Below are 130,826 nucleotides of genomic sequence, written 5' to 3' on the forward strand. Positions count from 1 at the left end.
CTCTTTATACATTAGTATTATTGGTAATAGAGGTCTTAGACCAAGGGCGTACCTGTACGCCCGTGGGAATTTCGGTCCCTGCCGCGCGCCGGGCGGGGCTCGGACTGGGGTGACTGCTGATATCGATCAGCAGGCACCCCGTGCCAATGCCCAGGGGGGTCATCAGACCCCCCCCATGTAGGCGAACCCTGAAAATCGCAAGTGAATTCACACTTTTGATTTTCGGCTATTCTGGTGATGCGGGCGCTGACCCGGAAATACAAGGTGATCGGGGGTGTAGGATACACCCCTATCACCCTCTGTATCTATGGGAAGGTGGCGATTTCGTCACCCCCCCTGGATCGCTGCTATTGGCCGGACGATCATTCCAGCCAATAGCAGCCGGCAGGGGAGGGGTTAACTGCTCTGCTTGCCCCCTGAGTTCATGCAGCGGGCAGAGCTGTGAGAAGGAGCCAGGGACCCCCCCCCCCTCTGTGAAGATCGGAGCCCCTCACAGAGGAAGACCCCCTTATAGCAGGAAGAGAGTACAGCCCCAAGGACAGGTAGGGTTAACCAATAAAGTAAAGTAAAAAAAAAGTGTAAAAAAAAGTTTTAAAATATTTCCCCCCCCCCCCACCCCCTAATAGGACCTAAAGGGTCCGCCACAATTTTTTTAGTGTGACCCGGGCCCTATTAGGGGTCCCCCCCCCCCCCCATTATTTTATTTTTTTTGGCCACAGCGCTTTTTTTCCCCCCCATACAGTTACAATTACACCAATCACACACACTACATACTTACCCCCCCCCCCACACACACACAGTGTTTCAGTGACAGTTTTGTCAATCACATGGTGGAACAGACGAATCTGTACGCCAGGCAGTTCATCGCCCACCATCCAGATTCTGTTTTGGCCAGGCCCAATGAATGGTGCGCCATTGATGCAGCAGAAATGAGGACATTTTGGGGCCTCTTGCTGCACGTGGGCCTGGTCAAAAAACCCAGTGTCAGACAGTACTGGAGCGGGGATGTCCTCTATCAGACCCCGCTTTACAGTATGGTCATGGCACGGAGGCGGTTCAAGGCCATTCGGAAATGCCTCCATTATGCAGATAATGAGGCATGTCCACCCCGAGGTGATCCCACCTATGACCGGCTCTACAAAGTGAGGCCGGTCATCGATCACTTTGGGGCCAAATTTTTGGAGGCCTACGTACCCCTCAGGGAGCTCTCGGTCGATGAGTCTCTTATCAGTTTTAAGGGGAGACTCATCTTCCGCCAGTATATTCCCTCGAAGCGGGCGCGGTATGGCGTGAAGCTCTATAAACTTTGTGAGAGTACCTTCGGGTAAACTTACAAGTTTAGAGTGTATGAGGGACGAGATTCCCGTATTGTTCCCCCACTCTGGGTATTAGTGGGAAAATCGTTTGGGAGCTTGTGCACCCTTTGCTGGATAAGGGTTACTACGTGTACGTGGACAACTTTTACACCAGCATCCCTCTGTTCACATCCCTTGCCGCCAGATCCACGTCCGCTTGTGGGACCGTGCGGAAAAACCAGAGAGGCCACCCTCTAAATTTTCTGCAGACACCTATGCCCAAGGGTGAGTCCCGTGCCCTTACCAATGAAAACCTGTTGCTGGTCAGGTATAAGGATAAGAGGGATGTCCTTATGCTGACCACTATTCATGGTAACGGCAGCTCACCTGTCCCTGTGCGAGGTACCACAACATCGGTCCCCAAGCCCTATTGTATTCTGGACTACAATCGGTATATGGGGGGAGTTGATCTCTCTGATCAAGTCCTCAAGCCATACATGGCCATGTGGAAAACACGTGTATGGTACAAAAAAAGTTGCCGTCTACATGGTACAGGTTGCCATGTACATCGCTTTTGTACTGTCCCAGTATGCTGGCAACACAGGGACATTCCTGGAGTTCCAAGAAGAAGTCCTAAAGGTCCTGATCTTTTGCGACCGGGAAAGAGCAGGCCGGACTTCCCAAGAAACTGGAGTTACAGGTGCCAGGATCATCCCAGGCCAACACTTTCCAGGTGAGGTCCCCCACACTGGAAAGAAGGGACGATACCAGAAAAAATGCAGAGTGTGTAACAGGAGGGGGATACGGAAGGATTCACTTGCCCCGATCATCAGGGCCTCTGCATTAAAAACTGCTTCAGGGAGTGTCACACTTCCATGCAGTACTAAATTTTCCCTTTTCATTTTAATTTTCCATAATTTGACCCCAATGTACCAAGTCCAGAGTACATTCCAAATTTTAACACCATAAACCACTAAATTGCCCAAAAAAACTCATCTGGGTCATGGGTCACTGAGTCACTATCATCGGGGACTTTTTTTGTTGCCTCAAATGCGCAGCGCTCTCTCCACCTGAGCGGTTGCGCATTTGAGGCAACAGGTTAGGGACGGCCACACACGTCACGTTCCCAGAATGATAATTCATAACTTTTGGCTATGCTTTGGGTCATCATTCTGGGAACATAACCTGTTTTATAATTTTATGTTCCGCTGTACCCCTTTTTAGTTATTTAGTGTACCCCAGTTATTTACCCCATGTAATGCCCCTTGAGGGGGGGTCCCACTGTTCTGGCTCCATAGGCCGCAACGCAGAAGCTCAAAGCCCCTGAATGCGACCTGCTCCTCTGAGACCAGTGTGCAAGCTGTTTACGCCCAGACTTGAGGTATGTCCTTACTCCAAAGAAATGTATTTACAAACTTACGGTGACATTTTCTCCTTTTACCACGTGTGGAAATGAAAAATTTGGGGTAACCCCAGCATTTTAGTGTAATAAAAAATCTAATTTTTCATTTTCACATCCCACTTCATGAATATTTATCAAACACCTGTGGGGTGTAAGACTCACTGTACCCCTTGTTATGTTGTCCTGGCACCATAGGGGCTTCATAAGTGCGACCTTCCCCCCCATTTCAGCAAATTTTGTAAATGTGACTCCTTCTCTTCTGAGCATTGTAGTGCGCCCAAAGTGCACTTGACGTCCACACATGGGGTATTTCCATACTCAGAAGAGATGGGGTTACACATTTTGGGGGGCATTTTCTACTATTACCCCTTTTAAAAATGTAAAATTTGGGGAAAAACCAGCATTTTAGTGAAAAAAAATAAATTAAATCATTTACACATCCAACTTTAACGAAAAGTCGTCAAACACCTGTGGGGTGTTAAGGCTCAACAGACCCCTTGTTATTTTCCTTGAGGGGTGTAGTTTCCAAAATAGTGGGCCATGTGTTTTTTTTTTTTTGCTGTTCTGGCACCATAGGGGCTTCCTAAATGTGACATGCCCCCCAAAATCCATTTCAGCCAAATGTGCTTTCCAAAAGCCAAATGTGACTCCTTCTCTTTTGAGCATTGTAGTGCACCCGCAGTGCACTTGACGCCCACACATGGGGTATTTTCATACTCGGAAGAGATGGGGTTACAAATTTTGGGGGGCATTTTCTCCTATTACCCCTTGTAAAAATGTAAAATTTGGTGGAAAACCAGCATTTTAGTGAAAAAAAAAATCATTTACACATCCAACTTTAACGAAAAGTCGTCAAACACCTGTGGGGTATTAAGGCTCAGTAGACCCCTTGTTACGTTCCTTGAGGGGTGTAGTTTCCAAAATAGTAGGCCTTGTGGTTTTTTTTGCGGTTCTGGCACCATAGGGGCTTCCTAAATGGGACATGCCCCCCAAAATCCATTTCAGCAAAATGTGCTTTCCAAAAGCCAAATGTGACTCCTTCTCTTCTGAGCATTGTAGTTTGCCCGCAGTGCACTTGACGCCCACACATGGGGTATTTTCATACTCAGAAGAGATGGGGATACAAATTTTGGGGGACACTTTCTCCTATTACCCCTTGTAAAAATGTAAAATTTGGGGGGGAAACTGCATTTTAGTGTAGAAAATTTTAATTTACACATCCAAATTTAACGAAAAGTCGTTAAACTCCTGTGGGGTGTTAAGGCTCAGCGGACCCCTTGTTATGTTCCTTGAGGGGTGTAGTTTCCAAAATAGTATGCCTTGTGGTTTTTTTTTTTTTTTTTTTTGCTTTCCTGGCACCATAGGGGCTTCCTAAATGGGACATGCCCCCCAAAAACCATTTCAGAAAAACTCACTCTCCAATATCCCACTGTCGCTCCTTCCCTTCTGAGCCCTCTACTGCGCCCACCGAACACTTGACATACACATATGAGGTATTTCCTTACTCGAGAGAAATTGGGTTACAAATTTTAGGAAGATTTCTCTCCTTTTACCACTTGTAAAAAATCAAAAACTGGGTTTACAAGAACATGCGAGTGTAAAAATTTAAGATTTAGAATTTTCTCCTTCACTTTGTTGCTATTCCTGTGAAACACCTAAAGGGTTAACGCACTTACTGAATGTAATTTTGAATACTTTGGGGGTGAAGTTTTATAATGGGGTCATTTGTGGGGTATTTCTAATAAGAAAGCCCTTCAAATCCGCTTCAAAACTGAACTTGTCCCTGAAAAATTCCGCTTTTGAAAAATTTGAGAAAAATTGGAAAATTGCTGCTATACTTTGAAGCCCTCTGATGTCTTCCAGAAGTAAAAACATGTCAACTTTATGATGCAAATATAAAGTAGACATATTGTATATGTGAATCAAGATATAATTTATTTGGTATATTCATTTTCCTTACAAGCAGAGAGCTTCAAAGTTAGAAAAATGCTAAATTTTCTATTTTTTCATAAAATTTTGGAATTTTTCACCATGAAATGATGCAAGTATCGACAAAAATTTACCACTAACATAAAGAAGAATATGTCACGAAAAAACAATCTCGTAATCAGAATGAAAGGTTAAAGCATCCCAGAGTTATTACTGCTTAAAGTGAAAGTGGTCAGATGTGCAAAAAACCCTCTGGTCCTACAGTGGAAATTGTCCTGGTTCTTAATGGGTAAAACAGGATTTGGTCAGTAACAGTATGATGGTAATATGCACGGTGATAATATTCCTCCTTGTATACTGCTATTATTGGTAATATTGGTATTAGTATACAGGATTTGGTCAGTAACAGTATGATGGTAATGTGTATAGTGATAATATTCTTCCTTGTATATTGATAATATTGATCTCAGTATACAGTAAACATTTTGGGAGCTGTAGTTTTGAAACAGCTGGAGGCACACTGGTTGGAAAATACTGCTCTATGCAATATTGTATAGAAAGGGAAAGATTGTAGCAAGAATGCTGCTCACCTTATTCGGTCGTGGCACTTGTATAGGAGTATATAGCGTATAGCATGTGGCGACAGACTCCAGGGCTGCAGTAGTAGTTTTTCCCCACACAGCACAACTGGAATCTATTCTCAAAGCCCAGACCGACATTCATAGCAAATATGTCCTTCACAGTCCTATACTTTGTCCTGTTTGTTCTAGAGAGAGATAATCCAATTCAAGGCTACCAGGGGGGACCGACATGTCATCACACATTGCAGCTGTATTATAACCAGCCCTGACTACACTTCCAGGCTATGTGGATACATTGACTGCATTATAAGTAATATTAAACTGTGATAGATGGTATATAACAGAGGGATGAGAGAGACAGCTGGGAGCGTGTATGTCTATGGAGCCTGGGTGACTCTGTGACTTAGTCATCGCTATTATTTTTTCCTTTTTTCATCATCTCATTTAGGAGCCAGCCATACGTTTTTTTGTTTTCCTATCAATTTAGTAGTACGAGGGTTTATTTTTTTTTTAGAAACGAGTTGTATTTTAATGGCACCTTGTTGGGGTAGCAAAGTTAGTTGAAGTGGAAGGTGGGTGAGCATCTTGGAGACATTACCCTTGATAATGATTAACCAGTGGCAAGACATGGAGGTGATCACTGTGTGATCAGGTTAGTGCTAACCAAGGTGGTCAGGCCACCGATCAGAGGGGGTGACTGGCATAGACATCCTTCAACAGTATGATGGTAATACTTATTGTGATAATATTCCTCCTTGTATACTAACATTATTGGTAATATTGGTATAAGTATACAGGATTCGGTCAGTGACAGTATGGTAATATGTATGGTGATAAAATTCTTCCTTGTATGTTGGTAACATTAATCTCAGTATACAGGATTTGGTCAGTAACAGTATAATGGTAATATGTATGGTGATAATATTTCCTCCTTGTATACTGGTATAATTTGTAATATTGCTCTCAGTATACAGGATTTTGTCTGTAACAGTATGATGGTAATATGTATGGTGAGAATATTCTTCCTTGTATATTGATAATATTGGTCTGAGTATGCAGGATTTGGTCAGTAACAGTATGATGGTAATATGTGTGGTGATAATATTCCTCCTTGTATACTGGCATTATGTGTAATATCGGTCGCAGTTTACAGGATTTGATCAATAACAGTATGATGGTAATATGTATGGTGATAATATTCCTTCATGTATACTGGTATTATTGGTAATATTGCTCTCAGTATACAGGATTTTGTCAGTAGCAGTATGATGGTAATACGTATGGTGATGATATTCCTCCTTGTATACTGGTATTATTGGTAATATTGCTCTCAGTATACAGGATTTGGTCAGTAACAGTATGATGGTAAGATGTATGGTGATAGTATTCCTCCTGGTATACTGGTATTATTGGTAATATTGGTAAGTATAGAGGATTTGGTCAGTAACAGTATGATAGTAATATGTTTGGTGATAATATTCCTAATTTTCATTATGGTATTATTGGTAATATTGGTCTAAGTATACATGATTTTGTCAGTAACAGTATGATGGTAATATGTATGGTGATAATATTCCTCCTTGTACACTGGTAATATTGGTCCCAGTATACAGGATTTGGTCAGTAACAGTATGATGGTAATATGTATAGTGATAATATTCCCATTTGTATAGTGGTATTATTGGTTATTGGTATACAGGTTTTGGTCAGTAACAGTATGATAGTTATATGTATTGTCATAATATTCCTCCTTGTATACTGCTATTATTGGTAATATTGGTCTCACTATACAGGCCTTGGTAAGTAACAGAATGATGGTTATATGTATGGTGATAATCTTCCTCCTTGTATACTGGTATTATTGGTGATATTGGTCAGTATACAGGATTTGATCAGTAACAGTATGATGGTAATATGTATGGTGATAATATTCCTCCTTGTATGGTATTATTGGTGATATTAGTCTCAATAATCAGGATTTGATCAGTGACCGTATGATGGTAATATGTATGGTGATAAAATTCTTCTTTGTATATTGGTAACATTGGTCTTAGTATACAGGATTTGGTCAGTAACAGTATGATGGTAATATGTATGGTGATAATATTCCTCCTTGTATACTGGTATTATTGGCAATATTTGTCTCAGTATACAGGATTTGGTCTATAACAGTATGATGGTAATATGTATGGTGATAATATTCTTCCTTGTATATTGATAATATTGGTCTGAGTAACAGGATTTGGTCAGTAACAGTATGATGGTAATATGTATGGTGATAATATTCCTCCTTGTATACAGGTATTATTGGTAATATTGGTCACAGTATACAGGATTTGTAATATGTTTGGTGATAATATTCCTCCTTATATACTGGTATTATTGGTAATATTGCTCTGAGTATACAGGATTTGATCAGTAACAGTATGATGGTAATATGTTTGGTGATAATATTCTTCCTGGTATACTGGTATTATTGGTAATATTGATTAGTATAGAGGATTTGGTCAGTAACAGTATGATGGTAATATGTTTGGTGATAATATTCCTCCTTGCATTTGGGTGTTATTGGTAATAATGGTCTAAGTATACAGGATTTTGTCAGTAACAGTATGATGGTAATATGTATGGTGATAATATTTCCTCCTTGTATAATGGTATTATTGGTAATACTGATCCCAGTATACAGGATTTGGTCAGTAACAGTATGATGGTAATATGTATGGTGATAATATAACCACTTGTATAGTGGTATTATTGGTAATATAGAAATCAGTATACAGGATTTGGTCAGTAACAGTATGATAGTAATTCAGTATGTATTGTCATAATATTCCGCCTTGGATACTGGTATTATTGGTAATATTGGTCTCACTATATAGGCTTTAGTAAGTAACAGAATGATGGTAATATGTATGGTGATAATATTTCTCCTTGTATACTGGTATTATTGGTAATATTAATCATTATACAGAATTTGGTCAGTAACAGTGTGATGGTAGTATGTATGGTGATAATATTCCTCATTGTATGTTATTATTGGTAATATTGGTCTCAGTATACAGGATTTGGTCAGTAACAGTATGATGGTAATATGTATGGTGATAATATTCCCATTTGCATAGTGGTATTATTGGTAATATTGGTCTCAGTATGCAGTATTTTGTCAGTAACAGTACGATTGAATTATGTATGGTGATAATATTCCTCCTTGTATACTGGTATTATTGGTAATATAGGTCTCAGTATACAGGATTTGGTCAGTAACAGTATGATGGTAATATGTTTGGTGATAATATTCCTCCTTACATTTGGGTATTATTGATAATATTGGTCTAAATATACAGGATTTTGTCAATAACAGTATGATGGTAATATGTATGGTGATGATATTCCTCCTTGTACACTGGTAATATTGGTCCCAGTATACAGGATTTGGTCAGTAACAGTATGATGGAAATATGTATGGTGATAATATTCCTCTTTGTAAACTGGTACTATTGGTAATATTGGTCTCAGTATACAGGATTTGGTCAGTAACAGTACGATTGAAATATGTATGGTGATAATATTCCTCCTTGTATACTGGTATTATTGGTAATATTTGTCTCAATATACAGGATTTGGTCAGTAACAGTATGATGGTAATATGTATGGTGATAATATTCCTCCTTGTATACTGGTATTATTGGTAATATTGGTCTAAATATACAGGATTTTGTCAATAACAGTATGATGGTAATATGTATGGTGATAATATTCCTCCTTGTATACTGGTAATATGGGTCCCAGTATACAGGATTTGGTCAGTAACAGTATGATGGTAATATGTATGGTGATAATATTCCCATTTGTATAGTGGTATTATTGGTAATATTGGTCTCAGTATACAGTATTTTGTCAGTAACAGTACAATTGAAATATGTATGGTGATAATATTCCTTCTTGTATACTGGTATTATTGGTAATATTTGTCTCAGTATATAGGATTTGGTCAGTAACAGTATGATGGTAATATGTTTGGTGATAATATTCCTCCTTACATTTGGGTATTATTGGTAATATTGGTCTAAGTATACAGGATTTGGTCAGTAACAATATGGTGGTAATATGTATGGTGATAATATTTCTCCTTGTATACTGGTAATATTTGTCCCAGTATGCAGGATTTGGTCAGTAACAGTATGATGGTAATATGTATGGCGATAATATAACCACTTGTATAGTGGTAGTATTGGTAATATTGATATCAGTATACAGGATTTGGTCAGTAACAGTATGATAGTAATTCAGTATGTATTGTCATAATATTCCGCCTTGTATACTGGTATTATTGGTCTCACTATACAGGCTTCGGTAAGTAACAGAATGATGGTAATATTAATCATTATACAGGATTTGGTCAGTAACAGCATGATGGTAGTACAGTGGTCCCTCAACATACGATGGTAATTCGTTACAAACGACCCATCGTTTGTCGAATCCATCGTATGTTGAGGGATCCGTGCAATGTAAAGTATAAGAAGCTGTACTCACCTGTCCCCGCCGCTCCGGACCAGGTCCTCACCGCTTCCGATGCTGTTCCAGGGGCTCCCGATGCTGTCCCGCTGCTCTGGTGTCTTCTTCGCGATCCTCCGGCTTCTTCCGCATCTTCTGCAGGTTCTGGGCCTCGCTTTCTGGTGACGTTATTACGCTGCTGCGCCAGCGCGGCGTGCGTAGTGACGTAATAACGACGCCGGAAAGCGAGGCCCGGACCCTGGAGAAGATGCGGAAGATGCCGGAGGATCGCGAAGTGGACCCGGAGCAGCGGAAATAGGTAAGCGAACCTGCCAGGGATGCTTAAACTGCTATCCGACAGCAGCTTAAGCATTTTGCGCTGTCGGATAGCAGTTAATGCGATGGCCCCGACATATAAAAGCATCGTATGTCGATGCTGACATCGACATGCGATGGCCTCTGAGAGGCCATCGTATGTCGATTTTATCATATGTCGGGGCCATCGCAGGTCGGGGGGGTTACTGTATATATGGTGACAATATTCCTCATTGTATGGTATTATTGGTAATATTTGTCTCAGCATACAGGATTTGGTCATTAACAGTATAATGGTAATATGTATGGTGATAATATTCCTCCTTGTATACTGGTATTATTGGTAATATTTGTTTCAGTATCCAGTATTTTGTTAGTAGCATTACGATTGTAATATGTATGGTGATAATTAGAGATGAGCGAATCGAAGCTGCCAAACCCAAATTTGTTACGATTTTCATGAAATATTCGTGTCACGATGCCGGCTGGCAGGAGGTGGATCCTCTGTGCCAGAGAGGGATTGGCGTGGACCGTGCTAGTGGACCGGTTCTAAGTCACTACTGGTTTTCACCAGAGCCCGCCGCAAAGCGGGATGGTCTTTCTGCGGCGGTAGTGACCAGGTCGTATCCACTAGCAACGGCTCAACCTCTCTGGCTGCTGAAGATAGGCGCGGTACAAGGGAGTAGACAGAAGCAAGGTCGGACGTAGCAGAAGGTCGGGGCAGGCAGCAAGGATCGTAGTCAGGGGCAACGGCAGGAGGTCTGGAACACAGGCTAGGAACACACAAGGAAACGCTTTCACTGGCACAATGGCAACAAGATCCGGCGAGGGAGTGAAGGGGAAGTGAGGTATAAATAGGGAGTGCACAGGTGAACACACTAATTGGAACCACTGCGCCAATCAGCGGCGCAGTGGCCCTTTAAATCGCAGAGACCCGGCGCGCGCGCGCCCTAGGGAGCGGGGCCGCGCGCGCCGGGACAGGACAGACGGAGAGCGAGTCAGGTACGGGAGCCGGGATGCGCATCGCGAGCGGGCGCCACCCGCATCGCGAATCGCATCCCGGCTGGAGACGGTATCGCAGCGCACCGGGTCAGTGGAGCTGCCCGGAGCGCTGCGGTAGCGAGAGTGAAGCGAGCGCTCCGGGGAGGAGCGGGGACCCGGAGCGCTCGGCGTAACAATTCGATTTGCAACGAATGCGAATATTGCTGTGATACGATCGCACGAATCACTTCATTAAACTCCATTTTACAGCGTTCCAGGCTATTGGAGACCTAAGATGGCGGATCCACATGTGAGTACATGGGGCAGGGGATTATGGGAGGGCAGGAAACAGCGGCGGGAATGAAGGTAGGTGGGCTGACCCAGAACCACATGTGAGATGCAGCCTATCAGTGTTCACTGACCCCTGTGATGTCACAGCCCCTATATAATCGGCGGCCATCTTGCCTCTCTTCATTTCATCTATGCACTCAGATGGAGAGGACGGGACTGTGTGTGTGTGAATAGCTCATACCACAGCGTTACACTGCAACTGCTAGTCACATCAGCATTAGGGAAAGGCAGGAGTGCAGAGTGCTGTGCTGTTACTCTGAGAAGGATCATTGATTGCTAAACCTCCTATTCACGTTATTGAGCATTGCAGCAGAGAGGGGCAGATAGCTGTCAGCTGCCTCATACAGATCTCCAAGCTGCCTGAACTTTATCAACCATCTTATCTCCTCATTTTTCAGCCCAATTCAGTATTTTTTTTGCTCCACAAATCTTCTGCTGCTCAGAATTGTGTGACAGAGTGCAATTTAGGGTTTAATCCCTGTATATTGTTTAATTGTGGTGCTGCACTGTTGGGTCCTGCTGCTGTTCACAAATAATTTTTTTCAGTGTACTGTAGTGCATTTGTCTGCCCTCATACGTGCATAACACATGCCTACATCACAGCAGTCTACTATTCTGTATCTGTAACAAGTCTAGATACAGGGAAAGTCCTGACTCCTGGCAAAAGTAATCATGTGCTGGTGTTTTAAAAAAATACTTGCGCATATATTACTGCCCTCATCAGTGCATACCGCATAGGTACATCCAAGTATTGTACCATTTAGTACCTGTTAAGCTGTCAAGGTGCTCCATACCGTCAAAGTCCAAAGAATAGTATCCAACGGCTGGTGTTTTACAAAAATACAATACTGATACAAAAAAAGAAGAAGAAAACTAAACAAACTTTCCTCGATGCTAAGAAGAAGGGTACCTTCCCATGCTTGGGTTGTCAGAATTGCAATATCATTATTAAAACAGAAGCTATAAGTCATCCACTGAAAGGGTTTAAAATTCCTGTGAGAGGCTGGTATAACTGTAATTCAAAACGTGGTGTATGTGCTAAAATGCCATTGTGGTCGAGTTTATGTAGGGCAAACAATGAGAAATGTCAAATGCCGGATTAATGAACATCGTAGCGCCATCCGGAATATGAAAAAGATGGGTGATCAAAGTCAGATTGAAACGGTGAATAGGTTTGGAGAAACAGGTGTTGCTAAACATTTTCTAGAGTTCGGTCACCAACCCATCGAATTACTCTGGATGGTGATTGAAGAAACAGAAGGGTGTTCAGATGAGAGTATAAAAAGAAAACTGTTACAGAGAGATGTGTATGGACTTAATTAAATTTCGCTATTTTTTCAATATTTCTGTGAATCGAGTGTATTATACCATCTAATATTGCTGCTAGGATATGTCATTTCATCTTGTTTTTAAATGTAAAGCACGTTTGCTTTGATTTTAATGTGTAAGCTCTCATTTCAGAATTGAGTTCTCGCGAGAGATGAAATACTATGTATTTGGTGATGGGTGCACGATAGGGTCACTTGAGAAAGGGAGTGTGTCCTCCGAAATGTCGGGAGTGTCCAGCAATCATTCATATGTCTATTCACACTATGTTTTTCAACTACGGTTCCCGCATACGTTTTCTATCAAAAACCGTATGGAAAAAAAAAACGGATGGAACGGTATGGGAAAAAGTAAACCGTATGCGTTTTTAACCCCTTAACCCCTTAACGGCGCAGGACGTATATTTACGTCCTGCGCCGGCTCCCGCGATATGAAGCGGGATCGCGCCGCGATCCCGCATCATATCGCGTGGGTCCCGGCGCTAATCAACGGCCGGGACCCGCGGCTAATACCACACATCGCCGATCGCGGCGATGTGCAGTATTAACCCTTTAGAAGCGGCGGTCAAAGCTGACCGCCGCTTCTAAAGTGAAACTGAAAGTATCCCGGCTGCTCAGTCGGGCTGTTCGGGACCGCCGCGGTGAAATCGCGGCGTCCCGAACAGCTGATCGGACACCGGGAGGGCTCTTACCTGCCTCCTCGGTGTCCGATCGACGAATGACTGCTCCGTGCCTGAGATCCAGGCAGGAGCAGTCAAGCGTCGATAATGCTGATCACAGGCGTGTTAATACACGCCTGTGATCAGGATGAGAGATCAGTGTGTGCAGTGTTATAGGTCCCTATGGGACCTATAACACTGCAAAAAAAAAGTTAAAAAAAAGTGTTAATAAAGGTCATTTAACCCCTTCCCTAATAAAAGTTTGAACCACCCCCCTTTTCCCATAAGAAAAATAAAACAGTGTAAAAAAAAATAAAAATAAACATATGTGGTATCGCCGCGTGCGTAAATGTCCGAACTATAAAAATATATCATTAATTAAGCCGTACGGTCAATGGCGTACGCGCAAAAAAATTCCAAAGTCCAAAAAAGCGTATTTTGGTAACTTTTTATAACATTAAAAAATGAATAAAAAGTGATCAAAAAGTCAGATCAAAACATTTTTGGGTAAAATGACTAATGTCACTGCAAAGTAGAATTGGCGACGCAAAAAATAAGCCATAATATGGATTTTTAGGTGGAAAATTGAAAGGGTTATGATTTTTTAAAGGTAAGGAGGAAAAAATGAAAGTGCAAAAACGGAAAAACCCTGAGTCCTTAAGGGGTTAAGGACTCAGGATTTTTCAGTTATTGCACTTTCATTTTTTCCTCCTTACCTTTTAAAAATCATAACTCTTTCAATTTTCCACCAAAAAATCCATACTATGGCTTATTTTTTGCGTCGCCAATTCTACTTTGCATTGACATTAGTCATTTTTACCCAAAAATGCACGGTGAAATGGAAAAAAAAAATCATTGTGCGACAAAATCGAAGAAAAAAACGCCATTTTGAAACTTTTGGGGGCTTCCGTTTCTACACAGTGCATATTTCGGTAAAAATTACACCTTATCATTATTCTGTAGGTACATACGGTTAAAATGATACCCTACATTTATAGGTTTGATTTTGTCATACTTCTGGAAAAAATCATAACTACATGCAGGAAAATTTATATGTTTAATAATGTCATCTTCTGACCCCTATAACTTTTTTATTTTTCCACATACAGGGTGGTATGAGGACTTTACAGGGCGGTATGATCTGAAGTTTTTATCGGTATGATTTTAGTTTTGATCAGACTTTTTGATCACTTTTTATTCATTTTTTAACGGTATAAAAAGTGACTAAAAATGCGCTTTTTTTGACTTTGGAATTTTTTTGCGCGTACGCCATTGACCGTGCGGTTTAATTAATTATATATTTTTATAGTTCGGACATTTACGCACGCGGCGATACCACATATGTTTTTTTTTTTTTTTTTTACACTGTTTTATTTTTTTATGGGAAAAGGGGGGTGATTCAAACTTTTATTAGAGAAGGGATTAAATGACCTTTATTAACACTTTTTTTTAACTTTTTTTTTGCAGTGTTATAGGTCCCATAGGGACCTATAACACTGCACACACTGATCTTTTACACAGATCACAGGCGTGTATTAACACGCCTGTGATCAGTGTTATCGGCGCTTGACTGCTCCTGCCTGGATCTCAGGCACGGAGCAGTCATTCGCGATCGGACACCGTGGAGGCAGGTAAGGGCCCTCCCGGTGTCCTGTAAGCTGTTCGGGATGCCGCAATTTCACCGTGGCGGTCCCGAACAGCCCGACTGAGCAGCCGGGTCACTTTCACTTTCACTTTAGTAGCGGCGGTCAGCTTTGACCGCCGCTTCTAAAGGGTTAATACCGCACATCGCCGCGATCGGCGATGTGTGGTATTAGCCGCGGGTCCCGGCCGTTGATGAGCGCCGGGACCGACGCGATATGATGCAGGATCGCGGCGCGATCCCGCTTCATATCGCGGGAGCCGGCGCAGGACGTAAATATACATCCTGCTTCATTAAGGGGGGATATGATAAACGTATATAAGTATATTAATGGCCCATACAAAAAATATGGAGAAAAACTGTTCCAGGTTAAACCCCCCAAAGGACGAGGGTGCACTCCCTCCGTCTGGAGAAGAAAAGGTTTAGTCTAAAGGGGCGACACGCCTTCTTTACCATAAGGACTGTGAATTTATGAAACAGTCTACCTCAGGAACTGATCCCAGCAGGAACAATTAACAGCTTTAAAACAGGGTTAGATACATTCCTGGAACAAAATAACATTAATGCTTATGCAGAATTATAAAACTACATCCCTTTCCCTTATCCCCTTACACCCTTCCCTTCAATTCCCTGGTTGGACTTGATGGACGTATGTCTTTTTTCAGCCATACTAACTATGTAATGTGGAAAGCGAGAGAGGGTGGATGGGTAAGTGGCTCAACAAGCAGGTTTCTGTAGTGTAGTGGTTATCACGTTCGCCTCACACGCGAAAGGTCCCTGGTTCGAAACTGGGCAGAAACAAGGAGTTTGAGATGTTTTTGACTATTGCATGAGGAAACCTTCTTTTTTTAAGCAGGTGTTGTTTGCTTACACCGTTCTGGTAGCTTTCATCTAGTTTCTGTTAGCGGGTTGTAATGATCACATTCACCTAACAAACGAAAGGTCCACGGGAAGAAATATGGGACTGACTCTTAATTTTTTTGGACACAGCGACATACCTGTTCGATTTGACTTGATCATTTTCGTCATTTTGGATCTTGCACTGTTAGCAGGTTCCATGAAGACCAAGTTTCTGGAGGTGTAGTGTTTATCACCTTTGCCTCACACACCCAACAAGTTGACGGGGCCCCAGCATTGCCACAGCTCTCCCGTGCAGGAGGTGTGTTGGCCGCAGTATGACGTTGCGGTCAACATGGCCCCTCCATGTATCTCTATGGGAGAGGCGGTTTAAACTTATACAGCTTTTGTGCCTCCTCGCCTCTCCCGTAGAGCTGTATGGAGGAGGCGTGTCCGTTGAGCTCAGTGAGCTTGACGCTACGCGCTTTAGCCGGCGCATAGTGCAGCAATGCCGTTGCCCCTTTTGGGAGATCCCAGTGGTCGGACCCCTCCCGTGATCAGACACTTATCCCCTATCAGGTGAATGGGGGTGGGTACGTTTTTTTTTGCTGCAGATGTCCTTTAAGGGTATTAGTGTTCTGGCCCAGCGCTGGATCTTCTGTCACTTATATCCACTCAATGTTTCCTGTATCATAACCAATATTTGTCCTGCTGAGGGTTTTCTTCATGGTGATTTGCTATCACAGTGCACAGGGGGGGGGACTGATAATGGCGGCTGAGTATAGATTCTATCCAGTCCTGATAGAGATTTTATCAACGAGCATATATCTGATACATATTTTTTGCCTTCTGTAAGCCAGGATGTTGCTCGGTGGGATCTTAAATGTAAAAAAAAAAAAAATCTGCCCTTACATTGTTTCTAGAGATGAGCGAATCAAAGCAGAGGAACCCGAAATACGTTATGAATTTCAGGATTTATTCGATTCGCAACAAATGCGAATATCGCCGCGTTTCTATTGCGCAAATCGTTTCATTAAACTCCATTTTACAGCGTTCCAGGCTCCAGGACACCTAAAATGGCGGATCCACATGTCAGTACATGGGGCAGGGGATGCTGGGAAGGCGGGAAGCGAGGTAGGTGTGATGACCCTGAAAGACATGACCCCTGTGATGTCACAGCCCTATATATTCGGCAGCCATCTTGCTACTGCTCATTTCATGCCATATACACTGCAGAGATAGGACGACTGTGTGTCTCCTTGTGTTACACAGAGACGCTGAATTTATCATACTGCAGCGTTCCACTGCCAACTGCTAGTCACATCAGCATTGTGGACAGAGAGAAGTGCAGTGCTTTGCTTCTTCTCATGGAGAAGGATTTTGACGCCAGCAATTAAGCTCCCAGTCACTTCATTCAGCATTTTATCAGAGGTGCAAATAGCTTTTCGTTGCCTCATACATATCAACAAGCTGCCTGAACTTCATGAACCTTATCACAGGAGGCAGGAATGATTTTTTAGCACAATTCTGTGTATTTTTTCTACAAGAAATCATCAGTCAATCATCAGAAATACTAGTCTGTAGACGGTATAATAACCAGTTCACACCATTCTTAACAGTCTGTGACAGAGTGCAATACATTTTTTACATTTTTTTTGTGGTGCTGCACTATTGGGTCCTGCTGCTGTGCAAAAATACGTTTTTTTCAGCGGACTGTAGTGCATTTGTCTGCCCTCATAAGTGCATACCACATGCCTACATCAAAGCAGTCTAATATTCTGTATCAAGTCTAGATACAGGGAAAGTCCTGGCAAAAGTAATCACCTGCTGGTGTTTTACGAAAATACGTTTTCCAAGTGTACTGTAGCGCATTTTTTTGTCCTCTTACGTGCAAACCACATACCTACATCTAAGTATTGTACCATTTTGTACCTGTTAATCTGTCAAGGGCCTACATACTGTGAAAGGACAGACAAAAGTAATCACCTGCTGCTGTTCTAGACAAATACTGTTTTAAGAGTAGTGAAGCGTATTGTAATACCCTCATATACGCACTAAGTATGTCAGGCAGAGAAGAGCCAGGACGTGCACAGAGGTGTGGCAGAGGCCTAAATCCTTCAGGCAGAGGTCGCAGCAGAGGCCTGAGCTCGCGTTATCAGCTACCGGTCGTGTCTCGACCAGCATCCCATCTGCTGTCGTCGATTGGTTAACACTTGTCTTTGTTTGTAACTCATAATTGTAAGCGCTGCGGAATCTGTAGGCGCTATATAAATAAATAAAATAAAATAAAATAAACACGGTCATCCACTTCAACCCTCAGTTGGCATGGCCCGGGAGCAGTCCCTGTCCTCCCATTGCCTCTGTCCTATGCTGTTCCCTCTCCTACAGAAGTATCTTATGCTGTGAGTTCAGATCCACTATTCACTGAGGACGATCTAATAGAGGACAGTCAGCAGCTACTGCCCAGCTAAGAAGGGGAGGAGACATAAGCCGCTTCCTCCGCTAGGCGGCCAAGTAGTGATGCGGAGAGTGACGTGGGAGGCAGTGTTGCCAGGGTTCAGGGTCCTGAAGCAGACACTGTTGGGGAACCTTAGGAGGACATCAGTAACGGGCAGACACATCTCGATGATGATAAAGCCGATCGCAATTGGGAGCCGGGTGAAGAAGGGGCTTCATCATCATCAGGAGAAGAGAGTTGCAAGTTGCCCGTGAGGTAGCAGCTGAGCCACCAAGGTGGTAGCATGGTTGACAGTCAGCATGGTAGCAGAAGTGGAAATTCTGGAGTCAAACGTGCCTGGGGGAGACCACCTGCTTCACGGCAGCCTAACTTCCCGGGAGGTAGTGGAACAGGGGTTCCTGGAGACGGCGGCAGTAGCAGTCAATTAGTGCGGGTTGTGTGGCAGTTTTTCATCAAGCATCCGGAGGAGGTTCACATAGCCACATGCAAGATATGTCGGCAGAAGGTGAAGCGTGACCAGGGTCTCAATGTTGGAACCACGGCCCTGCGTTAACACATGCTTCGCCACCATAAAGCTGCCTGGGAGAACTGTGGCTCCAATGTAGTGGTCCAGCCTGCTTCATCACCCAGTGGCACGCCGCTCCATCTTTCAGCCAGCCAAGGATCCACCACCTCAGCCGAAGGGAGCTGTGTGTCATACCCTCCTTCTATCGCTCCAGATGCTCCTGCTTCTCCCACTTTTAGTCAGCCATTCCGCCAACAATCCATCCTTGAAGCCATGTCCATGAGACATCAGTATGCGCCCACTCATCTAACGGCGCAGAAGCTGAATGTGCTCCTGTCTAAGTTACTGGTGCTGCAGTCCCTCCCTTTTCAAGTGGAGGACTCTGCACCTTTCAGAGAACTAATGGCTTGTGCCGAGCCGAGGTGGAGAGACCCAAGCCTTCATTTCTTTGCGAAGAAGGCAGTACCAGCTCTGCACAATTTTGTGGAAGAGAAGGTGGGCCAGCCCTTGAGCCTGTCGGTGTATACCAAAGTGCACGGCAGCGCCGACGTCTGGAGCTGTAACTACGGTCAGGGATAATACATGTCCTTTACGGCCCACTGGGTGAATGTGGTTCCTGCACAGCCACAACCCCAACTTGGACAGGTCACGCCGCTTCCTCCTCCACGCTGTCAGCCAGTTGGTCCTGTGACAGTGTGCGACTCTGCCTCCTCATCCTCCACCTTGTCCTCAGCCTCCACTGCCTGGACAAGTCTCAGTGGCCCTTCAGCATACCATGTGTGCACGGCACGGCGGTGTCACGCTGTTCTTCACATGCTTTGCCTTGGAGTCACACGGGGAGGAACTGCTAAAAGTCATTCTTAAAGAAATCGGAGCATGGCTTACTCCACGAAAACTAGAAATAGGAACCATGGTGACCGACAATGGGAAGAACATCTTGGCGGCGCTGCGACAAGGAAGGGTGAAACATGCACCCTTCATGGCACATGTGTTAAATCTGGTTGTCAAGCAGTTCCTGAAATGTTCCCCCCATTTGCAAGACATCCTAAGAATGGGAAGGAAACTTTGTATGCACTTCAGCCACTCGTACACCGCAAAGCGCACCCTCCTTGAGCTGCAGCGTCAGAATAGTATCCCCCAACATAGTCTGATTTGTGACGTTGCCACACGTTAAAATTCCACCCTCCATACGTTGGACCGACTATACGAACAAAGAAAAGCCATCACCGATTTCTTGATGATCCAAGCGGATAGGGGTAATCTTGTGTGTAACTTCAATGTGAACCAGTGGCAGCTCATACGTGACACATGCCGTTTGCTCAGGCCCTTTGAGGAAGCCACATTATACTACGTAAGTCATATCCTACAACAAGTGTTGGAAACGATGGCTTGTCAGGGCAATGGAGACGTTGCGCCTACATCTCACGTCCACATGAGCCCTGTGGGGGATGAACTGGAGGAGGAGGAGGAGGGGCACAGTGGAGCACAGTTTAGGTTTGAAGAGATAAGCATTGTTTCTAATCATCTGACAGGAGAGGAGGAGCATGATGAACTAGAGGAGCTAGAGGGTTATGAGGAAGGTGAGACAGAGGACACAGACACACCGTGGCAGTATGCAGTGGAGATGGAGGCAGGGAGTCCCTCTGAGTCATTTGCACAAATGGCACAATGCATGCTCACTTGCTTGCGTAGTGACAGCCGAATTGTCACCATTATGCAGCGGGATGACTTCTGGGTCTCCACCTTATTGGACCCTCGCTACTGGCACAAATGGGTTCCTTTTTTACACCCACTGAGAGGGAGGACAAACTGACCAACTACAGAGAGATCCTATCGGCACCATTGTCCATGCACTAGCAGGTCTTATTTGGGGGGCCCTCTGCTGGGGAGGGGTGGGGTGGCAGGAGCAGTTCCAGCTTCATCAGCAGCAGACTGAGTCTACAGTCGCTGATGAGTAGCTTTCTTTACCCGCATAGTGAAGCAACTCATCAGCAGCAGGTAGACCTGGAGCAGGACCTGATCAAGCAGGTGGTGGCATACCATGACATGCCCAAGCCAACACACCTTGAAGATCCGCTGGACTTCTGGGCAGCCAAACTTGATTTGTGGCCGCAATTTGTGTTATGCACAGCGCTCCGGCTGGACATACCGGCCGTGAGCGCACCTCCTCCTCCTTGTCCGCCGCTAGTGGGGCTGGGATTCGCATTGCGGGACGCGCCCGCATGCGAGTACCAGCCTGTCACTCGCCTCCATCCCCAGTCTCTGTGCTTCAGCTCCGGCACGCGTGCCCCCACTTTCTAGCCCGCGCCGGAGCTTTGAAATTTAAAGGGTCAGTGCGCCTGTAATTAGTCACACCTGTGCCTCTCTTTTAAGTTTCAGCCCCTTCCTATTGCCCTTGCCGGAACTTTGTTTGCCCTAGCACCTTAGAGAAAGCAGTTTTACAGTGTTCCTTGCTGTGTACCAGACCTTGCATTCCGTGACTTGACCGTGTTCCTAGCCACCTGCCTACTGACCTTCTGCTTCCCTACAGACTCCGCTCATGTGCCGCCTGCCCTGACCTCTTGCCTGTTTGACTACGTCCTGCCTGTTCCTTTTGTACTACACTTCACCTCAGCCGCATGTGGGGTCGAGTCATGCCAGGGGTAGCGACCTGGGTGCCGCCTGCCGCAGCAAGTCCATCCCACTTTGCGGCCGGCTCTGGTGAAAACCAGCGGCACCTTAGACTCCGCTCCCTGGTACAGCCCGCATCATCCGCCCCACAGGATCAGTGGATCTACCACATCTCCTGCTCCTTACCACTGTGGAATTACAGATCTACTACCTCCTGGGTACCTGCCGTCTGCGGGGAGTCTAACAACTTGCAGAGTTTGCCCTGAAAAAGCTGTCCTGCCCGGTCAGTAGTGTGGCATCAGTGCGGGTGTTTAGTGTGGTGGGGGCCATAGTCACCCCAAGGAGAACTTGTCTGTCCACTAAAAATGTGGAGAGACTGACCTTTGTGAAGATGAATCAGGCATGGATCAGCCAGGATTTCCACCCACCAATGCCAGATGCATCAGAGTAGATTGAGCATGGTGCTACACCAACACTTCCCAAATATGGATAGTGCCAAACAGATTTAAGGCACTGCTCCCCAGTTACAAACTTTCCTGCCACCTTCATCACCGGGAACTGGTGTTGCCACCCACCGCACCACTCTGTCACCGGGTCACTTTCAGGACTCCTGATGCTGCTGCTGCCACCTCCAGGCTGTTTCATTCAGCCACTATTTTGTCTCCTTATGCTTCTGCCAACTCCAGGCTGTGCCATTCAGCCACCATATGGTCTCCTCATGCTTCGGCCAACTCCAGGCTGTACCATTCAGACACTATATGGGCTCCTTATGTTTTCCCCACCTCCAGGCTGTGTCATTCAGCCAATGTATTGATTTCTGATGCTGCTGGGACTGTCTTGGATATTACAATTTTTTTATGTTAGCACTAGAAAACATACATGCTCAATCGCAATTTCAACATTGATCTTTTAATGTTAGGGGTTGTGAATCCCTCTTATGTACGCATCCTGCTGCCTGCTCCAGGCAGTGTGTTTCAGCAACCATATGGTTTAGTGATGCTGCTGGGCCTGTGCCTAAAATGTTTTGAGGTTAGCACTAGCTAACCTACATCTTGTATACAGATTTCCACATTAACATTTTAATGTTAGGGGTTGTGAAGCCCTCTTGTAAACTCATTCTGATGCCTACTCCAGGCTGTGTGTTTCAGCATCTATATGGTTTAGTGATGCTGTTGTGCCTGTGTCTAAAATCTTTTGAGCTTAGCACTAGCTAACATACATCTTGTATACAGATTTCAACATTAACATTTTAATGTTAGGGGTTGTGAAGCCCTCTTGTAAACTCATGCTGATGCCACCTCCAGGCTCTGTCATTGTGCTTCCATGTGACAGATGCTGTCCCTATGGGTCACTGGTGTTATAGATGGCATTGAAGCTCTGTAATGGGGTATAGGCTTCATCTGTAATCTCATAGTCCACATTTGTCATCACTGGCATGGCATTCTCGACGGTCGTCTCACACTTCTTCTTTAGGTAAGGCAAAACACATCACACAACAAAGCAAGATTATTAGAATTATGAGTATGGTTATTTTAACGATCCTATATTGGCTGAGATATATGTGCAACAAGTCTCCCCGAACATTTTATATACCCCCTTTTTCCTCTTACACCATACATCATATCTAATGCCATACCATTTTGGAATATTATAGCGGATGCGACTCTTAGTTGTTCGGCCTAACCTTAAAGAGCATTTACAAAGAAATGTATTAACCTTTGTTGGTTATAATAGATATAATTATTTTTACTTATGGAAATCTCGGATATTATTGACTCAACTCCGGCTTTTTACTTGACCTATAGCTATAAAACTCCTCAGGGACCCCCCCCCCCCCCCCTTGGGACTCCTTAACATCAATATACACAAAGGGATTAAAACTCCCAGCAGGGGCTGCACGTTTACTTCTAAAGTGTGGTTCAGATTTCTTTGTAAGTTCGGTAATGGAAGTGTGTATAGGCAGATGTGTCTTAACTAATGTGTATTCCCCAGTTTAATTCCCTTCTAATTTGACTCTATGCCTCATATCCTCAAGTATCCCATACTTTACGATAGTTACCATTTACTCATCCTGCTATTTTTACATGTTCACCTACTGTTTCTCCTCATACAATGTCACCTCCTAACAATCCGTTGTGATTATCTTTCCCTTTGGAACAACCTTGGTTATGCACAGACATAGATTTAACAGTTATCAGAGATACATCTACATGGGATCATCATATGCAATCGTCTCTTTCCTCACTTATTTCCTGCATAGATTTTGAAGAAATGGGTGACAATTACAGAATCTGAACTAGGTATAATTTTACAAAAGGTTCTTAATTGTATACTTTACTGTATCTATGGTTAGGGATCAGTGCAATTAGACAAGGAGATACTGATATTGACCTACCTCAGGCAGTTAGATGAAGTCTACTCATATTCTCTGAAACAGGTAAGATGATTATAGAGTGTGTTGGTCAGGTACCTTTATTGTTTTTACCTAGGTCATATGTCAGATGAAAATAATGATGTCTGTACAAACCTTCTTTCTGCATTGTTGAATCCTGAGGCGACCCAATGTACTGACATTACTATGCACATAGCTTCCCATTGCTTAGTGTCTTTGCTTGTTGCCCTGTACCACCTCTTTCTTCTTCCATTGGTCTCTCTCAGCATGCATAACTGGTTCCTGCAAGAGACCTAACCAGAAAATTCCACATTGCCCATTCACCTGTACACTTTGTACCATCATTGTGGGGGAACAGGCGCGCTGCAGCCTTGGCAGCCTCTTTCACCATTCAGTCCCCTTGGCTTCTGGGGCTGTTTCCTTCATGTGTCTCTGATCTTTACGATGGCCACTTTCTCTGGCCGCTCTCAGACTTTGAACACTTGAATTACAAACTACAGATTGGTTCGCTCAAGGATTCAAGAGCACTTTTACTTCAATAGGCCCATACTTGTGGGCGGTAATTAAAGTGTACCCGTACTCATTGTGTCATACCTTTAGATATCTTACACATCTCAGTGAATACCTTCAACTCTACTTCTCTGAACCACCAGCTCAGATCGAGTGGTTTATTGCAGTAGAACTTAATTCTGCGTGTGGTCACCATATATCCTGTCTTATGTATTACATCTTTACATTACTTAGAACAAACTTACATTTATAACTCAGCATTAACCATTGATTCTCTGATATCCTAAACATTTTTTTTACTTTATAAGTTCAAGACAATCAGCATCTTCGTATTACACTAAATATCATTGTAAAGTTATCCACTTAAAATTGATGTTATTCAAATAAATACAATGTAGAATGTATAGGTATATCACTTTGTGTATGCAGGTACTATAACACATTCAAGTTTAAACAGTAGATTTGTAGTTTCTTCAATTTAATGTGACTGTGTTTCATAAGACCAAGGCGGTTCTGTCAATCTTCCTATAAGCCCCGCCTTTCTCCTCCCACTCCTCTATGTTACTGGTCACCACCCCTTTGAGTCTGGCTTTTTGTCTTCCTTTCAGTTTTGTCATTCCTCAAAAAATTTTGAGCAATCAGTGTCTACATGGAGACATACTATACACATGTCACATGTAAGAATACCTAGATTTACAAATATTCAACATACAACACACGGGGCCCACATTCTCACCAAAAAAACAAAATGTAAAAGAATAAAAATATACAGAGCTCTTTCAAAAATTGGGAAAAAATCACCTTCAATGCACATTATTTATAATCAATAAACCATTAGCTGATTTTCAATGCTTAAGGTAATATTCATTAATTAAACAGTGATCACTTTTTAATTTATTTTACGTTTTATTTTATTCTCCTTGGCCACACTTCTCTCATTACTCCTATAATATAATCAGACAATTAATTGTATTTCCTTATAAATTTCCATTTTTTTTAATCCATCTTGCACTCCTGCGAAAAAACAAACTTATTAAGAGATTAATAAAATATCATCAAATAGGTTCAATATGACATAAACATGTACATACACAGCTTCACCTGAAACCATTCACTGGTCATACTCCATGTATTCCTAATTCATCATATATGCTTTACTTGAGTAGGTGTGTTAAAATGGCTGCCGGGGAGTGGAGGTGGGAACTAATTGGATGAGCTAAAATGGCTGCTGGGGGAGGACCTTCATGGCTGCCCCCCCAGGATTAAGCATGTGACAGAGACTAGCAGCCTCATGGCTATCTACAGAAAGAGAGAGAGAGCATGGGATATATGGAGGAAGAAACAATGGGGGTAGTGATTTTAGGGTGCGGCCTGTGCGTGCCACAACTACAACAAACATCATTACATAAGGGATTTTGAAATCCACAATGAAAACATGACCAATAAGGATATGGTGGTGGCTGATTACACCCTCCAACATTGGAAACAGATGGCACGGAAGGTATTTCATCTATATTTTCACATTTATGATAGACATACATAATTTTGTCCCCTTTTTCTATTTCTTGCTCTAGCCATCTCTCCTTATGTACACATTTAGCTGTATTAAACCATGCTTCCGCTGACTTGAGCAACTTTCTGTCCATTAAGACTCCTTTCTTAGTTCTAAGTGCGGTTGTAAACGCCCCCCCCCCCACTGTGTATGGCATTCCACAAACTTTTAGCAGCCTATCTATTCGCCTCACATTCTTTTGCCTATCTATATCCATTCAGAGGACTACAACATAACTAAGTCAAATCACAATTGTTCTCAAGAATCACGCTGTTATATATAACTGTATATTACACTGCTATATATATCAACCTTCTTATCCTATCAACCATAAATATATTTCAAACTTGCAACTGCCTTAATATCTATAATTTATCAATTCCATTTTGAACTCACCACATGTTTTCCATCAAAACTTTGTGGGTTTTTTTCTGTCAGGTTACAGTCTTTTTCAGCACAGCCTCACATTCTCCCTGTCAGCCCACACCCCCCTCACTTTGGTAAGACCTATTTCATGTACCTCCAGCTGTTGTACAACTAAAACCCCTATTAAACCCCTTACTTTTAGGAGATATCTTTAAAACACTAATACATTAGATCTAGTATTAGAAGGGAAGGTTCCCCCCCCCCCCCCTCTTCGTCTGAATTAGCTAATTTAACAATAATCCATGGACACATTAAAAAAAACATAACACATATTGAATCAGTTATAATGGGACAAGGTCCGGAGGATATGTTATTTTTGGGGAGTCCCTGGAAATATGTTATTTTAAGACACACTGTCTTAGATGACAGTCTACCCCAAAAGTCAATTCCCCCAAAGGACATAGGCCCGTTGAATCGGCATCCTGGGCCAAAATTCTTCAGATCATCAGCTCACCCCAAATAACTCAATGCTCCAAGGCAACCAAGGAAAGAGTCCAGAGAATCTCTAGCTTTTGGGAGTCCCTGGAAATACCCCAAGAGACCTCATATCCCCAAAAATGCAATTCTCCCAGGCTGACTCAATCAACTCCTCCCCCAACAGGATCCTGCTTATTCACTCACTCACATTTCATACACACTCAGGCAGTAGATAGCTACTATGATTATTATGACAGGTACATGGGTAATTGGCTCTGGGCGAGAATTTACCTGTCTTTCTCTGGTAGGTCACGTGTAAGTCGTCTAGATCAGCATGACAAAACAAAGGGGAGACATGGGTACTTTTGGCTAGGTACAAGTATGTCCTACCGTACGCCTGGAGTTGATCAAATCCCGTCTGCGTCCGCCTTTGTTCAATCCGTCTGGTCTGGGAATTGCGACTTACACATGAGGCCTATAACCCAGGCCCCACGCTAATTGGGCAACATCTGATGTGAATTATATCAGTGCTCTTGTAGCTATCTTACTATACACCGAAGTATATTGAAGTAAATCAAACAGAGCCATTTGTCAGTTTCAGATGCATCTGCATTCTCTGTGTGCTTTCCACTGAGCTTTATTTCAAATCGTTCAAGTTTATATCACCTTTGTCATTAACATAAGTTCCCCCCCCCCCCCTACTATGCCTTTCCTGCACAGCTTTGCGGGCTTTCTTTGTTCAAAGTCTTCAAACGATGAGAGGGGTGATTCCGGAATGAGCAGATGGGGGAGTAGGATTATCCTCATGGAATGCTGTTTCCTCTACATGATGGTGAGGGCAAGATGGGAGAGAGGAGATGGGGGAGGAGGGCTCCTATATGTACATTTTACATTAAAAACATAGATACATCTATTACACTTATGCTTTTCCCACCTCCAGGCTGTGTCATTCAGCGAATATATTGTTTCTGATGCTGCTGGTACTGGGATATTAACTCCAAATATGTTATGGTAGCACTGGCTAACATAAATGCTTAATTGAGATTTCAACATTGATCTTTCAATGTTATGAAACCCTCGGGTGTACTGCTGATGCCTGCGCCTGACTGCTAGTGTGTGTTTCAGGAACTACTTGGCCTACTGATGTTTCTGGGCTTGGGCCTTAAATTTTTGGATGGTAGCACTAGCTAACATGCATCTTCAATAGAGCTTTCAATATTCACTTTTTAATGTTAGGGGTTGTGAACCCCTCTTGTGTACTCATGCTGCTTTCTGCTCCACTCTGTGTGTTTCAGGAACTACTTGGCTTACTGTTGCTACTGGGCGTCGGCCAAATTTGTTTTGAAGGTAGCACTAGCTAACGTATATCTTCAATAGAGATTTCAACATTCATCTTTCAATCTTAGGGGTTGTAATTTTTATAAGACTGAGGCCCTTTGGCCGTCGACGTCATATTAACTGTGGTATTATCACAAGAATCCAATGAAACATGTTGGAGCAATAGCAACGAACCATAACTGATAAAATGAAACATTCGTACTTTCATAATCAGGGGGGCACTGAGAGGCAGGGGTTGGAACAGGTGGTATCTCACCTGGCGGAGGACCGCCAGCTCGATGCTCACCAGAATGGGTAATGTAAACATTTAATTTTCACATCAAATTACATTAAATATGACATAAATGATCCTTTTCAATTTTGACACCTGAGGGTCTCCCTGCTGCCACATAGATGCTCTGCAGCGGTGATTCTAATGGCAATGCATGTAATCTGCATGCCATAGTGAAAAACAGTATGATTTCCCTATCCTAGCACCCTCCCTATGTGTGTTACAGCAAGGAAAAGTGTTCTACACCCCTATTGGGGGTCTCTGTGGGCCAGAAATAGCCGTTTTTAATATAGTCTCCCCGCAAATTTATTCGACCCGAAACAAACTTTTCAAACAAATTTGCGATTCAGCTGAATCAAATTTTTGAATAGTTTGCTCATCTCTACCAGTAACAGTATGATGGTAATATGTACAGAGATAATGTTTCTCCTTGTATACTGGTATTATTGGTAATATTGGTCTCAGTATACAGGATTTGGTCAGTAACAGTATGATGGTAACATGTATGGTGATAATATTCCTCCTTATATACTGGTATTATTGGTGATATTAGTCAGTATACAGGATTTGGTCAGTAATTGTATGATGGTAATATGTATGGGGATAATATTCCTCCCTGTGTAATGTACTGTATTATTGGTAATATTGGTCTCAGTATACAGGATATTGGTAATATTGGTCTTGGTTCTGGAAATAATCCATAAATTTACTGAATTATATGTAATATTAAACTGTGATAGATGGTATATAACATAGGGAGGAGAGAGACAGCAGGGAGCGTGTATGTCTATGGAGCCTGGGTGACTCTGTGACTAAGTAATCGCTATTATTCTTTCCTTTTTTCATCATCTCATTTAGGAGCCAAACGGTTTTTTGTTTGTTTTTTTCCTATCAATTTAGTAGTAAGAGGTTTTTTGTTTTTTTTCGGAACGAGTTGTGTTCTTCAATGGCACCTTGTTGGGGTAGCAAAGTTAGTTGAAGTGGAGGGTGGGTGAGCATCTTGGAGACATTACCCTTGATAATGATTAACTAGTGGCAAAACATGGAGGCGATCACTGTTTTATCAGGTTAGTGGGAACCGAGGTGATCAGACCACCGATAAGAGAGGGTGACTGGCATAGACATCCTTCAACAGTATGATGGTAATATTTATTGTGATAATATTCCTCCTTGTATACTGGTATTATTGGTAATATTGGTCTCAGTAAACAGGATTTGGTCAGTAACAGTATGATGGTAATATGTATGGTGATAATATTCCTCCTTGTATACTGGTATTATTGGTAATATTGGTCTCAGTATACAGGATTTGGTAAGTAACAGTATGACGGTAATATGTATGGTGATAATATTCCCAATGGTATACTGGTATTAAAGTTATTATTGGTTTCAGTATACAGCATTTGCTCAGTAATACTATGATGGTAATATGTATTGTGATAATATTACTCCTGTATACTGGAATTATTGGTAATATTGGTCTCAGTATGCAGGATTTCGTTAGTTACATTATGGTAATATGTATGGTGATAATATTCCTCCTTGTATACTGGTATTATTGGTAATACTGGTCTCAGTATACAGTATTTTGTCAGTAACAGTATAATGGTAATATGTATGGTGATAATATTCCTCCTTGTATACTGGTATTATTGGTAATTGTTACGCCGAGCGCTCCGGGTCCCTGCTCCTCCCCGGAGCGCTTGCGGCGTTCTCCCTTCTGCAGCGCCCCGGTCAGACCCGCTGACCGGGAGTGCTGCACTGACATTCGCGATGGGGATGCGATTCGCATAGCGGGACGCGCCCGCTCGCGAATCGCATCCCAACCACTTACCCGTCCCGGTCCCCGGCTGTCATGTTCTGGCGCGCGCGGCTACGCTCTCTAGGGCGCGCGCGCGCCAGCGCTCTAAGATTTAAAGGGCCAGTGCACCAGATATTGGTGCCTGGCCCAATCAGTCTAATTAGCTTCCACCTGCTCCCTGTGTATATTACCTCACTTCCCCTGCACTTCCTTGCCGGATCTTGTTTCCTTGTGCCAGAGAAAGCGTTAGTGTTGTCCAAAGCCTGTGTTCCAGATCTTCTGCTATCCACATTGACTACGAACCTTGCCGCCTGCCCCGACCTTCTGCTAGGTCTGACCTTGCCTCTGTCTAGTCCTTCTGTCCCACGTCTTCTCAGCAGTCAGCGAGGTTGAGCCGTTGCCGGTGGATACGACCTGGTTGCTACCGACGCAGCAAGACCATCCCGCTTTGCGGCGGTCTCTGGTGAAAACCAGTAGCAACCCTAGAACCGGTCGACCGACACGGTCCACGCCAATCCCTCGCTGACACAGTGGATCCACATCCAGCTAGCCGAATCATAACAGTAATATTGGTCTCAGTATACAAGATTTGGTAAGTAACAGTATGATGATACTATGTATGGTGATAATATTCCTCCTTGTATACTGGTATTATTGGTAATATTAGTCTCAGTATACAGTATGTTGTCAGTAACAGTATGGTTGTAATTTGTATGGTGATAATATTCCTCCTTGTATACTAGTAATATTGGTCCCAGTGTACAGGATTTGGTCAGTATCAGTATGGGGGTAAAGAAGTAGATCTTCCCTTCAGGACCTAGTGGATATCTGTTCCCTTCCAAATCAATTATTATTTGATGAATGCATCGATGTGAATAACGCACTGACACGTAGTTCAGTACAGAAATTCTTCCTTCCTTTATTAAAACATTCCACAGGGGTTCATAAAGACTTCAGAATCAACATAAATTACCACCCACATTATCGATTAATTATTAATGACGTGTGTTAGTCTACGTGTACATAGTTTTGCCATGCGCAAGTTTGACTTGTTTTTCTTCTAAGCACTAAGCAATTATTAATTTTTTCTTCTCCCCAAATATCCGAAATGTCAGTTTGACATGACTCCTATCTCTCTGCAAACAGAGAGCAGGCTACACTGGTGGGTGAATATGATTTCTGTTAGGTCAGCTAGTTTTGTGCAAAAGAATTAAGCAGATGTAAAATATGACATTTTATACCAATTAAAATATATATGTATATGATTATATATATATATATATATATATATATATATATATTAAATCCATTACAGTTATATGTATGGTGATAATATTCCCACTTGTATAGTGGTATTATTGGTAATATTGATCTCAGTATACATGATTAAGTCAGTAACAGTATGATAGTAATATGTATTGTCATAATATTCCTCCTTGTATAATGGTTGTTACGCCGAGCGCTCCGGGTCCCCGCTCCTCCCCGGAGCGCTCGCTTCACTCCCTCCGCTGCAGCGCTCCGGTCACGTCCTCTGACCCGGGGCGCTGCGATCCTGCTGCCAGCCGGGATGCGATTCGCGATGCGGGTAGCGCCCGCTCGTGATGCGCACCCCGGCTCCCCTACCTGACTCGCTCCCCGTCTGTTCTGTCCCGGCGCGCGCGGCCCCGCTCCCTAGGGCGCGCGCGCGCCGGGTCTCTGCGATTTAAAGGGCCACTGCGCCGCTGATTGGCGCAGTGGTTCCAATTAGGGTTTTCACCTGTGCACTTCCCTATATTACCTCACTTCCCTTGCACTCCCTTGCCGGATCTTGTTGCCTTAGTGCCAGTGAAAGCGTTCCTTGTGTGTTCCTTGCCTGTGTTTCCAGACCTTCTGCCGTTGCCCCTGACTACGATCCTTGCTGCCTGCCCCGACCTTCTGCTACGTCCGACCTTGCTTCTGCCTACTCCCTTGTACCGCGCCTATCTTCAGCAGCCAGAGAGGTGAGCCGTTGCTAGTGGATACGACCTGGTCACTACCGCCGCAGCAAGACCATCCCGCTTTGCGGCGGGCTCTGGTGAAAACCAGTAGTGGCTTAGAACCGGTCCACTAGCACGGTCCACGCCAATCCCTCTCTGGCACAGAGGGTCCACTACCTGCCAGCCGGCATCGTGACAGTAGATCCGGCCATGGATCCCGCTGAAGTTCCTCTGCCAGTTGTCGCTGACCTCACCACGGTGGTCGCCCAGCAGTCACAACAGATAGCGCAACAAGGCCAACAGCTGTCTCAACTGACCGTTATGCTACAACAGTTGCTACCACAGCTTCAGCAGTCATCTCCTCCGCCAGCTCCTGCACCTCCTCCGCAGCGAGTGGCCGCTCCTGGGATACGCTTATCCTTGCCGGATAAATTTGATGGGGACTCTAAGTTTTGCCGTGGCTTTCTTTCCCAATGTTCCCTGCATCTGGAGATGATGTCGGACCTGTTTCCCACTGAAAGGTCTAAGGTGGCTTTCGTAGTCAGTCTTCTGTCCGGAAAAGCCCTGTCATGGGCCACACCGCTCTGGGACCGCAATGACCCCGTCACTGCCTCTGTACACTCCTTCTTCTCGGAAATCCGAAGTGTCTTTGAGGAACCTGCCCGAGCCTCTTCTGCTGAGACTGCCCTGTTGAACCTGGTCCAGGGTAATTCTTCCGTTGGCGAGTATGCCGTACAATTCCGTACACTTGCTTCAGAATTGTCCTGGAATAATGAGGCCCTCTGCGCGACCTTCAAAAAAGGCCTATCCAGCAACATTAAAGATGTTCTGGCCGCACGAGAAATTCCTGCTAATCTACATGAACTTATTCACCTAGCCACTCGCATTGACATGCGTTTTTCTGAAAGGCGTCAGGAACTCCGCCAAGATATGGACTCTGTTCGCACGAGGCGTTTCGTCTCCTCGGCTCCTCTCTCCTCTGGTCCCCTGCAATCTGTTCCTGTGCCTCCCGCCGTGGAGGCTATGCAGGTCGACCGGTCTCGCCTGACACCTCAAGAGAGGACACGACGCCGTATGGAGAACCTCTGCCTGTACTGTGCTAGTACCGAACACTTCCTGAGGGATTGTCCTATCCGTCCTCCCCGCCTGGAAAGACGTACGCTGACTCCGCACAAAGGTGAGACAGTCCTTGATGTCTACTCTGCTTCTCCACGTCTTACTGTGCCTGTGCGGATGTCTGCCTCTGCCTTCTCCTTCTCTACAGTGGCCTTCTTGGACTCTGGATCTGCAGGAAATTTTATTTTGGCCTCTCTCATCAACAGGTTCAACATCCCAGTGACCAGTCTCGCCAGACCCCTCTACATCAATTGTGTAAATAATGAAAGATTGGACTGTACCATACGTTTCCGCACAGAGCCCCTTCTTATGAGCATCGGATCTCATCATGAGAGGATTGAACTTTTGGTCCTCCCCAATTGCACCTCGGAGATTCTCCTTGGACTTCCCTGGCTTCAACTTCATTCCCCAACCCTGGATTGGTCCACTGGGGAGATCAAGAGTTGGGGGTCCTCTTGTTCCAAGAACTGTCTAAAACCGGTTCCCAGTAACCCTTGCCGTAACTCTGTGGTTCCTCCAGTAACCGGTCTCCCTAAGGCCTATATGGACTTCGCGGATGTTTTCTGCAAAAAACAAGCTGAGACTCTACCTCCTCACAGGCCTTATGATTGCCCTATCGACCTCCTCCCGGGTACTACTCCACCCCGGGGCAGAATTTATCCTCTCTCTGCCCCAGAGACTCTTGCCATGTCCGAATACGTCCAGGAGAATCTAAAAAAGGGCTTTATCCGTAAATCCTCCTCTCCTGCCGGAGCCGGATTTTTCTTTGTGTCCAAAAAAGATGGCTCCCTACGTCCTTGCATTGACTACCGCGGTCTTAATAAAATCACGGTTAAGAACCGCTACCCCTTACCCCTCATCTCTGAACTCTTTGATCGCCTCCAAGGTGCCCACATCTTCACTAAATTGGACTTAAGAGGCGCCTATAACCTCATCCGCATCAGAGAGGGGGACGAGTGGAAAACGGCATTTAACACCAGAGATGGACACTTTGAGTATCTGGTCATGCCCTTTGGACTGTGTAATGCCCCTGCCGTCTTCCAAGACTTTGTCAATGAAATTTTTCGTGATCTGTTATACTCCTGTGTTGTGGTATATCTGGACGATATCCTAATTTTTTCTGCCAATCTAGAAGAACACCGCCAGCATGTCCGTATGGTTCTTCAGAGACTTCGTGACAACCAACTCTATGCCAAAATTGAGAAATGTCTGTTTGAATGCCAATCTCTTCCTTTTCTAGGATATTTGGTCTCTGGCCAGGGACTACAGATGGATCCAGACAAACTCTCTGCCGTCTTAAATTGGCCACGCCCCTCCGGACTCCGTGCTATCCAACGCTTTTTGGGGTTCGCCAATTATTACAGGCAATTTATTCCACATTTTTCTACCATTGTGGCTCCTATCGTGGCTTTAACCAAGAAAAATGCTGATCCCAAGTCCTGGCCTCCTCAAGCAGAAGACTCCTTTAAACGACTCAAGTCTGCCTTTTCTTCGGCTCCCGTGCTCTCCAGACCTGACCCTTCCAAACCCTTCCTATTGGAGGTTGATGCCTCCTCAGTAGGAGCTGGAGCTGTTCTTCTACAAAAAAATCCTTCCGGGCATGCTGTCACTTGTGGTTTTTTCTCTAGGACCTTCTCTCCAGCGGAGAGGAACTACTCCATCGGGGATCGAGAGCTTCTAGCCATTAAATTAGCACTTGAGGAATGGAGGCATCTGCTGGAGGGATCAAGATTTCCTGTTATTATCTACACCGACCACAAGAACCTCTCCTACCTCCAGTCGGCCCAACGGCTGAATCCTCGCCAGGCCCCATGGTCTCTGTTCTTTGCCCGATTTAATTTTGAGATTCACTTTCGTCCTGCCGATAAGAACATTAGGGCCGATGCTCTCTCTCGTTCCTCGGATGCCTCAGAAGTTGATCTCCCTCCGCAACACATCATTCCACCTGACTGCCTGATCTCCACTTCTCCTGCCTCCATCAGGCAGACTCCTCCAGGAAAGACCTTTGTTTCTCCACGCCAACGCCTCGGAATCCTCAAATGGGGTCACTCCTCCCATCTCGCAGGTCATGCGGGCATCAAGAAATCTGTGCAACTCATCTCCCGCTTCTATTGGTGGCCGACTCTGGAGACGGATGTTGGGGACTTTGTGCGAGCCTGCACTATCTGTGCCCGGGATAAGACTCCTCGCCAGAAGCCCGCTGGTTTTCTTCATCCTCTGCCTGTCCCCGAACAGCCTTGGTCTCTGATTGGTATGGATTTTATTACTGATTTACCCCCTTCCCGTGGCAACACCGTTATTTGGGTGGTCGTTGATCGATTCTCCAAAATGGCACATTTCATCCCTCTTCCTGGTCTTCCTTCTGCGCCTCAGTTGGCTAAACAATTTTTTGTACACATTTTTCGTCTTCACGGGTTGCCTACGCAGATTGTCTCGGATAGAGGGGTCCAATTCGTGTCTAAATTCTGGAGGGCTCTCTGTAAACAACTCAAGATTAAATTAAATTTTTCCTCTGCATATCATCCCCAGTCCAATGGACAAGTAGAAAGAATTAACCAGATCCTGGGTGATTATTTGCGACATTTTGTTTCCTCCCGCCAGGATGACTGGGCAGATCTCCTTCCATGGGCCGAATTTTCGTATAACTTCAGGGTCTCTGAATCTTCCTCCAAATCCCCATTTTTCGTGGTGTACGGCCGTCACCCTCTTCCCCCCCTCCCTACCCCCTTGCCCTCTGGTCTGCCCGCTGTGGATGAAATTTCTCGTGACCTTTCCATTATATGGAGAGAGACCCAAAATTCTCTCTTACAGGCTTCTTCACGCATGAAGAGGTTCGCGGATAAGAAAAGAAGAGCTCCCCCCGTTTTTTCCCCTGGAGACAAGGTATGGCTCTCCGCTAAATATGTCCGCTTCCGTGTCCCTAGCTACAAGTTGGGACCACGCTATCTTGGTCCTTTCAAAATTTTGTGTCAAATTAATCCTGTCTCTTATAAACTTCTTCTTCCTCCTTCTCTTCGTATCCCTAATGCCTTTCACGTCTCTCTTCTCAAACCACTCATCCTCAACCGTTTTTCTCCCAAATCTGTTCCTCCCACTCCTGTTTCCGGCTCCTCGGACGTCTTCTCGGTCAAGGAAATTTTGGCTGCCAAAAAGGTCAGAGGGAAAAATTTTTTTTTAGTAGACTGGGAGGGTTGTGGTCCTGAAGAGAGATCCTGGGAACCTGAGGACAACATCCTTGACAAAAGTCTGCTCCTCAGGTTCTCAGGCTCCAAGAAGAGGGGGAGACCCAAGGGGGGGGGTACTGTTACGCCGAGCGCTCCGGGTCCCCGCTCCTCCCCGGAGCGCTCGCTTCACTCCCTCCGCTGCAGCGCTCCGGTCACGTCCTCTGACCCGGGGCGCTGCGATCCTGCTGCCAGCCGGGATGCGATTCGCGATGCGGGTAGCGCCCGCTCGCGATGCGCACCCCGGCTCCCCTACCTGACTCGCTCCCCGTCTGTTCTGTCCCGGCGCGCGCGGCCCCGCTCCCTAGGGCGCGCGCGCGCCGGGTCTCTGCGATTTAAAGGGCCACTGCGCCGCTGATTGGCGCAGTGGTTCCAATTAGGGTTTTCACCTGTGCACTTCCCTATATTACCTCACTTCCCTTGCACTCCCTTGCCGGATCTTGTTGCCTTAGTGCCAGTGAAAGCGTTCCTTGTGTGTTCCTTGCCTGTGTTTCCAGACCTTCTGCCGTTGCCCCTGACTACGATCCTTGCTGCCTGCCCCGACCTTCTGCTACGTCCGACCTTGCTTCTGCCTACTCCCTTGTACCGCGCCTATCTTCAGCAGCCAGAGAGGTGAGCCGTTGCTAGTGGATACGACCTGGTCACTACCGCCGCAGCAAGACCATCCCGCTTTGCGGCGGGCTCTGGTGAAAACCAGTAGTGGCTTAGAACCGGTCCACTAGCACGGTCCACGCCAATCCCTCTCTGGCACAGAGGGTCCACTACCTGCCAGCCGGCATCGTGACAATGGTATTATTGGTAATTTTGGTCTCACTATACAGGCTTTGGTAAGTAATAGTATGATAGTAATATGTATGGTGATAATATTTCTCCTTGTATACTGGTATTTTAGGTAATATTGGTCTCAGTATAGAGGATTTGGTCAGTAACACTTTGATGGTAGTATGTATTGTGAAAATATTCCTTCTTGTACATTAGTATTATTGGTAATATTGGTATTAGTATACACGAGTTGGTCAGTAACAGTATGATAGTAATATGTATAGTAATAATATTCTTCCTTGTATACTGATAATATTAATCTCAGTGTACAGCATTAGGTCAGTAACAGTATGATGGTAATTTGTATGGTGATAATATTCCTCCTTGTATACTGGTGTTATAGGTAATATTGGTCTCAGTATACAGGTTTTGATCAGTAACAGTATGATGGTAATATGTATGGTGATAATATTTCTCCTTGTATACTGGTATTATTGGTAATATTGGTCTCAGTATACAGGATTTGGTCAGTAACAATATGATGGTAATATGTATGGTGATAATATTCCTCCTTGTATACTGGTATTATTGGTAATATTGGTCTCAGTATATAGCATTTGGTAAGTAATAGTATGATGGTAATATGTATGGTGATAATATTTCTTCTTGTATACCAGTATTATTGGTAATATTGGTCAGTATACAGGATTTGGTCAGTAACTGTTGATTGGAGGATGTGTGTTAGTTTTAAATGATACCTTTTTGGGGTACATATTTTGGAAAAAAATTACCAATGGGCAAGCATAATACGCCAGAGCATGGAACACTCAAATATAAGAGAAGAGCCCCAAGCAATTTATTCAGAAAATATATTTACGTTACATATTAGGTCATTCACAGTCGCTTTACTTATGAGCCCTTTCATGTTTGTTCCATATGGTCCCTTTTCCATTATGTATGGTAGTAACAATTATTAAGAGGAACTCCGAAGACCTGAACCTCACAGAAGGTCAGATGTCCTGATATTCCAGTTCGGATGAGGTTCACATATCGACCCGCCATATCATTGCATTGGAAGGTTTGAGTTCCGGCCAGTGGAATTGCTGTAATTTTGGCGCACCTGTAGAGAAATATAGTCCATTATAATGATGTCAACGTGGAAGATGTGTAAAACTTTACAGGTCAGGTCTGATTAGGCACTGAATCTCTCTACAAGAATGAGTAAAATGGCCTTCTCCGCTGTCCTATGAATAGAGTCTCAGAAGCCACTTTGGGGTAGTGTACCTCTTGTTGAGAGGCTCTTGGCTGCTAAAAGGGGGCTGTCGTAAAATAATATGTGAAGACACAATATTCGGGCTGACAGTAATACCCAGCTAGGAATTGTTTGATCTTGTAGCACTATGAAGTAATAGTGAATTATTCAATATAATTAGTATAATGAATATATAATAAACACAATGTCCGATGTATATAAAGGATATCTATAAAAAATAAGTAAGTTTAATTAGTAACTACATTATATTAGAACAACATTAAATGTTATCACATAAGTTAGTTCTGATATCATATATGGATATTACTTTTAGTTCTGATATCATATATAGATATTATTCTTAGTTCTGATATTATATATATACTAGCTGAGTACCCGTCATTGCCCGGTTTTTCCTTCCTAATCCTTGTTGGGGAGGAAAAAACAAAGGAGGAAGCTTTTGACTTCATATGCTATCCTCATATATTGTTGTCATATCCCAACCCCATATCCCATACTCCTATCCTGACCTGCTATCCCATCCTCCTATCCCATCCTCATATCCTGGCCTCCTATCCCGACCTCATATCCCGTCGTCATATCTTGACCTCCTATCTCGATTTCTTATCTCGACCTCCTATCGCGACCTCCTATCCCGTCCTCCTATCCCGACCTCCTATGCCGACATCCTATCCCGTTCTATCCCGTCCATCTATCCTGACCTCCTATCTCGACCTCCTATCCCATCTTCCTATCCCGTCCTCATATCCCGCCATCCTATCCCTACCTCCTATCCCAACCTCCTATCCCATCTTCCTATCCCAACCCCCTATCCCGACATCCTATCCCGTCCTCCTATCCCGTCCATCTATCCCGACCTCCTATCTCGACATCCTATCTCGACCTCCTATCCTGACCACCTATCCAGTCCTCCTATTTTGACCTCTTATCCCGACCTCCTATCCTGTCCTCATATCCTGGCCTCCTATCCTGACCTCCTATTTCGACCTCCTATCCCGTCCTCATATCCCGACCTCCTATCCCGACCTCCTATTTCGACCTCCAATTTCGACCTGCTATCTTGACCTCCTATCCCGACCTCCCATCCCGTCCTCATATCCCGACCCATAATATGTGTACCAGGTATTGAAATATCTCCAGCCGTACGGAAGTTATGTGAGAACATACATTTTCCATTGATTTGCATGGGACTTTAAACAAAAACCCCGACCATCACAAATGGGGGTAGTTAAGGGTTAAATTAACTATCCTATGTTTTAAGTGGACATATAAGTAACATGTGGCAAAGTATTATCAAAATATCTCCAGCCGTTTGGAAGTTATGCAGTAACATATTTTTCCCATAGACTTGTATGGGACTTTAACCATAAACCCCGCCCCTGGCAAATGGGGATGAGTAAGGGTTAAATCACCTATCCTATGTTTGTTGTTGACATATAAGTAACATGTGGCCAAGTTTCATGTTAATATCTTTAGCCGTTTGGACGTGAGGCTGGAACATAAATACATACATACATACACACATTGAGTTTTATATATATATATATAGATATTACTCTTAGTTTTGATATTATATATAGATATTACTCTTAGTTCTGATATCATATATAGATATTACTCTTAGTTCTGATATCATATATAGATATTACTCTTAGTTCTGATATTATATATAGATATTACTCTTAGTTCTTATATCATATATAGATATTACTCCTAGTTCTGATATCATATATAGATATTACTCTTAGTTCTGATATCATATATAGATATTACTCTTAGTTCTGATATTATATATAGATATTACTCTTAGTTCTGATATCATATAAAGATATTACTCTTAGTTCTTATATCATATATAGATATTACTCTTAGTTCTGATATCATATATAGATATTACTCTTAGTTCTGATATCATATATAGATATTACTCCTAGTTCTGATATCATATATAGATATTACTCCTAGTTCTGATATCATATATAGATATTACTCTTAGTTCTGATATTATATATAGATATTACTCTTAGTTCTGATATCATATATAGATATTACTCTTAGTTCTGATATCATATATAGATATTACTCTTAGTTCTGATATTATATATAGATATTACTCTTAGTTCTGATATCATATATAGATATTACTCTTAGTTCTGATATCATATATAGATATTACTCTTAGTTCTGATATCATATATAGATATTACTCTTAGTTCTGATATCATATATAGATATTACTCTTAGTTCTGATATCATATATAGATATTACTCTTAGTTCTGATATTATATATAGATATTACTCTTAGTTCTGATATCATATAGAGATATCACTCTTAGTTCTGATATTATATATAGATATTACTCTTAGTTCTGATATCATATATAGATATTACTCTTAGTTCTGATATCATATGTAGATATTACTCATAGTTCTGATATCATATATAGATATTACTCTTAGTTCTGATATTATATATAGATATTACTCTTAGTTCTGATATCATATATAGATATTACTCTTAGTTCTGATATTATATAGAGATATTACTCTTAGTTCTGATATCATATATAGATATTACTCTTAGTTCTGATATCATATATAGATATTACTCTTAGTTCTGATATTATATATAGATATTACTCTTAGTTCTGATATCATATAAAGATATTACTTAGTTCTGATATCATATATAGATATTATTCTTAGTTCTGATATCATATATAGATATTACTCTTAGTTCTGATATCATATAGAGATATCACTCTTAGTTCTGATATTATATATAGATATTACTCTTAGTTCTGATATCATATAAAGATATTACTATTAGTTCTGATATCATTTATAGATATTACTCTTAGTTCTGATATCATATATAGATATTACTCTTAGTTCTGATATATATAGATATTATTCTTAGTTCTGATATCATATATAGATATTACTCTTAGTTCTGATATTATATATAGATATTATTCTTAGTTCTGATATCATATATAGATATTACTCTTAGTTCTGATATCATATATAGATATTACTCTTTGTTCTGATATCATATATAGATATTACTCTTAGTTCTGATATCATATGTAGATATTACTCTTAGTTCTGATATTATATATAGATATTACTCTTAGTTCTGATATCATATATAGATATTACTCTTAGTTCTGATATCATATATAGATATTACTCTTAGTTCTGATATCATATATAGATATTACTCTTAGTTCTGATATCATATGAAGATATTACTCTTAGTTCTGATATCATATATAGATATTACTCTTAGTTCTGATATCATATATAGATATTACTCTTAGTTCTGATATCATATGTAGATATTACTCTTAGTTCTGATATTATATATAGATATTACTCTTAGTTCTGATATCATATATAGATATTACTCTTAGTTCTGATATCATATGAAGATATTACTCTTAGTTCTGATATCATATATAGATATTACTCTTAGTTCTGATATCATATATAGATAATACTCTTAGTTCTAATATCATATATATATTACTCTTAGTTCTGATATTACATATAGATATTACTATTAGTTCTGATATTATATATAGATATTATTCATAGTTCTGATATCATATATAGATATTACTCTTAGTTCTGATATTATATATAGATATTATTCATAGTTCTGATATCATATATAGATATTACTCTTAGTTCTGATATCATATGTAGATATTACTCTTTGTTCTGATATCATATATAGATATTACTCTTAGTTCTGATATATATAGATATTACTCTTAGTTCTGATATCATATGTAGATATTACTCATAGTTCTGATATCATATGTAGGTAATACTCATAGTTCTGATATCATATATAGATATTACTCTTAGTTCTGATATCATATATAGATATTACTCTTAGTTCTGATATCATATATAGATATTACTCTTAGTTCTGATATCATATATAGATATTACTCTTAGTTCTGATATCATATATAGATATTACTCTTAGTTCTGATATCATATGTAGATATTACTCTTAGTTCTGATATCATATGAAGATATTACTCTTAGTTCTGATATCATATATAGATATTACTCTTAGTTCTGATATCATATAAAGATATTACTCTTAGTTCTGATATCATATATAGATATTACTCTTAGTTCTGATATCATATATAGATATTACTCTTAGTTCTGATATCATATATAGATATTACTCTTAGTTCTGATATCATATATAGATATTACTCTTAGTTCTTGTTACGCCGAGCGCTCCGGGTCCCCGCTCCTCCCCGGAGCGCTCGCTTCACTCCCTCCGCTGCAGCGCTCCGGTCACGTCCTCTGACCCGGGGCGCTGCGATCCCGCTGCCAGCCGGGATGCGATTCGCGATGCGGGTAGCGCCCGCTCGCGATGCGCACCCCGGCTCCCCTACCTGACTCGCTCCCCGTCTGTTCTGTCCCGGCGCGCGCGGCCCCGCTCCCTAGGGCGCGCGCGCGCCGGGTCTCTGCGATTTAAAGGGCCACTGCGCCGCTGATTGGCGCAGTGGTTCCAATTAGGGTTTTCACCTGTGCACTTCCCTATATTACCTCACTTCCCTTGCACTCCCTTGCCGGATCTTGTTGCCTTAGTGCCAGTGAAAGCGTTCCTTGTGTGTTCCTTGCCTGTGTTTCCAGACCTTCTGCCGTTGCCCCTGACTACGATCCTTGCTGCCTGCCCCGACCTTCTGCTACGTCCGACCTTGCTTCTGCCTACTCCCTTGTACCGCGCCTATCTTCAGCAGCCAGAGAGGTGAGCCGTTGCTAGTGGATACGACCTGGTCACTACCGCCGCAGCAAGACCATCCCGCTTTGCGGCGGGCTCTGGTGAAAACCAGTAGTGGCTTAGAACCGGTCCACTAGCACGGTCCACGCCAATCCCTCTCTGGCACAGAGGGTCCACTACCTGCCAGCCGGCATCGTGACAGTTCTGATATCATATATAGATATTACTCTTAGTTCTGATATCATATATAGATATTACTCTTAGTTCTGATATCATATGTAGATATTACTCATAGTTCTGATATCATATATAGATATTACTCTTAGTTCTGATATCATATAAAGATATTTCTCTTAGTTCTGATATCATATATAGATATTACTCTTAGTTCTGATATCATATATAGATATTACTCTTAGTTCTGATTTTATATATAGATATTACTCTTAGTTCTGATATCATATATAGATATTACTCCTAGTTCTTGTCACGATGCCGGCTGGCAGGTAGTGGACCCTCTGTGCCAGAGAGGGATTGGCGTGGACCGTGCTAGTGGACCGGTTCTAAGCCACTACTGGTTTTCACCAGAGCCCGCCGCAAAGCGGGATGGTCTTGCTGCGGCGGTAGTGACCAGGTCGTATCCACTAGCAACGGCTCACCTCTCTGGCTGCTGAAGATAGGCGCGGTACAAGGGAGTAGGCAGAAGCAAGGTCGGACGTAGCAGAAGGTCGGGGCAGGCAGCAAGGATCGTAGTCAGGGGCAACGGCAGAAGGTCTGGAAACACAGGCAAGGAACACACAAGGAACGCTTTCACTGGCACTAAGGCAACAAGATCCGGCAAGGGAGTGCAAGGGAAGTGAGGTAATATAGGGAAGTGCACAGGTGAAAACCCTAATTGGAACCACTGCGCCAATCAGCGGCGCAGTGGCCCTTTAAATCGCAGAGACCCGGCGCGCGCGCGCCCTAGGGAGCGGGGCCGCGCGCGCCGGGACAGAACAGACGGGGAGCGAGTCAGGTAGGGGAGCCGGGGTGCGCATCGCGAGCGGGCGCTACCCGCATCGCGAATCGCATCCCGGCTGGCAGCAGGATCGCAGCGCCCCGGGTCAGAGGACGTGACCGGAGCGCTGCAGCGGAGGGAGTGAAGCGAGCGCTCCGGGGAGGAGCGGGGACCCGGAGCGCTCGGCGTAACAGTACCCCCCCCCTTGGGTCTCCCCCTCTTCTTGGAGCCTGAGAACCTGAGGAGCAGACTTTTGTCAAGGATGTTGTCCTCAGGTTCCCAGGATCTCTCTTCAGGACCACAACCCTCCCAGTCTACTAAAAAAAAATTTTTCCCTCTGACCTTTTTGGCAGCCAAAATTTCCTTGACCGAGAAGACGTCCGAGGAGCCGGAAACAGGAGTGGGAGGAACAGATTTGGGAGAAAAACGGTTGAGGATGAGTGGTTTGAGAAGAGAGACGTGAAAGGCATTAGGGATACGAAGAGAAGGAGGAAGAAGAAGTTTATAAGAGACAGGATTAATTTGACACAAAATTTTGAAAGGACCAAGATAGCGTGGTCCCAACTTGTAGCTAGGGACACGGAAGCGGACATATTTAGCGGAGAGCCATACCTTGTCTCCAGGGGAAAAAACGGGGGGAGCTCTTCTTTTCTTATCCGCGAACCTCTTCATGCGTGAAGAAGCCTGTAAGAGAGAATTTTGGGTCTCTCTCCATATAATGGAAAGGTCACGAGAAATTTCATCCACAGCGGGCAGACCAGAGGGCAAGGGGGTAGGGAGGGGGGGAAGAGGGTGACGGCCGTACACCACGAAAAATGGGGATTTGGAGGAAGATTCAGAGACCCTGAAGTTATACGAAAATTCGGCCCATGGAAGGAGATCTGCCCAGTCATCCTGGCGGGAGGAAACAAAATGTCGCAAATAATCACCCAGGATCTGGTTAATTCTTTCTACTTGTCCATTGGACTGGGGATGATATGCAGAGGAAAAATTTAATTTAATCTTGAGTTGTTTACAGAGAGCCCTCCAGAATTTAGACACGAATTGGACCCCTCTATCCGAGACAATCTGCGTAGGCAACCCGTGAAGACGAAAAATGTGTACAAAAAATTGTTTAGCCAACTGAGGCGCAGAAGGAAGACCAGGAAGAGGGATGAAATGTGCCATTTTGGAGAATCGATCAACGACCACCCAAATAACGGTGTTGCCACGGGAAGGGGGTAAATCAGTAATAAAATCCATACCAATCAGAGACCAAGGCTGTTCGGGGACAGGCAGAGGATGAAGAAAACCAGCGGGCTTCTGGCGAGGAGTCTTATCCCGGGCACAGATAGTGCAGGCTCGCACAAAGTCCCCAACATCCGTCTCCAGAGTCGGCCACCAATAGAAGCGGGAGATGAGTTGCACAGATTTCTTGATGCCCGCATGACCTGCGAGATGGGAGGAGTGACCCCATTTGAGGATTCCGAGGCGTTGGCGTGGAGAAACAAAGGTCTTTCCTGGAGGAGTCTGCCTGATGGAGGCAGGAGAAGTGGAGATCAGGCAGTCAGGTGGAATGATGTGTTGCGGAGGGAGATCAACTTCTGAGGCATCCGAGGAACGAGAGAGAGCATCGGCCCTAATGTTCTTATCGGCAGGACGAAAGTGAATCTCAAAATTAAATCGGGCAAAGAACAGAGACCACCGGGCCTGGCGAGGATTCAGCCGTTGGGCCGACTGGAGGTAGGAGAGGTTCTTGTGGTCGGTGTAGATAATAACAGGAAATCTTGATCCCTCCAGCAGATGCCTCCATTCCTCAAGTGCTAATTTAATGGCTAGAAGCTCTCGATCCCCGATGGAGTAGTTCCTCTCCGCTGGAGAGAAGGTCCTAGAGAAAAAACCACAAGTGACAGCATGCCCGGAAGGATTTTTTTGTAGAAGAACAGCTCCAGCTCCTACTGAGGAGGCATCAACCTCCAATAGGAAGGGTTTGGAAGGGTCAGGTCTGGAGAGCACGGGAGCCGAAGAAAAGGCAGACTTGAGTCGTTTAAAGGAGTCTTCTGCTTGCGGAGGCCAGGACTTGGGATCAGCATTTTTCTTGGTTAAAGCCACGATAGGAGCCACAATGGTAGAAAAATGTGGAATAAATTGCCTGTAATAATTGGCGAACCCCAAAAAGCGTTGGATAGCACGGAGTCCGGAGGGGCGTGGCCAATTTAAGACGGCAGAGAGTTTGTCTGGATCCATCTGTAGTCCCTGGCCAGAGACCAAATATCCTAGAAAAGGAAGAGATTGGCATTCAAACAGACATTTCTCAATTTTGGCATAGAGTTGGTTGTCACGAAGTCTCTGAAGAACCATACGGACATGCTGGCGGTGTTCTTCTAGATTGGCAGAAAAAATTAGGATATCGTCCAGATATACCACAACACAGGAGTATAACAGATCACGAAAAATTTCATTGACAAAGTCTTGGAAGACGGCAGGGGCATTGCACAGTCCAAAGGGCATGACCAGATACTCAAAGTGTCCATCTCTGGTGTTAAATGCCGTTTTCCACTCGTCCCCCTCTCTGATGCGGATGAGGTTATAGGCGCCTCTTAAGTCCAATTTAGTGAAGATGTGGGCACCTTGGAGGCGATCAAAGAGTTCAGAGATGAGGGGTAAGGGGTAGCGGTTCTTAACCGTGATTTTATTAAGACCGCGGTAGTCAATGCAAGGACGTAGGGAGCCATCTTTTTTGGACACAAAGAAAAATCCGGCTCCGGCAGGAGAGGAGGATTTACGGATAAAGCCCTTTTTTAGATTCTCCTGGACGTATTCGGACATGGCAAGAGTCTCTGGGGCAGAGAGAGGATAAATTCTGCCCCGGGGTGGAGTAGTACCCGGGAGGAGGTCGATAGGGCAATCATAAGGCCTGTGAGGAGGTAGAGTCTCAGCTTGTTTTTTGCAGAAAACATCCGCGAAGTCCATATAGGCCTTAGGGAGACCGGTTACTGGAGGAACCACAGAGTTACGGCAAGGATTACTGGGAACCGGTTTTAGACAGTTCTTGGAACAAGAGGACCCCCAACTCTTGATCTCCCCAGTGGACCAATCCAGGGTTGGGGAATGAAGTTGAAGCCAGGGAAGTCCAAGGAGAATCTCCGAGGTGCAATTGGGGAGGACCAAAAGTTCAATCCTCTCATGATGAGATCCGATGCTCATAAGAAGGGGCTCCGTGCGGAAACGTATGGTACAGTCCAATCTTTCATTATTTACACAATTGATGTAGAGGGGTCTGGCGAGACTGGTCACTGGGATGTTGAACCTGTTGACGAGAGAGGCCAAAATAAAATTTCCTGCAGATCCAGAGTCCAAGAAGGCCACTGTAGAGAAGGAGAAGGCAGAGGCAGACATCCGCACAGGCACAGTAAGACGTGGAGAAGCAGAGTAGACATCAAGGACTGTCTCACCTTTGTGCGGAGTCAGCGTACGTCTTTCCAGGCGGGGAGGACGGATAGGACAATCCCTCAGGAAGTGTTCGGTACTAGCACAGTACAGGCAGAGGTTCTCCATACGGCGTCGTGTCCTCTCTTGAGGTGTCAGGCGAGACCGGTCGACCTGCATAGCCTCCACGGCGGGAGGCACAGGAACAGATTGCAGGGGACCAGAGGAGAGAGGAGCCGAGGAGACGAAACGCCTCGTGCGAACAGAGTCCATATCTTGGCGGAGTTCCTGACGCCTTTCAGAAAAACGCATGTCAATGCGAGTGGCTAGGTGAATAAGTTCATGTAGATTAGCAGGAATTTCTCGTGCGGCCAGAACATCTTTAATGTTGCTGGATAGGCCTTTTTTGAAGGTCGCGCAGAGGGCCTCATTATTCCAGGACAATTCTGAAGCAAGTGTACGGAATTGTACGGCATACTCGCCAACGGAAGAATTACCCTGGACCAGGTTCAACAGGGCAGTCTCAGCAGAAGAGGCTCGGGCAGGTTCCTCAAAGACACTTCGGATTTCCGAGAAGAAGGAGTGTACAGAGGCAGTGACGGGGTCATTGCGGTCCCAGAGCGGTGTGGCCCATGACAGGGCTTTTCCGGACAGAAGACTGACTACGAAAGCCACCTTAGACCTTTCAGTGGGAAACAGGTCCGACATCATCTCCAGATGCAGGGAACATTGGGAAAGAAAGCCACGGCAAAACTTAGAGTCCCCATCAAATTTATCCGGCAAGGATAAGCGTATCCCAGGAGCGGCCACTCGCTGCGGAGGAGGTGCAGGAGCTGGCGGAGGAGATGACTGCTGAAGCTGAGGTAGCAACTGTTGTAGCATAACGGTCAGTTGAGACAGCTGTTGGCCTTGTTGCGCTATCTGTTGTGACTGCTGGGCGACCACCGTGGTGAGGTCAGCGACAACTGGCAGAGGAACTTCAGCGGGATCCATGGCCGGATCTACTGTCACGATGCCGGCTGGCAGGTAGTGGACCCTCTGTGCCAGAGAGGGATTGGCGTGGACCGTGCTAGTGGACCGGTTCTAAGCCACTACTGGTTTTCACCAGAGCCCGCCGCAAAGCGGGATGGTCTTGCTGCGGCGGTAGTGACCAGGTCGTATCCACTAGCAACGGCTCACCTCTCTGGCTGCTGAAGATAGGCGCGGTACAAGGGAGTAGGCAGAAGCAAGGTCGGACGTAGCAGAAGGTCGGGGCAGGCAGCAAGGATCGTAGTCAGGGGCAACGGCAGAAGGTCTGGAAACACAGGCAAGGAACACACAAGGAACGCTTTCACTGGCACTAAGGCAACAAGATCCGGCAAGGGAGTGCAAGGGAAGTGAGGTAATATAGGGAAGTGCACAGGTGAAAACCCTAATTGGAACCACTGCGCCAATCAGCGGCGCAGTGGCCCTTTAAATCGCAGAGACCCGGCGCGCGCGCGCCCTAGGGAGCGGGGCCGCGCGCGCCGGGACAGAACAGACGGGGAGCGAGTCAGGTAGGGGAGCCGGGGTGCGCATCGCGAGCGGGCGCTACCCGCATCGCGAATCGCATCCCGGCTGGCAGCAGGATCGCAGCGCCCCGGGTCAGAGGACGTGACCGGAGCGCTGCAGCGGAGGGAGTGAAGCGAGCGCTCCGGGGAGGAGCGGGGACCCGGAGCGCTCGGCGTAACAGTTCTGATATCATATGTAGATATTACTCTTAGTTCTGATATCATATATAGATATTACTCTTAGTTCTGATATTATATATAGATATTACTCTTAGTTCTGATATCATATATAGATATTACTCTTAGTTCTGATATCATATATAGATATTACTCTTAGTTATGATATCATATATAGATATTACTCTTAGTTCTCATATCATATATAGATATTACTCTTAGTTCTCATATCATATATAGATATTACTCTTAGTTCTCATATCATATATAGATATTCCTTGTTGAAATTTATTAACATCAAATAAATAGTCAAAGGATTAAATCAACTAATCTATAAGCCTCATCTGATACATTGATACAGATTAGACCCCCACATTCATCTGCAGTAGAGGATGGCATTTTTTGCACATCTGACCACTGTCACTTTAAGCATTAATAACTGAGATGCTTTTACTTATAAATTTGATTCCCAGATTGTTTTTTCGTGACATATTCTATTTTAACATAGTGGTAAATTTTTGTCGATACTTGCATCATTTCTTGGTGAAAAATTCAAAAATTTCATGAAAAATTTGAAAATTTTGCGTTTTTCTAACTTTGAAGCTCTCTGCTTGAAATGAAAATAGACATTCCAAATAAATTATATATTGATTCACATATACAATATGTCTACTCAACCCCTTAAGGACCGGGTTTTTTTCCGTTTTTGCATTTTCGTTTTTTTCTCCTTGCCTTTAAAAAATCCTAACTCTTTCAATTTTGCACCTACAAATCCATATGATTGCTTATTTTTTGCGCCACCAATTCTACTTTGTAATGAAATCAGTCATTTTGCCCAAAACTCTACGGTGAAACAGAAAAAAAAATCATTGTGCGACAAAATTGAAAAAAAACGCAGTTTTGTAACTTTTGGGGGCTTCCGTTTCTACGTAGTACATTTTTCGGTAAAAATTACACCTTATCATTATTCTGTAGGTCCATACGATTAAAATGATCCCCTACTTATATAGGTGATTTTGTTGCACTTCTGGAAAAAATCATAACTACATGCAGGAAAATTAATACGTTTAAAAATGTCATCTTCTGACCCCTATAACTTTTTTATTTTTCTGTGTATGGGGCGGTATGAGGGCTCATTTTTTGCGCCGTGATCTTAAGTTTTTAACGGTACCATTTTTGTATTGATAGGACTTATTGATCATTATTAAATGATATAAAAAGTGACCAAAAATGCACTATTTTGGACTTTTGAATTTTTTTGCGCGTACGCCATTGACCGAGCGGTTTAATTAACAATATATTTTATAACTCGGACATTTCCACACGCGGTGATATCATATATGTTTATTTTTATTTACACTGTGTTTTTTTTTTTTTATGGGAAAAGGGGGGTGATTTAAACTTTTAATAGGGGAGAGGTTAAATGATATTCATTCACTTTTTTTTCACTTTTTTTGCAGTGTTATAGCTCCCATAGGGACCTATAACACTGCACACACTGATCTTTTACATTGATCACTGGTTTCTCATAGGAAACCAGTGATCGACGATTCTACCGCATGACTGCTCACGCCTGGACCTCAGGCACTGAGCAGTCATTCGGCAATCGGACAGCAGGGAGGCAGGTAGGGGCCCCCCCGCTGTACTGTAAGCTGTTCGGGAAGCCGCGATTTCGCCGCGGCTATCCCGAACAGCACACTGAGTTAACCGACACTTTTTACTTTCACTTTTAGCCGCGTGGATCAGCTCTGAGCGCGCGGCTAAAGGGTTAATAGCGCGCGGCGCCGCAATCAGCGCTGCGCGCTATTAGCGGCGAGTCCCGGCTTCACTATGACGCTGGGCCCGCCATGATATGATGCGGGGTTACCGTGTAACCCCGCGTTATATCATGGGAGCAGGACCAAGGACGTACCTGTACGTCCTTGGTCTTTAAGGGGTTAATGTTTTCATAATAAAGTTGAGATGTTTTTACTTTTGGAAGACATCAGAGGGCTTCAACGTTCAGCAGCAATTTTCCAATTTTTCACAAAATTTTCAAAATCGGAATTTGAAGTGGATTTGAAGGGCCTTCAAATTAGAAATACCATATATATTTGAGTATAAGACGAGTTTTTCAGCACGATTTTTCGTGCTGAAAACACCCCCCTCGGCTTATACTCGAGTGAACTCTCCACCCTCAGTGGTCTTCAACCTCCAGATGTTTCAAAACTACAACTCCCAACATGATGGCTGTCCGGGCATCCTGGGAGTTGTAGTTTTTAAACTACTGGAGGTCCGCAGGTTGAAGACCACTGCCCGGGCCTTCGTCGTCATCCAGACCCCCTCCCCCCTCCCCCCTTTAGTTTTGTTAAGGGTGAGCTGGTCCGGGCCATCTCTGCTGCAGGGACCGTTCGGTAGGGAGGGATAGTCGTTCCGGGCTGTCCATCTTAATCGGGGGGTGCCTCTACTCCGTGCTTCGTGCCCAGCCCCGGAATAATGATGTTGCCTTGACGACAACGCTCAGGGACGTTGCTCATGAACGTCCCTGTGCGTCGTCGTCAGGGCAACGCCATTATTCCGGGGCCGGGCACAAAGCGCGGAGCAGAGGAATCCCTGGTGAAGATGGACAGCCCGGAACGACTATCCCTCCCCACCGAACGGTCCCTGCAGCAGAGATGGCCCGGACCAGCTCACCCTAACGTCCCGCCGAGCGGAGGTAAGTACAAAACTAAAGGGGGGAGGGGGTCTGAATGATGACGAAGGCAGTGGTCTTCAACCTGCGGACCTCCAGATGTTTCAAAACTACAACTTCAAAGTTTTTGAATTTTTACAAGTGGTAATAGGAGAAAAAGCCCCCCAAAATTTGTAACCCAAATTCTCTCGATTAAGGAAATACCTCATATGTGTATGTCAAGTGTTCGGCGCAGTAGAGGGCTCAGAAGGGAAGGAGGACAATGGGAATTTGGAGAGTGAATTTTGCTGAAATGGTTTTTGGGGGGCATGTCACATTTAAAAACCACTATGGTGCCAGAACAGCAGAAAACCCCACATGGCATACCATTTTGGAAACTAAACCCCTCAAGGCACGTAACAAGGGGTCTAGTGAGCCTTAACAACTCACAGGTGTTTGACGACTTTTCGTTAAAATCGGATGTGTAAATGAAAAAAAAAATTTTTTTCCCTCAAATTTACTATTTTTACAAAAGTTAATGGGAGAAAATGCCCCCCCCACCCAAATTTGTAACCCCATCTCTTCTGAGTATGGAAATACCCCATGTTAGGATGTAAAGTGCTCTGCTGGCGCACTACAATGCTCAGAAGAGGAGGACCGCCATTGAACTTTTGGAAAGAGAATTCGTTTGGAATGGATGTAAGGGGCCATGTGCGTTTACAAAGCCCCCCGTGGTGCCAGAACAATGGACCCCCCCACAAGTGACCCCATTTTGGAAACTACACCCCTCACGTAATGTAATAAGGGGTACAGTGAGCATTTACACCCCACAGGTGTCTGACAGATCTTTGGAACAGTGCGCTGTGCAAATGAAAAATTACATTTTTCATTTTCACGGACTACTGTTCCAAAAATCTGTCAGACACCTGTGGGGTGTAAATGCTCACTGTACCCCTTATTACATTACGTGAGGGGTGTAGTTTCCAAAATGGGGTCACTTAGGGAGAAAAAACTGTGTTAAAAAATGTAATAAACACACACATACACACTAAACACCATTTACCACTATTCTGAGCCATGACTACAATTTAGTTATTGAATTATTTAGATGTGGTGAAAAAGCTAAAAAAAAAAAAATCAAAAACAAAAGATCCAGAAGAAAACCTAGCAGACAAACCTTTTCAGACAGCAGGAAAAAGGAACAGACTATTTTTTCTACTACATGAAGTAAATTTCCCACTTTTGCCTTTGTGTGCCAAATTTATTAATGCCGTGCAACAATTTAGTAAGTTTGTCGCACATAGTCAAAAATGAAGTAGAAAAAAACAGGGTAAAAACCAGACTACATAGTAAAAGATTAGTAAATGCCCCTCAATATGTCTACTGAATGTTTCCATCATAAAGTTGAGATGTTTTTACTTTTGGAGACATCAGAGGCTTTAAAGTTCAGCAGCAATTTTCCAATTTTTCACAATATTTTCAAAATCTGGATTTTTCAGGGACCAGTTCAGATTTGAAGTGGAATTGAGGGGCCTTAATATTAGAAATACCCCATAAATGACCCCATTATAAAAACTGCACCCCTCAAAGCATTCAAAATGACATTCAGAAAGTTTGTTAACCCTTTGTTACACAGGAATAGCAGCAAAGTGAAGGAGAAAATTCTAAATTTCTATTTTTTACAATAACATGTTCTTGTAGACCCAGTTTTTTAATTTTTACAAGGGGTAAAAGGTGAAAAAGCCCCCCAAAATGTGTAATTCAGTTTCTCTCGAGTAAGAAAATACCTCATGTGTGAACGTAAAGTGCTCTGTGGGTGTACTAGAGGGCTCGGAATGGAAAGAGCGACAATGGGATTTTGAAGAGAGAATTTTGCTGAAATGGTTTTTGGGGGGCATGTCCCATTTATATTTTGGAAACTATATCCCTCATGGCACGTAACAAGGGGTACAGTGAGCCTTAACACCCCACAGGTGTTTGATGACTTTTCGGTAAAGTTCGATGTGTAAATGACATTTTTTTTTCCACTAAAATGCTGTATTTTCCCCAAATTTACAATTTTTACAAGAGGTAATAGGAGACAATATGGAAATACCCCATATGTGGACGTAAAGTGCTCTGCTGGCGCACTACAATGCTCAGAAGAGAAGGAGCCACATTTGGCTTTTTGAAAGCAAATTTTGCTGAAATGGTTTTGGGGGGGCATGTCGGAAGCCCCCATGGTGCCAGAACAGCAAAAAAAAAAAAAAAAAAAAACATGGCACACTATTTTGTAAACACCCCTCAAGAAACATAACAAGGGGCACAGTGAGCCTTAACATCCCACAGGTGTTTGACAAATTTCCGCAAAAGTTGGACATGAAAAGGAAAAATGTGATTTTTTTTTCACTAAAATGCTGGTGTTACCTCAATTTTTTCATTTTCACAGAATCACAAGGTATAATAGGAGAAAAAGCCTCCCAAAATGTTTAACCCCATGTCTTCTGAGTATGAAAATACCCTATATGTGGATATAAAGTGCTCTGCGGGTGCACTACAATGCTCAGAAGAGAAGGAGCTCCATGGAGCTTTTGGAGAGAAAATTTGTTTGGAATCGAAGTCGGGGGCCATGTGCGTTTACAAAGCCCCCCATGCTGCCAGAACAGTGGAATCCCCCCCCCCCCACATGTGACCCTTTTTCGGAAACTACACCCCTCACAGAATGTAACAAGGGGTTCAGCGAGTATTTATACCCCACTAGTGTTTGACAGATCTTTGGAACATGTAACCGAAAGAAACTTTCCTCAAGGGCTCAAAATTAGAAATATTGTGTAGATAAGGTAGGGGATTTATTATTCACTGAAAAGAGCAACTAAAACAACAACCTACAGGTGTGGAAGACCACACAATAAATAGTGAATATACCCCAGTTAAAAATAATTTATGACAAGTATAATCATGTATAAAAGTAATTTTATTGAAATGTATAGTTTAAAAAATACATATATGTATATCTAAAATCACAGAATCAATTCATAAACGGTAGTAAAAAAATATATATATAGAATATATAAAAAATTAAATATGAAAGTATAAGGTGGATGCTGGGGTGAGAGAGCCTGTATGCCAATATAATAAAAAAGGAAATAAAATGGTTCTTTGCGAAGTCACAATGCTAGTAGTGAGCTGCAATTAATAGTTTATAAATCAATATCTGCAGGGGTTGCATGCACAAGGTGAGGGGAAGGAGGGGGGAAGGACGTAGTGCAAAATGTGCAAAAAAGATGTGCAATACTTGTGGAAATGAATTACCACGCAATGGCCGGTGAGGGCAACCAATTATATGTGATAAAATTGTGGATTAATAACCAAAACAAAAGGTAAATGAATAAAACATGACACTCAAGTGAGTTGCAACAAGTGAAAAGATTTAAAAATTAAAAATTAATTAATTAACGGTGCAACTAAAGTGGACAAGGACTTGAACATGCAGCCTAAAGAAGGGAAAATAATAATACCTGGGTAACACGGTATAGTGCTAATAGTAAGCAATAACAACCAACAGGCAGTAGGCAGCAATAGTGCAGATAGCAGCAGATAGATAGCAGCAAGTTTAGGTGGTGACTAGCAACAAGGAATAATATGTAGGGAAGAAACGGTCTAGTATAAAACTGGCACAGGACTCACCCCAATCCACCTCCACAACTCCGACGCGTTTCGCCGGAAGCGGCTTTGTCAAGGAGTGAGGTGGACTAGGATAGTCTCGCTATAAGTAGGATATGTATGCCAATGAGGAGTGAGGAACGCACCTGTTGCGGGACACTGGGTGATGTAAACCGGAAATGGCGTCAGGTCACGTGAGCGGATCGGCTCATGTGAATGAGACCGAGATCTCGCGAGAGGAGGGCCGTGTAAGCCGTCCACGCCTGGGGTACACTACTGCGCATGTATGCTGGCTCAACTCCCATATAGGGAGCCAGAGACGCGCGTCTCTGGCTCCCTATATGGGAGTTGAGCCAGCATACATTTCAATACATACATTTCAATAAAATTACTTTTATACATGATTATACTTGTCATAAATTATTTTTAACTGGGGTATATTCACTATTTATTGTGTGGTCTTCCACACCTGTAGGTTGTTGTTTTAGATCTTTGGAACAGTGGACTGAGCAAATGAAAAATGTAATTTTTCATTTTCATGGACCACTGTTTAAAAAAATCTGTCAGACACCAGTGAGGTGTAAATGCTCGCTGAACCCCTTGTTAGATTCTGTGGGGGTTGTAGTTTCCAAAATGTGGGGGGGGGGTCCACTTTTCTGGCACCACGGGGGGCTTTGTAAACCCCCATGGCCTTCAATTCCAGACACATTCTCTCTCCAAAAGCCCAATGGCGCTCCTTCTCTTCTAAGCATTGTAGTGCACCCGCAAAGCACTTTACATCCACATATGGGGTATTTATATGCTCAGAAAAAATGGGGTTAAAAGTTTTGAGGGGCTTTGTCTCCTATTACCCCTTGTGAAAATTAAAAATTTGGGATAACACCAGCATTTTAGTGAAAAAATACAAATTTTTAATTTTCACATTCAACTTTAACGAAAATTCTTCAAACAACTGTGAGGTGTTAAAACTCACTATACCCCTTGTTACTTTCCGTGAGGGGTGTAATTTCCAAAATAGGGTCACATGTGTTTTTTTTTTTTCATTTGTCAGAACCGCTGTAACGATCAGCCACCCCTGTGCAAATCACCTCAAATGTACATGGCGCTCTTACTCCCGAGCCTTGTTGTTTGCCCGCAGAGCATTTTACGTCCACATATGGGGTATTTTCGAACAAATTTTGGGGGTATTTTTTGCCTTTTACCTCTTGTGAAAATGAAAAGTATGGGGCAACACCAGCATGTTAGTGTAAAAAAATAAATATTTTTACAATAACATACTGGAGTAGACCCCAAATTTACTTTTTCTTAAGGGGTAAAAGGAGGAAAAAGCCCCCCCAAAAACAATTTGTTAGGCAATTTCTCCCGAATATGGAAATACCCCATATGTGGCCCTAAACTGTTGCCTTGAAATACGACAGGGCTTCGAAGTGAGAGAGTGCCTTGCGCATTTGAAGCCTAAATTAGGGATTTGCATAGGGATGGACCTGGATGGAAGAATTACACTTGCCTCCGATACCAAAACTACCCCACAGCAGTGTTTCCCAAACAGGGTGCCTCCAGCTGTTACAAATCTCCCAGCATGCCTGGACAGTCAATGGCTGTCCGGCAATGCTGGGAGTTGTTATTTTGCAACAGCTGGAGGCTCCGTTTTGGAAACAGTGCCGTACCAGATGTTTTCATTTTTATTGGGGGGGGGGGGGGGGGGACTGTGTAGGGGTATATGTATATGTAGTGCTTTACTTTTTATTTTGTGTAGTGTAGTGTAGTGTTTTTAGGGTACATTCACACGGGTGGGGGTTCACAGCGAGTTTTCTGCTGGGAGTTTGAGCTGCAGCTGGAAATCGCTGCAAACCCCCACCTTGGGGGGGGGGGGGAGAAACCTCCAGCTGTTGCAAAACTACAACTCCCAGCATAACCTTTTGTTGTCCGTGCATACTGGGGGTTGTAGTTATGCAACAGCTGGAGGAACACTGGTTGTGAAACCCAGCTGTTGTAAAACTACAACTCCCAGCATGTATGGTCTATCAGTGCATGCTGGGAGTTGCAAAAGCTGGAGGCACACTGGTTGCGAAACACTGAGTTAGGTAGCAAACTCTCAGTGTTTCGCAACCAGTGTGCCTTCAGCTGTTGCAAAAACTACAACTCTCAGCATGCACTGACAGCCAAAGGGCATGCTGGGACTTATGCAGCAGCTGGAGGCACACTACTATAACTCCCAGCATGCCCTTTAGCTGTCCGTGCATGGTGGGAGTTGTAGTTATGCAACATCTGGAGGCACACTTTTTCATAACTATATAACTACAACTCCCAGCATGACCAGACAGCCAAAGGGCATGCTGGGAGTTGCAGTTGTGCCTCCAGCTGCTGCAAAACTACAACTCCCAGCATGCCCTTTGGCTGTGTATTCTGGGAGTTGTTGCTAAGCAACAGCAGGAGGCAAACAGCGCTTACCTCCTGCTGTTGGATCCCTGTGCCACAGGCCGCCGGGACCACCGCCTCAAGAGACTCGGGACCGCCGCCACACCGGACCCCGGGTGAGCCTCCCCACACCACCCACCGCCGATCACCCCCTCCCTCCACCACCGATCACCCGCTGATGTCGACCAGCAAGACAGGCGATTGGTCGGACGGTCCGGCCGACTAATCACGCCAATCGTGAGGTGGCCACCACTCCTAGTGGTGCCACCACTCCTGCTGGGAAAGCGTGATTGGTGCCGACTCGGACAGCACCAATCACCCTTTATTTCCGGGTCACCTGGTCCCTGGTGACCCGATTGACCGGGAATTGCCACAAATCGCCAATCTGAATTGCTCATTAATTTGCTGATATCGCCGACATGGGGGGGTCTCACAAGCCCCCCAGGGGTTTGCATGGGGTGCCTGCTGAATGATTTCAGCAGGATTCCTGGTCCGGTCCCCGCCCGGCGAGCCGCAGGGACCGGAATTCCCATGGGCGTACAGGTACACCCTTGGTCCTTAAAGGGGTTATCCACCATAAGGTGATTTTAGTACGCACCTGGCAGACAGTAATGGACATGCTTAGGAAGGATCTGCACTTGTCTTGGGGCTAAATGGCTATGTTGTGAGATTACCACAACACTGTGGCTATCTTTTTGTGAACTGATATTTCCTGTTTGAGTTTTCTTCTTTTGCCTACAAATCCCATAACTCCATTTTCCTCCCTCCCACACATGAGCCACCCCACCCATTGAAACATACATGAGCTGCATCCATTCAAAAGACCATCAGCTGACTAGTGAGTCAGGTCTCAGCCGCATTGCAACCTAGGAAAAATCTGAGACAACAGTCATTTTGTATGCTGTTTAAAATAAATATTGGGGTGAAAATCACAGAAGAATTGTGGGAAAACCGTCACACATAGGTACAGACATTATATTATGAACGACACTAACTTTACAGCCTCTGTAGCATATTCAAATAAAACAAATTCCAGGAATACCCCTTTAAGTGGTTAAGAAAAATTAATATTGTCCAGCTAAGTGATTTAATTTCCTCCACATAACAATAGATGTCATCTAAATAAAATAAAAACCCTTGAACCTCACCAGAGCTTATTTATAATTGTAACTTCTGTAGACAGGGAAGATGGCTGCCAGAAATCCTGCAGAAAAACTACTGTCTTATAAGCCATATGATCAGACCAGAGAAGCATGGGGAAATATTTCTTGTGTCGCTCTGCCATGTGAGGGATTCCATAAGAGGACCAGCCCAGACTGTGCCTGCCTAGGAGATCTGGTGATGGTACATCACAAAAGTAGATTCCCCCATTAATATAGCAGGTATGTGTCTTTCTGTGTCCCCCTCACACCCAAATAACTCCCTCATACCTGTAATATTCAGCTTGCACTGCTTAGTACTGCTCTATAATGTCCTCCATACTACTACTGTTTCTGAGGATGTGCTGTCCAGATATAGAGGAGCAGGATGTCCTCTTCTGCAAATACTATAGAGATATAGGAAAGCAGAATCCTCTCTTCTGTGTGTGCAGTGTATGAAGAAATCACAGCAGATAGTCTACAACTACTATGTCAGGGAAGACTGGAGCCTGCAGAGGGAAAAACTGGTGAAAAATGCCATAAAATGTAATATATATTAATAGATATGTTATTATTAGCATGTCACACACAGTGACGGCTATTCTGAAAAGCCACCAACTTACTCTCATGGAATATTTACCTTGGGTTGTTATTCCCGTTATTGGCCAGGGAGTCTCCAATGAGAATTTCGACCCCATTGATGTAATCGGCGCAGCAGTCCCCTCGGTTGGTGATGGTTATATGTGATATTTTATGCGTTTTCAATAAATCCACTCTCCACCAGGGTGAAAGCTCAGATTGGGAAGAAAAACACGTTCCACGGGCCCAGAGAGGATCCGTATTTCCATCGATGGCATTGATGGCGGCACTAGGGCTGCCCACATTTGTAGAGTGTGTTGCACGACCACGAAGTGCAACATTTTGAGCTAAAATAAGGGAGAAGAAAAACAAGTAATGAAACATAATCCCCTAATCTCATGTGTAATCCTGTATCTCCATCATTGTGTCCCGCATGGACTGATCTAGATGGTGTCGGGGGACAATGTTTTACCAGATGAAGCTACATTGATACAAAAAGCTGTGGCCCATCCTCATTTAAAGGGGTACTCCGCTGCTCAACGTTTGGAACAAAATGTTCCAAATGCTTAGAGCCGGCCCCGGGAGCTCATGATGTCATAGCCCTGCCTCTTATGATGTTACGCCCCGCCCCCTCAATGCAAGTCTATTGGAGGGGGTGTGACAGCCGTCACGCCCCCTCCAATAGACTAGCATTGAGGGGGCGGGGCGTGAGGTCATAAGAGGCGGGCTATGACGTCACGAGCTCCCAGCGCCGGCTCTAAGCATTCGGAACATTTTGTTCCAAACGCTGAGCAGTGGAGTACCCCTTTAAGTTTCTTCTTTTTATGTTGATGTCTGTGTGTTTGTGTGTGTGTGTGTGTGGGGGGGGGGGGTTATCTACCTACTGTAAGACCTATCTACCTACCAGGGAGTATTGATCTACCTAATGAAAAGAGAACTATTTACTTACTGGGGGTACTTATCTAACTACTAGGGGTGCCAATCTATCTACTTGAAGGACCTACAGTATGTACCAATTGTGGGACCTATATACTCTTTGGATAAAGCAATATGAAAGCCTTCCTACTTACCTACCCTTGGGGGAACCTGTATACCTAATGGGCTAAAGGGAGGCACATATCTACCTACTAGGGTAACCTACTACCTAATGGAGGACTACCTACCTAATTTAGGGCATATATACCTACTGTAGGAGCCTATCTACATACTGACGGAATTTATCTACCTAAAGTGGGGACCTATTTACCTACGAGGGACACCTCCTCAATAATGGAGGACCTATTTACCTATGAGGGAGACCTCCTCATTAATGGAGGACCTATTTACCTACAGAAGGTACATATCCACCTACTGGAGGAACCAACCTACCTATCTTCCCACAGGGGGACTTACCTACCTAATTGGGACCTATCTATCCCCAAGGGCACTGATCTTCAGGTAAGACCTTTCTACTTACTAAGGGAAGCTACTGTACCCTCTTATCGAATGGTGGGCCTATTTATCTACCGGTGGAACATAACCTCCAACATAAGAGAGGGAAGTACCTATCCAATGGAACCTACTTAACTGCCAGGGTACATACCTAGCAACTGAGGATACCTATCTAGCTAATGAAAAGGACCTAACTATTTAATAGGGTGACCTAGCTCATCAGGGAGATGTACCTACCTCATCAACCCACATACCTATCTGACTTTGTACTACCCTATTATGCATCCTACTGTGCAGTTGCTATTATTACCATTTGGGGCACATTGGTTGGTAAGTAGATTATTATGGTGCTGGAAAAGCCTAAGCTGCTTGTTTGATAGATCTACAGAGATGAATCATAACCGGAAGAAGTCATCATGGTGGTCTGGATGCCCAATGTATAATATAATGGGGTGAGGTAATGTTATGGGGCTGTGAAGTGTAATGTTAATGCTGCAGGATACAAAGACGGGTCACACAGATACCAATTCCATCTATCAGCAATAAATATAATATTTTTTTCTATTAGACTCACGCTCAGCATCGCTGGTCACCAGGATCAGCAACAGAGAGAAGGTGAGGAAGATCATGATCCCTGGTAAGCCCTGAAAACAAGCACAACTAATGGCGTATATGTTAATAGTGTTATATAGTGCTCAAATAATAGTGTTATATATTAGTAGTGTTATATAGTGCTCAACTAATAGTGTTATATATTAGTAGTGTTATATAGTGCTCAACTAATAGTGTTATATATTAGTAGTGTTATATAGTGCTCAACTAATAGTGTTATATATTAGTAGTGTTATATAGTGCTCGCTCAAATAATAGTGTTATATATTAATAGTGTTATACAATGCTCAATTAATAGTGGTATATATTAGTAGTGTTATATAGTGCTCAACTAATAGTGTTATATATTAGTAGTGTTATATAGTGCTCAAACAATAGTGTTATATATTAGTAGTGTTATATAGTGCTCAACTACTAGTGTTATATATTATTAGTGTTATATAGTGCTCAACTAATAGTGTTATATATTATTAGTGTTATATAGTGCTCAACTAATACTGTTATATATTAGTAGTGTTATACAGTGCTCAACTAATAGTGTTATATATTAATAGAGATATATAGTGCTCACTTAATAGTGTTATATATTAGCAGTGTTATACCGTGCTCAACTAATAGGTTATACTGTACATTAGTAGTGTTATATAGTGTTCAACTAATAGTGTTATATAGTGCTCAAATAATAGGGTTATATATTAGCAGTGTTATATAGTGTTCAACTAATAGTGTTATATAGTGCTCACCTAATAGTGTTATATAGTGCTCACCTGATAGTGTTATATATTAGCAGTGTTATACCGTGCTCAACTAATAGGGTTTTACTGTACATTAGTAGTGTTATAAAGTGTTCAACTAATAGTGTTATACAGTGCTCAACTAATAGTCTTATATAGTGCTCAACTAATAGTGCTATATAGTGCTCAACTAATAGTGCTATATAGTGCTCAACTAATAGTGCTATATAGTGCTCAACTAATAGGGTTATATATTAGTAGTGTTATATAGTGTTCAAATAATAGTGTTATATAGTGCTCAACTAATAGGGTTATATATTAGTAGTGTTATATAGTGCTCAAATAATAGTGTTATATATTAGTTGTGTTACACAGTGCTCATATAATAGTGTTATACTGTACATTAGAAGTGTTATGTAGTGTACAACTAATAGTGTTATATAGTGCTCAACTAATAGGGTTATATATTAGTAGTGTTATATAGTGTTCAAATAATAGTGTTATATAGAGCTCAAATAATAGTGTTATATATTAGCAGTGTTATACCGTGCTTAACTTATAGGGTTAAACTGTACATTAGTAGTGTTATATAGTGTTCAACTAATAGTCTTATATAGTGCTCAAATAATAGTGTTATATATTAGTAGTGTTATACAGTGCTCAAATAACAGTGTTATATATTAGTAGTGTTATATAGTGCTCAAATAATAGTGTTATATATTAGTTGTGTTATATAGTGCTCAAATAATAGTGTTATATATTAGTAGTGTTATATAGTGCTCAAATAATAGTGTTATATATTAGTAGTATTATATAGTGCTCAAATAATAGTGTTATATATTAGTAGTGTTATATAGTGCTCAAATAATAGTGTTATATATTAGTAGTGTTATATAGTGCTCAAATAATAGTGTTATATATTAGTAGTGTTATATAGTGCTCAACTAATAGTGTTATATATTAGTAGTTTTATACGGTGCTCAAATAATAGTGTTATATATTAGTAGTGTTATATAGTGCTCAAATAACAGTGTTATATATTAGTAGTGTTATACAGTGATCAAATAATAGTGTTATATATTAGTAGTGTTATACAGTGCTCAAATAACAGTGTTAATTATTAGTAGTGTTATATAGTGCTCAAATAATAGTGTTATATATTAGTAGTGTTATATAATGCTCAAATAATAGTGTTATATATTAGTAGTGTTATATAGTGCTCAAATAATAGTGTAATATATTAGTAGTGTTATATAGTGCTCAAATAATAGTGTTATATATTAGTAGTGTTATATAGTGCTCAACTAATAGTGTTATATATTAGTAGTTTTATACGGTGCTCAAACAATAGTGTTATATATTAGTAGTGTTATATAGTGCTCAAATAACAGTGTTATATATTAGTAGTGTTATACAGTGCTCAAATAATAGTTTAATATATTAGTAGTGTTATATAGTACTCAAATAATAGTGTTATATATCATTAGTGTTATATAGTGCTCAAATAATAGTGCTATATATTAGTAGTGTTATATAGTGCTTAAATAATAGTGTTATATATTAGTAGTGTTATATAGTGCTCAAATAATAGTTTTATATATTAGTAGTGTTATACAGTGCTCAAATAATAGTGTTATATATTACTAGTGTTATACAGTGCTCAAATAATAGTGTTATATATTAGTAGTGTTATATAGTGCTCAACTAATAGTGTTATATATTAGTAGTGTTATATAGTGCTCAAATAATAGTGTTATATATTAGTAGTGTTATACAGTGCTCAACTAATAGTGCTATATATTAGTAGTGTTATATAGTGCTCAAATAATAGTGTAATATATTAGTAGTGTTATATAGTGCTCAACTAATAGTGTTATATATTAGTAGTTTTATACGGTGCTCAAATAATAATGTTACATATTAGTAGTGTTATATAGTGCTAAAATAATAGTGTTATATATTAATAGTGTTATATAGTGCTCAAATGATAGTGTTATATATTAGTAGTGTTATACGGTGCTCAAATAATAGTGTTATATATTAGTAGTGTTATATAGTGCTCAAATAATAGTGTTATATATTAGTAGTGTTATATAGTGCTCAAATGATAGTGTTATATATTAGTAGTGTTATATAGTGCTCAAATAATAGTGTTATATATTAGTAGTGTTATACGGTGCTCAAATAATAGTGTTATATATTAATAGTGTTATACAGTACTCAAATAATAGTGCTATATATTAGTAGTGTTATACGGTGCTCAAATAATAGTGTTATATATTAGTAGTGTTATATAGTGCTCAAATAATAGTGTTATATATTAGTAGTGTTAAATAGTGCTCAAATAATAGTGTTATATATTAGTAGTGTTATACAGTGCTCAACTAATAGTGCTATATATTTGTAGTGTTATATAGTGCTCAAATAATAGTGTTATATATTAGTTGTGTTATATAGTGCTCAAATGATAGTGTTATATATTAGTATTGTTATATAGTGCTCAAATAACAGTGTTATATATTAGTAGTGTTATATAGTGCTCAAATAACAGTGTTATATATTAGTAGTGTTATATAGTGCTCAAATAACAGTTATATATTAGTAGTTTTATACGGTGCTCAAATAATAGTGTTAAATATTAGTAGTGTTATATAGTGCTCAACTAATAGTGTTATATATTAGTAGTGTTCTACAGTGCTAAAATAACAATGTTATATATTAGTAGTGTTATATAGTGCTCAACTAATAGTGTTATATATTAGTAGTGTTATACAGTGCTCAAATAACAGTGTTATATATTAGTAGTGTTATATAGTGCTCAACTAATAGTGTTATATATTAGTAGTGTTATATAGTGCTCAACTAATAGTGTTATATATTAGTAGTGTTATATAGTGCTCAAATAACAGTGTTATATTTTAGTAGTGTTATATAGTGCTCAAATAATAGTGTTATTTATTAGTAGTTTTATACGGTGCTCAAATAATAGTGTTATATATTAGTAGTGTTATATAGTGCTCAAATAATAGTGTTATATATTAGTAGTTTTATACGGTGCTCAAATAATAGTGTTATATATTAGTAGTGTTATATAGTGCTCAAATAATAGTGTTATATATTAGTAGTGTTATATAGTGCTCAACTAATAGTGTTATATATTAGTAGTGTTATACGGTGCTCAAATAATAGTGTTATATATTAGTGGTGTTATATAGTGCTCAAATAATAGTGTTATATATTATCAGTGTTATATAGTGCTCAAATAATAGTGTTATATATTAGTAGTGTTATATAGTGCTCAAATAATAGTGTTATATATTATCAGTGTTATATAGTGCTCAAATAATAGTGTTATATATTAATAGTGTTATATAGTGCTCAAATAACAGTGTTATATATTAGTAGTGTTATATAGTGCTCAAATAACAGGGTTATATATTAGTAGTTTTATACGGTGATCAAATAATAGTGTTATATATTAGTAGTGTTATATAGTGCTCAAATAATAGTGTTATATATTAGTAGTTTTATACGGTGCTCAAATAATAGTGTTATATATTAGTAGTGTTATATAGTGCTCAAATAATAGTGTTATATATTAGTAGTGTTATATAATGCTCAAATAATAGTGTTATATATTAGTAGTGTTATATAGTGCTCAAATAATAGTGTTATATATTAGTAGTGTTATATGGTGCTCAAATAATAGTGTATTATATTAGTAGTGTTATACAGTGCTCAACTAATAGTGCTATATATTAGTAGTGTTATACGGTGCTCAAATAATAGTGTTATATATTAGTTGTGTTATATAGTGCTCATATAATAGTGTTTATATTAGTAGTGTTATATAGTGCTCAAATAATAGTGTTATATATATTAGTAGTGTTATATAGTGCTAAAATAATAGTGTTATATATTAGTAGTGTTATATAGTGCTCAACTAATAGTGTTATATATTAGTAGTGTTATATAGTGCTCAACTAATAGTGTTATATATTAGTAGTGTTATATAGTGCTCAAATAATAGTGTTATATATTAGTAGTGTTATATAGTGCTCAAATAATAATGTTATATATTAGTAGTGTTATATAGTGCTCAAATAATAGTGTATTATATTAGTAGTGTTATATAGTGCTCAAATAATAGTGTTATATATTAGTAGTGTTATATAGTGCTCAAATAATAGTGTTATATATTAGTAGTGTTATATAGTGCTCAAATAATAGTGTTATATATATTAGTAGTGTTATATAATGCCCAACTAATAGTGTTATATATTAGTAGTGTTATATAGTGCTCAACTAATAGTGTTATATATTAGTAGTGTTATACGGTGCTCAAATAATAGGGTTATATATTAGTAGTGTTATATAGTGCTCAAATAACAGTGTTATATATTAGTAGTGTTATACAGTGCTCAAATAATAGTGTTATATATTAGTAGTGTTATATAGTGCTCAACTAATAGTGTTATATATTAGTAGTTTTATACGGTGCTCAAATAATAGTGTTATATATTAGTAGTGTTATATAGTGCTCAAATAATAGTGTTATATATTAGTAGTGTTATATAGTGCTCAACTAATAGTGTTATATATTAGTAGTGTTATATAGTGCTCAACTAATAGTGTTATATATTAGTAGTGTTATACAGTGTTCAAATAACAGTGTTATATATTAGTAGTGTTATACAGTGCTCAAATAATAGTGTAATATATTAGTAGTGTTATATAGTGCTCAACTAATAGTGTTATATATTAGTAGTTTTATACGCTGCTCAAATAATAGTGTTATATATTAGTAGTGTTATATAGTGCTCAAATAACAGTGTTATATATTAGTAGTGTTATATAGTGCTCAAATAATAGCGTTATATATCATTAGTGTTATATATGCTCAAATAATAGTGCTATATATTAGTAGTGTTATATAGTGCTTAAATAATAGTGTTATATATTAGTAGTGTTATACAGTGCTCAAATAATAGTTTTATATATTAGTAGTGTTATACAGTGCTCAAATAATAGTGTTATATATTACTAGTGTTATACAGTGCTCAAATAATAGTGTTATATATTAGTAGTGTTATATAGTGCTCAACTAATAGTGTTATATATTAGTAGTGTTATATAGGGCTCAACTAATAGTGTTATATATTAGTAGTTTTATACGGTGCTCAAATAATAATGTTACATATTAGTAGTGTTATATAGTGCTCAAATAATAGTGTTATATATTAGTAGTATTATATAGTGCTAAAATAACAGTGTTATATATTAATAGTGTTATATAGTGCTCAAATGATAGTGTTATATATTAGTAGTGTTATACGGTGCTCAAATAATAGTGTTATATATTAGTAGTGTTATATAGTGCTCAAATAATAGTGTTATATATTAGTAGTGTTATACAGTACTCAAATAATAGTGCTATATATTAGTAGTGTTATACGGTGCTCAAATAATAGTTTTATATATTAGTAGTGTTATATAGTGCTCAAATAATAGTGTTATATATTAGTAGTGTTATATAGTGCTCAAATAATAGTGTTATATATTAGTAGTGTTATACAGTGCTCAACTAATAGTGCTATATATTTGCAGTGTTATATAGTGCTCAAATAATAGTGTTATATATTAGTTGTGTTATATAGTGCTCAAATGATAGTGTTATATATTAGTATTGTTATATAGTGCTCAAATAACAGTGTTATATATTAGTAGTGTTATATAGTGCTCAAATAACAGTTATATATTAGTAGTGATATACAGTGCTCAAATAATAGTGTTAAATATTAGTAGTGTTATATAATGCTCAACTAATAGTGTTATATATTAGTAGTGTTCTACAGTGCTCAAATAACAATGTTATATATTAGTAGTGTTATATAGTGCTCAACTAATAGTGTTATATATTAGTAGTGTTATACAGTGCTCAAATAACTGTTATATATTAGTAGTGTTATATAGTGCTCAAATAATAGTGTTATTTATTAGTAGTTTTATACAGTGCTCGAATAACAGTGTTATATATTAGTAGTTTTATACAGTACTCAAATAATAGTGCTATATATTAGTAGTGTTATACGGTGCTCAAATAATAGTGTTATATATTAGTAGTGTTATATAGTGCTCAAATAATAATGTTATATATTAGTAGTGTTATATAGTGCTCAAATGATAGTGTTATATATTAGTAGTGTTATATAGTGCTCAAATAATAGTGTTATATATTAGTAGTGTTATACAGTGCTCAACTTATAGTGCTATATATTAGTAGTGTTATACGGTGCTCAAATAATAGTGTTATATATTAGTTGTGTTATATAGTGCTCATATAATAGTGTTTATATTAGTAGTGTTATATAGTGCTCAAATAATAGTGTTATATATATTAGTAGTGTTATATAGTGCTAAAATAATAGTGTTATATATTAGTAGTGTTATATAGTGCTCAAATAATAGTGTTATATATTAGTAGTGTTATATAGTGCTCAAATAATAGTGTTATATATTAGTAGTGTTATATAGTGCTCAAATAATAGTGTTATATATATTAGTAGTGTTATATAATGCTCAACTAATAGTGTTATATATTAGTAGTGTTATACGGTGCTCAAATAATAGTGTTATATATTAGTAGTGTTATATAGTGCTCAAATAACAGTGTTATATATTAGTAGTGTTATACAGTGCTCAAATAATAGTGTTATATATTAGTAGTGTTATATAGTGCTCAAATAATAGTGTTATATATTAGTAGTGTTATATAGTGCTCAAATAATAGTGTAATATATTAGTAGTGTTATATAGTGCTCAAATAATAGTGTTATATATTAGTAGTGTTATATAGTGCTCAAATAATAGTGTTATATATTAGTAGTATTATATAGTGCTCAAATAATAGTGTTATATATTAGTAGTATTATATAGTGCTCAAATAATAGTGTTATATATTAGTAGTGTTATATAGTGCTCAAATAATAGTGTTATATATTAGTAGTATTATATAGTGCTCAAATAATAGTGTTATATATTAGTAGTATTATATAGTGCTCAAATAATAGTGTTATATATTAGTAGTGTTATATAGTGCTCAAATAATAGTGTTATATATTAGTAGTGTTATATAGTGCTCAAATAATAGTGTAATATATTAGTAGTGTTATATAGTGCTCAAATAATAGTGTTATATATTAGTAGTGTTATATAGTGCTCAAATAATAGTGTTATATATATTAGTAGTGTTATATAGTGCTCAAATAATAGTGTTATATATTAGTAGTGTTATATAGTGCTCAAATAATAGTGTATTATATTAGTAGTGTTATATAGTGCTCAAATAATAGTGTTATATATTAGTAGTGTTATATGGTGCTCAAATAATAGTGTTATATATATTAGTAGTGTTATATAGTGCTCAAATAATAGTGTTATGCAGAGTTCAACCAACAGTATTATACAGTATAATGCTCAAATATCAATTACACAGTGTTTCACGCCAGGCTTCTACATTCTACACACAATGACGGAAATTATTCAGATTTTAAAGTAACATCTATTGAACACATCGACAAAGATATTCCGCAGCGGTATAATACTCTCAGACAGCGAGAGAATTTTTGGATATTTAAATTGCGCACTTTACAGCCTCTAGATTTAAATTAACTTATTGAGATCAATCTGTGAACATCTTATTACTGTCCAGCTGCTATTTTTCATACATATGGCAATTTTTTTTTTTTTTTTTATGAACTGGTGCCAGAAAGTTAAACAGATTTGTAAATTACTTCTTTAAAAAAATCTTTACCCTTCCAGTACTTTTTAGTAGCTGTATGCTACAGAGGAAATTCTGTTCTTCTTGAATTTCTTTTTTGTCTAGTCCACAGTGCTCTCTGCTGACACCTGATGCCCTTGTCAGAGAGTACTGTGGACAAGACAAAAAAGAAATAAAAAAAAGAACAGAATTTTCTCTGTAGCATACAGCTGCTAAAAAGTACTGGAAGGATAAACATTTTTTAATAGAGGTCATTTACAAATCTAAACGAATAAAGAAGCACTCACCGTTCAGCGGAGACAGTTGCTTAACGGGGTCTGTTTACGGGAAGATAGATCTCAGCATTGGCGCGAGTGAAATGGCGCTCGGAGGCTACGCCGGCAGTTTTGCACGCAAGTGCGTGCTTCTTCCGGTCTCTGAGGCCGGAAGAAGCACGCACTTACGTGCAAAACTGCTGGCGTAGCCTCCGAGCGCCATTCCACCTGCGCTAATGCTGAGATCCAGCTTCCCGTAACCGGACCCCGTTACGCAACTGTCTCCGCTGAGCGGTGAGTGCTTCTTTATTCGTTTAGATTTGTAAATGACTTCTATTAAAAAAATCTTTACCCATTCCAGTACTTTTTAGCAGCTGTATGCTACTGAGAAAATTCTGTTCTTTTTTAATTTCTTTTTTGTCTTGTCCACAGTGCTCAAGGGCATTAGGTGTCAGCAGAGAGCACTGTCACCGGACCCCATTACTCAACTGTCTCCGCTGAGCGGTGAGTGCACGTACGTGCCTTTGTTTATGTGCCAAGCCTCCTCTCTACCCTGAACCGGGCAGAGAATATACTGTCCATTTTATGCAATATATTTATGGTTCCGGGGTTAATAACCATTATCCAGTGCCCAACTAGTAGTGCCATCCATAATTGTGCCCAGATAACAGTATTATATAGTGTCTAAATAATCCATCTGTGGCATGAAGTTACTTTCATATGGGTGCGGAGCCCACATTGGACTGTCCTTGGTGAGGACCGGATGGTGGGGGTAAGATATTGCCTGTTTTCTATGCTATACTGATCATCTTATTTATATAGCGGCAATGTATATTGCATGTGCAGCACTTTACCTTTCCTATATACAGACAATAATCAGACATTACAGAATTACAGAGGAATCATGGGGGCTCTGCCCAGAAGTCTATGAGGATGTATAGGAGCAGGACGCCATTACATAATACATTATAAAGTGCGCAGTGCCCTCACCTGTGTATCCTGATCTCCTCGTCTGATTGGAATAAACTCCAGAAGAGAAGTCTCCCGCCTTTATATGTGGAGGAGCCGGATGATTGGAAATTCTTGAGGATTCAGTTAAAGATTAATTATTAATTGTCTGTTGGCGTCATCCTCTGTGTACATAGGAGTCACCATTAACCCCACGGATTATATACACAAAATCACAAATTGTTCCTTATAATAGTGCACCAGATCTTTCTACACAAGTCAAGAGATGGAGAAAGAGAGAGTAATTGGTAGAGGTAAAAGGACACAGGGGGCGCATAAAGGCTTGGAAAACCAAGACAACAGCTGAAATCTATCAGCATTCTGATCCCTTGTCAGAGCAAATTGATATCAGACGGTTCAGTCCCAACCGATGGCTCCAAAAAGGTCTCATTGCCGCGAGTCACACAAATCACATCTCATGGTGGGGAAAAGCAAAGAGCCGTGTCCAGACCTTCACCACCTAATTGTTGTAAAACATAACAATGGCGTTGGGTACAGGCGCATTTCTAAGACGATTATTTCACCATAAATTTACCTCCTCCCAAGATTTCTAACAGAGGAGAGAGAAGAATAATCAGAAGAGACGTCCAAGAGCCGAGGACAATAGTGGAGATTACAAAAAGACCTGAATCAGCAGATGTCTCTGAGAAAACAGTAAGTGCTGCCATGGCCTGTATGCACGCTCACCACACACCGCCATGACCTGTATGCACGCTCACCACACACCGCCATGACCTGTATGCACGCTCACCACACACTGCCATGGCCTGTATGCACGCTCACCACACACTGCCATGACCTGTATGCACACTCACCACACACCACCATAACCTGTATGCACGCTCACCACACACTGCCATGACCTGTATGCACGCTCACCACACACCACCATGACTGTATGCACGCTCACCACACACTGCCATGACCTGTATGCACGCTCACCACACACCGCCATGACCAGTATGCACGCTCACCACACACCACCATAACCTGTATGCACGCTCACCACACACTGCCATGACCTGTATGCACACTCACCACACACCACCATAACCTGTATGCACGCTCACCACACACTGCCATGACCTGTATGCACGCTCACCACACACCACCATGACTGTATGCACGCTCACCACACACTGCCATGACCTGTATGCACGCTCACCACACACCACCATGACCTGTATGCACACTCACCACACACCACCATGACCTGTATGCACGCTCACCACACACCACCATGGCCTGTATGCACGCTCACCACACTCCGCCATGACCTGTATGCACGCTCACCACACACCACCATGGCCTGTATGCACGCTCACCACACACCACCATAACCTGTATGCACGCTCACCACACACCACCATGACCTGTATGCACGCTCACCACACACCACCATGACCTGTATGCACGCTCACCACACACCACCATGGCCTGTATGCACGCTCACCACACACCACCATGACCTGTATGCACGCTCACCACACACCACCATGACCTGTATGCACGCTCACCACACACCGCCATGGCCTGTATGCACGCTCACCACACACCGCCATAGCCTGTATGCACGCTCACCACACACCGCCATGACCTGTATGCACGTTCACCAAACACCGTCATGACCTGTATGCATGCTCACCACACACCGCCATGACCTGTATGCATGCTCACCACACACAACCATGGCCTGTATGCACGCTCACCACACACCACCATGACCTGTATGCACGCTCACCACACACTGCCATGACCTGTATGCACGCTCACCACACACCGCCATGACCTGTATGCATGCTCACCACACACCGCCATGACCTGTATGCATGCTCACCACACACCACCATGGCCTGTATGCACGCTCACCACACACCACCATGGCCTGTATGCATGCTCACCACACACCGCCATGACCTGTATGCATGCTCACCACACACCACCATGGCCTGTATGCACGCTCACCACACACCGCCATGACCTGTATGCACGCTCACCACACACCGCCATGACCTGTATGCACGCTCACCACACACCACCATAACCTGTATGCATGCTTACCACACACCGCCATGACCTGTATGCATGCTCACCACATACCGCCATGGCCTGTATGCATGCTCACCACACACCGCCATGGCCTGTATGCACGCTCACCACACACCACTATGGCCTGTATGCAAACTCACCACACACCGCCATGGCCTGTATGCACGCTCACCACACACCACCATGACCTGTATGCATGCTCACCACACATCGCCATAGCCTGTATGCACGCTCACCACACACCACCATGGCCTGTATGCACGCTCACCACACACTGCCATGACCTGTATGCACGCTCACCACACACCCCCATGGCCTGTATGCACCCTCACCACACACCACCATGGCCTGTATGCACGCTCACCATACACTGCCATGACCTGTATGCATGCTCACCACACACCACCATGGCCTGTATGCACGCTCACCACACACCACCATGGCCTGTATGCACGCTCACCACACACTGCCATGACCTGTATGCACGCTCACCACACACCCCCATGGCCTGTATGCACCCTCACCACACACCACCATGGCCTGTATGCACGCTCACCACACACCGCCATGACCTGTATGCACGCTCACCACATACTGCCATGACCTGTATGCACGCTCACCACACACCACCATGGCCTGTATGCACGCTCACCACACACCACCATGGCCTGTATGCACGCTCACCACACACCGCCAAGACCTGTATGCACGCTCACCACCATGGCCTGTATGCATGCTCACCACACACCACCATGGCCTCTATGCACACTCACCACACACCACCATGGCCTGTATGCACGCTCACCACAAACCACCATGGCCTATATGCACACTCACCACACACCACCATGGCCTGTATGCATGCTCACCACACACTGCCATGACCTGTATGCATGCTCACCACACACCATCATGGCCTGTATGCACGCTCACCACACACCACCATGGCCTGTATGCACGCTCACCACACATGGCCATGGTCTGTATGCTCGCTCACCCCACACCACCATGGCCTGTATGCACGCTCACCACACACCACCATGGCCTGTATGCATGCTCACCACAAACCACCATGACCTGTATGCACACTCACCACACACTGCCATGGCCTATATGCACACTCACCACAGACCTGCTTGGGCTGTATGCACGCTCACCACACACCACCATGGCCTGTATGCACGCTCACCACACACTGCCGTGGCTTGTATGCACACTCACCACACACTACCATGGCCTGTATGCACGCTCACCACACAAGACTACAGGATAGCCTGTATGCACGCTCACCACACACGGCCATGGCCTATATGCACACACACCACACGCTGCCATGGCCTGTATGCACGCTCACCACACAAGACTCCACCATGGCCTGTATGAAAGCTCACCACACCGCCATGGCCTGTATGCACCACACAAGACTCAATTTGAAGTTTGGTGATGGGAATATCATTATCACCAAATGGTTCTGGCAAACTTCACATAATTGGAGGAAGGATGAATGGGAAAATTTACAGAGACATTGTTATAAAAATCTGCTGCCTCAGGATGATAAAGATGATACAGGGGCGGACATTTCAGGAGGACAATGAGCCTGAACACACCGGCATGAAAACTATCAAATGATTTCACAGGACGTAAATAAAGCTGCTAGAATGGCCCAGCTGATCATCTGACTTATATCCCATTGAGAATCTATGGAAAGAACTGAAGATCATGATTCATAGAAGAGGCCCGCAGAACCTTCAAGAATCAAGGACTGTTTGTGTAGTAGAATGGCCAAAATCCCACCAAATAGTGGTATTTTTTCTTGTGTCATCTCGCATTATTACACATGCCTTTATTTCTGATGTTATTTGTGTTGGTTTCTTTGTGTGAATGAATTACTTTGGTTGTGACCAACATCCAGGGAATATTTCACATCAATAGCAGGAAATATATTTAGTGAGAAGAATGGTGAAGTGTTCAATTCAATGCTCTGTGGGTGCACTAGAGGGCTCAGAAGGGAAGGAGCAACAATGGGATTTTGGAGAGTGAGTTTTTCTGAAATGGTTTTTGGGAGGCATGTCACATTTAGGAAGCCCCTATGGTGCCAGTACAGCAAAAAAAAAAAGAACATGGCATACTATTTTGAAAACTACACCCCTCAAGGAATGTAACAAGGTCTACAGTGAGCCTTAACACCCCACAGGTGTTTGATGACTTTTCGTTAAAGTTAGATGTGTAAATTTATTTTTTTCACTAAATAATGGTTTTCCCACAAATTTAACATTTTTAAAAGGGGTAACAGAAGAAAATGCCCCACCAAAATTTGTAAACCCATCTCTTCTGAGTATGGAAATACCCCATGGGTGGACGTCAAGTGCACTGCGGGCGCACTACAATGCTCAGAAGAGAAGGAGTCACATTTGGCTTTTGGAAAGCAAATTTTGCTGAAATGGTTTTTGGGGGACATGTCCCATTTTGGAATTTTGGAAGCCCCTATGGTGCCAGGACAGCAAAAAAAAAAAAAAAAACACATGGCATACTATTTTTGAAATTACACCCCTCAAGGAACGTAAAATGGGGTACTTAACACCCCACAGCCTTAACACCTCACAGGTGTTTGACAAATTTCTGCTAAAGTTGGACGTGAAAATGAAAAATGTGATTTTTTTTCACTAAATTGCTGGTGTTACCCCAAATTTTTCATTTTCACAAGGGGTAATAGGAGAAAAAAGCCTCCCAAAATGTGTAACCCCATTTCTTCTGAGTATAGAAATACCTGATAGGTGGATGTAAAGTGCTCTGCGGGCGAACTACAATGCTCAGATGAGAAGGAGCGCCATTGAGCTTTTGGAGAGAGAATTTGGTTGAAACGGAAGTGCGTTTACAAAGTCTCCATGCTGCCAGAATAGTGGAACCCCCCCACATGTGACCCCATTTTGGAAACTACACCCCTAACATAATGCAGTGAGCATTTACACCCCACTGGCATTCGACAGATGTTTTGAACAGGCTGTGCAAATGAAAAATTACATTTTCATTTTCACGGACCACTGTTCCAAAATGGAGTCACATGTGGGGGGGGGGTCCACTGTTCTGGCACTATGGGGGCTTTGTAAACACATGTGGCCTTCAATTTCGGACACATTCTCTCTCCAAAAGCCCAATGGTGCTCCTTCTCTTCTGAGCATTGCAGTTCGCCCGCAGAGCACTTTACATCCACATATGGGGTATTTCCATACTCAGAAGAAATGGGGTTACAACATTTTTTCCCCTATTTTCTCTTGTGAAAATGAAAAATGTAGGGTAACAACAGCATTTTAGTGAAAACATTTTTTTTTCACATCCAACTTTAACAAAAATTGGTCAAACACCTGTGGAGTGTTAAGGCTCACTATACCCCTTGTTTTATTCCGTGAGGGGTGTAGTTTCCAAAATGGGGTCACATCTGGGTATTCATTGTTTTGCGTTTATGTCAGAACCGCTGTAAAATCAGCCACCCCTGTGCAAATCACCAATTTAGGCCTCAAATGTACATAGTGCGCTCTCACTCCTGAGCCTTGTTGTTCACCCGCAGAGCATTTTATGCCCACATATGGTGTATTTCTGTACTCAGGAGAAATTGCTTTGCAAATTTTGGGGGTCTTTTTTTCCTTTTACTGTTTGTGAAAATTAAAAGTATGGGGCAACACCAGCATGTTGGTGTAAATTTTTTTATTTTTTTACACTAACAGGCTGGTGTAGCCCCCAACTTTTCCTTTTCATAAGGGGTAAAAGGAGAAAAAGCCACCAAAAATTTGTAATTCAATTTCTCCTGAGGACGGAAATACCCCATATGTGGCCCTAAACTGTTTCCTTGAAATACGACAGGGCTCCAAAGCGAGAGAGCGCCATGCGCATTTGAGGCCTGAATTAGGGATTTGCTTCCGCCACCAAAATACCCTATGGCAGTGTTTCCCAAACAGGGTGTCTCCTGCTGTTGCAAAACTCCCAGCATGCCTTGACAGTCAGTGGCTGTACGGCAATACTGGGAGTTGTTGTTTTTCAGCAGTTGGAGGCTGCATTTTGGAAACAGTGCCGTACAAGAAGTTTATTATTGGGGGGGGGGGTGGACTGTTTAAGGGGGTGTATATGAAGAGTTTGGGAGTTTGAGCTGCGGCAGAAAATTTTATGCATCTCAAACTTGCAGCAGAAAACTCACTGTAAACCCCCGCCTGTGTGAATGTACCCTGTATATTCACATGGGGGAGGGGCAAAGCTGCAGAGCTGGTGTGTAGCACACGATTGCCCACCCCTCCCAATGGTGGAAGTGACCATGACCATGTGTGCTTATTTTCATGTTGATCTGACCAGTATTTCGAGAGAAAACTACACATGCAGAAAATTGCGCAATTCAATATGGCTGCCAGAGCATCTGATCAATTCTGGTACAGAAAGTGATCACTAACATGTATATTAATTTTCACGCTGTTCCAACCCGAATTTTCAGAGAAAACTGTTTGCAGAATATTGCGCAATTCAATATGGCTGCCAAACAATGTGATCAATCAATATTGTAAAACCATGTCTGATTCAATATCTCAATATAGACCTTGATTTTTTTAATATTAAAAACCTATGAAATAAAAAATGGCCGCCGAGTTTGGTGACGTTTGCAAATAATCGATATTTAGACATACATCGTACAGGAGGTAGGCCTAGACATTTGTGCCAAATTGATAATTATTCTAACAAATGGTTCAAGAGAAGAAGATTTTTTTTTTAATATTCTGCAATTCAATATGGCGGACACACCATGTGATTAATAGACTAGTAATAAACATACATAAGTCTGCATTACAGTCTAACCATGAACAATATTTTATACATCAGTAGCTTTAGCAGTTGCAAAGAAGCAAATGTTTGAATATTGAACATCAATTTGCCATAAAACAAAGATGGCTGCCTGGTCATGTGACCTAAGTTTTTGGTCAGCAATGTGCTTATTACAGATATTTAAAGAGGTACTCCGCTGCTCAGCATTTGGGACAAACTGTTCTCAATGCTGTAGCTGGCGGTGGGAGCTCATGACGTCATAGCCCTGCCCCCTCATGACGTCACGCCCCATCAGGTGCTCCCGGCTCCAGCGTTTGGAACAGTTTGTTCCAAATGCTGAGCAGCGGAGTACCCCTTTAAGTACAGGGGCTTATTGGCTTGCAGTGATTGGCTAGCAGTAGCCATAATGATTATGCAAATTAATCAGCTTTAACAAACATTGTACAGGGGGTGACCATGAACATGCCTGCCAAATAATGAATGGTTCAAAAAAAACGGTTTCCGAAAGGAAGAGGTTTGTAGAATATTGCGCAATCCAATATGGCGGCCACACCATGTGACCAATTGACTTGTAATGGACAAAGAATAATCTTGATCATGCTGTTACCACGTGCAACAATCTATAAATCTATATCTATAGTGGATGCATAGAGGCAAATATACCTGTATGAATATTTAGCAAAAACATGTAACAAAATGGATGAATTATAATTAGTAAACATCGCGTTATACAAAGATAAAATACGTTTAATCATATAAAAGGGAAATTGTGTCCTAAAGGAAATATGTGACACCTGTGAAAAGGAAGCAACGAATTTAAAGGGGTTATCCAGGCAAAAACACATATACATATATATATATATATATATATATATATATATATATATATATATATATATATATCAACTGGCTCCGGAAAGCTAAACAGATTTGTAAATGACTTCTATTAAAAAATCTTCATCCTTCCAATAGTTATTAGCTTCTGAAGTTTTCTGTCTAACTGTTCAATGATGATGTCACGTCCCGGGAGCTGTGCATGCTGGGAGAATATCCCCATAGGGGCTGCACAGCTCCCGGGACGTGAGTCATCAGAAAGCAGTTAGACAGAAAACAGCAACTCAACTTCAGAAGCTAATAACTATTGGAAGGATTAAGATTTTTTAATAGAAGTAATTTACAAATCTGAAATGTAAAATATGTGTAGCTCACTTAGGATAAAAGAAATAATGTGCTTGAGGTTAAAGGTGTTGCCTTCACCCAAAAGGCCTAATGTAATCTGTAGAAATTATAAATATAAAATATTTATGTGAACCAGTCCTCAAAAGCACCGGGGAGAGAAAAAGGAAAAGACTAGTGGAGATGGGATCCAAGAAATGGTCTTTATTATATAAAAAGGATATATATGACCAATCGCCTAGCAGGGCCCTTGCTAAAGGCGAATGGAATATACTGGGTAAAAAATAGATATAATAAAAAATACAGAATATAGTAGGATTAAAATGAGATAAATCTGATGGGTAAGTAGCACCAAAGAAAATTCATTAATTAAATATCTGCTGTATATATCAGGAGAAAACGTTCTCAGTCCATATAATTCATAGGGATAAATGAAAAATCCACAAGAAATGTCCAGAATGAAAAGTCCCAATTAGTTTGGGTGTGTCCGGAGTAACGATATATGGTAGTGAGTGTAGCCACAATAGCTACAATAGGAAATTCATGGACAGGTAATGCAGACAATGTGGCAAACACTGTCAGCGATGAAGATGTCGAGTCTCGGTGCACAGCACCACTCACCCTCCTTTGGAGTCCTCAGGTCCGGGCTGGCACGGCTGAGTCCGGCACTCTGGATATCAATGCCCGCCTGGGTGGTATGCTGGGTGAATGGCTGAATCTCCGGGGGTCCGAGTGTCCTGGGCTGGCACGGGAGGCGTCCGGCCTTGGGGAGGATGATGTCCAGGAGTAACTCTGCCGACCGGGGCTGTGAGTGGATGCAGGTAACAGGTGGTGCGGATTGCACGTATGAATAAGGTGCTAACAGCGCACGTGCAGCAGTGGTCCCGGAATCGCGGGCATCCAGCCGTTGCAATTGGAATATGGCAGATACAGTCTATTTAAAGTGATATACACTTATGGATAAGGTACAGATAATGGGCTAGATGCGTTTCAAGGCCGCGGGCCTTTTCTTCAGTAGCTATAGGTGAAGAAAAAGCTACTGAAGAAAAGGTCCGCGCCGGCTATATTTACGCCCTGCGCCGGCTCCCGCAATATGAAGCGGGGTCGCGCTGCGACCCCGCATCACATCGCGTCGGTCCCGGCGCTCATCAACGGCCGGGACCCACGGCTAATATCACACATTGCCGATCGCGGCAATGTGCTGTATTAACCCTTTAGAAGCGGCAGTCAAAGCTGACCGCCGCTTCTAAAGTCAAAGTGAAACTATCCCGGTTAGTCAGTCGGGCTGTTCGGGACCGCCGCGGCGAAATCGTGGCGTCCCGAACAGCTTACAGGACACCAGGAGGGCCCTTACCTGCCTCCTCGGTGTCCGATCGACGAATGACTGCTCCGTGCCTGAGATCCAGGCAGGAGCAGTCAAGCGCCAATAACACTGATCACAGGCGTGTTAATACACACCAGTGATCAGGATGAGAGATCAGTGGGTGCAGTGTTATAGGTCCCTATGGGATAACAATGATCAGTGTGTGCAGTGTTATAGGTCCCTATGGGATAATAATGATCTGTATAAGAGATCAGTGTGTGCTGTGTTATAGTCTCCTATGGGATAATAATGATCAATATAAGAGATCAGTGTGTGCAGTGTTATAGTCTCCTATGTGATAATAATGATCAGTATAAGAGATCAGTGTGTGCAGTGTTATAGGTCCCTATGGGATAACAATGATCAGTATAAGAGATCAGTGTGTGCAGTGTTATAGGTCCCTATGGGATAACAATGATCAGTATAAGAGATCAGTGTGTGCAGTGTTATAGGTCCCTATGGAATAACAATGATCAGTATAAGAGATCAGTGTGTGCAGTGTTATAGGTCCCTATGGGATAACAATGATCAGTATAAGAGATCAGTGTGTGCATTGTTTAGGTCCCTATGGGATAACAATGATCAGTATAAGAGATCAGTGTGTGCAGTGTTATAGGTCCCTATGGGACCTATAACACTGCAAAAAAAAGTTAAAAAAAAAGTGTTAATAAAGGTCATTTAACCCCTTCCCTAATACAAGTTTGAATCACCCCCCTTTTCCCATAAAAAAAATAAAACAGTGTAAATAAAAAAATATATAAACATATGTGGTATCGCCGCGTGCGTAAATGTCCGAACTATAAAAATATATCATTAATGAAACCGCACGGTCAATGGCGTACACGTAAAAAAATTCCAAAGTCCAAAAAAGTGTATTTTTAGTCACTTTTTATACCATTAAAAAAATGAATAAAAAGTTATCAAAAAGTCCGATCAAAACAAAAATAGATAAAACAGATAAAAACTTCAGATCACGGCGCAAAAAATGAGTCCTCATACCGCCCTTTACGTGGAAAAATAAAAAAGTTATAGGGGTCAGAAAATGCCATTTTTAAACGTATAAATTTTCCTGCATGTAGTTATGATTTTTTCCAGAAGTGCGACAAAATCAAAACTATATAAGTAGGGGATCATTATAACCGTATGGACCTACAGAATAAAGATAAGGTGTCATTTCTACCGAAATATGCACTGCGTAGAAACGGAAGCCCCCAAAAGTTACAAAATGGCGTTTCTTATTCGATTTTGTCGCACAATGATTTTTTTTTCTGTTTCGCCATGATTTTTTGGGTAAAATGACTAATGTTACTGCAAAGTAGAATTGGTGACGCAAAAAATAAGCCATAATATGGATTTTTAGGTGGAAAATTGAAAGGGTTATGATTTTTAAAAGATAAGGAGGAAAAAACGAAAGTGCAAAAACTGAAAAACCCTGAGTCCTTAAAGGGGTACTCCGCCCCTGGCATCTTATCCCCTATCCAAAGGATAGGGGAGAAGATGTTAGATCGCTGCGGTCCCGCTGCTGGGGACCCCGGGGATCGCTCCTGCAGCACCCCGCTATCATTACTGCACAGAGCGAGTTCGCTCTGCACGTAATGACTGGCAATACAGGGGCCGGAGCAGCGTGATGTCATGGCTCCGCTCCTCATGACATCACGGCCCGTCCCCTTAATGCAAGTCTATGGCAGGGGGCGTGACGACCGCCACGCCCCCTCCCATAGACTTGTATTAACGGGGGCGGGCCATGACGTCATGAGGGGCAGAGCCGTGACGTAACGATGCTCCGGCCCCTGTATTGCCAGTCATTACGTGCTCTGTCTCGCTCTGTGCAGTAATGATAGCAGGGTGCTGCAGGAGCGATCCCCGGGGTCCCCAGCAGCGGGACCCCAGCGATCTGACATCTTATCCCCTATCCTTTGGATAGGGGTAAGATGTATAGGGGCGGAGTACCCCTTTAAGGGGTTAAGGACCCAGACAATTTTCAGTGTAGGACCCAGCCATTTTTTGCACATCTGACCACTGTCACTTTAAGCATTAATAACTCTGATGCTTTTACCTTTCATTCTGATTCTGAGATTGTTTTTTCTTGACATATTCTACTTTATGTTAGTGGTAAAATTTTGTCAATACTTGCATCATTTCTTGGTGAAAAATTCCCAAATTTGATGAAAAAATTTAAAATGTTGCATTTTTTTTACTATGAAGCTCTCTGCTTATAAGGAAAATAGACATTCCAAATAAATTATATATGGATTCACATACACAATATTATAGTGTTGAGCGGCATAGGTAATATTCGAATTCGCGATATTTCACGAATATATGGACGAATATTTGTCATATATTCGCTGAATTTGCATATTCGTAATGTTTGCGTTTTATTTCCGCATATGCGAAAATTCGCGTATGCGGAAATTAGCATATGCGAAAATTAGCATATACAAAAATTTGCATAAGCAAAAATATTGTGAAAATTTGCACGCCAGTCTCACACAGTAGTATTAGAGCCTTCTTTACACCACACAAGCTGGAAGCAGAGAGGGATGATCACTGTGATGTGTACTGTGAAAGAAAAAAAAAAACGATATGCGAGATTCGCAAATAAAATTCACATTGCGAATATTCGCGAGCAACACTATACAATGTGTCTACTTTATATTTCCATCATAAAGTTGAAATGTTTTTACTTTTGGAAGACATCAGAGGGCTTCAAAGTTCAGCAGCAATTTTCCAATTTTTCACAAAATTTTCAAAATCGAAATTTTTGAAAGTGGATTGAAGGACCTTCATATTAGAAATACCCCATAAATTACCCCCATTATAAAAACTGCACTCCCCAAAGTATTTCAAAATGACATTCAGTAAGTTTGTTAACCCTTTAGGTGTTTCACAGGAATAGCAGCAAAGTGAAGGAGAAAATTCAAAATCTTCATTTTTTTACACTGGCATGTTCTTGTAGACCCAGTTTTAAAATTTTTACAGGGGGTAAAAGGAGAGAAATCTTCCTAAAATTTTTAACCCAATTTCTCTCGAGTAAGGAAATACCTCATATGTGGATGTCAAGTGTTCAGTCAGTAGAGGGCTCAGAAGGGAAGGAGCAACAGTGGGATTTTGGAGAGTGAGTTTTTCTGAAATGGTTTTTGGAGGACATGTCCCATTTAGGAAGCCTCTATGGTGTCAGGACAGCAAAAAAAAAAAAAAAAACCACATGGCATACTATTTTGGAAACTACACCCCTCAAGGCACGTAACAAGGGGTCCAGTGAACCCTAACACCCCACAGGTGTTTGACAACTTTTTGTTAAAGTTGGATGTGTAAATTATTAAATTTTTTTCACTAAAATGCTGGTTTTCCCCCAAATTATAGGGGAAAATGCCCCCCAAAAATTGTAACCCCATCTCTTCTGAGTATGGAAATACCCCATGTGTTGACATCAAGTGCACTGCTGGCGCACTACAATGCTCAGAAGAAAAGGAGTCCCATTTGGCTTTTGGAAAGCAAATTTAGCTGAAATGGTTTTTGGGGGACATGTCCCATTTAGGAAGCCCCTATGGTTCCAGAACAGAAAAAAAAAAAAAAAACACATAGCATAGTATTTTGAAAACTACACCCTCAAGGAACGTAACAAGGGGGACAGTGAACCTTAACCCCTTAAGGACAATGGACGTACTCCTACGCCCCCGTTTCCGAGTCCTTCGCGGCCCCCCGCCGCTAGCCGGAGGGGAGCCGGTACCCGATGCCTGCTGAAATCGTTCAGCAGGCATCGCGGCATATCGCCCAGGGGGGTCATTATGCCCCCCCATGTCGGCGATGGCCGCAGATCGCTGGACAATTCAGTCCAGCGATCTGCGGCGATTCCGGGTCAATCGGGTCTCCAGTGACCCGGTGACCCGGAATTACTGGCTGATCGGGGCCGTCAGAGACGGCTCCGAACAGCCAGAGCCCGCAGGGGTGAGGTGGCACTGGTGCCACCTCACGATCGCCCTGATTCGTCGGCCGGATTTCCGGCCGACCAATCAGGGCGCCTGCTGCGGGTGTCACTCCCGCACCCGCTCCGCCCCTCTTCCGGAGGACGTGAGCGGGTGCGGGACGTGCACCCCTGGTGCTGGGGACCTCGATCCCCGGCATTAATGTTGGGATCGGGGCCCCAGGAGCGACGACGGCGGTGGCGAGGGACTGACCTGTGCGGCGATCAAGCAGCAGCAGAAGGTGAGTGACAGCCTCCTGCTGTTGCTTAGCAACAGCTCCCAGCATGCAAAAAGGGCATGCTGGGAGCTGTAGTTATGCAACAGGAGGAGGCAGACCACCACAACTCCCAGCATGCACTTATGGGCATGCTGGGACTTATGGTTTTGCAAAAGCTGGAGGCACATTCTTTCTATGGAAAAGTGTACCTTCAGCTGTTGTGTAACTACAACTCCCAGCTTGCACAAACAGCTTAAGGGCATGCTGGGAGTTGTAGTGGTGCATCTGCTGGTTGCATAACTACAACTTCCAGTATGCCCGTTGGCTGTCGGTGACTGCTGAGAGTTGTCGTTTTGCAACAGCTGAAGGCACACTGAGTTAAGTAGCAAACCAGTGTGTCTCCAGCTGTTGCATAACTACAATCCCCAGCATCCCCAGCCAAAGTAATATGCCTCCCGCTGTTGCATAACTACAACACCCAGCATGCCCTTCCGCTGTCTGTACATGCTGGGGGTTGTAGCTTTTGCAACAGCTGAAGGCACACTGATTGCAAAACACTGAGTTTGTTGCCAAACTCGGTGTTTCACAACCAGTGTGCCTCCAGCTGTTGCAAAACTACAACTCCCAGCATGCACTGATAGACCGTACATGCTGGGAGTTGTAGTTTTGCAACAGCTGGATGTCCCCCCCAATGTGAATGTACAGGGTACACTCACATGGGCGGAGGATTACAGTAAGTATCCGGCTGCAAGTTTGAGCTGCAGCAAATTTTCTGCTGCAGCTCAAGCTGCCAGCGAGAAACTACTGTGAACCCCCCGCCCGTGTGACTGTACCCTAAAAACACTACACTACACTAACACAAAATAAAATAAAAAGTAAAAAACACTACATATACACATACCCCTACACAGCCCCCCTCCCCAATAAAAATGAAAAACGTCTGGTACGCCACCGTTTCCAAAACGGAGCCTCCAGCTGTTGCAAAACTACAACTCCCAGCATGCACTTATAGACCCTACATGCTGGGAGTTGTAGTTTTGCAACAGCTGGATGTTCCCCCCCCCCCCCCCAATGTGAACGTACAGGGTACACTCACATGGGCGGAGGATTACAGTAAGTATCCGGCTGCAAGTTTGAGCTGCAGCAAATTTTCTGCCGTAGCTCAAACTGCCAGCGAGAAACTACTGTGAACCCCCCGCCCGTGCGACTGTACCCTAAAAACACTACACTAACACAAAATAAAATAAAAAGTAAAAAACACTACATATGCACATTCCCCTACACAGCCCCCCTCCCCTCCCCAATAAAACTGAAAAACGTCTGGTACGCCACTGTTTTCAAAACGGAGCCTCCAGCTGTTGCAAAACAACTACTCCCAGTATTACCAGACAGCCACTGACTGTCCAGGCATGCTGGGACTTTTACAACAGCTGGAGGCCCCCTATTTGGGAACCACTGGCGTAGAATACCCCTATGTCCACCCCTATGCAAGTCCCTAATTCAGGCCTCAAATGCGCATGGCGCTCTCACTTTGGAGCCCTGTCGTATTTCAAGGCAACAGTTTAGGGCCACATATGGGGTATCGCCGTACTCGGGAGAAATTGTGTTACAAATTATGGGGGGTATTTTCTGCTATTACCCTTTTTAAAAATCTAAAATTTTTGGGAAACCAACATTTTAGGTAAAAATTTTTTTTTTTTTTTTTTTACATATGCAAAAGTTGTGAATCACCTGTAGGGTATTAAGGTTCACATTACCCCTTGTTACGTTCCCCGAGGGGTCTAGTTTCCAAAATAGTATGCCATGTGTTTTTTTTTTTGGCGGTTCTGGCACCATAGGGGCTTCCTAAATGCGGCATGCCCCCAGAGCAAAGTTTGCTTTCAAAAAGCCAAATGTGACTCCTTCTCTTCTGAGACCTGTAGTGCGCCAGCAGAGCACTTCTCACCCCCATATGGGGTGTTTTCTGAATCGGGAGAAATTGGGCTTCAAATTTTGTGGGGTATTTTCTGCTATTACCCTTTTTAAAAATGTAAAAATTTTGGGAAACCAAGCATTTTAGGTAAATTTTTTTTTTTAACATATGCAAAAGTCGTGAAACACCTGTAGGGTATTAAGGTTCACTTTACCCCTTTTTACGTTCCCCGAGGGGTCTAGTTTCCAAAATGGTATGCCATGTGGTTTTTTTTTGCTGTCCTGGCACCATAGGGGCTTCCTAAAGGTGACATGCCCCCCAAAAACCATTTGACGCTCCTTCCCTTCTGAGCCCTCTACTGCGCCCGCCGAACAATTAACATAGACATATGAGGTATGTGCTTACTCGAGAGAAATTGGGTTTCAAATACAAGTAAAAATTTTCTCCTTTTTACCCCTTGCAAAAATTCAAAAATTGGGTCTACAAGAACATGCGAGTGTAAAAAATGAAGATTGTGAATTTTCTCCTTCACTTTGCTGCTATTACTGTGAAACACCTAAAGGGTTAATACACTTACTGAATGTCATTTTGAATACTTTGGGGGTGTAGTTTTTATAATGGGGTATTTTATGGGGTGTTTCTAAGATGAAGACCCTTCAAATCCACTTCAAACCTGAACTGGTCCATGAAAAATAGCGAGTTTGAAAATTTTGTGAAAAATTTCCAAATTGCTGCAGAACTTTGAAGCCCTCTGGTGTCTTCCAAAAGTAAAAACTCATAAATTTTATGATGCAGACATAAAGTAGACATATTGTATATGTGAACCCAAAAATGTTTTATTTTGAATATCCATTTTCCTTACAAGCAGAGAGCTTCAAAGTTAGAAAAATGCTAAATTTTCATTTTTTTCATCAAATTTTGGGATTTTTCACCAAGAAAGGATGCAAGTTACCAAAAATTTTACCACTAACATAAAGTAGAATATGTCACGAAAAAACTATCTCAGAATCAGAATGATAACTAAAAGCATTCCAGAGTTATTAATGTTTAAAGTGACAGTGGTCAGAATTGCAAAAAACGCTCTGGTCCTTAAGGTGTAAAATGGCCTGGTCCTTAAGGGGTTAAAGGGGTACTCCAGAGGAAAACATTTTTTTTAAATCATCTGGTGCAAGAAAGTTAAATAGATTTGTAAATTACTTCTATTAAAACATCTTAATCCTTCCAGTACTTTTTAGGGGCTCTATACTACAGAGGAAATGCTTTTCTTTTTTGATTTCTCTGATGTCATTACCACAGTGCTCTCTGCTGACATCTCAGTCCATTTTAGGACCAGTCCAGAGCAGGAGAAAATCCCCATAGAAAACATATGCTGCTCTGGACAGTTCCTAAAATGGACAGCAGAGGTCAGCAGAGAGCGCTGTGGTCATGACATCAGAGAAATAAAAAAATAAAAGCTTTTCCTCTGTAATATAACGCCCCTAAAAATGACTTGAAGGATTAAGATTTTTTAATAGAAGTAATTTACAAATCTGTTTAACTTTCTGGCACCAATTGAAAAAAAAAAAAGTTTTCCACGGGAGTACCCCCTTTAACTACCAGGACACACGGGCATACCTGTACGCTCTTCGTCCCCAACAGGTTAAAGTACAGATACAAAATATTTTTATTATGATCATCACAACATCCTCTAATAATCTGAGTTTTGTCTCCTGTTTGATTTAAACATGAAAAACAAACATGGAAATTAATAAATAACTAAGTAACAAAGAGAAAAAAAATCTTTAAAAGCTCTTAACATATTTTAACATAAAATCATGGGGGGCATCAATAGGGGCATAGATGCCGACGACAAGGAAATAATTCTACCGCTGTACAAATCACTAGTCAGACCACACATAGAATACTGTGTACAGTACTGGTCAGACCATACATAGAATACTGTGTACAGTACTGGGCACCAGTGTACAAGAAAGATATAGTGGTGCTGGAGAGGGTTCAAATCCCACTAAGGACAACAATAAATAAATAAAGACTTATTATTATTATTATAATGTCTGCAGAGAGCACTGTGCTCGTGATGTCATCATAGAGCATTCCAGAAAGAAAATAATTTCCTTTGTAGTATTCAGCAGCTAATAAGTACAGTGGTCCCTCAACATACGATGGTAATTCGTTCCAAACGAGCCATCGTTTGTCGAATCCATCGTATGTTGAGGGATCCGTGCAATGTAAAGTATAGGAAGCTGTACTTACCTTTTCCCTGTCGCTCCGGACCAGGTCCTCACCGCTCCCGATGCTGTCCCAGGGGCTCCCGATGCTGTCCCGCTGCTCCGGTGTCTTCTTCACGATCCTCCGGCTTCTTCCGCATCTTCTGCAGGGTCCGGGCCTCGCTTTCTGGTGACGTTATTACGCTGCTGCGCCAGTGCGGCGTGCGTAGTGACGTAATAACGACGCCGGAAAGCGAGGCCCGGACCCTGGAGAAGATGCGCAAGACACCGGAGGATCGCGAAGTGGACCCGGAGCAGCGGGAATAGGTAAGCGAACCTGCCAGGGATGCTTAAACTGCTATCCGACAGCAGCTTAAGCATTTTGCGCTGTCGGATAGCAGTTAATGCGATGGCCCAGACATATAAAAGCATCGTATGTCGATTTTATCATATGTCGGGGCCATCGCAGGTCGGGGGGTTACTGTACAGGAAGGATTAAGATTTTTTAATAGAAGTAATTTACAAATCTGTTTAACTTTCCGGAGCCATTTGATTTAAAAGAAAAAAGGTTTTCACCGGAGTACCCCTTTAATGGTATAGAGAACTGTGACTAGTGCATTAACTCTGTGATTTTTTGCCCATTGAAACCAGTAGGCCCATTGTGGTCTATGGGGAAAAGCTGCTGAGTTGCCCATAGCAACCAATCAGATCGCTTCTTTCATTTTTGAAAAAGCCTCTGAAAAATGAAGGAAGTAATCTGATTGGTTGCTATGGGCAACTCAGAAACTTTTCCTCTTGTCAGGTTTTGATAGATCTCCCTCTATGGGGGAGATTCATCAAGACCAGTGTAGAGGAAGACTTGTGCAGTTGCCCATAGCAACCAATCAGATCGCTTCTTTCATTTTTGAAAAGGCCTCTGAAAAATGAAAGAAGCGATCTGATTGGTTGCTATAGGCAACTCAGAAACTTTTCCAGGAAAATCTGCTGAGTTGCCCATAGCAACCAATCATATCGCTTCTTTCATTTTGCAGAGGCATTGTGAAAAATGAAAGAAGCAATCTGATTGGTTGCTATGGGCAACTGCACAAGTCTTCCTCTACACTGGTCCTGATGAATCTCCTCCATAGAGGGAGATTTATCAAAACCTGTCCAGAGGAAAAGTTTCTGAGTTCCCCATAGCAACCAATCAGATCGCTTCTTTCATTTTTGAAAAAGCCTCTGAAAAATGAAGGAAGCAATTTGATTGGTTGCTATGGGCAACTCAACAGCTTTTCCAGGAAAGTAAAGTTTAACCACAACACTGTAACACTGTCCACCCTGGGACTCGAACCAGTGACGGTCTCCCATCCCACCGTACTGCCGAGACGGTCCTGCTTATCTTACAATGGGCCTATTGGTTTTAATGGGCAAAAAATCACAGAGTTGATGCACTAGTCACAGTTCTCTATACCATTAATGAAGGAAGGGCTCAATATTTGCAAATAGGCGCATATGCGCACAAATTTTCACATATGCGCAAAAAAAATAAGCTAATATTCGTAATTACGAATATATAGTGCTATATTCGCAATATTCGCGAATAAGCTATATTCGCGATTAAAATTCGAATTGCGAATATTCGTGAGCAACACTAGTCGCTGCAAATACAGTGAAGGAGTTTAAACATGCATCAGGTAAGCATAAGGCTATCCTTCATATAAGATAGGGCCAGGGACTATTGATAGGACTCAAATTATTGGTCAGACTAGATGGGCCAATTGGTTCTTATCTGCCGACACATTCTATGTTTCTATACTGTATGGATATCAGAAAAATGGTTCCAAGCTCTTATTTCTTTATTAAATTCACTACTTTAGGGCAGGAAAGCACGAGAATGAAATATGTTTCTTTAACGTTAGCTGAGCACGATGGGGGTTGGGCACTTTTTTTTTTTTAGGTACTTTTTAGCACTAAAATTGCAGACTATTATGGGAAGGAGGGAAAATGTAGTCCTATTTTTTCTCTCTAAGGGTATGTCCAAACTACGGAATTCCTGCGGAATTCCACGGGCGGAATTCCGCAAGCCGAATGCCGCGCTGTGAACTTAACATTAGTGTGAATGGGTCTCCACGAGACCCGTTCACACTGCGGAATTTCAGCGGCGGACAATTCCGCTGCTGAAATTGTTCCGCACAAAGAAAGAACATGTTCATTCTTCACACGGAAGTCCGCGAGCACTGCATAGCTGTCAATGGTGACGGCTCAGTGCCGCTCGGTTCTACCGCCGCCGCCGGCTGCCAGTCTGAATTCAGCGAGCGGAGATTCCGTTCACACACTGTAGTGTGAACATACCCTAATGGGTCGTTATAAGGATATTTTTGAGATTTTGGAAGCTGGGATACTCACTACACCCCTGCATATCTATATAATAAAGTATGGGAGGAACTTAAAAAAAAATTAAAATCACATGGAGTTTTGACTTTACTTCATTATGGTCGAATAAAGCACTTAAAGAATTCCTTAAAATTTAAGATTCACTCTTTTTGGATGAAAAGGGGCTTATTTATGTAAATCAATTATACGTTTTAGGTCAAATAAAGTCGTTTGAAGAGATAGCCCATAAGTATGTGGGGGGAAGACAATCAGAAACATTGTTTGTTACAAATAAGTAACACAGATCATAAACCAATAAAAGGAGAGATTGGAGATTTCTGGGATTCTATATATAAACATAGTTTAATTAGACTATTTCTTTATGCGAAGTTGCTGTCTGGGCATGCTGGGAGTTGTGGTTCTGCAGCGGTTGGGGGTTCACAGCTTGAAGACCACTACTATAGAGGGTGCAAATGTATCTGAGCCCTGAAACTCAAATAATGTGAAATATGAGATGATCAAAATGGAGCCCCTGCACTAATTACTTGGGTTCTGAGGTCTGTAAGGTCCATAGTAAAAACATCAGGTTCTGTCTATAGCAGATACTAAATCATGGCAGCTCAAAGAAACAAGCAGTCATCGTGACATCAGACATGTGATGTCATAGACAGCTGGAGTCCTGACATTCCACTGACAGCCGCCCAAGCCTTCAGTCTGTAGATTGTTCCAGTGAGATTAGTGAGAATAGTGAGATTAGAGTTTTATTCTTCTACTTGTCTGAAATGGAGCTAAAAGGTTTGGGGTTCGTCCCCCTCCTGTTGGCGTTTTGGTGTGCGGCCTGGCTTGCCACCAGCTACATCATGACGGTCGTCCTCGGCCATGCAGCCTCGCCACTGATGAGCATCAGGTAAGATAAACAAGCACAAGATTCTTATTTCATGGGTTGGGAGTGAGGAAATATCCATAATAACATTGGTTTCTTTTCCTTCACAGTGACGTGGGAAATGTCTTTCCCGAAAGCATATTATTCAGAATTGGATTCATTGGGACGTCCATTGGCACTTTGGTACTAACCTTTCTTATTTATAAGTATATGGTTATGCATACTGAAGAGTTCAGGGGTCATCAGGTCCTGATCCAGAGGATCCTGCTCGCCATTGTGTGGGCCTCCTGTTTTGGTACAGCTGTCATGCATGTATTGTCCCCCGAAGAATATCCCAGGATACACTTTGTCAGCACGATAATTTCCATTACATGTGAAGCCTTATACTACCTTGGGCAGTCCATCCAGATGTATAAATTACCGTATATACTCGAGTATAAGCCGACCCGAGTATAAGCCGAGACCCCTAATTTCAACCCAAAATCCCAGGAAAAGTTATTGACTCGAGTATAAGCCTAGGGTGGGAAATACCTCATCCCCCCCCTGTCATCATCCAGACCCGTCATTAACATCCTCATCATCCCCTTGTCATCATCCCACACATCCCCCCTTCATCATCCCCTTGTCATCATCCCACACATCCCCTTATCATCCCACACATCCCCCCTTCATCATCCCCTTGTCATCATCCCACACATCCCCCCTTCATCATCCCCTTGTCATCATCCCACACATCCCCTTATCCCACACATCCCCCCTTCATCATCCCCTTGTCATCATCCCACACATCCCCTTATCATCCCACACATCCCCCCTTCATCATCCCCTTGTAATCATCCCACACCCCCCCCCTTCATCATCCCCACCCCCCCTTCATCATCCCCCCCCCCCCCCTTCATCATCCTCTTCTCATCATTCGCCCTCAGTGGTCTTCAACCTGCGGACCTCCAGAGGTTTCAAAACTACAACTCCCAGCAAGCCCGGGCAGCCATCGGCTGTCCGGGCTTGCTGGGAGTTGTAGTTTTGAAACCTCCGGAGGTCCGCAGGTTGAAGACCACTGCGGCCTTCAACATGCGGACCTCCAGAGGTTTCAAAACTACAACTCCCAGCAAGCCCGGGCAGCCATCGGCTGTCCGGACTTGCTGGGAGTTGTAGTTTTGAAACCTCCGGAGGTCCGCAGGTTGAAGACCACTGCGGCCTTCAACATCATCCAGCCCCCTCTCACCCCCTTTAGTTCTGAGTACTCACCTCCGCTCGGCGCTGGTCCGGTCCTGCAGGGCTGTCCGGTGAGGAGGTCGTCCGGTGGGATAGTGGTTCCGGGCTGCTATCTTCACCGGGGGGCGCCTCTTCTCCGCGCTTCCGGCCCGGAATAGAGCCGTTGCCTTGACAACGACGTATCTGCGTCGTTGTCAAGGCAACGTGACTATTCTGAGGCCGGGCCCGAAGCGCTTAGAAGAGGCCTCCCCGGTGAAGATAGCAGCCCGGACCACCTCCTCACCGGACCACCTCCTTACCGGACAGCCCTGCAGGACCGGACCAGCGCCGAGCGGAGGTGAGTACTCAGAACTAAAGGGGGTGAGAGGGGGCTGGATGATGTTGAAGGCCGCAGTGGTCTTCAACCTGCGGACCTCCGGAGGTTTCAAAACTACAACTCCCAGCAAGCCCGGACAGCCGATGGCTGCCCGGGCTTGCTGGGAGTTGTAGTTTTGAAACCTCTGGAGGTCCGCAGGTTGAAGACCACTGCGGGTGGGGGAGTTCACTCGAGTATAAGCCGAGGGGGGTGTTTTCAGCACGAAAAATCGTGCTGAAAAACTCGGCCTATACTCGAGTATATACGGTACCAGGAGCAAAAAAAGTCATCCACCATAGTAGATGCACCTGCTGTGGCCTGACTTTTGTCTGTGTAATTTTCTATTTTGGATATGAAACATTAAAAGAATTATTCTATAATGATGAAGACTGGGACGAGATCCGTGAAATCCCCATCATAATCATGGAGTGGGTGATGCTTCTACTGATCCTGATAAACATCGTGACCTATTATTCCACCATGCAGAGGTTAATGTTAACCGTCTCCAGGAACAGCTGCAAACTCTCTCTTAGAGTAAGAATTGATGACTTCGGGGTGTAGACCACCACGGGGGCCATCAAGTGGACTTCTGGGAGAGATACTGCACAGGACACGGAAAAACATCTAAAGAAGAATAACTGGGGGACTACATATGGTGCCAGTAATCATGACACAATAATATGAGCTGGTGATATTACCTATACAAAAAAACAATAATAAAAATAAAATATTGGTGTGTGACGTGTAATACCTAGTTAGAAAAACAGAATCAAATCCATCATTATAACCCCCCTCTGCATTACCCTGTTTATTATTTTTCAAGCAAGCACTTTGTTCTAATTCGTCCACTCTCTGGCGTGCTCCTTGTATAAGGGGTTTGGGATACCCTTTTTGTTTAAAACGATCCTCCAGGTTCTCTAGTTGTTGTAGGTATTTTTGTGTGGAAGAACAATTCCTTCGGATTCTTTTCATTTGACCTAATGGAATGTTCTTCTTCCATTATTTCAGATGGCAACTGTTAAAGTCGAGGTATCTGTTTGCATCCACCTCCTTAAAATAGGTGGCAGTATGCGAACAGCCATCCTGAATATAGATATTTAAATCCAGGAGCTCACATTTTTGGGGGACTGATGCAGCGCTGCCTTTGGCAATCTCTGGCTCTGCCATAGCGCTTTTTTTGAGGGGGCGTGTCGGCTGCCCCTTCGTCTGGTGGTCAACACGCGCTATCTGGCCAGCGAGCCAGGGCCCCGTACAGGAGATCACAGGGCCCCCCAGCGGTCGGACCCCTCGCAATGTTTTTCAACACTGGACTACTCCTTTAATGGCCTCCAAAATGAAGTTCCTCTGATGTATGGGCATCAAGGGATGTTCCACTAAAAAAGATGACACAGCTTCCACTCCTCTGTCATGTGGTATATTACTATATAATGAAGAAACATCTAGTGTTGCCCACATATAGTCCTCTTCCCGTATGATATCTCTCAATAGGGTTAATAAACGCCCATTTATCTCTGAGGTTTGCTGGTAAAGACACCACACATTTCTGTAACTGATGGTCTATATATTCAGATAAACATCTGACAACTATCGGACGACCAGGTGTTTTTTTTTCGGTCTTTATGTACCTTAGGTAGAAAATAAAAATAAGGTACATTTGGGTTGGGGTTAAATATATATATATAATGTTTTTCTCTCTTAAAGTGGTACTACGCACCAAGACATCTTATCCCCTCTCCAAAGGACCCCCGTGATCTCGGTTGCGGCCCCCTGTTGTCATCACTGCACAGAGCAAACTTACTCTGTGCATAATGACGGGTGATACAGGGGCCAGCACATCGGCATAGCCATTGACTGTCCTGGCATGCTGGGAGACACCCTATTTGGGAAGCACTGCCGTAGGGTAATTTGGTGGTGGATGCAAATCCCTAATTTAGGCCTCAAATGCACACGTTGCTCTTTCACTTTGGAGCCCTCTCATATTTCAAGGCAACAGTTTTGGTTTACAATTTTTTTTTCTCTTCTTTTACCCCTTAAGAAAAGGTAAATTTTGGGTCTACACCAGCATGTTAGTGTAAACAGAGTGTACCATATACATTTGAGGCCTAAATTGGTGATTTGCACAGGGGTGGCTGGTAGTTACAGCAGTTCTGACATAAACATAAAAAAACACCCACATGTGACCCCATTTTGAAAACTACACCCCTCACGTAAAGTAACAAGGGGTATAGTGAGCCTTAACATCCCACAGGTGTTTGACAAATTTTAGTTAAAGTTGGAGCTGAAAATAAAAACATTTATATTTTTTTTCCCTAAAATGCTGTTGTTACCCCAATTTTATCATTTTTACAAGGGGTAAAAGGAGAAAAAGCCCCGCAAAATGTGTAACCCCATTTCTTCTGAGTCAGAAAATACCCCACATGTGGATGTAAAGTGCTCCGCGGGTGAACTACAGGGCTCAGAAGAGAAGGAGCACCATTGGGCTTTTGGAGAGAGAATCTGGCTGAAATTGAAGGCCATGTGCGTTGGGGGTAAATTGTTTGAAGGACTTATAAGGGATTACATACAGGAATACATAGGGGATAATAGTATTATAAGTGATAGCCAGCATGGGTTTACTAAGGATAGAAGTTGTCACCAATCTAATTTGCTTTTATGAAGAGGTGAGTAGAAGCCTTGACAGAGGAATGGCTGTGGATATAGAGGGGGGCAGTGTATATAGAGGGGGGCTGTGTATATAGAGGGGGGGCTGTGTATATAGAGGGGGCTGTGTATATAGAGGGGGGCTGTGGATATAGAGGGGGGCTGTGTATATAGAGGGGGGGCTGTGTATATAGAGGGGGGGCTCTGTATATAGAGGGGGGGCTCTGTATATAGAGGAATGGCTGTGGATATAGAGGGGGGGCTGTGTATATAGAGGGGGGCTGTGGATATAGAGGGGGGCTGTGTATATAGAGGGGGGGGCTGTGTATATAGAGGGGGGATCTGTATATAGAGGAATGGCTGTGGATATATAGAGGGTGGGCTGTGTATATAGAGGGGGGGCTGTGTATATAGAGGGGGGGCTGTGTATATAGAGGGGGGCTGTGTATATAGAGGGGAGCTGTGTATATAGAGGGGGGCTGTGTATATAGAGGGGGGCTGTGTATATAGAGGGGGGCTGTGTATATAGGGGGGGCTGTGGATATAGAGGGGGGCTCTGTATATAGAGGAATGGCTGTGGATATAGAGGGGGGGGGCTGTGGATATAGAGGGGAGCTGTGTATATAGAGGGGGCTGTGTATATAGAGGGGGGCTGTGTATATAGAGGGGGGCTGTGTATATAGAGGGGGGCTGTGTATATAGAGGGGGGCTCTGTATACAGAGGAATGGCTGTGGATACAGTGTTTCTGGATTTTGCCAAAGCATTTGATACTGTCCCTCACAGACGTCTGACAGGTAAGTTAAGGTCTTTGGGTTTGGAAACTTTAGTTTGTAACTGGATTGAACACTGGCTCATGGATCGTACCCAGAGAGTGGTGGTCAATGATTCGTACTCTGATTGGTCCCCGGTTATTAGTGGTGTACCCCAAGGTTCTGTACTGGGCCCGCTGTTGTTTAATTTATTTATCAATGATATAGAGGATGGTATTAACAGCTCTGTATATAGAGGGGGGCTGTGTATATAGAGGATGGTATTAACAGCTCTGTATATAGAGGGGGGCTGTGTATATAGAGGATGGTATTAACAGCTCTGTATATAGAGGGGGGGCTGTGTATATAGAGGGGGGCTGTGTATATATAGAGGATGGTAATAACAGCTCTGTTTCTATCTTTGCAGATGACACCAAGCTTTGTAGCACGGTACAGTCTATAGAGGATGTGTATATAGAGGGGGGCTGTGTATATAGAGGGGGGGCTGTGTATATATAGAGGATGTGTATAGGTTACAAGATGACTTGGATAGACTAAGTGTCTGGGCATCCACTTGGCAAATGAGGTTCAATGTGGATAAATGTAAAGTTATGCATCTGGGTACTAATAACCTGCATGCGTCATATGTCTTAGGGGGGATTAAACTGGCAGAGTCACTGGTAGAGAAGGATCTGGGTGACTTGTAGATCACAGACTACAGAATAGCATGCAATGTCAGGCTGCTGCTTCCAAAGCCGGCAGGATATTGTCATGTATCAAAAGAGGCATAGACTCAAGGGACAGGGACATAATACTCCCCCTTTATAAAGCATTGGTACGGCCTCACCTGGAATATGCTGTTCAGTTTTGGTCGCCTGTCCACAAAAGGGACACTGTGGAGCTGGAAAGGGTGCAGAGAAGTGCTACTAAACTAATATGGGGCATGGAACATCTTAGCTATGAGGAGCGATTAAAGGAGTTACAATTGTTTAGTCTTGAGAAGAGACGTTTAAGGGGGGATATGATAAACGTATATAAGTATATAAATGGCCCATACAAAAAATATGGAGAAAAACTGTTCCAGGTTAAACCCCCCCAAAGGACGAGGGGGCACTCCCTCCGTCTGGAGAAGAAAAGGTTTAGTCTAAAGGGGCGACACGCCTTCTTTACCATGAGAACTGTGAACTTATGGAACAGTCTACCTCAGGAACTGGTCACAGCAGGAACAATTAACAGCTTTAAAACAGGATTAGATACATTCCTGGAACAAAATAAGATTAATGCTTATGAAGAAATATAAAATCTCATCCCTTCCCCAATATCGCGCCACACCCCTACCCTTCAATGCCCTGGTTGAACTTGATGGACATATGTCTCTTTTCGACCGTACTAACTATGTAACTATGTAACTATGTAACTATGTGCATTTAGGCTTCCATGGTGCCAGAACAGTGAAGCCCCCCCCCCACATGTGACCCCATTTTGGAAACTACACCCCTAATAAGAAGTGCAGTGAGCATTTACATCTCACAGGTGTCTGATAGATTTTTTTGAGCAGTGGTCTGTCAAAATGAAAAATGAAAATTTTTCATTTGCACAGCCCACTGTTCCAAAGATCTGTCAAATGCAAGTGGGGTTTAACCCCTTAAGGAACCAGATCATTTTCACCTTAAGGACCCAGCCATTTTCTGCACTTTAAACATTAAAGGGGTTATCCAGGAAAAAACTTTTTTTTATATATCAACTGGCTCCTGAAAGTTAAACATATTTGTAAATGACTTCTATTAAAAAATCTTAATCATTTCAGTACTTATGAGCTTCTGAAGTTAAGGTTGTTCTTTTCTGTCTAAATCCTCTCTGATGACGTGTCTCGGGAACCGTCCAGTTTAAAAGAGATTTGCTATGGGGATTTGCTTCTAAACTGGGCGGTTCCCGAGACACGTGTCATCAGAGAGCACTTAGACAGAAAAGAACAACCTTAACTTCAGAAGCTCATAAGTACTGAAAGGATTAAGATTTTCTAATAGAAGTAATTTACAAATTTGTTTAACTTTCTGTAGCCAGTTGATATACAAAAAAAAAAGTTTTTTCCTGGATAACCCCTTTAATAACTCTGGGATGCTTTTACTTTACATTCTGATTCTGAGAATGTTTTTCGTGACATATTCTACTTCATGTTAGTGGTAAATTTTTGTCGAGGCTTGCATCATTTCTTGGTGAAAAATTCCAAAATTTGATGAAAAAATTGAAAATTTAGCATTTTTCTAACTTTGAAGCTCTCTGCTTGTAACACAAACAGACATTCCAAATAAATTATACATTGATTCACAGATACAATGTGTCTACGTTATATTTTCATCATAAAGTTGAGATGTTTTTACTTTTGGAGACATCAGAGGCTTCAAAGTTCAGCAGCAATTTTCCAATTTTTCACAAAATGTTCTAAATTTGAATTTTTCAGGGACCAGTTCAGATTTGAAGTGGATTTGAAATACCCCATAAGTGGATTTAGAAATACCCAATAAGTGACCCCATTATAAAAACTGCACCCCTCAAAGTATCCAAAATGACATTTGGGTAAGTGTGTTAACCCTTTAGGTGTTTCACAGGAATAGCAGCAAAGTGAAGGAAGAAATTCAAAATCTCAATTTTTTACACTCGCATGTTCTTGTAGACCCAGTTTTTGAATTTTTACAAGGGGTAATAGGAGAAAAAGCCTCCCAAAACTTGTAACCCAATTTCTCTGGAGTAAGGAAATGCCTCATATGTGTATGTCAAGTGTTTGGCGGGCGCAGTAGAGGGCTCAAAAGGGAAGGAGCAACAATGGGATTTTGGAGAGTGAATTTTTTCTGAAATGGTTTTTGGGGGGCATGTCACATTTAGGAAGCCCCTATGGTGCCAGAACAGCAGAAAACCCCCACATGGCATACCATTTTGGAAACTACACCCCTCAAGGCACGTACCAAGGGGTCCAGTGAGCCTTAACACCCCACAGGTCTTTGACGACTTTTCGTTAAATTCGGATGTGTAAATGAAAAAAAAAAAAAAAGTTTCACTAAAGTGTATTCACTTTCAGGCAGTGGAGGAGAGGTGGTTGTGATAAATATAAAGCAAATACACTATGTTGAGCTAGCGATTGTCTGAGCTAGCGATTGTGTGTCTGTATACAAGAGTGTGAAGCATACAAGTGAGTGAGCATAAAAGTGAGTGAGTATAAAAGTGAGGGGACTTAAAATTCAGGAAGTTTAAATTGAAATATTTGATTTTTTTTTTCTTTTCTGTTAATTTTTTCTATCCCCAAATCTAGTATGACCTCCATGTTGGAAAATGCAGTCCGGTGTACATACTGCACAATGTATGCAATCCTTGAACAGCAGTTTGCGGGGACATATTGTTGTGCGAGATGTGTGCGAGTTGCTCATTCGGAAGCCCAGATCCTGGATCTAGAGGAGCATCTGGCAACACTGAGATGCATTGACAACCCGGAGAGGAGTCTCCTGCTCACTGAGCAAGTACTCTCTGGGGTAGAGGTGGGGGAGTATAGTGGGACGGAGGTGCAGGACAGTCAGGCAGTTAGCTGGGTTACAGTTAGAAAAACGGGGTAGAGGGAAAAGTGTCAGGGAGGCTAGTCCTGAACTGGCACACCCCAACAAGTTTGCCCGGTTGGCAGATGAGGAAGATGCCATTTCAGAGCTAGCCGTACTGCAGCAGGACTCTGCCTCTGACCGCCAGGGGGGGTGTCTGCTCCAGTAAGGAGGGAGGGAGTAGTACAGGGCAGGCCAGACAGGTACTGGTAGTGGGGGACTCAATTATTAGGGGAACAGACAGGGCGATCTGTCACAAAGACCGGGATCGCCGAACAGTGTGTTGTCTTCCTGGCGCTCGAGTTTGGCACATCGCGGATCGGGTTGACAGGTTGCTGGGTGGGGCTGGAGAGGACCCAGCAGTCATGGTTCATATTGGCACCAATAACAAAGTAAGAGGTAGATGGAGTGTCCTTAAAAAGGATTTCAGGGACTTAGGCTGCAAGCTTATGGCAAGGACCTCCAAGGTAGTATTTTCTGAAATATTACCTGTACCACGAGCCGCACCAGAGAGGCAGCGGGAGATCAGGGAGGTAAACAAGTGGCTCTGAAGCTGGTGTAGGAAGGAGGGGTTTGGGTTCATGGAGAACTGGGCCGAGTTCGACTTTAAAGGAAACAGGTTTCTGACTATAGCTAAAGACAATTATCTGTCCCAAATGGTGCAGGGCCCAACCATAGGGGGCGCCCTACTGGACTTAATATTTACCAACGTACCTGACAGAGTAATTAATGTTCAAGTAGATGGACACCTAGGAAATAGTGATCATAATTTAATACATTATAACTTCTTCTTCAATAAGGGAATCTCTCGAGGGGCCACAAAAACAATGAACTTTCGGAAGGCAAAGTCCGATGAACTCAGAAAAGCCCTTAATAATATAAAATGGGATAATGTCCTCAAAAAGAACAATACTGACACTAAATGGGAGACTTTTAAAAATATCTTCAATTTTCACTGTAAGATATATATACCTTATGGGAATAAAAGGGTCAGAAATAAAAGAAAACCAATATGGATGAATAAAAATGTTAAGGGGGCAATAAATGACAAAAATAAAGCATTTAAGCTACTAAAACAGGACGACAGTGAAGAAGCATTAAAAAGCTATAGAGGAAAAAGTGAAATATGTAAAAAAAACTGATAAAAGCCGCAAAAATAGAGACAGAAAGACTCATTGCCAAAGAGAGTATAACTAACCCCAAAATGTTCTTTAATTATATAAATAGCAAATAGGTCAAAAATGAAAGTGTGGACCCTATAAAAAATAATGAGGAAGAAATTATAAACGGGGATCAGGAAAAAGCAAATATAGTAAACAAATTCTTCTCCACTGTATTCACTGAGGAAAATGAAATGCCAGGTGAAATACAGTGTGATAAGGTAAACTCCTCAGTACAGGTCACCTGTCTAACCCAGGAAGAAGTACAGGTCGCCTGTCTAACCCAGGAAGAAGTACAGTGCCACCTACAAAAAATCTAAATAGACAAATCACCAGGTCCAGATGGCATTCACCCCCATGTTCTAAAGGAATTAAGTAATGCAATAGACAGACCCCTATTTTTAATATTCAGGGACTCTATAGTGACAAGGACTGTTCCCCAGGACTGGCGCATGGCAAATGTGGTACCAATATTTAAGAAGGGGTCGAAAGGTGACCCTGGGAATTATAGACCTGTTAGTTTAACCTCGGTTGTATGTAAATTGTTTGAGGGTTTCCTAAGAGATGCTATTTTGGAATATCTTGATAAAAATAAATGTATGACCCTGTATCAGCATGGATTTATGAGGGATTGATCCTGTCAAACTAACCTGATCAGCTTTTATGAGGAGGTGAGCTCCAGACTGGACCAGGAGCAATCGCTGGATTTCATATATCTGGATTTTTCCAAAGCATGTGATACGGTGCCACATAAAAGATTGGTGCATAAAATGAGAAGGTTTGGCCTGGGGGAGAATGTGTGCAAGTGGGTAAATAACTGGCTCAGTGATAGGAAACAGAGGGTGGTTATTAATGGTAGTTATTCTGATTGGGTGACTGTTACTAGTGGGGTACCACAGGGGTCTGTCTTGGGTCCTGTCCTATTTAATATATTCATTAATGACCTTGCAGAGGGGTTGAATAGTAAAGTAGCAATCTTTACAGATGACACTAAACTCTGTAAAGCGGTAAACACTATAGAGGACAGTGCACTGTGTATAGCAGATAACACAATAGAGGACAGTGCACTGCTACAAATGGATCTGGAAAGGTTGGAGGTTTGGGCTGGGATGTGGCAGATGAGGTTCAACACTGATAAATGTAAGGTAATGCACGTGGGGAAGAAAAATCCGAGCTGGGATTATGTATTAAATGGGAGAACACTTGGGACGACTGACATGGAAAAGGACTTAGGAGTCTTAGTTAACAGTAAATTTAGCTGTTGTGACCAGTGTCGGGCAGCTGCTGCCAAGGCTAATAAAATCATGGGGTGCATCAATAGGGGCATAGATGCCCACGATAAGGAAATAATTCTACCGCTGTACAAATCACTAGTCAGACCACACATAGAATACTGTGTACAGTACTGGGCACCAGTGTACAAGAAAGATATAGTGGAGCTGGAAAGGGTTCAAATCCCAGTAAGGACAACAATAAATAAAGACTTATTATTATAATAATAATAATAATAACGTCAGCAGAGAGCACTGTGCTCGTGATGTCATCAGAGAGCATTCCAAAAAGAAAATAATTTCCTCTGTAGTATTCAGCAGCTAATAAGTACAGGAAGGATTAAGATTTTTTAATAGAAGTAATTTACAAATATGTTTAACTTTCCGGAGCCAGTTGATTTAAAAGAAAAAAGGTTTTCACCGGAGTACCCCTTTAACCCCTTGGGGACGGAGCCCATTATGACCCTAAGGACGGGAGCATTTTTTGCAAATCTGACCACTGTCACTTTAAGCATTAATAACTCTGGGATGCTTTTACTTATAAATTTAATTCCGAGATTGTTTTTTCGTGACATATTCTACTTTATGGTAGTGGTAAATTTTCGTCGATACTTGCATCCTTTCTTGGTGAAAAATTCAAAAATTTCATGAAAATTTGAAAATTTGGCATTTTTCTAACTTTGAAGCTCTCTGCTTATAAGGAATATGGATATTCCAAATAAATTATATATAGATTCACATATACAATATGTCTACTTTATGTTTGCATCATAAAGTTGACATGTTTTTACTTTTGGAAGACACCAGAGGGCTTCAAAGTTCAGCAGCAATTTTCCAATTTTTCACCAAATTTTCAAAATCGGAATTTTGCAGGGACCAGTTCAGGTTTGAAGTGGATTTGAAGGGTCTTCTGGTTAGAAAAAGCCCATAAATTACCCCACTATAAAAACTGCACCCCTCAAAGTATTCAAAATGACATTCAGTAAGTGTGTTAACCCTTTAGGTGTTTCACAGGAATAGCAGCAAAGTGAAGGAGAAAATTCAAAATCTTAATTTTTTACACTCGCATGTTCTTGTAGAACCAGTTTTTAAATTTTTACAAGGGGTAAAAGGAAAAACTCCTCTCAAAATTTGTAACCCAATTTCTCTCGAGTAAGGAAATACCTCATATTTGTATGTCAAGTGTTCGGCGGGTGCACTAGAGGGCTCAGAAGCGAAGGAGCAACAATGGGATTTAGGAGAGTGAGTTTTTCTGAAATGGTTTTTGGGGGGCATGTCCTATTTAGGAAGCCCCTATGGTGCCAGGACAGCAAAAAACCCCACATCGCACACTATTATGGAAACGACACCCCTCAAGGAACGTAACAAGGGGTACAGTGAGCCTTAACACCCCACAGGTGTTTGACAACTTTTTGTTAAAGTCGGATGTGTAAATGAAAAACAAATTTTTTCCACTAAAATGCTGGTTTTTCCCCAAATTTTACTTTTTTACAAAGGGTAATAGGAGAAAATGCCCCCCAAAATGTGTAACCCCATTTCTTCTGAGTATGGAAATACCCCATGTTTGGATGTCAAGTGCACTGCGAGCGAACTACAATGCTCAGAAGAGAAGGAGCGCCATTGAGCTTTTAGAGAGATCATTTGTTTGGAATGGAAGTCGGGGGCCATGTGCACTTACAAAACCCCCCGTGGTGCCAGAACAGTGGACCCCCCCCACATGTGACCCCATTTTGGAAACTACACCCCTCAAGGAATGTAATAAGGGGTGCAGTGAGCATTTACACCCTACTGGCGTTTGACAGATCTTTGGAACAGTGGGCTGTGCAAACAAAAAAATTAAATTTTTCATTTTCACTGACCACTGTCAGACACTTGTGGGGCGTAAATGCTCACTGTACCCCTTATTACATTCCGTGGGGGGTGTAGTTTCCCAAATGGGGTCACATGTAGGTATTTATTTTTTTGCATTTATGTCAGAACCGCTGTAAAATCAGCCACCCCTGTGCAAATCACCAATTTTGGCCTCAAATGTACATAGTGCGCTCTCACTCCTGAGCCTTGTTGTGCGTCCGCAGAGCATTTTACGCCCACATATGGGGTATTTCCATACTCAGGAGAAATTGCGTTACTAATTTTGGGAGTCTTTTTTTCTCTTGTAAAAATAAAAAGTAAAGGGCAACACCAGCATGTTAGTGTAAATTTTTTTTTTTTTACACTAACAGGCTGGTGTAGACCCCAACTTTTCCTTTTCATAAGGGGTAAAAGGAGAAAAAGACCCCCAAAATTTGTAGTGCAATTTCTCCCGAGTACGGAGATACCCCATATGTGGCCCTAAACTGTTTCCTTGAAATACGACAGGGCTCCAAAGTGAGAGAGCACCATGCGCATTTGAGGACTAAATTAGGGATTGCATAGGGGTGGACATAGGGGTACTCTATGCCAGTGATTCCCAAACAGGGTGCCTCCAGCTGTTGCTAAACTCCCAGCATGCCTGGACAGTCAGTGGCTGCCCGGAAATGCTGGGAGTTGTTTTTTTGCAACAGCTGAAGGCTACGTTTTGGAAACACTGCCGTACAATATGTTTTTCATTTTTATTGGGGGGGGGGGGGGGGGGGGGGATAGTGTAAGGGGGTGTATATGTAGTGTTTTACCCTTTATTATGTGTTAGTATAGTGTAGTGTTTTTAGGGTACATTCGCACTGGCGTGTTACGGTGAGTTTCCCGCTAGGAATTTGCGCTGCGGCGAAAAATTTGCTGCAGCTCATACTTGAAGCAGGAAACTTGCTGTAAACCCGCCCGTGTGAATGTACCCTGTACGTTCACATGGGGGGGGGGGGCAAACCTCCAGCTGTTTCAAAACTACAACTCCCAGCATGTACTGACAGACCGTGCATGCTGGGAGTTGTAGTTTTGCAACAGCTGGAGGCACACTGGTTGGAAAACCTTCAGTTAGGTTCTGTTACCTAACTCAGTATTTTCCAACCAGTGAGCCTCCAGCTGTTGCAAAGCTACAACTCCCAGCATGCACGGTCTGTCAGTACATGCTGGGAGTTGTAGTTTTGCAACAACTGGAGGCACACTGGTTGGAAAACCTTCAGTTAGGTTCTGTTACCTAACTCAGTATTTTCCAACCAGTGTGCCTCCAGCTGTTGCAAAACTACAATTCCCAGCATGTACTGATCACAGAAGGGCATGCTGGGAGATGTAGTTATGCAACAGCTGGAGGTACGCAACTACAACTCCCAGCATGCCGAGACAGCTGTTTTCTGTGTGGGCATGCTGGAATTTGTAGTTTTGCAACATCTGGACTGCTACAATTTAGAGACCACTGAACAGTGATCTCCAAACTGTGGACCTCCAGATGTTGTAAAACTACAACTCCCAGCATGCCCAGACAGCAAACTGCTCTGTGGGCATGCTAGGAGTTGTAGTTTTGCAAGATCTAGAGGGCAGTATAGAGATCACTGTGCAGTGGTCTCTAAACTGTAGACCCCCAGCTGTTGCAAAACTACAAATTCCAGCATGCCCACACAGCAAACAGCTGTCTGGGCATGCTGGGAGTTGTAGTTTTGCAACATCTGGAGGGCTACAGTCTAGAGACCACTATAGTGGTCTCAGACTGTAGCCCTCTAGATGTTGCTAGGCAACTACTCACCGGCTTCCGTCGCATCCGGGAGCCGTCCTCTTCTGCCGCACGCCGCCGCAGATCTCCGTCGCCGCCGCCGATCCCCGTCGCTCCGCTGCCTCCGGATGGGTAAGTGGACGTCGGCGCCGCTCCTCTTCGTTTTCCCCGTTCTGCCCCGCCTATTGTGGGAGAGCAGGACGGGGAAAACGAAAGTAAACCCCCCCCGCCCCCGATCTGCTATTGGTGGTCGCGTCTAGACCACCAATAGCAGAGATAGGAGGGGTGGCACCCGTGCCACCTCACTCCTATCGCTTTAGGGGGATCGTGGGTGTCTTAATAAACCCGCGATACCCCTTCTATTCCGGGTCACCGGGTCACCATAGACCCGTAATGACCCGGAATCGGCGAAATCACAAGTGTGAATTCACTTGCGATTTGCGCCGATCGCCACCATGGGGGGGTCTAATGACCCCCCTGGGCATTTGCACGGGGTGCCTGCTGATAGATATCGCGCGGCGGGGACCGAAATTCCCACGGGCGTATGCATACACCCTTCGTCCCCAACAGGTTAATGGTATAGAGAACTGTGACTAGTGCATTAACTCTGTGATTTTTTGCCCATTGAAACCAGTAGGCCCATTGTGGTCTATGGGGAAAAGCTGCTGAGTTGCCCATAGCAACCAATCAGATCGCTTCTTTCATTTTTGAAAAGGCCTCTGAAAAATGAAGGAAGCAATCTGATTGGTTGCTATGGGCAACTGCACAACCCCATAGAGGGAGATTTATCAAAACCTGTCCAGAGGAAAAGTTTCTGAGTTGCCCATAGCAACAAATCAGATCGCTGATTGGTTCTAATGGGCAAAAAATCACAGAGTTGATGCACTAGTCACAGTTCTCTTTACCATTAATGAAGGGAGGGCTCAATATTCGCAAATATGCGCATAAATTTTCACATATGCGCAAAAAAAAAAAGCTAATATTCGTAATTACGAATATATAGTGCTATATTCGCAATATTCGCGAATAAGCTATATTCGCGATTAAAATTTGAATTGCGAATATTCGTGAGCAACACTATTCCTGATACGGACATCAGGTGTCAGTATGTTTTCCACCCGAGTACCGCTTTAACCCCTTAAGGACCCAGACAATTTTCAGTGTAGGACCCGGCCATTTTTTGCACTTCTGACCACTGTCACTTTAAACATTAATAACTCTGATGCTTTTACTTCTCATTCTGATTCTGAGATTGTTTTTTCGTGACATATTCTACTTTATGTTAGTGGTAAAATTTTGCCGATACTTGCATCATTTCATGGGGAAAAATTAAAAAATGTGATAAAAAAATGTAAAACTTTGGAGCTCTCTGCTTGTAAGGAAAATGGATATTCCAAATAAATAATATATTGATTCACATATACAATATGTCTATTTTATGTTTACATCATAAAGTTGAGATGTTTTTACTTTTGGAGACATCAGAAGCTTCAAAGTTCAGCAGCAATTTTCAAATTTTTCACAGAATTTTCAAAATCGGAATTTTTCAGGGACCAGTTCAGTTTTGAAGTGGATTTGAAGGGTCTTCATATTAGAAATACCCCACAAATGACCCCATTATAAAAACTGCACCCCTCAAAGTATTCAAAAGGTTTGTTAACCCTTTAGGTGTTTCACAGGAATAGCAGCAAATTGAAGGAGAAAATTCAAAATCTTTATTTTTTACACACGCATGTTCTTGTAGAACCAGTTTTTGAATTTTTACAGGGGGTAAAAGGAGAGAAATCTTCCTAAAATGTGTAACCCGATTTCTCTCGAGTAAGGAAATACCTCATATGTGTATGTCAAGTGTAGAGAGCACAGAAGGGAAGGAGCGACAGTGGGATTTTGCCAGAACAGCAAAAAAAAAAAAACACATGGCATACTATTTTGGAAACTACACCCCTCAAGACGCGTAACAAGGGGTCAAGTGAACCTTAACACTCCACAGGTGTTTGACGACTTTTTGTTAACCTCTTAAGGACCCAGCCATTTTACACCTTAGGACCCGGCCATTTTTTGCACATCTGACCACTGTCACTTTAAACATTAATAACTCTGGAATGCTTTTAGTTATCATTCTGATTCCGAGATTGTTTTTTCGTGACATATTCTACTTTAACATAGGGGTAAATTTTTGTGGTATCTTGCATCCTTTCTTGGTGAAAAATCCCCAAATTTGATGAAAAATTTGAAAATTTTGCATTTTTCTAACTTTGAAGCTCTCTGCTTGTAAGGAAAATGGATATTCCAAATAAAAATTTTTTATTCACATATACAATATGTCTACTTTATGTTTGCATCATAAAATTGACGAGTTTTTACTTTTGGAAGACACCAGAGGCTTCAAAGTTCAGCAGCAATTTTCCAATTTTTCACAAAATTTCCAAAATCACAATTTTTCAGGAACCAGTTCAGGTTTGAAGTGGATTTGAAGGGTCTTCATCTTAAAAATACCCCACAAATGACCCCATTATAAAAACTGCACCCCCCAAAGTATTCAAAATTACATTCAGTCAGCATTTTAACCCTTTAGGTGTTTCACAGGAATAGCAGCAAAGTGAAGGAGAAAATTCACAATCTTCATTTTTACACTCGCATGTTCTTGTAGACCAAATTTTTGAATTTTTACAAGGGGTAAAAGGAGAAAATGTATTGTTATTTTTGTAGCCCAATTTCTCTCAAGTAAACACATACCTCATATGTCTATGTAAAGTGTTTGGCGGGCGCAGTAGAGGGCTCAGAAGCGAAGGAGCGACAAGGGGATTTTGGAGAGTATGTTTTTCTGAAATGGTTTTTGGGGGGCATGTTGCATTTAGGAAGCCCCTATGGTGCCAGAACAGCAACCCCCCCCCCACATGGCATACCATTTTGGAAACTAGACCCCTTGAGGAACGTAACAAGGAATAAAGTGAGCCTTAATACCCCACAGGTGTTTCACGACTTTTGCATATGTAAAAAAATATATAATTTTTTTCACTAAAATGTGTGTTTCCCCCCAAATTTCACATTTATGCAAGGGTTAATAGCAGAAAATACCCCCCAAAATTTGTAACCCCATCTCTTCTGAGTATGGAGGTACCCCATAAGTTGACCTGAAGTGCACTATGGGCGAACTACAATGCTCAGAAGAGAAGGAGTCATATTTGGCTTTTTGAGAGCAAATTTTGCACAGGGGGCATGTCGCATTTAGGAAGCCCCTATGGTGCCAGGACAGCATAAAAAAAAAAACACATGGCATACCATTTTGGAAACTAGACCCCTTGTGGAACGTAACAAGAAATAAAGTGAGCCTTAATACCCCACAGGGGTTTCACGACTTTTGCATATGTAAATAAAATATTTTTTTTTCACTAAAATGTGTGTTTCCCCCCCAAATTTCACATTTTTGCAAGGGTTAATAGCAGAGAATACCCCCCAAAATGTGTAACCCCATCTCTTCTGAGTTTGGAGGTACCCCATAAGTTGACCTGAAGTGCACTATGGGCGAACTACAATGCTCAGAAGAGAAGGAGTCATATTTGGCTTTTTGAGAGCAAATTTTGCTCGGGGGGCATGTTGCATTTAGAAAGCCCCTATGGTGCCAGGACAGCAAAATAACCCCCACATGGCATACCATTTTGGAAACTAGACCCCTTGAAGAATGTAACAAGGGGTACAATGACCATTTACCCCCCACTGGTTTCTGTCAGATCTTTGAAACAGTGGGCTGTTGTTACGCCGAGCGCTCCGGGTCCCCGCTCCTCCCCGGAGCGCTCGCTTCACTCTCCCCGCTGCAGCGCTCCGGTCTCATCCTCTGAGCCGGGGCGCTGCGATTCCGCTGCCTGCCGGGATGCGATTCGCGATGCGGGTAGCGCCCGCTCGCGATGCGCACCCCGGCTCCCGTACCTGACTCGCTCTCCGTCTGTCCTGTCCCGGCGCGCGCGGCCCCGCTCCCTAGGGCGCGCGCGCGCCGGGTCTCTGCGATTTAAAGGGCCACTGCGCCGCTGATTGGCGCAGTGGTTCCAATTAGTGTGTTCACCTGTGCACTTCCCTATATCACCTCACTTCCCCTGCACTCCCTTGCCGGATCTTGTTGCCATTGTGCCAGTGAAAGCGTTCCTTGTGTGTTCCTAGCCTGTGTTCCAGACCTTCTGCCGTTGCCCCTGACTACGATCCTTGCTGCCTGCCCCGACCTTCTGCTACGTCCGACCTTGCTTCTGCCTACTCCCTTGTACCGCGCCTATCTTCAGCAGCCAGAGAGGTGAGCCGTTGCTAGTGGATACGACCTGGTCACTACCGCCGCAGCAAGACCATCCCGCTTTGCGGCGGGCTCTGGTGAAAACCAGTAGTGGCTTAGAACCGGTCCACTAGCACGGTCCACGCCAATCCCTCTCTGGCACAGAGGATCCACCACCCGCCAGCCGGCATCGTGACAGTAGATCCGGCCATGGATCCCGCTGAAGTTCCTCTGCCAGTTGTCGCTGACCTCACCACGGTGGTCGCCCAGCAGTCACAACAGATAGCGCAACAAGGCCAACAGCTGTCTCAACTGACCGTTATGCTACAGCAGTTACTACCACAGCTACAGCAGTCATCTCCTCCGCCAGCTCCTGCACCTCCTCCGCAGCGAGTGGCCGCTCCAGGGCTACGCCTATCCTTGCCGGATAAATTTGATGGGGACTCTAAGTTTTGCCGTGGCTTTCTTTCCCAATGTTCCCTGCATCTGGAGATGATGTCGGACCTGTTTCCCACTGAAAGGTCTAAGGTGGCTTTCGTAGTCAGCCTTCTGTCCGGAAAAGCCCTGTCATGGGCCACACCGCTCTGGGACCGCAATGACCCCGTCACTGCCTCTGTACACTCCTTCTTCTCGGAAATCCGAAGTGTCTTTGAGGAACCTGCCCGAGCCTCTTCTGCTGAGACTGCCCTGTTGAACCTGGTCCAGGGTAATTCTTCCGTTGGCGAGTATGCCGTACAATTCCGTACTCTTGCTTCAGAATTGTCCTGGAATAATGAGGCCCTCTGCGCGACCTTCAAAAAAGGCCTATCCAGCAACATTAAAGATGTTCTGGCCGCACGAGAAATTCCTGCTAATCTACATGAACTTATTCACCTAGCCACTCGCATTGACATGCGTTTTTCCGAAAGGCGTCAGGAACTCCGCCAAGATATGGACTCTGTTCGCACGAGGCGTTTCTTCTCCTCGGCTCCTCTCTCCTCTGGTCCCCTGCAATCTGTTCCTGTGCCTCCCGCCGTGGAGGCTATGCAGGTCGACCGGTCTCGCCTGACACCTCAAGAGAGGACACGACGCCGTATGGAGAACCTCTGCCTGTACTGTGCTAGTACCGAACACTTCCTGAGGGATTGTCCTATCCGTCCTCCCCGCCTGGAAAGACGTACGCTGACTCCGCACAAAGGTGAGACAGTCCTTGATGTCTACTCTGCTTCTCCACGTCTTACTGTGCCTGTGCGGATGTCTGCCTCGGCCTTCTCCTTCTCTACTGTGGCCTTCTTGGACTCTGGATCTGCAGGAAATTTTATTTTGGCCTCTCTCGTCAACAGGTTCAACATCCCGGTGACCAGTCTCGCCAGACCCCTCTACATCAATTGTGTAAATAATGAAAGATTGGACTGTACCATACGTTTCCGCACGGAGCCCCTTCTTATGAGCATCGGATCTCATCACGAGAGGATTGAACTTTTGGTCCTCCCCAATTGCACCTCGGAAATTCTCCTTGGACTTCCCTGGCTTCAACTTCATTCCCCAACCCTGGATTGGTCCACTGGGGAGATCAAGAGTTGGGGGTCCTCTTGTTCCAAGAACTGTCTAAAACCGGTTCCCAGTAACCCTTGCCGTAACTCTGTGGTTCCTCCAGTAACCGGTCTCCCTAAGGCCTATATGGACTTCGCGGATGTTTTCTGCAAAAAACAAGCTGAGACTCTACCTCCTCACAGGCCTTATGATTGTCCTATCGACCTCCTCCCGGGTACTACTCCACCCCGGGGCAGAATTTATCCTCTCTCTGCCCCAGAGACTCTTGCCATGTCTGAATACGTCCAGGAGAATCTAAAAAAGGGCTTTATCCGTAAATCCTCCTCTCCTGCCGGAGCCGGATTTTTCTTTGTGTCCAAAAAAGATGGCTCCCTACGTCCTTGCATTGACTACCGCGGTCTTAATAAAATCACGGTTAAAAACCGCTACCCCTTACCCCTCATCTCTGAACTCTTTGATCGCCTCCAAGGTGCCCACATCTTTACTAAATTGGACTTAAGAGGCGCCTATAACCTCATCCGCATCAGAGAGGGGGATGAGTGGAAAACGGCATTTAACACCAGAGATGGACACTTTGAGTATCTGGTCATGCCCTTTGGCCTGTGCAACGCCCCTGCCGTCTTCCAAGACTTTGTCAATGAAATTTTTCGTGATCTGTTATACTCCTGTGTTGTTGTATATCTGGACGATATCCTAATTTTTTCTGCCAATCTAGAAGAACACCGCCAGCATGTCCGTATGGTTCTTCAGAGACTTCGTGACAATCAACTCTATGCCAAAATTGAGAAATGTCTGTTTGAATGCCAATCTCTTCCTTTTCTAGGATATTTGGTCTCTGGCCAGGGACTACAGATGGATCCAGACAAACTCTCTGCCGTCTTGGATTGGCCACGCCCCTCCGGACTCCGTGCTATCCAACGCTTTTTGGGGTTCGCCAATTATTACAGGCAATTTATTCCACATTTTTCTACCATTGTGGCTCCTATCGTGGCTTTAACCAAAAAAAATGCTGATCCCAAGTCCTGGCCTCCTCAAGCAGAAGACGCCTTTAAACGACTCAAGTCTGCCTTTTCTTCGGCTCCCGTCCTCTCCAGACCTGACCCTTCCAAACCCTTCCTTTTGGAGGTTGATGCCTCCTCTGTGGGAGCTGGAGCTGTTCTTCTACAAAAAAATTCTTCCGGGCATGCTGTCACTTGTGGTTTTTTCTCTAGGACCTTCTCTCCAGCGGAGAGGAACTACTCCATCGGGGATCGAGAGCTTCTAGCCATTAAATTAGCACTTGAGGAATGGAGGCATCTGCTGGAGGGATCAAGTTCTCCTGTTATTATCTACACCGACCACAAGAACCTCTCCTATCTCCAGTCTGCCCAACGGCTGAATCCTCGCCAGGCCCGGTGGTCTCTGTTCTTTGCCCGATTTAATTTTGAGATTCACTTTCGTCCTGCCGATAAGAACATTAGGGCCGATGCTCTCTCTCGTTCCTCGGATGCCTCAGAAGTTGAACTCTCTCCGCAACACATCATTCCACCTGACTGCCTGATCTCCACTTCTCCTGCCTCCATCAGGCAGACTCCTCCAGGAAAGACCTTTGTTTCTCCTCGCCAACGCCTCGGAATCCTCAAATGGGGTCACTCCTCCCATCTCGCAGGTCATGCGGGCATCAAGAAATCTGTGCAACTCATCTCCCGCTTCTATTGGTGGCCGACACTGGAGACGGATGTTGTGGACTTTGTGCGAGCCTGCACTATCTGTGCCCGGGATAAGACTCCTCGTCAGAAGCCCGCTGGTTTTCTTCATCCTCTGCCTGTCCCCGAACAGCCTTGGTCTCTGATTGGTATGGATTTTATTACTGATTTACCCCCTTCCCGTGGCAACACTGTTATTTGGGTGGTCGTTGATCGATTCTCCAAAATGGCACATTTCATCCCTCTTCCTGGTCTTCCTTCTGCGCCTCAGTTGGCTAAACAATTTTTTGTACACATTTTTCGTCTTCACGGGTTGCCTACGCAGATTGTCTCGGATAGAGGCGTCCAATTCGTGTCTAAATTCTGGAGGGCTCTCTGTAAACAACTCAAGATTAAATTAAATTTTTCTTCTGCATATCATCCCCAGTCCAATGGACAAGTAGAAAGAATTAACCAGATCTTGGGTGATTATTTGCGACATTTTGTTTCCTCCCGCCAGGATGACTGGGCAGATCTCCTCCCATGGGCCGAATTCTCGTATAACTTCAGGGTCTCTGAATCTTCCTCCAAATCCCCATTTTTCGTGGTGTACGGCCGTCACCCTCTTCCCCCCTCCCTACTCCCTTGCCCTCTGGTCTGCCCGCTGTGGATGAAATTTCTCGTGACCTTTCCATCATATGGAGAGAGACCCAAAATTCTCTCTTACAGGCTTCATCTCGCATGAAGAAGTTCGCGGATAAAAAAAGAAGAGCTCCTCCCGTTTTTTCCCCTGGAGACAAGGTATGGCTCTCCGCTAAATATGTCCGCTTCCGTGTCCCTAGCTACAAGTTGGGACCACGCTATCTTGGTCCTTTCAAAATTTTGTGTCAAATTAATCCTGTCTCTTATAAACTTCTTCTTCCTCCTTCTCTTCGTATCCCTAATGCCTTTCACGTCTCTCTTCTCAAACCACTCATCCTCAACCGTTTTTCTCCCAAATCTGTTCCTCCCACTCCTGTTTCCGGCTCCTCGGACATCTTCTCTGTCAAAGAAATCTTAGCTTCCAAAAAGGTCAGAGGGAAAACTTTTTTTTTAGTGGACTGGGAGGGTTGTGGTCCTGAAGAGAGATCCTGGGAACCTGAGGACAACATCCTAGACAAAAGTCTGCTCCTCAGGTTCTCAGGCTCTAAGAAGAGGGGGAGACCCAAGGGGGGGGGTACTGTTACGCCGAGCGCTCCGGGTCCCCGCTCCTCCCCGGAGCGCTCGCTTCACTCTCCCCGCTGCAGCGCTCCGGTCTCATCCTCTGAGCCGGGGCGCTGCGATTCCGCTGCCTGCCGGGATGCGATTCGCGATGCGGGTAGCGCCCGCTCGCGATGCGCACCCCGGCTCCAGTACCTGACTCGCTCTCCGTCTGTCCTGTCCCGGCGCGCGCGGCCCCGCTCCCTAGGGCGCGCGCGCGCCGGGTCTCTGCGATTTAAAGGGCCACTGCGCCGCTGATTGGCGCAGTGGTTCCAATTAGTGTGTTCACCTGTGCACTTCCCTATATCACCTCACTTCCCCTGCACTCCCTTGCCGGATCTTGTTGCCATTGTGCCAGTGAAAGCGTTCCTTGTGTGTTCCTAGCCTGTGTTCCAGACCTTCTGCCGTTGCCCCTGACTACGATCCTTGCTGCCTGCCCCGACCTTCTGCTACGTCCGACCTTGCTTCTGCCTACTCCCTTGTACCGCGCCTATCTTCAGCAGCCAGAGAGGTGAGCCGTTGCTAGTGGATACGACCTGGTCACTACCGCCGCAGCAAGACCATCCCGCTTTGCGGCGGGCTCTGGTGAAAACCAGTAGTGGCTTAGAACCGGTCCACTAGCACGGTCCACGCCAATCCCTCTCTGGCACAGAGGATCCACCACCCGCCAGCCGGCATCGTGACAGCTGTACAAAATTTTTTATTTGCACAGCCCACTGTTCCAAAGATCTGTCAGACACCAGTGGGTTGTAAATTCTCACTGCACCCCTCATTACATTCCGTGAGGGGTGCGGTTTCCGAAATGGGGTCACAAGTGGGGTTTTTTTTTTTTGCGTTGCGTTTGTCAAAACCGCTGTAACAATCAGCCACCCCTGTGCAAATCACCTCAAATGTACATGGTGCGCTCTCCCTTCTGGGCCTTGTTGTGCGCCCCCAAAGCACTTTGCGCCCACATATGGGGTATCTCCGTAGTCGAGAGAAATTGCATTACAAATTTTGGGGGGCTTTTATTTCCCTTTTACTTCTTGTCAAAATGAAAAGTATAGGGCAACACCAGCATGTTAGTGTAAACAATTTATTTTTTTACACTAACATGCTGGTGTAGACCCCAACTTCACCTTTTCATAAGGGATGAAAGGAGAAAAAGCCCCCCAAAATTTGTTAGGCAATTTCTCCCGAGCACGGAGATACCCCATATGTGGCCCTAAACTGTTGCCTTGAAATACGAGAGGGCTCCAAAGTGAGAGAGCGCCATGTGCATTTGAGGCCTGAATTAGGGATTTGCATAGGGGTGGACATAGGGATATTCTACGCCAGTGATTCCCAAACAGGGTGCCTCCAGCTGTTGCAAAACTCCCAGCATGCCTGGACAGTCAATGGCTGTCCGGCAATACTGGGAGTTGTTGTTTTGCAACAGCTGGAGGCTCCATTTTGGAAACAGTGGCGTACCAGATGTTTTTCATTTTTATTGGGGAGGGGAGGGGGGCTGTGTAGGGGTATGTGTATATGTAGTGTTTTTTACTTTTTATTTTATTTTGTGTTAGTGTAGTGTAGTGTAGTGTAGTGTAGTGTTCTTAGGGTACAGTCACACGGGCGGGGGATTACAGCGAGTTTCCCGCTGCGAGTTTGAGCTGCCGCGCAAAATTTGCTGCATCGCAATCTTGCAGCCTGATACTCACTGTAAGCCCCCTGTCCATGTGAATGTACCCTGTACATTCACAGGGGGGACCTCCAGCTGTTGCAAAACTACAACTCCCAGCATGCACAGTCTATCAGTGTATGCTGGTAGTTATAGTTTTGCAACAGCTGGAGGCACTCGGGTTGGGAAACACTGAGTTAGGAAACAGACAATGTTTCCCAACCAGTGTGCCTCCAGTTGTTGCAAAACCACAACTCCCAAACATTCTCAAGCATGCTGGAAGTAGTAGTTTGGCAACATCTTTAGAGCCAGATGTTGCCAAACTACAACTCCCAGCATGCTTGGAGTTGTAGTTTTGCAACATCTGGAGGACTACAGTTTGCAGACCACTAATACAGTGGTTCCCAATCTGTGCCCTTTCAGATGTTGCAAAACTACAACTCCCAGTATGTCAAAACTGTCCAGGCATGCTGGGAGTTGTAGTTCTGCAACATCTGAAGGGCCAGATGTTACAGAACTACAACTCCCAGCATGCCTGGACAGTAAGGGCATGCTGAGGATGTGTAGTTTTGCAACATCTGGAAGGGCACAGTGGTCTCCAAACTGTGGACCTCCAGATGTTGCAAAACTTCAAGTCCCAGCATGCCCAGACGCCAAGGGCTGTCTGGGCATGCTGGGAGTTGTAGTTTACAGGGTCCCATTACAGCAATGCATGTCGCTTTACGGCGACGTGCATTGCTGTAAAGGGCCTGACCGTGGCTGAAGATCTACTCACCTGTCGCCGCTGCCGCCATCTTCATCGCCGGGATTTGGGTCTTCAGGGACGAGGTAAGTACCGGGGCCGGGCCCCAGCACTCCCCCGTCCCCCGGAGCGTCCTCCGGTCTTCCTCCCGTCCTCTCCGGACTTCCAGGGGCCGGGCAGGACGGGAGGAAGTAACCGCCCCCTGTCTGTGACAGCCAGGATCATGCAAAATTACCGGGCGGTCGGGTCCCAGAGACCCGATCAGCCCGGTATCGCCGCAGATCGCAAGGGCGATACATGGCCCCCCTTGGCGTTTGCCCTGGATGCCTGCTGAACAATTTCAGCAGGCATCCGCTTCCGATCTCTGCCCGGCGCGCGGCAGGGACCGGAAAACGCCAGGGCGTAATTTTACGCCCTGGGTCCTTAAGTACCAGGGCGCCGGGGCGTAAAATTACGCCCAGGGTCCTGAACAGGTTAATGGTATGTGTTTCATATAGTTGGGGTAGGCCCCTTTGTTAGTAGTTTTACTCCCATATAGTTGGGGTAGGCCCCTTTGTTAGTAGTTTTACTCCCATATAGTTGGGGTAGGCCCCTTTGTTAGTAGTTTTACTCCCATATAGTTGGGGTAGGCCCCTTTGTTAGTAGTTTTACTCCCATATAGTTGGGGTAGGCCCCTTTGTTAGTAGTTTTACTCCCATATAGTTGGGGTAGGCCCCTTTGTTAGTAGTTTTACTCCCATATAGTTGGGGTAGGCCCCTTTGTTAGTAGTTTTACTCCCATATAGTTGGGGTAGGCCCCTTTGTTAGTAGTTTTACTCTCATATAGTTGGGGTAGGCCCCTTTGTTAGTAGTTTTACTCCCATATAGTTGGGGTAGGCCCCTTTGTTAGTAGTTTTACTCCCATATAGTTGGGGTAGGCCCCTTTGTTAGTAGTTTTACTCCCATATAGTTGGGGTAGGCTCCTTTGTTAGTAGTTTTACTCCCATATAGTTGGGGTAGGCCCCTTTGTTAGTAGTTTTACTCTCATATAGTTGGGGTAGGCCCCTTTGTTAGTAGTTTTACTCCCATATAGTTGGGGTAGGCCCCTTTGTTAGTAGTTTTACTCCCATATAGTTGGGGTAGGCCCCTTTGTTAGTAGTTTTACTCCCATATAGTTGGGGTAGGCTCCTTTGTTAGTAGTTTTACTCCCATATAGTTGGGGTAGGCCCCTTTGTTAGTAGTTTTACTCCCATATAGTTGGGGTAGGCCCCTTTGTTAGTAGTTTTACTCTCATATAGTTGGGGTAGGCCCCTTTGTTAGTAGTTTTACTCCCATATAGTTGGGGTAGGCTCCTTTGTTAGTAGTTTTACTCCCATATAGTTGGGGTAGGCCCCTTTGTTAGTAGTTTTACTCTCATATAGTTGGGGTAGGCCCCTTTGTTAGTAGTTTTACTCCCATATAGTTGGGGTAGGCCCCTTTGTTAGTAGTTTTACTCCCATATAGTTGGGGTAGGCCCCTTTGTTAGTAGTTTTACTCCCATATAGTTGGGGTAGGCCCCTTTGTTAGTAGTTTTACTCTCATATAGTTGGGGTAGGCCCCTTTGTTAGTAGTTTTACTCCCATATAGTTGGGGTAGGCTCCTTTGTTAGTAGTTTTACTCCCATATAGTTGGGGTAGGCCCCTTTGTTAGTAGTTTTACTCCCATATAGTTGGGGTAGGCCCCTTTGTTAGTAGTTTTACTCCCATATAGTTGGGGTAGGCCCCTTTGTTAGTAGTTTTACTCTCATATAGTTGGGGTAGGCCCCTTTGTTAGTAGTTTTACTCTCATATAGTTGGGGTAGGCCCCTTTGTTAGTAGTTTTACTCCCATATAGTTGGGGTAGGCCCCTTTGTTGGTAGTTTTACTCCCATATAGTTGGGGTAGGCCCCTTTGTTAGTAGTTTTACTCCCATATAGTTGGGGTAGGCCCCTTTGTTAGTAGTTTTACTCCCATATAGTTGGGGTAGGCCCCTTTGTTAGTAGTTTTACTCTCATATAGTTGGGGTAGGCCCCTTTGTTAGTAGTTTTACTCCCATATAGTTGGGGTAGGCCCCTTTGTTAGTAGTTTTACTCTCATATAGTTGGGGTAGGCCCCTTTGTTAGTAGTTTTACTCCCATATAGTTGGGGTAGGCCCCTTTGTTAGTAGTTTTACTCTCATATAGTTGGGGTAGGCCCCTTTGTTGGTAGTTTTACTCCCATATAGTTGGGGTAGGCCCCTTTGTTAGTAGTTTTACTCTCATATAGTTGGGGTAGGCCCCTTTGTTGGTAGTTTTACTCCCATATAGTTGGGGTAGGCCCCTTTGTTAGTAGTTTTACTCTCATATAGTTGGGGTAGGCCCCTTTGTTGGTAGTTTTACTCTCATATAGTTGTCAGCCTCTCTGACAGGGGCCCGGGCCTACAACAACTATATGGGAGCAACTATTAAAGGAGTTGTCTGGTAAAAAATAACTTATCCCCTTTCCAAGGATAGGGGAAAAGTTATAGATTGTGGGGGGTCCGAGCACTGGGGCCCCCTGCTATCTCCTCCTGCATGGGGTCCCAGCAGTCGGCTGGAAGGAGGGCGTGCCGTACTCCGCACGGAACGCTGGTCAACGCGCCCCTCCATGTACCCCATAGAGATACATGGATGGGATGTGGCGGCAGCGGCTTCATGTGGGGTACAGACGTCAGCTTCCGGCAAACTGCTGGGGCCCCGTGCAGGAGATCGCGGGGGACCCCAGTCCTCAGACCCCCCCCCCCCCCCCCGCGCGATCTATAACTTATCCCCAATACTTGGATAGGTGATAAGTTATTTTTCACCAGACTACTCCTTTAACAGAGGGGCCTACCCAAACTATATGTAAGTAACTATGAACAGAGGGGCCTAACCGAACTATATAGGGGGCTCCATACAGTTTAGGAGGGCCCCTCTGTTAATAGTTGTGGTAGGCCTGGGCCCATCTCAGAGAGGCCTACAACTATATGGGGGGAAAACTATTAGCAAAGAAGGGCCTACAACAACTATATGGGCACAGCTTGCCACTAAACTTGTTGTAGGCCCCTTTTTGCCCCCATATAGTTTATGATTATGCCTCATGGCCCCCTGGCCAGCTCAACTGCCTGCCACCGGCGCTATATAGTGCTCTCCTCTGCCTCTGTGACATTTTATATATTTTTTCTTCACATTTATAGCTGCAGACTGGCGCTCTTATTTCACTCTGCACTCACCTCAGCGCCAGCCAGCGGACTCGCAGAGCGGAGGAGCGTGCACTGTCTTGACTTGTTCGGTCCGCAGCGCAGCAGAGAGACTCTCAGCACCGCCACAGCGATACTTGCGGCGGAGGCTGCTGTATCAATGCGCAGCGGCCATGCCCGAGGAAGTAGTACCTCCCACCTGCCACTGCGCATTTAAAGAGACAGACGGCCCCAGAGCATCCCTGCTGCATCATGAAATCAGCAATGAATGACCGTGGCTGCGGCAGCGGCACTGCACAAACTGTAAGTAATCAGTCATGAGTGGCGGCGGGTACAATCACTGACTGACAACTTGGCAGGCAGCTCCAAAAAATGATTTTTGCAGCAATGATTAATGGCAGCAGCACAAACTGACAACTAAAAAAGAAAAAACGGCCGGCGGCCGGACCTCCCTAAAGCTCTGGGCCCCATACAAGTGTATGGGTTGTACCCCCCTGTTGGCGGCCATTAGAGATAATGTATAGATGTCACCTGCAGTCCTATGTAACACCACAGATAACAGTGATAACTCTCTGAGTACAGATAATGTAGTAGATGTGACCTGCAGTCCTATGTAACACCACAGATAACAGTGATAACTCTCTGAGTACAGATAATGTATAGATGTGACCTGCAGTCCTATGTAACACCACAGATAACAGTGATAACTCTCTGAGTACAGATAATGTATAGATGTGACCTGCAGTCCTATGTAACACCACAGATAACAGTGATAACTCTCTGAGTACAGATAATGTATAGATGTGACCTGCAGTCCTATGTAACACCACAGATAACACAGTGATAACTCTCTGAGTACAGATAATGTATAGATGTGACCTGCAGTCCTATGTAACACCACAGATAACAGTGATAACTCTCTGAGTACAGATAATGTATAGATGTGACCTGCAGTCCTATGTAACACCACAGATAACAGTGATGACTCTCTGAGTACAGATAATGTATAGATGTGACCTGCAGTCCTATGTAACACCACAGATAACACAGTGATAACTCTCTGATTACAGATAATGTATAGATGTGACCTGCAGTCCTATGTAACACCACAGATAACACAGTGATAACTCTCTGAGTACAGATAATGTATAGATGTGACCTGCAGTCCTATGTAACACCACAGATAACACAGTGATAACTCTCTGAGTACAGATAATGTATAGATGTGACCTGCAGTCCTATGTAACACCAAAGATAACACAGTGATAACTCTCTGAGTACAGATAATGTATAGATGTGACCTGCAGTCCTATGTAACACCACAGATAACAGTGATAACTCTCTGAGTACAGATAATGTATAGATGTGACCTGCAGTCCTATGTAACACCACAGATAACAGTGATAACTCTCTGAGTACAGATAATGTATAGATGTGACCTGCAGTCCTATGTAACACCATAGATAACACAGTGATAACTCTCTGAGTACAGATAATGTATAGATGTGACCTGCAGTCCTATGTAACACCACAGATAACACAGTGATAACTCTCTGAGTACAGATAATGTAGTAGATGTGACCTGCAGTCCTATGTAACACCACAGATAACAGTGATAACTCTCTGAGTACAGATAATGTATAGATGTGACCTGCAGTCCTATGTAACACCACAGATAACAGTGATAACTCTCTGAGTACAGATAATGTATAGATGTGACCTGCAGTCCTATGTAACACCACAGATAACACAGTGATAACTCTCTGAGTACAGATAATGTATAGATGTGACCTGCAGTCCTATGTAACACCACAGATAACACAGTGATAACTCTCTGATTACAGATAATGTATAGATGTGACCTGCAGTCCTATGTAACACCACAGATAACAGTGATAACTCTCTGAGTACAGATAATGTATAGATGTGACCTGCAGTCCTATGTAACACCACAGATAACACAGTGATAACTCTCTGAGTACAGATAATGTATAGATGTGACCTGCAGTCCTATGTAACACCACAGATAACACAGTGATAACTCTCTGAGTACAGATAATGTATAGATGTGACCTGCAGTCCTATGTAACACCACAGATAACAGTGATAACTCTCTGAGTACAGATAATGTATAGATGTGACCTGCAGTCCTATGTAACACCACAGATAACACAGTGATAACTCTCTGAGTACAGATGATGTATAGATGTGACCTGCAGTCCTATGTAACACCACAGATAACAGTGATAACTCTCTGAGTACAGATAATGTATAGATGTGACCTGCAGTCCTATGTAACACCACAGATAACAGTGATAACTCTCTGAGTACAGATAATGTATAGATGTGACCTGCAGTCCTATGTAACACCACAGATAACACAGTGATAACTCTCTGAGTACAGATAATGTATAGATGTGACCTGCAGTCCTATGTAACACCACAGATAACAGTGATAACTCTCTGAGTACAGATAATGTATAGATGTGACCTGCAGTCCTATGTAACACCACATATAACACAGTGATAACTCTCTGAGTACAGATAATGAATAGATGTGACCTGCAGTCCTATGTAACACCACAGATAGCACAGTGATAACTCTCTGAGTACAGATAATGTATAGATGTGACCTGCAGTCCTATGTAACACCACAGATAACACAGTGATAACTCTCTGAGTACAGATAATGTATAGATGTGACCTGCAGTCCTATGTAACACCACAGATAACAGTGATAACTCTCTGAGTACAGATAATGTATAGATGTGACCTGCAGTCCTATGTAACACCACAGATAACACAGTGATAACTCTCTGAGTACAGATAATGTATAGATGTGACCTGCAGTCCTATGTAACACCACAGATAACAGTGATAACTCACTGAGTACAGATAATGTATAAATGTGACCTGCAGTCCTATGTAACACCACAGATAACAGTGATAACTCTCTGAGTACAGATAATGTATAGATGTGACCTGCAGTCCTATGTAACACCACAGATAACACAGTGATAACTCTCTGAGTACAGATAATGTATAGATGTGACCTGCAGTCCTATGTAACACCACAGATAACAGTGATAACTCTCTGAGTACAGATAATGTATAGATGTGACCTGCAGTCCTATGTAACACCACAGATAACAGTGATAACTCACTGAGTACAGATAATGTATAGATGTGACCTGCAGTCCTATGTAACACCACAGATAACACAGTGATAACTCTATGAGTACAGATAATGTATAAATGTGACCTGCAGTCCTATGTAACACCACAGATAACAGTGATATCTCTGAGTACAGATAATGTATAGACGTGACCTGCAGTCCTATGTAACACCACAGATAACAGTGATAACTCTCTGAGTACAGATAATGTATAGATGTGACCTGCAGTCCTATGTAACACCACAGATAACAGTGATAACTCTCTGAGTACAGATAATGTATAGATGTGACCTGCAGTCCTATGTAACACCACAGATAACACAGTGATAACTCTCTGAGTACAGATAATGTATAGATGTGACCTGCAGTCCTATGTAACACCACAGATAACACAGTGATAACTCACTGAGTACAGATAATGTATAGATGTGACCTGCAGTCCTATGTAACACCACAGATAACAGTGATATCTCTGAGTACAGATAATGTATAGACGTGACCTGCAGTCCTATGTAACACCACAGATAACAGTGATAACTCACTGAGTACAGATAATGTATAAATGTGACCTGCAGTCCTATGTAACACCACAGATAACACTGTGATAACTCTCTGAGTACATATAATGTAGTAGATGTGACCTGCAGTCCTATGTAACACCACAGATAACAGTGATAACTCTCTGAGTACAGATAATGTATAGATGTGACCTGCAGTCCTATGTAACACCACAGATAACACAGTGATAACTCTCTGAGTACAGATAATGTATAGATGTGACCTGCAGTCCTATGTAACACCACAGATAACAGTGATAACTCTCGGAGTACAGATAATGTAGATGTGACCTGCAGTCCTATGTAACACCACAGATAACAGTGATAACTCTCTGAGTACAGATAATGTATAGATGTGTCCTGCAGTCCTATGTAACACCACAGATAACACAGTGATAACTCTCTGAGTACAGATAATGTATAGATGTGACCTGCAGTCCTATGTAACACCACAGATAACACAGTGATAACTCTCTGAGTACAGATAATGTATAGATGTGACCTGCAGTCCTATGTAACACCACAGATAACACAGTGATAACTCTCTGAGTACAGATAATGTATAGATGTGACCTGCAGTCCTATGTAACACCACAGATAACACAGTGATAACTCTATGAGTACAGATAATGTATAGATGTGACCTGCAGTCCTATGTAACACCACAGATAACAGTGATATCTCTGAGTACAGATAATGTATAGATGTGACCTGCAGTCCTATGTAACACCACAGATAACAGTGATAACTCTCTGAGTACAGATAATGTATAGATGTGACCTGCAGTCCTATGTAACACCACAGATAACACAGTGATAACTCTCTGAGTACAGATAATGTATAGATGTGACCTGCAGTCCTATGTAACACCACAGATAACAGTGATAACTCTCTGAGTACAGATAATGTATAGATGTGACCTGCAGTCCTATGTAACACCACAGATAGCACAGTGATAACTCTCTGAGTACAGATAATGTATATATGTGACCTGCAGTCCTATGTAACACCACAGATAACAGTGATAACTCTCTGAGTACAGATAATGTAGTAGATGTGACCTGCAGTCCTATGTAACACCACAGATAACACAGTGATAACTCTCTGAGTACAGATAATGTATAGATGTGACCTGCAGTCCTATGTAACACCACAGATAACAGTGATAACTCTCTGAGTACAGATAATGTATAGATGTGACCTGCAGTCCTATGTAACACCACAGATAACAGTGATAACTCACTGAGTACAGATAATGTATAAGATGTGACCTGCAGTCCTATGTAACACCACAGATAACAGTGATAACTCTCTGAGTACAGATAATGTATAGATGTGACCTGCAGTCCTATGTAACACCACAGATAACAGTGATAACTCTCTGAGTACAGATAATGTATAGATGTGACCTGCAGTCCTATGTAACACCACAGATAACAGTGATAACTCTCTGAGTACAGATAATGTATAGATGTGACCTGCAGTCCTATGTAACACCACAGATAACAGTGATAACTCACTGAGTACAGATAATGTATAGATGTGACCTGCAGTCCTATGTAACACCACAGATAACACAGTGATAACTCTATGAGTACAGATAATGTATAGATGTGACCTGCAGTCCTATGTAACACCACAGATAACAGTGATAACTCTCTGAGTACAGATAATGTATAGATGTGACCTGCAGTCCTATGTAACACCACAGATAACACAGTGATAACTCTCTGAGTACAGATAATGTATAGATGTGACCTGCAGTCCTATGTAACACCACAGATAACACAGTGATAACTCTCTGAGTACAGATAATGTATAGATGTGACCTGCAGTCCTATGTAACAACACAGATAACACAGTGATAACTCTATGAGTACAGATAATGTATAGATGTGACCTGCAGTCCTATGTAACACCACAGATAACAGTGATAACTCTCTGAGTACAGATAATGTATAGATGTGACCTGCAGTCCTATGTAACACCACAGATAACAGTGATAACTCACTGAGTACAGATAATGTATAGATGTGACCTGCAGTCCTATGTAACACCACAGATAACACAGTGATAACTCTATGAGTACAGATAATGTATAGATGTGACCTGCAGTCCTATGTAACACCACAGATAACAGTGATAACTCTCTGAGTACAGATAATGTATAGATGTGACCTGCAGTCCTATGTAACACCACAGATAACACAGTGATAACTCTCTGAGTACAGATAATGTATAGATGTGACCTGCAGTCCTATGTAACACCACAGATAACAGTGATAACTCTCTGAGTACAGATAATGTATAGATGTGACCTGCAGTCCTATGTAACACCACAGATAACACAGTGATAACTCTCTGAGTACAGATAATGTATAGATGTGACCTGCAGTCCTATGTAACACCACAGATAACACAGTGATAACTCTCTGAGTACAGATAATGTATAGATGTGACCTGCAGTCCTATGTAACACCACAGATAACAGTGATAACTCTATGAGTACAGATAATGTATAGATGTGACCTGCAAGTCCTATGTAACACCACAGATAGCACAGTGATAACTCTATGAGTACAGAATAATGTATAGATGTGACCTGCAGTCCTATGTAACACCACAGATAACAGTGATAACTCTCTGAGTACAGATAATGTAGTAGATGTGACCTGCAGTCCTATGTAACACCACAGATAACAGTGATAACTCTCTGAGTACAGATAATGTAGTAGATGTGACCTGCAGTCCTATGTAACACCACAGATAACAGTGATAACTCTCTGAGTACAGATAATGTATAGATGTGACCTGCAGTCCTACGTAACACCACAGATAACAGTGATAACTCTCTGAGTACAGATAATGTATAGATGTGACCTGCAGTCCTATGTAACACCACAGATAACAGTGATAACTCTCTGAGTACAGATAATGTAGATGTGACCTGCAGTCCTATGTAACACCACAGATAACAGTGATAACTCTCTGAGTACAGATGATGTATAGATGTGACCTGCAGTCCTATGTAACACCACAGATAACAGTGATAACTCTCTGAGTACAGATAATGTATAGATGTGACCTGCAGTCCTATGTAACACCACAGATAACACAGTGATAACTCTATGAGTACAGATAATGTATAGATGTGACCTGCAGTCCTATGTAACACCACAGATAACAGTGATAACTCTCTGAGTACAGATAATGTATAGATGTGACCTGCAGTCCTATGTAACACCACAGATAACAGTGATAACTCTCTGAGTACAGATAATGTATAGATGTGACCTGCAGTCCTATGTAACACCACAGATAACACAAGGATAACTCTCTGAGTACAGATAATGAATAGATGTGACCTGCAGTCCTATGTAACACCACAGATAGCACAGTGATAACTCTCTGAGTACAGATAATGTATAGATGTGACCTGCAGTCCTATGTAACACCACAGATAACACAGTGATAACTCTCTGAGTACAGATAATGTATAGATGTGACCTGCAGTCCTATGTAACACCACAGATAACAGTGATAACTCTCTGAGTACAGATAATGTATAGATGTGACCTGCAGTCCTATGTAACACCACAGATAGCAGTGATAACTCTCTGAGTACAGATAATGTATAGATGTGACCTGCAGTCCTATGTAACACCACAGATAACACAGTGATAACTCTCTGAGTACAGATAATGTATATATGTGACCTGCAGTCCTATGTAACACCACAGATAACACAGTGATAACTCTCTGAGTACAGATAATGTATAGATGTGACCTGCAGTCCTATGTAACACCACAGATAACAGTGATAACTCTCTGAGTACAGATAATGTATAGATGTGACCTGCAGTCCTATGTAACACCACAGATAACAGTGATAACTCTCTGAGTACAGATAATGTATAGATGTGACCTGCAGTCCTATGTAACACCACAGATAACAGTGATAACTCTCTGAGTACAGATAATGTATAGATGTGACCTGCAGTCCTATGTAACACCACAGATAACACAGTGATAACTCTCTGAGTACAGATAATGTATAGATGTGACCTGCAGTCCTATGTAACACCACAGATAACAGTGATAACTCTCTGAGTACAGATAATGTATAGATGTGACCTGCAGTCCTATGTAACACCACAGATAACAGTGATAACTCTCTGAGTACAGATAATGTATAGATGTGACCTGCAGTCCTATGTAACACCACAGATAACACAGTGATAACTCTATGAGTACAGATAATGTATAGATGTGACCTGCAGTCCTATGTAACACCACAGATAACAGTGATATCTCTGAGTACAGATAATGTATAGACGTGACCTGCAGTCCTATGTAACACCACAGATAACAGTGATAACTCTCTGAGTACAGATAATGTATAGATGTGACCTGCAGTCCTATGTAACACCACAGATAACAGTGATAACTCATCTGAGTACAGATAATGTATAGATGTGACCTGCAGTCCTATGTAACACCACAGATAACAGTGATATCTCTGAGTACAGATAATGTATAGATCGTGACCTGCAGTCCTATGTAACACCACAGATAACAGTGATAACTCTCTGAGTACAGATAATGTATAGATGTGACCTGCAGTCCTATGTAACACCACAGATAACAGTGATAACTCTCTGAGTACAGATAATGTATAGATGTGACCTGCAGTCCTATGTAACACCACAGATAACACAGTGATAACTCTCTGAGTACAGATAATGTATAGATGTGACCTGCAGTCCTATGTAACACCACAGATAAACAGTGATAACTCTCTGAGTACAGATAATGTATAGATGTGACCTGCAGTCCTATGTAACACCACAGATAACACAGTGATAACTCTCTGAGTACAGATAATGTATAGATGTGACCTGCAGTCCTATGTAACACCACAGATAACACAGTGATAACTCTCTGAGTACAGATAATGTATAGATGTGACCTGCAGTCCTATGTAACACCACAGATAACAGTGATAACTCTCTGAGTACAGATAATGTATAGATGTGACCTGCAGTCCTATGTAACACCACAGATAACACAGTGATAACTCTCTGAGTACAGATAATGTATAGATGTGACCTGCAGTCCTATGTAACACCACAGATAACACAGTGATAACTCTCTGAGTACAGATAATGTATAGATGTGACCTGCAGTCCTATGTAACACCACAGATAACACAGTGATAACTCTCTGAGTACAGATAATGTATAGATGTGACCTGCAGTCCTATGTAACACCACAGATAACACAGTGATAACTCTCTGAGTACAGATAATGTATAGATGTGACCTGCAGTCCTATGTAACACCACAGATAACAGTGATAACTCTCTGAGTACAGATAATGTATAGATGTGACCTGCAGTCCTATGTAACACCACAGATAACAGTGATAACTCTCTGAGTACAGATAATGTATATATGTGACCTGCAGTCCTATGTAACACCACAGATAACACAGTGATAACTCTCTGAGTACAGATAATGTATAGATGTGACCTGCAGTCCTATGTAACACCACAGATAACACAGTGATAACTCTCTGAGTACAGATAATGTATAGATGTGACCTGCAGTCCTATGTAACACCACAGATAACACAGTGATAACTCTCTGAGTACAGATAATGTATAGATGTGACCTGCAGTCCTATGTAACACCACAGATAACACAGTGATAACTCTCTGAGTACAGATAATGTATAGATGTGACCTGCAGTCCTATGTAACACC

General features: G+C 42.9%; 1 protein-coding gene and 1 non-coding gene across 2 annotated transcripts; one reads left to right on the forward strand and one right to left on the reverse strand.

The window, feature by feature from the left end:
- The first annotated feature begins 15,705 nt into the window (after nt 1-15,705).
- Nucleotides 15,706-15,778, forward strand: TRNAV-CAC (transfer RNA valine (anticodon CAC)). Its single transcript has one exon. It is a non-coding gene; the product is annotated as a tRNA-Val (tRNA).
- Nucleotides 15,779-38,031: 22,253 nt separating this feature from the next.
- On the reverse strand, nt 38,032-121,442 carry LOC130319336 (fucolectin-like). Its single transcript, XM_056552919.1, has 4 exons — nt 121,363-121,442; nt 61,723-61,808; nt 59,779-60,064; nt 38,032-38,268 (listed from the first exon to the last, which is right to left on the reverse strand). Exons 2-4 carry the CDS (start codon nt 61,775-61,777, stop codon nt 38,100-38,102), a joined length of 510 nt encoding a protein of 169 aa, XP_056408894.1. The 5' UTR covers nt 61,778-61,808; nt 121,363-121,442; the 3' UTR covers nt 38,032-38,099.
- Between the last annotated feature and the right edge of the window lie 9,384 nt (nt 121,443-130,826).

This window comes from Hyla sarda, unplaced genomic scaffold (genome assembly GCF_029499605.1).
Source record: "Hyla sarda isolate aHylSar1 unplaced genomic scaffold, aHylSar1.hap1 scaffold_211, whole genome shotgun sequence".
Lineage (NCBI taxonomy): Eukaryota > Metazoa > Chordata > Amphibia > Anura > Hylidae > Hyla > Hyla sarda.

What these genes read in the sequence shown, in the direction of transcription:
- LOC130319336 (XM_056552919.1), bottom strand. Translation starts at nt 61,777, where the DNA reads ATGATCTTCCTCACCTTCTCTCTGTTGCTGATCCTGGTGACCAGCGAT. An exon ending in GGTGACCAGCGATGCTGAGC is followed by an intron (nt 60,065 to 61,722) that starts GTGAGTCTAATA and finishes CCCTTATTTTAG; the next exon opens with CTCAAAATGTTGCACTTCGT. An exon ending in AACGGGAATAACAACCCAAG is followed by an intron (nt 38,269 to 59,778) that starts GTAAATATTCCA and finishes ATTTCTCTACAG; the next exon opens with GTGCGCCAAAATTACAGCAA.